This window comes from Lepidochelys kempii, chromosome 1 (assembly GCF_965140265.1).
Source record: "Lepidochelys kempii isolate rLepKem1 chromosome 1, rLepKem1.hap2, whole genome shotgun sequence".
NCBI classification, from domain to species: domain Eukaryota; kingdom Metazoa; phylum Chordata; order Testudines; family Cheloniidae; genus Lepidochelys; species Lepidochelys kempii.
The window spans coordinates 272316958-272461136 of NC_133256.1; the positions used below are offsets into that span (position 1 = coordinate 272316958).

The 144179-nt window shown below is 41.4% G+C and overlaps 1 protein-coding gene across 7 annotated transcripts; it reads left to right on the forward strand.

Annotated features, from left to right (window-relative positions):
• Positions 1-2370: 2370 nt before the first annotated feature.
• On the forward strand, positions 2371-90289 carry KITLG (KIT ligand). Of its 7 annotated transcripts, XM_073327583.1 has the most exons (10): positions 2371-2628; positions 31317-31430; positions 50797-50859; positions 60491-60661; positions 63477-63639; positions 65753-65836; positions 75431-75540; positions 81283-81359; positions 84486-84566; positions 85685-90289. In XM_073327583.1, the coding sequence occupies exons 1-9, from the start codon at positions 2614-2616 to the stop codon at positions 84523-84525; spliced, it is 837 nt and encodes a 278-aa protein (XP_073183684.1). In that variant the 5' UTR covers positions 2371-2613; the 3' UTR covers positions 84526-84566; positions 85685-90289. The 7 variants fall into 7 exon arrangements, with proteins under 7 accessions (XP_073183684.1, XP_073183685.1, XP_073183689.1 ...); XM_073327584.1 differs by lacking the exon at positions 84486-84566; XM_073327588.1 differs by lacking the exon at positions 60491-60661.
• The last annotated feature ends 53890 nt before the right edge of the window (positions 90290-144179 follow it).

Sequence of the window (144179 nt, forward strand, 5' to 3'; positions counted from 1 at the left end):
TGAAATGCAGTAATTTTCCTGCCTTCCACTCTTCCAACTTCCCGGCTTGCAACATGCAATTCTAGGTTGTTTGTTCCTCTCACCATGTCACTCTGGTCAATCTTAGCTCATTCACCTGTCTGCTGTGCATCTGGTACAATACTGTAGCTGAAGCTCACAAACTCGCCATTTCCAGAAGTGACAGCTAAGGATCTTATAGCCTTTGTTTCTCTCCTTCTCTGGCTTCCGGAACTCCACATACAAGAATTGTTTTTTCCTGTGTAGAAATACAGTAACACCACAATCCAAAAGTTTGTCCTTTCTAATTATTTTTTCTTTGCAGTTCTCTATAAGGTCTTAGTGCTAGATTTCTCTGTACCAAATCCCCAGGGTTTTTAATTCTTTTTTTAATTTTTTACAAGTGTGCAGTTCATGGGTTTTAAGGTTACATGTTATGCTATGACCTTAAGGAAGAAGCACTGGCAACTATTTCTCAAGATGCAGGTATATTATTTTCCCCTTCTTTTGCCTGACCCCTTGGCTGAAATGGAACTCTTCTTAGCACCACTGAGGCAAGGGAGGAAAGAGGGCAACTATGACTATAAGCGATCTTTGCACTCCCTCACTCTTCAGGGCTGCCTGGGGCTGCTTCAGCCGACAGCATGATTTAAAGGAGCCTTAGGGTTGCTCTAATTTATACTAACTTGTAACAGCTTCTCAGCACCAATAAGCCACATGGCGACTGCCAGAGTGTAGTAAAGACCCTGTTTATCGTTGCCCCCAAACCCTGTGTGCAAAAGTGGATGTAAAAGGCTCCCACTCTGATCTGTCAGCACCCTGCACTGACTGTCAGCACCCTGCACTGCACCAAGCACAGCACAACAGTACACACCCACTGCTGGAACATAGGGGCTGGAACAATTTGGATAGTGGGGGTGCTGAGAGCCACTGAACCAAACTATAAACCCTGAACAGGATGGAAAGCATGTTGGATCATATTAAAGAAGTTCTGTACTAAAATCACAAATAAGTTTGATTCCCCATAGTTTAAATTCCAGGGTATTACTATTTAAGAGGTCTCTTGGTTTTTGGTACTATTTCTCTCCCTCTCTGTGTGAAACTTGCAAGCTGCTAATTGTGTTAGTACATTCTAAGACAGAGTCTGCTCTCAGAGCAATTCTTTGTAACAACAACTACTCACACAGAGAGAGACTCAAAGCAGTACTCTGTAACAATAGAAACAGCACCCAGACACTCCCTGCCCTTTTGTTGTATTCATCTCGCTTTGTTAACAATTGTGATTAAAATAGAGATAGAAGATGTATGTGGATGGATGCTTGGTGTGGCTAACAACTGAATGATCAGGGAGGTGCCAGCCTAAGAATCCAGTGTCCATCGGCTGAAGAAGGTGTCAAGTGGAAATAACCAGAGGACCCCCGGAGGGCAGACTGGAATCCACCCAACAGCCTCAAGAATGGGAGAACCAAAGAACAAGATAACATCTGGCAGCACAGAGCCATCAGGAATGTGCCATCTGCTGATTGATTCAGCAACAGCATGGTGAAGCAATTCCCATAGACTGGCATAGGAAGAAATTCCTATAAAAATGGACTCTAGAAAGTGAGAACTTTGGGGTCTGATTCTGCAAACCAACTTCCAGGAGCATCAGATGAGCATCTGACAAGGCCCTGCTCCCTCCTCATATCCAGACCACCTGGCCAGTGGCTTGGCATGCGCAACTCTAAGGCTGTTAACTATGATAACAACCTTGCAGAACCTGTATGTGTTTATATGAATGAATCTGAGACTGAATGGAATGTTATAGCTATAACTAACTGCTTACTATGATTCTTTCTGTATTCGCAATAAATGTGGCATTTTGCCTTTTCCTCTTTAATAAGATCCTGCTGCTTTTTATTTTATTGGTATAACAAGCACATCAGGCCAGCACCTAGGTCTGGGAATTAAACCCAACCCCCACTCCCCTTGCCCCATATGCTTGAGTCTCTCTCTTACTTGGCCTGCGCCAGCACCCTGGGGGGGCTTCGGGCGGGCCACAGCTCAGGGGAGGGCAGGACGCAGCCGCAGCCCCCAGCTTTGCTTCCTGAGGTGCTGCTTCCAGAGGCTTGGCACACGCTCCCCAGGGGGCAGCCTGCGAGCCGGCCCAGCTCTCCCCAGGGCACGGACCTGCAGGGTCGGCTGCCCCCAAGGGGAGGTCGGATTTCCCGCCCGTGGTGGGAGCGGGCAAGCCCGGCTTGTTAAACTTCGCTCCCTGTTGGCGCTGCCTCTGCTCCCCGTTCCCGGAGGCTGTGGGAGGAGAGGGAGGGGAAAGGCGTGTCTCGCCCCGGCTCAGCGGCTGCCGCGGCTCTTACTGCGCCTGCTGCCGGAGACACGGCGGCGCTATAAAAGAGCTGGCCCCGCGCCGGCTCCGGCCTCAGTCAGCGGCTCGCCTCACGCCGTGGAGACAGCGAGCAGCGCGGCTTGCGAGCCAAGGGGACGGGGAGAGAGTGGGCGCTCGCTCTGGGCAACCCCAATGCGTGGACTATCCGCCGCTGCACTATGCTGGAGCCACAGTGCCGCTGAAGGGAGACTGCACGCGGCCGGCTGGGCTGGATTGCAGCGCTGTCTTTCCTTATGAAGAAGACACAAGTGAGTACATAGACCCCGCGCACGCCAGGAGGCAGGGAGCGTCCGAGGTGCTGGGGGGGGATGCCGAGCTGAAGGAGGCGCACCGCTCAGTGGGAACTTTTCTACAAATCATCATCATAATCATGTTGCATGCTGGGGACGAATCTGTTCACTGGCCAGATGCACGCAAAGAAAAGCGTTCAAGATGCAGGGGCTAGAGGTGGTTTGGGAGCCAGCTTGCCTTACCTGCCTGTGTAAATGGCTTTAGGTTAGACCAGCTGCTGTCCGGTAAGATCTGCTTCAGGCTCTGGAGTATTAAAGGACGTAGTTTATTAAAGTCTGGGTAATTGGAGAGACTCCTAGCTTCTGACACATGGATTTGGGTGGAACAGAAATGTAAACCCCTTTTCCACCACCTAAGCCTCAGCAGGTTGGCTGCTTCAGTTTCAGCTGTCAGTTTCAGCTAGCATGGGAGGCGGGAGGTTCTGGACGCCTTGCAAGGGCAGATCGGTTCCAACGATTAATAATAACATTGCTATTTTACTGGGGTCGGGGGTTTGAAGAATTCCTTCCTACTAGCATTGTCCCATATACCAAGCAATTTGCGGAAAAGTTCCAAGATAGGTCTGAAGTAAAGATCTAATCATAACAGTTCTCAGAAGTCAGCTGGGAAAATGACCTCAATAAAGAAGTTACATATGGTCACTAGCTTCATTCAAGTAGCTTGTACTATATAGCATGTCAGATACATTTTAGATGGCTATTTGGCATTCTTCCCCTTGCCCTTTCCCACCCCAGTAATAAAGAATTGCTCTGTACATTTGGTGGATTATGTGCCATTATTTCTCCAAATTCTATGTGAGATTACAATTACTGTACTGTTTACATTTTAAAAGGGGATGAGGGAAGGCACGGTTGGTCAGAAGGCAGCAGGAAAATAATCTGATTTAAAAATCACCAGAAACTGTTTGTTAAAGGCAAGAGTTTCGGGCCTGATCCTGCAAGGTGCTGAGTACCCTCAACTCCCACTGACATCAGAGAGAGCCAAGGGTACCTCAGAAGATCCTGCTGTTGGAGAGGGGGAAGGAATAGTGGAACTCATGCCCTACTCTCACTGCTCTCTTTGGGGAGCAGCTGCTACCCTTCTGGTGACTGCTGGTTCCCCCTTCTCCTTTTCTGGAGTCTCCCCACCCACTTTGCTACTCTCTTCTCTCTCGGTGACTGCTGTATACACGTGGTCCCTTTCCCTGATAGATCATTTAGAGTCTTGGTGTACATCTAGGACTAATGGGCTACAGTTAAAATAAAAATTAAAAAATTCTCGTTGAAAAAAATCAGGAAAAATTTCCTACCTGTGATCTACTAAGCGGCTAATAGTCTCCCAAGAGAAGTGGTGGAACAGGAAGCCCCCATCATTTGGAATGTTTAAAACTGGCCCGGAGATGGCTGTAGAAAATATATTGTGTAGGGAACTTCCCTGCAGTAGCTCTAGGTGTCAGCACTAATTAATCTTTTCCATCTTTAATTTCAGTGAAATCTAACCACATGTTTATACTAAAATGATCAACTTTGTAAATTGTCATGTCCAACATTCACTTGAGCTGAATGGTGGTGGCTGACACCTCCAAACTATTGTTTCAAAGCTTGTGAGCAAACAATGCAGCAGTGAACATATTATTCACTAGTGTTGCTTTGCTATAATCTTTGTTTATACTTTCGTTTAAAATGGGTTGGATGCCAGAAGAGAGCCAGCATGTTGTGCTAACCCATACCAGCTTACTTTTAAACTTGTTTATGCGGAAGAGAATGAAATTGTTCAGGAAGTAGTTAAGAATTATGCTAAAGTAACTTACAGTCCTAGTGAAAGGAAATGTTCAACTTTTTAAAATATCAAAACATTTTTCCAAATTCACAAATACAGAGCAAAGCAGGCATAATGGATCCCACCCATTCAGCTAGGAAAAGAAGGAAGGCATAGCATATGGCTTAGCTGCGGGGTTTTCAAATTGTGGTTTAATTTTGTGGAACTGCTTCTGTCACTGCTGTGCAGCAACTTGTCAGCCTTCAAGCAGTTGTGCTCCCCCTCCCCCTAACAAGCCACCAAACCACACAATAATTTGCATCCTGCAGAGCTTTTGTGTGTTCTTTTCTGAATTCAACCTGTTATCTAAGGTGATAGGTTAGCAAACAGACAGGACAAAAGCAAACCAATAATCATCCTGAAGAGATCAAAGCAGAGGGAACTGTAAGCTGAAAGATTTGTTCACTACAAATATCCATTTCTACATACAGAGAAAGAAAACTAATAACAGATACAAAAATGGGATGTTTAACCAAATAGTGGAATTGCATAGAAGTGAGTTAGTGTTGCCTTGTTACTCCTTTTTTACATAAACATCCCTTATGATTGCTGCAGAGAAAAGGAGGGGGATTGGAAGGCTGGGAAGGAAGTTGTTCGCTAGATCTGTGTTAAGAAAGGTCAAGCTGGGCAGGATCAAACTGCCTTGAAAAACTACTTTAATAGGAAAAAAAAAATCTCGGTTTCTTACGTTTAAGATAATGTTATACAAGATAAGGTGTTCAACCATTTCAGATAAGGGGCTAGTTGAGGGATACGACTACAAGTAAAGTGCTGATGGACAGTGGAAAAAAATGTGCTGTTAAAAACTAAACTTGGTACAATAGAACATGATCAAGTTTATCATTTTATTTGCAGCAGTCATATAGTCTGTGACCTGACAAAATTAGAGATATTGCAAAGAATTGGTTCATCAATAATTTAAATGCTGAAACTACTTCTTCAAAAACTCTGCATTTTGGTTAAAAAAAAAATCTTTTTTAAACGCACCAACAGCTCCTGGCTATATCAAAAAATGATGATAGTAATTCTCTTTTTAACATATGATTTAACATTTAGGGTCCAATCCTGCAAATTTTTACTATGTGAATAGTCCTATTGAAGTAATCTAATTGAAGGATTACTCTCATGAGAGGATTTGCAGGATTATGCCCTTAGTAATTAAACATTAATACTGGAAGTGAGTCTATATTCTATTGCATACTAATATTAAAACAAACAAAATATCACTTATAGCAAGACAACCTTTTAAATGTGAGGAAATATGGTGAGTAATGATGCTATAATACAGTTTACTAGAATATTTAGTAAATCTCTTGACTTTCTTATTCCTTGTTTAATTAAAGGATAATCTAAATTGGTTCAAATTCATTTAAGAAACAGTACAGAGAGGGATCATCACACAGAGCTAACTAGAAAAACTGGAGCTAGTGATAGTGGCACCATTATTGAAATGACTTAAATGTTTCAGAATTTTGACCTGCAGCATCAGGCTAGACACAACCTCTTGGAGACCTTAGTAGTGGAAAAGAGCTTAAGGCAAAATGAAGCTTTTCACCGTTGAATGGGTGCATTCATTGCCAGTGGTTACATGACCTTCTGGGCTCCGTTCAAGGGACAGTCCTAGCTTTACTACATTCTTTGCCCCTGGAGAGGAAGCCTGTGTATTAGTATGAAGTACAATCAAACTATATAAGAAGGAAGCTGGCAGAAAGCAGAGAAGCAAATTATATATTTCTATCTTGCATAATAGCATGCTAAAAAGCCAAAACAAAAAAAAAGGAAAATATGGATCCAGTGCAAAACAATGCATTGTGAGAGCATTCAGAGGCATTCCCAACAAACAAAGGCTGAACTTCTGCTAAGTCTCTCCTGCCCTGCACAGTTGTTCAAGAGGAGAAAGAGAGCTATACACTGCAGGCCATTTGAGGTCCACACAAGTAAAGTATGGATCTCCACAAGTTCTGCTTGGGAGACAGAACAAGAATGTCTAGGAGCTAGGAGGATGCCATACCATAACCAGTCCTCAAAGAACTGAGCTGCTAGACCAGATAGGGTTCCCTCCCCATCCAGTTTTGATTCTTTCTCTAGAAGACCAGTTTATTTAGTTTGTTGTGAACAATGCACTATGAACACTCTGAAGGAAGGCTGATGAAGAAACATCTGTGGGATGGTCTAAAAGACTGCTGTCTTTTTGGGTGTGCTTTTGGATATTAGTATGATGATTTGCTCTGCCTGCTTGCATTTCATGTCCATGGGTTTGTGTGCCTGTAATCTGTGATCCAGCATAGGGGGCAATTTCTTGTATAATATGAAATTCATGTTGTCCTCTTGTTCAACAAATTAAAATTTAGATGCTAGCTAAAGTTACCGCTGTCCTATCAGTTTGATGTTATGTGGCTTAATGGTACACTGGCTCATGTAATCACTGTATGGTGTGAAAGTTCAGTGTTGGCAAAATGTTCACTTTGGCTTAGAGAGGGCAATGCTAAGTATGTAGCATGTAAACATAGCACCCATTTATTTAAAGCAAAGCATGAAAAACATCCCTCTACGCAATTCCATTTGAGTGGTGTGGGAGCTGACAGATGAAAATGGAAGAGTTTATTCTATATTTGGTCTTTGGTATGCCAAACACCAGATTAGTTAACCTTCCAAATACACTGCAAACCGATCTGTTTTTCCTGGGATTTGGGATGAGGGAGATGGAAGAATATAACATGAATGGAGAGAGGAAGGTTCACTTTTTTGACTTTTATTTGCTGGTAATTATCTGAGCTGCGGCAGTGTATTTAATTGTATTCATGAATTTTTATTTTGTGAGTTTTTAATATATGAACACACATTTAATTAGTAAATAAATTCTTGTATACAGCATATATTGATTGTGGTGGGAGGTTTTAATTATTATTACCAGACATAAGTGTAAATATTATCAGATGTTTATCTGTTTAAGAATGCACATGGAAAACATAATACACTTAGGAGCTGCCAGGAAAAAATAAAATTCTGAGTCAAGTGTTTTAATCAAAAATATTTGACCCAGAATTTTATTCTTCCTGGCACCTCCTAAGTGTTTCCTCACAGTTTCTGGACATGCAAGAACTATAAGATTTGGCTCCTTCTCTCTGACCCCATCTACTTTTCAGAAACTACTTGAGTCTCCTGACATAATTAAAGCAAAGTTCATACTTGGAAATGCATACAGGGGGGAGAGAGGGAGGGATAGCTCAGTGGTTTGAGCATTGGCCTGTTAAACCCAGGGTTGTGAGTTCAATCCTTGAGGGGGCCATTTAGGGATCTGGGCCAAAAATTGGGGATTGGTCCTGCTTTGAGCAGGGGGTTGGACTAGATGACCTCCTGTGGTCCCTTTCAACTCTGATATTCTATGACGAAACTGTGTTGCCAGATCATTCTATCTGCTGAAGTCAAGACTCTGTAGCATAGATCAGGAACATGGTTTTTGTTCTATTGACAGTGCAAGACTGACCATATTTTAACCCTGTTAATGAGCAATCATCACTGTAGTATCTGAGCATTTTACAATCTTTTACTGTATGGATCCTCACAAGGTCCTGTGAGGGATGGAAATACTATTATTATATTACACATGGGAAACTGAGTCACAGAGAGACTAAGGCCCAGAATTGTAAAGGCATTGCAAGGCCTAAGTGACTTAGAGTGTAATCCCATTTTCAGTAGTGACTTAGGCACTTAGGCTCTTAAGTCTCATTGAAAGTCAATTACTTATCTCTAAAATGGGAGCCTAAGTGAATCACACAGGGTATGCAGTGGAGCAGGGAATTAAACCCTTATCTCCTGGATTACAGGCTAGCGCCCCAAACATTGAACCATCTTTCCCCACTATTGAGGAAACTCCTGTAGTTTCTTCAGTATGAAAAAGACCTCTTACTTATTAAGTTAATGTTGCATACACCAGAATAGTTAAAATGTTGTATTTTTTAACTTGATTCAAATTAAGGGCCTGATTTCGCCACCCTTATTCACATCTAGTAGTACTTCACTCCAAGAGTAGTCTCATTGATTTTTAGTAAGATATTGCACATCGTGAGTAAGGGTAGCAGAATCTGTCTCTAATAATTTAGATATGTTAGACCTATGACTTTTTTTTTTTTAATTTGAGAGTTTTCTGTTACAGTTTAATTGAACAGTAATTTAAATGTGTTGCCTAAAGAACATACTGTTTCTTCCAAATATAATTTTAATTGTTTTTAAATTATGTGACCTAACATAGTAACTACCCCAGATATATATTTAATTGAAATGTATATAACTGGTGTTAATGATGGATATCTCTAAAGGTTTGGAAACTTGTAATAGATGCTTATCTAATTATCTGATTAGTTTGTGAATTTTTCTAGCTCCCTTTATTTTACAATCTCACCTCTTGTCTCCAACATTCCTTACTTGTTATATTGCTCTCTTATTAGGAGAATGGACCCAGATCAATACCCAGTGTCCTCTCCAGAAATTATTCTTCCAATTGTGGGCTTATAGATCTCGCTGTTTGTGAAAGTTTGAAGGTCTCTACAACTTATATCCTTATAAAAATTAGGGCTGTCAAGTGATTAAAAAAATTAACTGTGATTAATTGCGCAATTTAAAAAATTAATCTCGAAATTAAAAAAATTAATCACGATTAATCACGCCATTAAACGCACTGTTAAACAATAATAGAATACCATTTATTTAAATATTTTTGAATGTTTTCTACATTTTCAATATATTGATTTCAGTTATAACACGGAATACAAAGTGTACAATGCTCACTTTATGTTTATTTTTTATTACAAATATTTGCACCGTAAAAAACAAAAGAAATAGTATTTTTCAATTCACCTAATACAAGTACTATAGTGCAATCACTTTATCACGAAAGTTGAACTTATAAATGTAGAATTAAGTACAAAAAAATAACGACATTCAAAAATAAAACAATATAAAACTTTAGACCAGTGGTGGGCAACCTGTGGCCCATGGGTCTCATGCGTTTCATCAGGGTAATCCACTGGCGGGCCACGGGACAGTTTCTTTACATTGACCGTCTGCAGTGACCGCGATTCACCATTCCCGGCCAATTGAAGCTGCGGGCGGCCATGTCTGCGGACAGTCAATGTAAACAAACTGCCTCGTGGCCCTCCAGGAGATTACCCTGACTGGCCGTGTGTGGCCAGTGGGCCGCAGATTGCCCACCACTGCTTTAGAGGCTACAAGTCTACTCAGTCCTATTTCTTATTCAGCCAGTTGCTCAGACAAACAAGTTTGTTTACATTTGCAGGAGATAATGCTGCCCACTTCTTGTTTACAATGTCACCTGAAAGTGAGAATGGGTGTTCACATGGCACGGTTGTAGCCGGCGTCGCAAGATATTTACGTGCAAGTTGCGCTAAAGATTCATATGTCCCTTCATGCTTCAACCACCATTCCAGAGGACATGCGTCCATGCCAATTACAGGTTCTGCTCAATAACGATCTAAAGCAGAGCGGACGAACGCATGTTCATTTTCATCATCTGAGTCAGATGCCACCAGCAGAAGGTTGATTTTCTTTTTTGGTGGTTCAGGTTCTGTAGTTTCCACATCAGAGTGTTGCTCTTTTAAGACTTCTGAAAGCATGCTCCAAACCTCATCCCTCTGATATTTTGGAAGGCACTTCAGATTCTTAAATCTTGGGTCGAGTGCTGTAGCTATCTTTAGAAAATCTCACATTGGTGCCTTCTTTGTGTTTTGTCAAATCTGCAGTGAAAGTGCTCTTAAAATGAACATATGCTGAGTCCTTATCTGAGACTACTATAACATGAAATATATGGCAGAATGCGGGTAAAATAGAGCCAGAGCCATACAATTCTCCCTCAAAGAGTTCAGTCACAAATTTAATTAACACTTTTTTTTTTTTTAACGAGCATCATCAGCATGGAAGCATGTCCTCTGGAATGGTGTCCGAAACATGAAGGGACATATGAATGTTGAGCATATCTGGCACATACATACCTTGCAATGCCAGTTACAAAAGTCCCATGCCTGTTCTCACTTTCTGGTGACATTGTAAATAAAAAGTGGGCAGCATTATCTCCCGTAAATGTAAACAAACTTGTTTGTCTTAGCGTTTGGCTGAACGAGAAGCAGGACTGAGTGGACTTGTGGACTCTAAAGTTTTGCATTGTTTTGTTTTTGAGTGCAGTTATGTAACAAAAAATCTACATTTGTAAGTTGCACTTTCAGGATAAAGAGATTGCACTACAGTACTTGTATGAGGTGAACTGAAAAGTACTGTTTCTCTTGTTTATCATTTTTACAGTGCAAATGTTTGTAATAAAAATAATATAAAGTGAGCACTGTACACTTTATATTCTGTGTTGTAATTGAAATCAATATATTTGAAAATGTAGAAAAACGTCTGAATATTTAATACATTTCAATTGGTATTCTGTTGTTTAACAGTGTGATTAAAACTGAAAATATTTTTTTTGAGTTAATCATATGAGTTAACTGTGATTAATTGACAGCCCTAATAAAAAATTCAAAGGGTGTTAGATCACTGCCTTCACGTGAACCATTTTTTGAGATATGAAGAAAGGATCTCCATACCCTTGAATTTTACAATCCTGTGGCTCAGTGAAGAGCCTTTTAAAGTATATGAGATAAGCCTGTCTGACAGAGATTTTCCTGCAATGGGTCATCCCTAAAGAGACTCTCACATGGAGAAACACAAGAAAGCAGGATGCTGGGCCATTATTTATTGCCTGCCTTTACATTACTGTTCAGTAGCAATATCTTTCACTTCTGAAGATGTCATTGTCAAAACTGATACCGATTTTATTTTTGGCATATATTTCAGGTAATCTTTCTTGCTTCTTCACTTACGATTTTTCCAACTATTCTGAATTAAGGAGTGTTTGCTGCATTGGAAAGAAGCGTCGCAACGCTTCTCAGCAGCATTTTGGCGGCGGGGTGTCCTGCGGGCGCACAAAAATGCTCCTGCAGGCACCATAGCACCCATGGGTACCGCATTTGGGACACCTGCATTACGAACTCTACACAAATTGTGTCAAAAACCACTTTGTGACAGTAGTTAAGTACAAATAGGAGGGAATTACACTCGTGTAAAACAGGAATAATGCACTGTTGCATCAGGCCCAGTGTTTCAAACTGTAGGTGCCATGAGTATGGAGATTTCCGTGTGTGTGTGTGTATGTTTGTGACTTGTGCAGAGCTCATTTTTATGTTTAAAATAGGACTAAGATGTCATGATAACTAACACTGACTTTTATGGCCTAACTTTAATGGACTGTGGTAACATTGATAGGTCAGGTTTGGTCTATTTAAATTAATAATGTGCTGCATATCTTCAAAGTAAGTCAACAGGTGAAGAGAGGTGCTTGGAAACTTACAGGAGCTAAAATTGAAACATGTGAATGGTTTATTTTTTCTATGCCTTAAATTCCATTCCCTAGTCACTAATTATAAATTAAAGGATGGTTTGTGTTATGCATTCAGTTATGCCATTATTTAATGCAAGTTTATTCACCAATCCTTTTTAAACAGTTACAGATCTGGATGTCCACTCCCATTTGAACTGAAGTGCAAGCGGACAGATTTTATTTTTTTTTTAAATTCAAGTTTGAGTCATGTGGGATTATAAACAATAGACAACCAATTTAATTTAGAAAACTTGTATAATGCTACTTGGCACTCTCCTCTGGGTAATATCTAAGCTTCCAATACATAATACTGGACAGAATTCCTAGGTTTGGACAATTTTAGAAAGACAAATAGTATCCCTAACCTTCAGAATTGCTACCTATTTCAAATGATTAAATTTGAGTCATATATAGCAGTCCTTTCTCCAGCACAAAAACTGCCAGCACAAATTAGACCCAAATCTAATTGAGTCATAAAAATAGTGTATTCTTGTACATGCATGCTTGGCTCTTTTATGGTCAAGGATATGTGGGCCAAAGCCTGTCTATGCTTTTAAACGGAGCATATTTATATTTGGTTTGGTCCTGTCCTAATCACAATAAAATAACATGCCCCAGGTTTGACTTCTAGCCATTAAAGCTCAGAGGTTTTCAACCTGGCTATACCATGATTAGTCCCAAACATTGTTGACTGGCTGTTTCCAAATTGATATAATGCTGGACACTGAAGCTCCAATCTTGATTCAATTAGCCCATGAAACTCTTGCAGTTGTCTTCAATGAGAGCAGGACTGGGCCCTTCAATCATAGTTAATCTTGTATTTAGCAACTGCTAGCAATTCTCTTCTTTTCCCAGCATATCTTGTCTATTACTAGCTCCTTTTGCTTTTTTCTTTTATAATATCACTAAAATTCCTTCATTCTCTATCCCCATGGTATAAGCCTTTGTCTCAGATTGATCATCTCTCATTCAATTGCTAGAACATTCTTCTTCCTGGCATCTCCCTATCCATTTATACAAAAAAGCCATTACAAAAATTATTTTCCTCTCTTGCTGTTCCTATACTATCACCCCCAGCTTTCTTGAATCCTTTCTCTGGCTTCTACCACATCCAGTACAACTTTCTCATCTTCACTTGCATCTCTGCACCTCTTCTGGCAAATACTCTTTATTATTCTCTTCATTCCTCTCACTTTTAGCTTTATGCCTTTATTTGTGCTGCCTACTATACTTACAGTAGTCTGCCAATGACTTTCTCTCCTTCAAATTCCTCCTTTCAATCCCAATTCCATGAATTGCTCCTATACTGATTTCTTTATCAATGAACTCTCAATATGTACATCAACAGAATTGTTGTCTTTCCTGTGTAAAATTAAGCTCTTCAGGGCAGGAATGACTCCTATGTTTTGTAGAACACTGCACATTACAGAACCATGTGCGTAATAAATAATGTATTATTTAGTGCACTTATATTGTGCTCATTACATAGTATCTGGATGCTATTTCAGTAGCTGACTTATTTCTTATCTTTATTTTTTACATAATACCGCATACTACATTCCAAAGAGTCAATCATTTGCTAATGAAACACAAAAGTCTTCTAAGAGTATTGTATCATCCTGCTGTATGTTATACAGTGAAGCTCAGAGATTCTACAAACGATGGATTCATTTTTTTTTCACACTATGGTTGAATCTACTAGAGTTAATTGCTTATTTTCCCAAGGCTAACTTTTCCTCACCATATTCTTTAAAATCTCTTCTCACAAACTAGCTCTAGTGATGTCTTGGAAACTTACCAGTAGTAATCAGACTGCAGCCTATACTTCTGAACATTTCTGACTATGCACAGGACACATAGGTGAGTAAAAGACAGACACTGGAATGGATTTTAAGTGACAGGCTGCAACTTTATTATCATTAGGTAGGAGCGATATACCCACCCCATCACACATATCAGGCATTTAACTGAGTCCAATTTGGGATTACAGGGCTCCGAATTTATAACTGATAACTCAGAGTAAAACCCTCAGCCTATCCCCAGGATTCAGCTCAATTCAAAGTCCTCTCCTCCTCTCTTCCCCCCCCCCCCCGCTTCAAAGTAGGTAGAGAGAACCAATGGGGGAGCTCAATCTGCAAAGACTTCAGGCCTTTCCTGTAGGCTCCCAGACCGTCAGCAAAAATCCTGCGTCTTATTTACCTCTGGGAGCTGGCCTTTTTAGCCTTTATCCACATTGGACACTGGCTGCAAGTAATGACAAACTATACATTCTTATGTTATCTCTTAATATCAGATTTCTAAATCATATCCTTCCTTACCCCAGCTGCACCTCCACAATGCAGTGAGAAAGGTGAAAACCCACCGGATCGCCAGTAACTTGGTCCAATGGGAAAAAATCCTCTCTGATCCCAAAAAACATGCTTGTCTATAGATCAGATCTGAAGCATCTTGGAAATGCAACTCTCTCCCTACACTACAGGAAGGGAAGGCAGGGCAGCTGAAGAGGCAAGAGGCTTAAGTGGCTTCCCCACCTCCACCACCAATTTAAACTAATCAGTTATCCCCTCTGGTTGGTCGGCCAGTCAGTTGCATAGAAGCTGAGGAGGGGGAGGGAGCATGGCCAGGCTCTGGCATGTGCTCTTCTCCCTTCCCTCTGGAAGCGACTTAACCCCTTTTTTGGTCCAACCAGCAACATGCCCCTGATCCAAAGAGGCTGGGAGGAGGCATTTTCTGGGCATGGGCTCTTCCCTCCACTTCCCTTCTGGAGACCGTGCTTTCTCCATGCAGTCCAAATAAATGTCCTCCCCACTAAAACAGGGTTGGGGGGCGGGATTTTTACAAATGGTCCTGACACGTATGTAAACTTAATCCAATTAATAGCTTACCGATTTATTTCTATTACTGCAGGGATCCAAACACTCCTAACTTGGTATGCCACCATCCAAGAACAATATCCCACCTAAAGCTGAATGCTCTATATGTTTAAAAAGAACAGGAGTACTTGTGGCACCTTAGAGACTAACATTTATTAGAGCATAAGCTTTCGTGGGCTACAGCTCACTTCATCGGATGCATAGAATAGAACATATAGTAAGAAGATAGATAAATATATACACACACACATACAGAGAAGGTGGAAGTTGCCATACAAACTGTAAGAGGCTAATTAATTAAGATGAGCTATTATCAGCAGGAGAAAAAAACTTTTGTAGTGATAATCAAGATGGCCCATGTAGACAGTTGACAAGAAGGTGTGAGGTTACTTAACATGGGGAAATAGATTCAATCCATTCTATGCATCTGATGAAGTGGGCTGTAGCCCACGAAAGCTTATGCTCTAATAAATTTGTTAGTCTCTAAGGTGCCACAAGTACTCCTGTTCTTTTTGTGGATACAGACTAACACGACTGCTACTCTGAAACCTGTCTATATACTTAAATTACTAAACTGTGCTAAGTAAATGTCACAGTGTGAAGCTTCACATCAGCACTGAACAGGTTGACTCACTGTAACCTCTTCTTAACACAAAGGTTTCCAATGCAGCAAGCACTTCTTAATTCAGAATAGTTGGAAAAACCATAAGTTTAGAACCAGGAAAATTATTTTTTCTTATGGCATTTACCATCTTGCAGTTGAGTAAATGCAACTAGAAATTATTTCCTAATGAAAATATCTTAGTAACAGCTTTTGAAATCTTACAGCATGTACATTGAAAAGTGCATTACATTCATATATTCAATGCATCTCAGTAGGTTTGCACCAGCCTTTTATACTACAGCATAGGCTCTCTCTAAGGCTATTCATGGGAGCCAAGGAAACTGCATGTTTTTGCAAGGCACTTGTTCTAAAAAGGCAATTATAGTTGAATTGTGGGAACCAGGGCTCAATAGTCCCATGGTAGGCCACCTTACAACATGGAAAGCTACTGTTAAAACAAGATTTCGAGCCTGGGTTTTACACCAGTGGGTCTGTAACAAGGGTAGGTCAGAGAACTGACTTCAGTACATCTGGTAGCTGTTCTTTCAAGGTGTGATATGAATACATCCGATTAGATGGAAACCTTATAAGAAGTTAGATCAGTATCTCTATTACCTTCTGTATATACAGAACAAGTAAAAAAATTGGTAAAATGTGTCCCTAATGTACTAGAATTATTTAAGTATATCAAGAAAATAGTTAATAAGGAGAAACTGCTGAAAACTAATTTGGATTTTTCAAAAGACTTTGGTAAAGTCCTTCAAAAGAATCTAGTAAGGTAACTAAGTAGTGAAATTATAGAATAGAAGTAGACAAAAGCAATACATTGAGTGTAAATTGGCCATTCTCTTTATACAAGAACAATCTCTTTTAATCCAATAACAAAAGGACATTCAAAGAAAGTGAAAGATAGCAAATTTAAAATAGTTAATACTTTTCTTATTGTTTTGTGGTTTCTGGATAAATGCACCACAAAACCAAAGATATACCTGAGATACATCAATGATATTTTCATCATCTGGACAGACAACATAAACTCCCTCATAGATTTCCATAATAACTTCAACAACCACCACCTATCCATTAAACTCTCTCTGGAACACACTCACACTCGCATGAACTTCCTGGACACCACAATCAGCTTCAGCAATGGAACTCTACAGCCAACTATATACAAGAAATCAATGGAGCACCACACCTATCTTTATAGATCCAGTAACTACCACAAACGCACCAAGAAATCTGTTATCTACAGCCAGGCACTCAGATACCCCAGAATATGCTCCGAAGAGAGAGTCTCAGATATACACCGTAACACTTAAAACCGCTTTCACCGAATAAGGACACTCCACAAGAGAAATAGATTGCATCGTGGAGTGGGACACTCAAATACCTTGAGACAATCTGATTCAATAAAACCCCTTCCAACCGCACACCCCTATGTGTTACCTACTAACCCACACTGAAACCCATAAGGGGTACCATTAAACAACTACAACCTATATTTGATGGGGACCCTATCCTGAAAGAAATCTTTCTTGAACCCCCTCTTCTGGCCTTCAAACAGTCCCACAACCTTTCCAAGCTCATCATCAGAAGCAAGCTCCCCACAGACCAGGACACACCAACTCAAAGAGCCATCAGACCCTGCCAGAACAACAGATGCAAAATCTAAAGACACATCTCCACTGCTGCAATGATTAACACACCCAACAACACATCTTTCGAGATCCGTGGGTCCAACACATGCCTACCACAACACTAAATGCTCCAATAACAACTTTGTGGGTGAAACCAGACAATCACTACATTCTTGAATGAACTCGCACAGGAAAATCAGTCAAAAACACTGTATCACTTGTGGGTGAATATTTTTCACAAAAGGTCAGAAATAGAGTGATCAATCTGTCCTCTTACTCAAAGGAAACCTGCACAACACTTTCAAAAGACAAGCCTGTATGCTCAAATTCATAACTTTGCTAGACACTAAGGCCTTATCTACAACTACACATTTTTTTTGTCTGCAAAAGGCAGCTTTTATGGATAAAACAGTGGAGGGGTACACACTCCAATGCTCCTGCTGCCAACAAAACTCTCCTGCTTTGCCAACAAAATAAAACCATCTTGACGAGGGGTAAAGCAAAGTTAGATCGACAAAGCATCAGTGTAGACACTGCGTTCATTACGTCGCTGTAACTGGGCTACAAGAGTTATCCCACAATTACCCCCCGTGACCACTCGCTCTGCTCACTGTTCTGAACTCCACTGGCCTGCATCCAGCTAGACAGCTACGCATGCACCCCTCCTCTTTCAAAGACCCAGGAACTTTTTGAAACTGCTAAGCTGAGGATGGCAAGTCCCGACAACAAATGCACTCCTGGCTGGACTACGGAAGGAGGAGGAGGTGATCTCCTTGGTCTGTGGGGAGGGGAAGCTGTGGGAGAACTCGGAGGGAATTGCAAAATCAAAACATTAACACGGAATCCTGCTCTCCCAGGCACTAGGAATACAGCAGCAGGCAGGGCAGGCTGCTGCTGGGTGGGTTGGGGTAGGGGAAAGAGACTGGTGCTGTACTGTGCTATGCGGAACCAGGGAGGGAGGTGGGAGCTGATGTCGGGCTGTCCCCCTCTCCCTGCTTGTGTACTGGTCAGCTTCTGCCTCAGGATTGGTTGCTTCCAGCTGCATGCAACAGAGATTTAATTATAGCAGTGGCTTTTTGTCAGAGTAACTTGCATTGACAAAACTCCGATTTGTAGGCCTTGTCTACACTACAGAGACTGAACAGACACTGGATTTACAGCTTATTACAACGAACTGATCTGTAACCCACTATTTCTCCTTTTTGTCCTATGACTACAGGGGTATTAATAAGCCGTTTCACCCGGAATGTTCCCTTAGAATATGTGCTAGCTACTTATGCTCAACTATCTGTTCATTTTTGTATTTAGCTGTGACACTCTTAGTACCTTTCCCAGACCTGAGGAAGAGCTCTGTGTAGCTCAGAAGCTTGTCTCTCTCACCAACAGAAGTTGGTCCAATAAAAGATATTGTGTCACCCACCTTGTCTCTCTAATATCCTGGGACTGACATGGCTATAATACTGCATAGTTCTCCTATGACATGCGGCTTAGAAGAATTCTAAAAATAATTGGATGTTTATTAGATAATGAAAATATCGATAGTTACGTTAGATATCTCTCTCTTTCTTTCTTTTTTTTTTTTAATAGAAGGAATTTAATCCTTCATTTTTCAGGACATAAGGTAACCTCTAATTCATGGAGTCAGGATCAAATTTTCCCCTATGGGCAGGTTAGTCTATAACTGTCAGTTACTGGGTTTCTTGCACCTTTCTCTGAAGCAAAGGATACCAACCAGGAGCAGACTGGTAATGGGTATAGCAATTCTTATGTTCCTGATCCTACTTGTCTTAATTGCATAAATGAGATTTGTCCTATAATTCTAAGATCAGTTTCATATACTACCCTCTTCAAAAATTACCATCAGTAGCAATTCAGTGTTTGGTGTGAGACAGGGAAAACCCTTAGAATAATATTTCAGTCTGATCTATTAAACTTTAAAATAAATCTGAGGTGTGACACTGAAAGTTCAATTTAAAGTGTGTGTAAAATAAATAAATAAAACCCCACGATATAGCTCCCACACTTCTAATGGGACACTGACAGCTTGTTTAGGGTCAACCATTTAAAGAAAAGGAAATACTTCATGGTACATCCCTGGGAAATGTTCACACATACAACTCTTTAAAATAACATTTGGGGGAAATACAATTTTAAAAAAAATCTTTTGAAAAAAGATATGTATTCTCCTTCTGGGATACTGAATGGGCAGTTGAGCTAAATGGGCTGCCCTCTATCTAATGAAATAAAACAGTAAGTGGCTTCTCATGTAACAGGGACTTTTTTTGATTTGTCCCATCCCCACCCATTTCCTATTGTCCTTTTTAAATTTACCATTCTGTGCCAATTTGCATAATGTTTTAAATTCCCCAAAGAGCTGTTCTACCAGTTTGCTTTCTTCAGGAGGAAAAGAATTGGTACTTCTTTGAAAAGTAATCTTTTCTATAAAGGTCTTAAACAGTTTAGTCCAGTCTGCTGAAATACAGAATGGTATGGTACAAATTAGTAAATTTCCCCTGAACAAAAGTGTTTATTTTTTTCTTTCTGTGGTGTGGTAGTATAAATAGTTGGCATGGCTGGGGAGTAGGTTTTGTTCTGAAAGAAAATATAATTTTTAGACAGGAAACTTTTTTAAAAATTGCAGTTGAGCCATTCTTCCTAACATACAAGCTAAACTGCGGTAAAACATGGCATAATTTATTGGCAGCTCCAGGCACTGAGATAAGGGGCTTACTGCCAGTCCAGCACTTGTATTCTTGCTAGTAAGATTTGACGATTAGCCTTACCTTCAAGTGCCAATTACCTGGATTTCTGTGCTTGTCTGCATGCTCCAGCTTTATGGCATCTGAGATTATTCTCATCTATCAGTGTATCACTTCAGCTAAATACTCTTTTCCCAGACTATTAAAGGCAAGCACATTATAATATCAATAAAAATGGAAAATCGTTTATACTTCTATCTTCATACTGTTACCCTAATAAACCATAAACAGACTAAATTGTCTCCTGTAGCTCTCCCTCTTCATAGGAACATTGACCTAAATTATACAACGCATAAAAGGCTATTTGAGAACTAAAGTTACGTACAGCAAGTACAACTATTGCCTAGTTTTCTTCTATCAAATATATAATATTGATAATTAATTCAAAATCTGAAATAATTAAAAGGATCTATTTGTTTAGCCAGAAAATTAAGTTACAAATCCTATTTTGCTTTCATTTGTTTCATTTGGAAGCAGCTGAGCTTAATTTTGCATGAAACACTATTACTTAGTGCACACCTAGCATGTAGTGTAAATGGTTGGATATTATGAAACGAAAAAAGGAAAGAATCAAAATACATTGAAGTCTTAAAGGTTAGTAGTCCATCTTCTCCATAGTGCGATGTAAAACTTGGCAGTATCACTTCTCAGAGGCTCATTCAAACATTTCCGTTGGTTTTGAAACATTGTGGGTTGGTATACTCCCAAGTCTTGGGTTTAAACAACCCTTAAAAAATCTGAGTAAAACTCTGTCAAACCTGCTGAGTTTCACTTGACTAGCTACAGTTCTATAAAAAGTTGCAGAGAATAACTGAGAACGTAAGTTTTGCATTATTTTGACTAAATTGCAAATCAGTTCAACTTGATTGAAATTTTCATGGTCTTTCCCACATCTTTTAACTATACAGTATCTCTGGCTTTCAAGTGAGTACCTAAACTCGAAGCCAGAAGAGTTCCATGTGGCTTTAGGTTTTTGTTGCAAACATCCATAACTTCAGTTATCCATAATGTGCTTGTTTTTTAAATTGGCTGGCTTCAGGGTACTTAGCCTCCTGTCCAACAGGTTTCACGAAGGGAATTGTGTAGCAAGTGGCTATAAATAATGACCTTGAATGGCTGAACACAAGGCATTCTACTTTGCAAGCTCAATGCTGTCTAATCAGGGTTCTTTTACAAAGCTTTTTTGCCATCTTAGATTGGCTATGGAAGACTAGAATCATTGTCCTGTAAAACTTTTCCTCTTCACATTCACAGCTGGCAAAGGGTGGGCATTTTTTTGCTTACTAAGATTTGAATGTTTGGGCTATTAGGTAAACAAAGGCTTAAGCAGGAATGCAATTCTAGTGACACAAGATGATACAAATGCTCTTGCACTAGCTGTGTCTTCACGAGCAAATTTCATCGCAGTAATTTATCACCAGTGCAGCTCCACTGGTGGCAATAATGGGAAACAGGAGGTGGGCATTTTTCATTTTCAGGAGAAACGGCGATGAAAGTCTGTAGAGATGACACACTACAACTTCTGTGATTCTATGAGGTGAATCATGGTTACAGAGTTTTTTAGCATAGGAAATGTTTTGGGCCACAGTGGTAAAAACATAGGCACCAAGGGAACTTTTGCTGCAAAAATTTAGGGGCAAAATGAGTTTAGGTGCCTACAGAGTGAGGCAGCAGCTGAGCGGGGGTTTTATGGATCGCAGTGGTGCCTAAAAATGGGACTTGGGTGCCTAAAACTGGAGGCTAGGTGCTTAGGTACCTTTGTGGATCCAAGCCTAGTGTTTACATCACTGGGTGATGCCTAGCATCTTATCCATTGCTTTTTGTAAAGTTACAACTACAGTTGATATAGCCAGAGGGCATCCATGTTCTATTATTACCTAACCAAAAAAGTCAGTGTGTTGTTAGATAATATAGTGCTTTGCAAATTAGGTACTGTAGTTGGCTCTAGTCAGTTGTCCGGATCCTTAGGGTCTCTATCTGGTACTGGTTCCAATGACCATAATAGTTTTGGTGCCAGATCAGAGGATTTGGCTACTGGAAGCTCAGTTGTCTTGGAACTGGAGCTTTGTGCCAAGGCCAGAGTTTTCATAACTGATACTTTCTTGACAGGTTTCAGAGTAGCAGCCGTGTTAGTCTGTATCCGCAAAAAGAAAAGGATGAAGTGAGCTGTAGCTCACGAAAGCTTATGCTCAAATAAATTGGTTAGTCTCTAAGGTGCCACAAGTGATACATTCTTAGATCCACAAGTGCCCGGAGCCAGTTCAGGTCTCCTATCCTTCCTTTTGCATCTATTAAAATTATTGCATCACAGAGACTTGACTGACGAGGCCTCTTGTAACAGAAGGGTCTGAAGTCTGTTCTGTGTCTCCTTCCGGGCTCGAGGAGTACACGTGCTGCAGATAGCACAACATGCCAGAGAATGAGTCTCATTTAGGCCTTTCAGGCAGTGAACATGCACCTCAGATGCTGGGAGCACACCTGGGCACAACATGCATCTCTTAAATCCATGCTGCTTTGTGCTAGAATGTACCATGTCGGTACCGGTCAGTATTCCTACTTAAAGCTAAAATGCTAATCTGAACTATCCTAAAAACGAACTATAAAACTTCCTAATGATAACTAGTCTAAAAGGTAAAATGGCACTCTAGCTATGGAGCTGGGAGATCCGGAGAGGTTCACATCCTTTCACTGCTGCATTTGGAAGGAACTGAGGGGACGACAGGCACAAGCCCCCTTCTAATGCCTTGCCCTCAGAATGTGATCGTATACTGGGCATAGGGATGGGAAGGATGTGTGAGCACTCTAACAGGCCCTGCTACCAGAAGATTCCACACTCATTGCTGCACTGGTTGGTGCATCCCAAGAGTAGGAATGTGCAGAGGAGACTCAAAGAACTCTTAGTTCCTAACAGAATCAGAATGCTATTTGATGGATTAAAATCAGTAAATATTTAAATGGATATAGTTAACATGACCTCAAGAGACCAGCATCCAGGCCGAAGTACCTGTTTCTTGGTAACTAAGTTTCCCAGTGTTTGAAAGCTAAGCTTACTGGCTGTCATCCAAAACACATTAAGGGACACAAGGAAACTGCCTGCCTCACAGATTGGCATGCAAGATTAAAGAGCGGACAGAGTGTTTTTGGCAACAGTGTTTTTGTAGAGGACAGTCTAATATTTTGTATTCGTATCCCTACAGAAAAATGACAAATTAAACTGAGCAAAAACATAGTATTGTAATAAATTTAATGAAAAATTACTAGACTATTGAAAATTCTCTCTATTTCAAGCTAAACTCAGTCTTGTGCATGATGTATTATAATAGTAAATCTTATATGCCACTAGAGACACATACACTGTACTGCAGTGCACAGGTACAATTCTGTATATTACTAAGTGCAGCAGTAACAGATTGGCTGGTGCTGCCCACTGCTGCTGCATCTGTCAAGGGGAGCAGAAAGTGTAGCATGCCGCAGCAGTTCTACTGAGGCAGCATGATGTGAACCTGGAAGTGCAGAAGAGCACAGTGATTATCCTGAGATCCTGAACTATGTGGAGAAGACGAAAGGTGCAGTACAGTGTTGTTCCACTGACAGAGCGATGTGTCGCTATGATGCCCATTATGGGGAAAGGTCAGAGTCGGAGGGGGGATGTCTCTATCTGTATAGATGTAGAGAAGCTAATTGGAGCAGTGAAGAGGGAAAGGTATTCCACAATGGAATATGTCATTTTCTATTTCCACTTAACTATTTTTAGACTATTGTAATGCATTGACTTGAAATTCGTTACTCCTGATTTACTACAAGTGTAATTGAGAGGAGACTAAGCCCCATAATCACCAAGTTCATTGGGGCAACAGTATTTTCCTCACTACGTTCAGCTAGTGGATTCTGGCAAGTTCCACTCCAACGTCACAGATCACTGAATTGCCAAACAGATAAACCATTCAAAATACACTGCTTTTGTCCTCTCCCATTAACCCTAAGCACCTCAGAAATCTTCCAAAGGAAAATGAGTGAGATTCGACAAGGATAGAGGGAACAGTTTATGTGGATGTGAAGTTCATGGGAAGTCCGAGGAAGAAAGCTACATAAGACTAAAACAACTAGTATAGGTGAAAGAGCCTTCTGAACTAAAATTAGATACAGATTAGTTGCACCCCTCCCACTCTTAAATTTGTAACATTAGTTGACTATTTCCCACCACCACCACACACAAACATTAAATATATTTGTGTGTTAACTATTTTAGATATCACCCAAAGATACTATGGATATAAAAGTAACTTGTGAAATATTTACGTGTGTTTGTTTACAGAATACATGTGAGTACCATAACAAGATGACACAGCTTAATGAATACTTCTGTAGTCCTGCTATTTGTCAGAGTTCTAAATAAATCTTATTATTTCATGATGAATTATTTAAATCTGTTTTGTTATCCTTATCTGCACTCCCCACCCACGTTAAAATATACCAAAATAAAAGCAGTATCAGTTGCTATGGAAGTGTGTATTTGCTTTTGAAATCAGCAATAACAGAGGATTTAAGGATACATGTGCTTACTGAATACAGTGGAATTAGGAAAGGGTTCTATCAAATAGGCATCTTCTTCTTCCTTTTTTTTTTTTTAAGTCTTCAAGGCTGATTATAATTTCCTTAGTTAAAGAAATTACTTCAGTATAAGTAATTCACATTTTCTGCAGTAAGCATGGTCTACAGAGGGATTTATCAGATGACTGGGGATGTCCTGGAAGTGGGTCACAAGGGGTATTTATTAGGTTGCATCCCTTTCTTGAGAAAATAAAAAACTTGTAAAATCCCACAGTTGTTAAGGCTCATCAGGAGCAGAGGCAAGAAGGAGCATGCTCCTTCCTGCTGATTCTGTAGCTGTCCTGCTCCTGCCTTGCCACCTCCCTACTCTTACCCAGACTTACTGCAGCTTCTGCCTCTTCTTTCCTACATCTCACTAGACAAAGACATGGTTCTGCTCTGGTGTAAGGAAGCGGTGCTTCAGGAGACCGTGGACGCTTGAAGTAGTCCTGTATTTGCTGGTGAATCTGGATGGGTGAGAAGATGGGAGAAGCCCCGATTAAGCACCTGGCACACACTCACTGTGCCAAACAACTTGCAACTTATTGCTATGATTCCAGTCTCTCAATCATTTGTGGCCTGTATTGACTCTGGAGAACTGTATGCTTTGCTGCAAGGAACTTTGATGGTTTTGGGATCATGGGAAGGAGAAATGGTGGAGGACCCCGCATCTACATAATATTGTCAATGCAGTTCAACCATTGGTGTGGAGCAGTGCTTGAAGGGCAGGAGTTAGGATATCAAATATGGCTCCTTCTCTACAGAATACACAGTCTCAGGAGCTTATTCTAAATTGGTTAAACCAGTGGTTCCCACTGCAGTGTTCCAAAGTCCCTCATTTTGTTTTTTGGACTGAGATTGGGTTTCTTACCCTTTTCTGCTTTGGGGTAAACAGATTACCTATCCACCACACTCATCCCATTTGGATGACTTAATAAAACCACCTCAACCAGCAGTGGTAGCTATGTTGGCAAGAGAAGCTGTTCACATGAACGCTAATGCCAAAGAAACTTATGTCGTTCAGGGGTGTGTGGCTTTTTTTGTCACACCCCTGAGTAATATAAGTTTTGCCAACATAAGTGCTAGTGTAGATGTGGCCTTTGTTTGAACACTATAAAATTTTGTAATGTAGAACAGCAGCTCTCTGTATTTTTATTTTGTTGCTATTTTTATCTGGCTTCTTTTGCCTTGCCAGGTGGTTGCTACCTCTTTTCTTTGTAAGTAATTTATTACTGAGCAGCAACAGCTTCTCCATAGTTACAGTTGGAACCACGCTATCACTACAAGCTAGACTTTTGGAAAATATCCAAGCTTTCTAGTGTGGTGTTGTTGTTTTTTTAAAACTTTGGTGTTCCCCTAATTTTTTTCCCCTTATGAAATTGCTACATATTAACCAGCATAACTAATATGTTACACTGTGAGACGGAAGTCTGCTGCATTTTAGACCTTTAGCCAAGTCTCTCAAATACTGTAGACTAGTTGAAAATGCAGATGCTTTATAGCCTGAGAGCAATCAAATTATCCATTTTTGAAATTTGCTCTGAACTAATCTCTCCTAGTCCAGTTTCAGCCTCTCCCCTTTTCCTGGCATTGTTTACATTTTCAAAATTCAGACGGCTTCAGAATAAGGGAATAGATGAGTACACCCCCTATTCATAAAATAAAAATAGGGCAAGGCTAGCTAACCATGTGCAAAAGAAAGCAAGGGAGGCAGCAATGTTGAAAGTGGTTTTCTTTGATGTATATGTTTGTCCTTTCAGAATATTTTTCTGGCAAAAAATTGTAGTTAAGAAAATATTTTTTCCAGACAGTTTGTGGTATTTATTCATGCTTCTCCTGACATACACACCTTTCATTTATTCCTGTGGCATTCTTTCCACTATGAAATTGTCAACAGGTGCCATGTAGCTTACTAAGCAGGCAAGTGGAGATTCTGCAAGTAGTGCAGGTGATTTGTCACACATCTTCAGTTACTTTTGACTTTAGTCGAATATGTGTGGCTAAATCCCATGCCCTGCTTTGAAAGTATCACCCTCAGACTGTGTGTGGAAATCTGTAAGCTTTTCCAGTATACATTAAAATGTACTGTACTAGTAACTTTCTTTATACCTGTTTAAATGTAAAGCTGGAAACACTTTTTATAAATTTATGAAGTTCACAATGGCTCATGTTACGCTATCCTTGATTGATGCTGGCAGGCCAGATGCCGCTCTTGTCAAGACTGCAAACGTTAGCGAAGAACTAACAAAATCATAGCTGGAGACCAGACCAGTTCACCTGTATGTTAATTTTGCTAACAATAGGTATTTCTCATATAAGAATGTATGTAGCGTTTAGACTCTATGAAATGCTTGTAAGTTTCTGCATGCATTAATCTCACTTGCAATGTCTGTATTCTGTGCTATAGGAAAATATGTAAATTTTGCTTTATAACTTCGAAAACCCAGGCATGGGAATCGTCCTTCCCCCACCCCCACCCATCCAGAAGCACTGTCAAAATCAGATGGGCCATCAACAAATATCTCAATATAAATGATGGGTTAATGGCCCTATCTCATCTTGGAAATTCTATGTGCAAGGAAGCTCGTCCTATGGATTTGGAAGCTGAGTGAAGGAAATAAAACAAGTCATAGGAAAAATTTCCATCTTTTTTGGCTGTTTGAACTCTGAAAGGGCCAGACACTCTGAGGCAGAGATCCCCAGGGGTTACCCCTAGGTCTGCCCTCAATGACATTTTGAATTGATAGATACAGCTCTGTCACTCTTAGGATTTAGATGATAACTCATTTGTGTGTGTATGTTTGCCTGCTTTAACCTGTAAATAATGCTTATTCCTTTTTTCCTGGTTAATAAACCTTTAGATAGTTTATTACAGGATTGGCTACAGAATTGTCTTTGGTGTAAGAGGTAGGGTACCAGTTGATCTAGGGGCAAGTGACTCGTCTCTTAGGACTGGGAGCAACGTGACCATTTATCACTAAATCCATTTTGTCTGCGTGGTAATTTAGACTGGAGAGTCAAGGGGACTGCCTGTGACTCTGTAGTAAGACTGTTACAGTGATCCAGGAGTTCACATTTCTTACTGGCTTGGTGAAATCTAATTATAGAACACATCACCAGTTTGGGGTGTCTGCCCTGTTTTCTGATGGTTTGCCCTGAGGTAGGCACTCACAGTTGTGAGGCACTCCAGACAGCGTGACAGTTCACAGTGGCTCATGTTATGCCATCCTCGATTTAACAAAACTCGTATTGATGAAACTAGAAAGATGGCTCCAGATGAAGAGCATATAACACAAATATCCTTTAGCTCTCTAGTCTATGCAGTTGTGTGTATGTGTGCATGCATGTGCACACGTGATATCAATATGTACATATAAATAATCAAAGTATTTTGATAACTTGTTCAGAGCAGCAATAATTTTGCAGCTTCTCAGCTGCTGTGGGATGGGATTAAGTTTAAATTTCCCAGATCACCTACAATAGGAAATAAATGGACAAGAAAACTTTCATTTGATACTTCAAAATCCACAAAGCATATGTATTTTATAAAAGTTATAAATGAACCACAACTTTCTATCTGATTACTTACATTAGATATATAATTGTATATTTTAACTGTTGCATATGAGTAAAGTTATTTTTGTTCTCAAAATTTATGTATGGCCTACACCTTTAAGGTATTACCATATGAGGTACAATAACTAACAAGAGGTCTCAAAGTCCAGTTTGTTGTCTAACATGTGGTACTACTTTTATTGGAGCTGCTAATTTGGTTCAGGTCTGCTTGGCACTTGGGATAGCAAAACACCCTTCTATATAAGGATTCAATTACTTCCCTGCTCATTAGACATGTGAGGTGAAATTCTTCCCTTAGTACACTGGTATGACTCATTGTTATATGTAAAGCAGAACAGAATTTGGTGCAGTGAGCAGGTGAGTAAATAAAACAGTACTTCAACAGTCTGCCTCTCCAAAGAACATGTTTGGAAACAGCCCTAAATCTTAGTTTGTCTACATAGAGATTGTTTCTTATTAGCTATTCTTTGTCTTAAGTGTATTCAGCTAATTTAGTTTACAGCACTCTTATTCCAGGATAGGGAGTATTCACGCATGGAGTTAATCAAGAATAATTAATTTTAAAGTCACACCCTACATTATTCAGGATTAGTTTTCATGTGTAAAGCTCTTGGTAACTGCAACGGGCATTGTACTAGTGTAACTTTGAGAGTAGAATTGGCCCTTTTACTTTGAGAGTAGAAGTGGTGCATTTTGAAGCCAAATGCCACCTATTGCCTGTTTGCAGTGTTATCATATTTACTGCATTTTTTAAATTACAATCTGGTGCCATATCCTGCTGTCCCATGGGAAAAATCCACAGGAACAGCCCTGTTGAGAGAGAATCAGAGGCTCTCCTCGGTTTCCTCCAAGTTCTTCAGTTTTGGGGGCAAGATAATTCTCACTCATAGGAAACATAATGCCTAGCCCTTATATAGTATTTTTCATCAGTAGATCTCAATGTGCTTTAGAAAGAGGATTAGTATCCTTATCCCCATATTACAGATGGGGAAACTGAAGTACAAAGAGGGAAAGGGCTACGTCCTCAAAGAGACTTAGGTGTGGCAACAATGAGTGTTGCAATACCCAACTTTTAAGCACACAGTAGACTCCTCAACCTGCCCAGGTTTGGTGATTAGGCTCCCTATACAATGGACAGGGAGAGAGAGGTGCCTAAAAAAGGGGTTCACAGAAGCTAGCAAGCAGAGCAGGGAGCAGCTTGAGCTAGCCAGTAGGAAATGTTGGAGAAGGGTGCGGCCAAGTCCAGCACTTCAGAGGTAGTTAGGCGCCTAATTTAACACGGAGGGAGGGAGCCTTCCCAAAGGGGGGGGTTCCCTCGCTGCCCATGAATGAATGGTCAGTTAATGTTCACTTGAAAGCTAGGATGATTGATTTTAACAGCTGTTTATAAAATAGTTGCCATTATGATCTGTTCTGTTTAGATTCTTATACTGCACGCATCTTCACCATGGTATCTGAGTGCCTTCCAATAATGAAGTAAATTGGTGCTTAATATCTCTCATGTATCACTCCTCCCTATTCAGCTCCCTAGAGAAAATTTTCATGTTCTGGATTTTTTTTAAGCTAATGTGCTCTATACTGTTTGAACAAAAGGCTGAAAGAAGAAATGAGCTTTTCATTTGGGCTAGAAAGTGGAAAGGTTTGAAGGAAATCTTAGTTCCTGGAGGAACAAGTTCCACAGTCCCAATGGAGGTTCAGTCTCCTGCACAAATAGATTTTGCCCTTACAAACAGTTTTTGCCCTTGCCTTTGTCTGTGACTAGATAGACAATTGTGCCAGGAGTGACGTTGTTAACAGCAAAGTCCCAGAGTTTGAGGCAGTCTTTTGAGTTCTGAGCTCAGATCATCTAGCACACTGAAAATAAAGATCTACAGCTTAAACTTGTCATGGTGTTCTACAGGAAGCCAGCACCATGAACAGAGTACTGGGATGATTTGCTTATCACAGGTGTTGCTGAAGATGCAATTTGCTGCATTCTGCACCAGTTGGGAGTTTCCTCAGGACTGAGTCTCTCAAACCTAGGTATATTGCATTGATGTATTACAGATGGGAGGGAACAAAGGCATGTACTACTGAAGCCAGGTCATCCTCTGCCTTGCTGTGACAGTCTTCTAGCCAGCTGGAGAGGATAAAGTATTGTATGGACACTGCCGCATGAGAGCTCAGCGTTGATGAAGGGTCCAGAAGTACTCCTAAGCTGCATGTTGATTTGATGTGGTATGATTGTGTTTCCAACTGGTGGAGTCTATACCATGGATGTAACCTTTTCAGAGTGTTTCCTTCTGCCAGTCTGTGTCATCTTTTGTCTTGCTAGGGTTTAACATCAATCTGCTCCTCCTCATCCATCTGCACATTGCAGACAGTTATCTGAATGGTACTGGCGTTATCAGTGTTATTTGAGTCCATGAAGTCCAACCATTCCTTCCAGCAAGTGCATTTAATGTTGAATAAGTTTGCATGGGGAATCAAGCTGTGCAAAAGAAAGATCTGATGGCTGAGAAACAATTTTCCCATTACTACTTTCTAAGCACATCCTTCCTGGAAAAAGTCTAATCATTTAAGTGTATTTCATATGACCCCTGCCATGTGGACGGTGAATAAAGTAAACTCTGGCTGACTCTATAGTAGGCTTAGTATCCAGGTTGTTTACTGGCCTGTTGAAGATGTTGCATCTAATCTTCACATATGAAAGCCACTATTGCCAAAACACTTGATTCTGTCACACAAGAATCTGTTCAAGATACTGTTGCACAAAAATCTGTTTGTCACTTAAAGCAATAATTTTTGTCTGTTTTTTCCATGCTAAATGCTAACTTCTCAGTTAACATGTTCATAGTTTTTTCCTTTTTGAAACTGGTCAGTATTACGCATATTTTCTGCACTTTAGATGAACCTATATGTAATTATTGAGTATATATGAAGGTGTATTATGTTTTGCTGCATTTTGACTTCCAGAGGAGTGTTTTCTAGAGATTTCAGTTCTAGTATGGCTAGTTACGACTGGAATTTATCTGCTGGAATGGAATATACTGTACATACATTTTAATGATCAGGGATGACATTTAATGAAAGATCTGACTAGTCAGCAATAACCTGATTATGCTGCTAATTTTGTTAAACTTTGACTATCACAATCAAAGTTTTTGTTCGTGTGTGTTCTTGAAGCACGAAAGCCACTGTACTACCATAAAGAGCTACTGTCATCCTTGTTTAAAAACAAAAGTTTAAACAATGAGGCCAGTAGTCTTTTCTTCCCATCTTTATAGCCAAGGCAATGTTTTGAAATCATCTTGGTTTTCACATGTTACTGTCTGTAATCAGTATGATTTTGAAGACGTTTATCAGATCAATATTCTCTTTTTATATAGACTTGGATTATCACTTGCTTTTATCTTCAACTGCTCCTACTTAATCCTCTTGTCAAAGCCCAAAGTCCCTGTGGGAATCCAGTGACAGATGATGTGAATGACATTACAAAACTGGTAAGTGACTTTTAAAAAAAATCCTCTTCTTAAAATATTAAACAATGGAAGGAAGTAAGGACACCTAAGTTTTAAGGAGAGATTAAAGTAAATATTCTGATACCTTTTGGATAACTCCATTCTGGAGACCAGAATGGTAAACCAGATTGGTGACCAAAAGTGTTTAGAACTGAAGGATATTTGGCCCACCTGAAATCAATTGTTGGTATTGGCCCAGTTTCTACAATATTCACATAATTAAAAAAACGCCTTTACATTAAATGCTTTTGTTAGCAGGCTTAGCAGATAGTTTCAATAAGGATTCCCTCTTTACCCTTAGATTTGATCCAGGTCACAACTGAAGCAGAATAGGGAAGAGTGATCATGTAGGATAACTTGTACTATCCTTTTATACCAGTTTGTGTTTAATAGGACTTCATTCTTCAGGGTTGTCAGACTGGCACCTGTTTATTAGAATTAAATTCAATTAAACATAAAAAAATATTCCTTAACTGTTAATCACATGAGTGCAATGTTCAGCTAAATATAGATATAAAGCCTTATCCTTGACTGGTTTAATCTGGTGCAGCTCTATTGGTGTAGTTCATTGACTGGAACTACGCTGATTTCGAGCAGCTGAGGATCTGGTCCATAGCTCTTAATTGTTCAGCAGTAAATATCCCCTAACAAGCCCTATCATCTAGAACTTCCCTTCAGCCCAAATTGTTGCTCTGATGTGGTGAAATGGTTGCTATTGTTAAGGTTGCATTAAAGACTTCAGTTTCTAGACTTCAGTGTTATGTTGCTTGCATTTAGTGCCAGCACATCTCAGATGTCCTTATCCTGTTTAATTTGGGCAGTTCTCATGTCCATCAGGCACACAGTGTATTCTCCTAATTCCTCAGTTTGTTTTCTGTGTTCTTTCTCAAACACTTAGTGCTTCACCGCAGTCCCCTTCAGCTTAATTCCAAATTATTTAAATGTTCATTCAGGATAATAGTTTCTGTTTGAAGAACATTCTGTTTTGTTTCCTCAAATGTTGTAAGAGTAACTTTAAATAACAGAACTGATTGTGAGGGTTAGCTAAATAAAGGACAAACTATTCTGAAAGAAGATCATCACCAATTTTTATGAATTGTCATATTTTCAGATGGAATAAATCTGTTAGCTCTTCCAATTTAACAATATATGGCTTAAAACTGAATAAGATGTAAACGTAGGGAGCAATACATTTGCATGCAATATGAGCATTCACACTGTTTTCCTGTGATAGCTCATCTTAATAGGATGATTAGCTTAAAAAACTTCACTCCTATATGAATTTTGTTACCTACATCCGTTACAAGAGCTAGCACCTAAGGGCTAGACCCTGCAGGTGGATCCATGTGGCAGATGACTGTGCCCGTGTGGTGAGTAGAATTTAGGCCTGGGAATAATACAGAGACTAGAAGGGAAATTTTTTCTATTTTTTCCAGTTCACTTACTTGTGTATTCTCTCTCCCCTGTATGGTCAGTTTATGTGAGTGTGTCACACACAAGTCATCACTATAAAACCACAAAAATTGGGAGCAGGACTTGGAGATAGGTGTCGTACCTTAAACTACTTTAACTCTTTTTAAAAATTAGACTATTACAAGTTGATGGTGCCCTTTTAAGTATACTGCACTATTGAGAGCTTGTCACTGGGAATGGCATAGGGAGGATATGTATTATGGGTCTTAAACTACAGTGGTTTTAGAGCCTAAAGTCTTGTCAACACTACCGGGGTAAGTTGACGTAAGTTACGCTATTCCAGCTATGTGAATAACATAACCGGAGTTGATGTAGCTTAAGTCAACTTACCGTGGTGTCTTTGCTGTGCTGTGTCTATGGGAGACTTACATTACTCTTCTCGGGAAGCTGGAGTATGGAGTCGACTGTAGAGCGCTCTGCCGTCGAGTTAGCGGATCTTCACTAGACCTGCTAAATTGACCCCTGATGCGTCAAACACACCTGTATGCAAGGGTGGAGAGTAATTCATATCGAGCACTGATTGTTCAGACTACAGCAATAGCAAAGTACAGTATTACACAGAATACTTCAAAACTGAATTGGTTCGGCAGGGTTTTCAGGTTTCTGTAACAATGGACTATGGATGAAATCATGGCTCCACTGAAGGCAATGAAAGTTGTGCTACTAATTTCAGGATGTCAGGATTAAATGCTCTTCATACATGCTATTCCCTTCCTCTCCAAAGAAACCTTTTAATACTTAAATTCAAAGGAGGTATTGCCTTTATTTTGGAAATGGCTGGGTAGTGAAATGATAGCAGTGTATTTGGAAACATGAGCTTTTATGTTGATTTGTTGCATTTCTTTTATATTCATCAACATTTTATGATCTAGAGATAGTGTATCATTAATGCATACAAATGTAGATACTCCAAAGAGGTAAGTTTCAGAGTAACAGCCGTGTTAGTCTGTATTCGCAAAAAGAAAAGGAGGACTTGTGGCACCTTAGAGACTAACCAATTTATTAGAGCATAAGCTTTCGTGAGCTACAGCTCACTTCCTCAGATGCATATCGTGGAAACTGCAGCAGGCTTTATATATACACAGAGAATATGAAACAATACCTATTCCCACCCCACAGTGGGATTGTTTCATATTCTCTGTGTATATATAAAGCCTGCTGCAGTTTCCACGATATGCATCTGAGGAAGTGAGCTGTAGCTCACGAAAGCTTATGCTCTAATAAATTGGTTAGTCTCTAAGGTGCCACAAGTCCTCCTTTTCTTTTTCCAAAGAGTTAAGTGATCAAACATTCAGTTTGGGCATCATTTAAAATATATAAATCTTTTAACTTTAAGCATTTTGGCAACATTTATGCACTTCAAAGCAAAATATCTGAATTGAAATGAAAAATGCCTCTGGTTATCACTGGTTGCAGGAGATTGAGTTACAAGGATCAATCATGCGTAAATGTGGAGCATAATAAAGTCTGTTGTTTATTATTTTTATTGCTGAAGCACCTAGAAGCCCCCAGATATGGAGCAGGGACTCATTGTGCTAGAAGTCTACATAGTGAGTTTCAGTTCTGGTGGTATAGATTTGCCTTATTTCTCCATTAACCCAAGGAACTTGTTTCAAAGTTCCACATTATATACCTTAACTGTTCCTTTCTCACTAAAACAGACTATAGTTCCAGGGATGCCACAGGAGCTAATGCTAAATGCACAATTATATCTGTTTTGCCTTGAGTTACTTTAATGTTTGTGTACAAGGGCCAAATTCTACCTTTAGTTACACTTACTGATAGTTAAATTTGTTAGTCTTGAAGGTGCCAGAAGTACTCCTTTTTCTTTTTGCAAATACAGACTAACACAGCTGCTACTCTGAAACCTTACATTTAATGTAACTCAGTTTGTCTTTATGCTGATAGCGCCTCCGTACAGAGGTTGATTTGTAAGTCATCTTACATCATCCAGTCTAGTATCTTGACCTGTCGTTCTCACCTCTCATCATGAATGTCCGGACATCAGATTAAACTCAATATGGCCACAACTGAGTTCTTGATTTCTCCCACCCGCCAAACTCTCTCCTCTCCCCTTTATTCTCACTCACTGTGGAGAACATTGCCTGGATGTCATCTTTGACTCTGTCCTCTCACTGAATCCTTATATTCAGGCCATAAATCTTGCCATTTTTTCCTAACATAGCACCTCTATAATCTGTATTTTTCCCCTCTCTGTTCACACAGCCCAAGCTCTCATCCAACCCCTCATGTCACACCTTGACTACTGCAACCTCTTCTTTCCTGGACTTAACTACTGCAATCTCTCTGCTCAAGTCTATTCAGAATTCTGCTGCTAAAATAATCTTGGCTTAGTGTCCTGACCACATCAGCTCCCTCCTGGAGTCTCTCACCTGACTCACCTTCATCTCCAAATCAAATATACACTTGTTGGCTTTGCCTAGAGCCCTTCATAACTTAACCCCACCCAGCCTATTTGTTCTAATAACCTATTGTGATGTCAACCCCTGCCTTTGCTCTGCCAGCATTCTCAGACTTTACCACCCACCAGTCAGTTTCTCCCATAATCATCTCCAGGGTTTCTTTCATGCTGCCCCTTATGCGTGGTAAAAATGCCCTGTTAAAATCTAAACAAGCTCTCTTCTCTTCCTTCTACTCTCGCCCTAAGACTTATCTCTGCTGTGATGACTACAAATGATCATCATGGCTAGGCAGTTGATGAACTATGACTATTCCTCTTCTCCTTTCTTTTTCCTACTCCCAACCTCTACCTCAATTAGATGGAATACAAATGTAACTAAGATGTGCCAGTTCTTCACCGGATTAATTTGCTTGTATGTTGCTTCCCCATCCTGTACTGTTCATAAACTTCTGTTAGATTCTAAACCCTTCTGGGCAGGGATTCAGTCTTTTCTGTGTTTGTAAAGAGACCAGCATAATGGGGACCCAGTCCCAAATGTGGTCTTTGGGCATTATCATTACATAAAGATTTAGTAGTAATAATCTGGAAGACAATGGAGTTGCTCAGGTGTAAAGGGAGTCAAAATGCATGTATAAAGTGCCTTGAGCTTAGCTGTTGTTCTATAAAACATTGTTCTAGTCTATTAAACCATATTTTATTCTATTAACATAAAAATATAGCATGCAGTTTGGAAATCAGCATTTTAGTATATATGCTATACGCCAGCACTCTACTATCAAAGTAAGGAATGAGGAACTTCCGGTAATCTCTGACTATGCGGAATGTTGGACCGTAATCAAGTTTATATTGAGTAATAGACTGAGGATCACATTTTGCTGTTATAAAGTGATGCAAGTATTGGTTTCAGTGGTGTTAGTCTGGATTTACACTAGCATATCAGAGCAGAATTAACCCCCCCCCCCTTTTTTTTTTTTTAGTCTATAAATATTTGCATGGGGAACATTTACCAAAATTTAGGATTTGAAAGAACTAGTTCCTGTAATATACTGAGGTCAGTGGGCATATATCACCATTGACTTCAGTAACAGCAGGCTCAAGTCAAAAGAGATTTAGAAAATATAAAGATTACAGAAATTATATATTTGTCTAAATAGATAGTGATTCTTCTGATTTATAATATTCTGAAGTCGCTATAATCTAGTATTGCAACATAAAGAAATACTCTATAAAATGCTCCTAAAAACACAGAATTTAAATGAGCAAAAGTGGTTTCTTTTTAGAGAAATCTTATCTACAGAACTTTTAATCTTTTTATTTAAATAAAGTTTTCTCTGAGATTTGAGTGACAATTTTAATGTAATATTCAAAATTTAATCCGTGGGAGGAGAAGTGGGTATTAGAACCGGTTCAGTCAGCCCTTTTTTAAGGGCATTTGGAAGCCATAATTTCATGGCTATAGAAGTAATTTTTTTTTAGAGCGCATTCTTCACCGCCAATCATCTGGGCTTTTTTTTTTTTTGTATTAAGGCATCTTAAGGGAAATGCACTCTGTTCGTGGAGCAAATATTCCATGTTACAAAACTAATTGCAGCACCTGTCAATAGTAGTTGTGTCACTGGTGCTATGGTAATTTTTTTTTTTTCAAAAGCAAGTAAACAGAGCTATCACACTGACCTTTTTAGAAAAAAGGTGCTAAATCTCCAGAATTGAGAACCTGCTGAGTGTACTTTCTATGATGGTCAAATGCCACCTCCAGGTCTCAATAAAATTTTCATCAAGGTCATTATACAGCACAAATAGAATAAAAAGCTCCTTCTGTTAGGAATATAAATCTTACATTTTCTTGTCTTATGTATTCTACCTATTTAAAAAGTTTTTCTTTAGACAGTTGGAGGCACAAGTAATATCTGGTATTTACAAGACTCCAACCATTTAAACAAGTGGCTTCAAACACCTCACCTATGGACTCTGTTTTTTCTGTTTGATATATTTATGAGCTCTGCATGGAGTTTGCAGACTCTGCAGCATCTGAGCTTTCATATTTAAAAAAATGTTTCTGAGGCCTGGTTGATGTAAGGCAGCTTACAGCGTTGGGTCAATGTAAGGCAGCTTACGTCAATCTAATTATGTCAGTGTACGCACTACAGCCTTGCTCCCACCAATGTAAGTGCCCTACTACACCATCATAACTCCACCTTCACAAGAGGTGTAGGGCTTACGTTGGTGTAGTTAGGGCAACGCAGTGTCCCTATAGACACTGGGTTACTTACATCTATTAACTGCCTTTCATCAATTTCAGGGCTCTGCCAGAGTTGTGAAATTGACAAGAAAGCTGGCTCCCCAGCTGGGCTGCTGCTCTTTCTCAGCTCCAAGCTGGGCTCCATCCAGGACCCCAGCTCAGGCTGCCACCTGGGCTCTCTGTGCCCAGGCTCCCGGCTCCCTGCCAGGAGCACAGCAGTTGACTAGACTCTGGTCACGGATCTCCCGCTGGGAGCTCAGCTGCCCCCCACTCCTCTTGGCTCCCCACTGGGAGCATGGCTGCACCCGGCAGGGAGCTCTGCACCCAGAGTCAAATGCAGCTGACCCATTCCTGGCAGGGAGCCAAGAAGCCCATTGCAGCTGCCCTGTTCTTGGTGGGGAGCCGAGAAGCCTGGTGCAGCTGCCCCATTTCCGGCGGAGAGCCAGGCTCCTGGCAGGGAGCTGCATTCAGAGCTGAGCCCTGGCTTTCTGCCCCTCAGACTGTCCCACTTAAGTCTGTGGAAGTGCTCCTGCTCAGGACACGAATCACCGACTGAAGGGCAGTGTGGATATGAATCAGTGCAGTAATTACTGCGATTACTGTAAGTCAACCTAAAATAGGCTGACTTAAGTTTATACTGTAGAGATGTCCTAAGTCCTCATAAGTGAGAATAGTATAACTAATCTAGTATTGTCTTCCTGAATCTTTAGACAGCCATAAACTCTGAAAAGTATAAACTTCCCAGCTAACATTAATTTAATTGGGATGTTATTTTAAGTCTAATGATGAGGTTTTAAAAATGTCCACATTAACTATTTCATTGCTGATCATTTTTGCAGCTAGAATGCAGAAGGTGGCAGGAATAAAGCCCCAGGGGGTGGAAAGTAAAAGCTGCTCTAGGGAAGGAAATGCAGAAGGAAGCAAGGAGCAGAGATCCAAAGGCAGGAAAGCAAGGAGGATGGGGTAGGAAATAGAAACAAAGGGCAGAAATGGTGTCCTAAAGGGGAGCATATTTTAAAAATTGAATGAGACAATAAGGTACTGATCAAATGATGACTAAGTTACTACTTCAATGACCTATTTTACCTTTTATCTTTCTGAAAACCTTGCTTTGATGTCTGTGGGTTGTTCTTCAGTGAATTCTGAATATTAAAATCCTAAACGTATACCTTACCCCGTGGACTGAAAAAAATGGAATTTGACAATCTGAGACAAATGAATTTGATACCCTGGACTTAAACCATTCTCATTCATTAAACTAATTTTGTTAGGACTGCCCTATTATAAATCCTTAGTGTGGTACAGTATGTTGTTCTGTGATTACAAGTTATATTAAGGTTACTGAAACTATTTCATTTTTGCCTTTTTGATTAACAGGGCTGCAGATGAAATCATTTATAATGCACCATGAGACTGTTCGCATATTATCTAAGGATTTCTCAAGGGTCAAGGAAATGTGTCTTGGAAATTCACAAAGAAACTAAAGTTCTTGGCTTTTTACAGAGATTAACATCTTATAGATAAGGCTGGTCACTTGTCACAGAATTTTGCCCCTCCAAAAATAGTCAGATGAGTCATAACAAACTTTAATAAAATCAAGGGGTTAAATCCTGGGCCCACTGAAGTCCATGGCAAAACTCTCATGGACTTCAATGGGACCAAAATTTCACCAAGGATTCTTGACTCCTCTATGATCTTTACAAAATTATATGTACTCCCACCCCGCATCCCCCTCACTGACTTGGGCTTCTGTGCCCCAGATAGTTAGCAAGAAGAGGCAGCTCTTGAGCTCTCTGCAGAGGGCTCAGGTAGCATTTCTGGTATTTGCAAGGGACCCAGACAGCAAGGCAGGGTGCTCTAAAAACGGGAAATTCTGGAACTGGTGACTTCACTGACCTCTGACAAACAATCACCCCAATTCTAGAGCTTGAGCTGAATTCTTTTTTGCATCATTCTTATTCCAAGATGTTTCCAACGTGTACAAACAGTGGGTGATCTATAAATGCCTTGTATTGCAAAAGATACTCCATGTGCATCAGGATTATCTATCAAAGGAGTTTCACCGTAAACCAGGGATCGGCAACCTTTGACACGCGGCCCATCAGGGAAATCCGCTGGCGGGCCGGGACGGTTTGTTTACCTGCAGTGTCCACGGGTTCGGCTGATCGCAGCTCCCACTGGCCGCGGTTTGCCGTTCCAGGCCAATGGGGACTGCGGAAAGCGGTGGCCAGCACATCCCTCAGCCCACGCCACTTCCCACAGCCCCCATTGGCCTTGAATAGCGAACCACAGCCAATGGAAGCTGCGATCAGCCGAACCTGCGGATGCTGCAGGTAAACAAACCGTACTGGCCCGCCAGTGGATTTCCCTGACGGGCGGCATGCCAAAGTTTGCTGATCCCTCCCCTAAACCCTGAATTTCCTGTGTTATATTATTAACATTATTTCAACAAAGTTACTGTGTTTCCTTTGAGTTTTTCACACAAAGAATCATGGAAATGTATGAGCTATACTTCCTAATTTTATGGGCCAGTCATTTGCAAACAAGTATTTTTTTTTTAAATTAAAGTAATTTTAAAACTGGAGCTAAGCAGCTAATACATGTTTCTCATTTAGAATTTGTTATAAAATCACTTTAGCCTTCTAATGAGTCCCAAGATGAAAAACTTCCAAGTTCTTTCCCAAAATGAACTTGAATCACAATGTTTATTATTCCATTTTCTTGCCTAAAGCAATACCACTGCAGAGCATAAATTCATTAGTCTGATAATTTAGTGACAGAGCTAGATCTCACTTTATTTTCCTGTAGATTTTGATAAATCTAATTACAGAAATAAATTAATATGAGAAGGTTGACCTTCTGGAAAGGAGGCTTCCAGCACAAGTGGACAGCATGGTTTCTGCCAACTTAAAGGGGTGGTACAGGAGTGTCTAAACTAGAGTAGGATTAAAAAGCAGAAAACAAAGCTCAGAATGCTTGCATATTGAACTTTAGCTGTTTACTTATCACAGCCATAACTTCTGTGGGGAAAAAATGATTTTTTTCAGGCCTTTGTAAGGAGTCATAGTTGTCAGTCCAGCCAACTTGCTGCTCAGCAGGACTACCATTAATATATACACATTTTGCTTTAAATCCAGTCCAAAATAGTGGATTGTGGGGGAGTGACAAGTTTTAAAATGGTTTTAATTATTTTTGGAATGGATAATATACTTTATCAAACAAGATACATTAGCTAGAGTTTTATTAAAATGTTCATGTTTATATTTGGTGATTTGTGATCTCTTTCTGCTTTTAAACTATGGCTAATGGCTATTTAATACTTTTCTAATATAAAATCAACTTAAACTGTGGTGTGTTTTGACTTCTGTTTTATTTAAAAAGGAAATGTCACATTTTTAATTTTTGCCATGAACAACAACCACCCTTACGTATGAGCAGTAAGACTGCTGCTCTTGATAATCTATGTGGCCACTAGAAAACAGCTGGGTTTTCAGGTATAATTGCAGTATGAGGTGATAAAAATTCTTGGAAGATGGTTCTGCAGTATCAGCACTGTCAGTTGAAATCACTGAGGAGGGGTGTAGATATGTCTAAACTATAGAAGTGTGAATTTACAGAGAAATGCAATAGGTACTATGTAATTATCAGATGTATAAAAAGTTGCCATTTAGTTCCGTTCACGGTTTTCTTTTTCTTTGACTTTCAAAATTCTCAAAATAGCTCATGATAAAAGGACTTTTCAAAACCAAAGCTCTAATATTGGATCATTTCATTGCAGAGATGCACATAACATTCCATCCTTCTTGTACAGTACTGTTTTTCTGCTCTGTGTGATAAGGGCAGGGTACTGGAATTTGTATCACTTGTGAAGCATTTCTATGGGGATTCATCCGTTTTTCCTATATTTTTTTTAAACTATATTTAAGTCAACTTTTTGCGTGTCATTCTTGACAGCATTCAACTGAATATTGAGACTCCCTATGTGACCTGATAGTGTCCATCACAACTGCCAACAGATGGTGTCTTTACTTGCTTCATTTTTATAAATAGGAAACTTGGGGCAGGTATTACAACCTGGTCCTGTATCCACTGTATGGCCACTAATCTATAGTGAGCTGACCCCCATTGCTGTGCTTAGAAGCCAACTGCGTTTGGCCTAGCTCTGGGTCCCTCTGTTACACTGTCACACTCAGACCTCTTGCCTACTGTCCTCCTTTCGGATGTGCAGTGCTGCTGCCCAGTCACCTTATATCCCAAAATCTGCCTGAGTCTCCTGCATCCTCCAATAGCTTTCACATGCACCCCTAGAGCTCCACCATTCTGGGCTTCTCGTTTAACTCCTTCAGGACAACATGGCAGGAAAGCAAGGAACACAAGCTTAGTAAAGGAGTTTCTTAACCAGTGAGTACTTTTTAAAAGCACTTGAGTGTTACACAACACAAATCTTGAAATGCACCCCCCACCCCTGGTCTGATCTCATCCCTTCTCTGAGTCTGAGGTTTGTCACCATTTCAAGATAGCCAAAGTCACTTCTGCAGGTCCTCCTTACATGTGATGATAGTTGCCTTCCCCCTACCACACACCTGCCAGAGCAACACCCTGCTCTTAATTAAGATCTATCTCAGGGTAGGTCTACACTACAAATTTACAGCAAGGTAGCTGCACCGATGCAGCTGCGTCACTGTAGCGCTTCTGGTGAAGATGCTGTAAGCCGACGGGAGAGGCAGTAGCTATGTGTACGCTGGTGCTTAGTTATACTGACCTGTGTTGGCCAGGGGTGTGGATTATTCACATCCCTGAAAGACATAGTTGTACCGAAGTAATTTTGTAGTGTAGACCAGGGCTCAGTTTCCTCGGGATGTGCTCCACTGGGATGCTCCAGCCCCTCCGCCAATCATGCTCACCCTGCCTTTGGATCCCTGTGTGTTTTTTAAAAAACGTCTCTTGGGAGTGGGTCAGCAGTTCAGAGGCAATCAAGTTGCTGGCTCCTCACTGACAGTCTTTCAGTGAGGTATCAAACACCTTTCCGAGACAGGGCAGCTGTCTGGAATGCAATTCCATAGGCTTGCCTTGGGCAAGTTTAGACAGATGTTCAATACATAATACAAAATGGAATTAATAATTTGATAGACATATCTTACTCTATTTTAGCAGGGAGCTCATCTTCCCATATATCTGTAAAGTACCATGCCAGCCTGGGCCAGAGCATAGCTCCATTGGCTTCAACTGTGCTATGCCATTTTAGACCTGTGAAAGATCTGGCCTAGGATGTTTAATAAATACATCTTAGTAAAAGCTCTTTCTGGTCAGAGTGAGAATGTATGCTCTGATTTGGCCATCCCCAAATTCCCCTTTTTTAGTTACAAATTCTACAATTGATCATAGAGAAAAATGTCTAATGATAATCTGGTATCTCTAGGGGGTGTTTTAAGGATGTTAATTCTCAGTAAATCTGTAATCTTGGCCTTTATTTTTTTTAACTGTGCATGAAAAGTGCTTGACAGGCTTTATGCCAGTAAAGTAGACCGTATACATAATGCATGCCCGTTCTTGTAGTGTTCATTGACGTGGAACAAATTTCATCTTGAACTGACCTTTCTTAAAATAATATACTATTGCTGACAGTGCTAAGTATCAAATCCCTGTAGATTATGTATGGGGAATTTTGCGCCAGCAGAAGTGTCTTCAGTGTCTTTGCTGTTTAAAATGCTGTATCCCTGAGCATAGCAAATAAACTGGAAAGACAACCAGAATATCTGTTAATGTGGCATGATGTGTGGGTGTCCTATTGGAAAGGAAAGCATAAGATTGCAACAAAAAAAAAAAAGAGTGGGAGAGGGTTCAGATTAAATAAACCAATTTAAAGAGGAAATAAAAGTACCAACATTTTCTTTAAAAATAAATCAAGGACAAATATACTGCAACAGTATTTTTCTAAAGTTCTACTTTCTACTGAGTCAGCACCTCAGAATCAAGAAGCAAAGGGCAATAGATATAGAAATACGCATGGTGAATTCAGTGACACCTTTTCAACCTCTACTTTTGGAAGGTGCATGTGCAAAAAAAGTAAAAATCAGTCAAACTATACAGATTATATAAGGGTCAAATTATATAAATATATAAGAGCATGAAGGTGACTATTCATGCACATATTCTTATATAATATGACCTTTTTAACTCCCTTTAGGAGAATGATGGAGGTCATCAAAGTGAGAGTCTCATGGTTCACCCCATGATATGAATGCAATAACATTTTGAACTTATTTAGGCATAAGTATTGCAGCTGACCAGAACTATGTGTATACAGTGACTGCTTTGAAATTTTGTATATAGTTAGAGCGGTTGCTAGTGCAAATGATTCAGTGAGTGAGAGTGTGGGAAATTAAATGGTATTGCTACAACAGCACGCAGAAAAGGAAACTTTTCTAAGTAAAAGTGCCCATAACAGAATGTCCCTTGTTCACAAGAACTGGGGTTGCTTTTCTGAACAAGGTTTAGGCCACAGTTAAAGCACTTGAGCAGGTGTTTCAAGCCATTAAGTCTCTTGGATGTAAACACATGCTCAAAAATAAACCTGCTTTGCTGAACTGGAGCATTAGTGAGCAGGATGCAGGCAATTGCTTGTTTCGGGTTTTTTTTAAACTGGTTCCCTGCCCCCCCGGAAAATTTCTCATCCAGGGTCTACCTGTTTGGGGCATTACAGGTTACTTAAAGAATGACTGTTTCATTTTCCACATATACATTTCAGATATTTCCAGAAGTTCAGTTAAAATATGGAAATGTAAACATGCTCCTCCATTAACTAATTACTCAGACTCTTCTGAAGGATAGTGCTGATACCAGTCAGGTGATACTGACAGTAGAATTCCTGTACCAAATCGGATGAGGAATGTGGGCAAAGACAAGTTAAGATGTTTGTACACCAATGCAAGGAGCCTGGGTAACAAAATGGAGGAACTAGAACTACTTCTGCAGGAAGTGAAACCACATATTCTAGGGATAACTGAAATATGGTGGAATATTAGTCATGACTGGAGTACAGGTATTGAAGGATATGTGTTGTTCAAGAAAGACAGATGGTGGAGTAGCAAAAGATGGTGGAGTAGCATTGTATATTGATGATGAGGTAGACAGCAAAGAAATTAGAAGTGATGGAATGGATTAGACAAAGTCTGTTTGGGCCAAAATCACTTAGGGGAAGAAAGCTATTAGAGGTTCCTCTGAGATAGTGCTTGGGGTGCATTATCGACTACCAACATCCAATTTGGATATGGATAGAGACCTCTTTTAATCAAATAAATACTACTTGGAATTGTGTGATTATGGGGCCTTCATTTCAAGAACATCATAAGAACGACCATACTGGATCAGACCAAAGGTCCATCTAGCCCAGTATCCTGTCTTCCAACAGTGACCAATGCCTCAAGTGCCCCAGAGGGAATGAACAGAACAGGTAATCAGCAAGTGATCCATTTTCTGTCACCCATTCCCAGCTTCTGGAAAACAGAGGCTAGGGCCACCATCCCTGCCCATCCCGGTTAATAGCCATTGATGGACCTATCCTCCATGAACTTACCTAGTTCTTTTTTTAACCCTGTTATAGGCTTGGCCTTCATAACATCCTCTGACAAAGAGTTCCACAGGCTGACTGTGCGTTGTGTGAAAAAATACTTCCTTTTATTTGTTTTAAACCTGCTGCCTGTTAATGTCATTTGGGGACCCCTAGTTCTTGTGTTATGAGAAGCAGTAAATAACACTTCCTTATTTACTTTCTCCATACCAGTCAAGATTTTGTAAACCTCTATCATATCTCCTCTTAGTAGTCTCTTTTCAAAGCTGAAAAGTCCCAGTCTTATTAATCTCTCCTCATACGGAAGCTGTTCCATACCCCTAATCATTTTTGTTGCCCTCTTCTGTACCTTTTCCAATTCCAATATAACTTTTTTGATGCACCATATCTGCATGCAGTATTCAAGATGTGGGCGTACCATGGATTTATGTAGAGGCAATTTGATATTTTCTGTCTTATTATCTCTTTCTTAATGATTCTCAACATTCTGTTCGCTTTTTTGACTGCCGCTGCACATTGAGTGGATGTTTTCAGAGAACTATCCACAATGACTCCAAGACCTCTTTATTAAGTGGTAACAGCTAATTTAGATTCCATCATTTTATATGTATAGTTGGGATTATGTTTTCCAATGTGCATTACTTTCCATTTATCAACATTGAATTTCATCTGCCATTTTGTTGCCCAGGCACCCAGTTTTGTGAGGTCCTTTTGTAGCTCTTCGCAGTCTGCCTAGAACTTAACTATCTTGAGTAGTTTGGTATCATCTGCAAATTTTGGCACCTCACTATTTACCCCTTTTTTTCAGATCATTTATGAATATGTTGAATAGGACTCATCCCAGTACAGACCCCTGGGGGACACCACTATTTCTCTCTCCATTCTGAGAACTGACCGTTTATTCCTACCCTTTGTTTCTTATCTTTTAATCAGTTACTGACCCATGAGATGACCTTCCTTGACATATCCCATGACAGCTTGCTTTGCTTAAGAGCCTTTGTTAGGGGAGCTTGTCAGTCTTTCTGAAAATTTAAGTACACTATATCCACTGGATTTCCCTTGTCCCCATGCTTGTTGACCCCCTTAGCAAATTCTAGTGAATTTGGAATGATTTCCCTTTACAAAACACATGTTGACTCTTCCCGAACACATTGTTAATTTATGTGTCTGACAGTTTTGTTCTTTACTATAGTTTCAACCAGTTTATCGATACTGAAGTCAGGCTTACTGGCCTGTAGTTGCTAGGATTGCCTTGGAGCCCTTTTTAAAAATTGGTGTCAAATTAGCTATCCTCCAGCCATTTGGTACAGAATCTGATTTAAATGATAGGTTACAAACTACTGTTATTAGTTGTGCAATTTCACATTTGAATTCCTTCAGAACTTTTGGGTGAATACCATCTGTTCCTTGTGATTTATTACGGTTTAGTTTATCAATTTGTTCCAAAACCTCCTCTAATGACACCTCAATCTGGGACAGTTCCTCAGATTTATCATTTAAAAAGAATGGCTCAGGTTTAGGAATCTCCCTCACATCCTCAGCCGTGAAGACCGATGCAAAGCATTCATTTAGTTTTTCCCCAATGGCCTTATGATGCTTGTGTGCTCCTTGACCAGATATAGATTGGAGGACAAGTGCTAATAATAGGAGGGCCAGATATTCCTGGATGTGATAGCTGACAGATTTCTTCAAGAAATAGTTGCTGAACGAACAAGAGGTGACACCATTTTGGATTTGGTATTGGTGAGTAATGAGGACCTCATAGAAGAACTGGTTCTAAAGTACAATCTTCGTTCGAGCGATCATGAGTGAATTCAATTTAAACTAAGTGGAAGGATAAACAAAAACAGATCTGCAACAAGGGTCCCTGTTTCAAAAGAGCTAACTTTAAAAAATGAAGGGAATTAGTTAAGGAAGTGGACTGGACCAAAGAACTCAAGGATATGAATGTGGAGGACGCTTGGAATTACTTTATGTGAAAGTTGCAGAAGCTATCTGAAACCTGCACCCCAAGCACGGGGAAAAAATTCATAGGCAAAGGTTGCACACCAAGCTGGATGAGCAAGCATCTCAAATAGGTGATTAAGAGAAAATACAAAGCCTACAAGGAATGGAAGATAGGAGGGATCAGCAAGGAAAGCTACCTCTTGGCAGTCAAAGTGTAGGTATAAAGAGAGAACTGCCAAAAGCCAAGCAGAGTTGAACCTTGCAAAGGGAATTAAGACCAATAGTAAAACATTCTATAGCCATATAAATAGAAAACAAGGAAAGAAGAAGTGGGACCCCTAAGCACTGAGGATAAAATGGAGATTAAAGATAATCTAAGCATGGCCCAACACCTAAACACATACTTTCCCTCAGTTTTTAATGAGGCTAATAAAGAGCTTAGGGGTAGTGGCAGGGTAACTAATGGCAACGAAGATATGGAGATATAAATTACCTCATCCAAGGTGGAAATCAAACTCAAACAGCTTAATGGGACTAAATTAGGGAGCCTGGATAATTTTCATCCAAGAATATTAAAGGAATTGGCACATGAAATTGCAAGCCCAATAGCAAGGATTTTTAATCAATCTGTAATCTTGAGGGTGGTACCCTATCACTGGAGAATTGCAAATATAGTACCTATATTTAGGAAAGGGAAAAAAGTAGTCCAGGAAACTACAGACCTGTTTGACCTCAATTGTATGCAAGGTCTTGGAACATATTTTGAAAGAGGAAGTAGTTAAGGACATAGATGTGGACAGTAAATGGGATAAAATGCAACATAGTCTTACAAAAGATATATTGTGCCATACCAACATGATCTTTTTCTTTGGGAGGATGACTGATTTTTTTTTTTTTTTTTATTAGAGAAAGGAAATGCAGCAGACCTAATCTTCTTGGATTTCAGTAAGGCCTTTGGAGACAGTTCCACATGGGAAATGATTAGTTAAACTAGAGAAAATGGGGATTGATATGAGAATTGACAGGTGGATACGGAATTGGTTAAAGGGATGACTACGACGGGTCATACTGAAAGGTGACCTGTCAGGCTAGAGGGAGGTTACTAGTGGAGTACCTCAGGGATCAGTCTTTGGACAAATCTTCTTTAACATTTTTATTAAATAACCTTGGCACAAAAAGTGAGAGAGGGTGCTAATAAAGTTTGCAGACGACAAAGTTGGGATGTATAGCCAATACAGAGGAGGGCCGGAATATCATACAAGAAGATCTGGATGACCTTGTAAACTGGAGTAATAGAAATGGGATAAAATTTAATAGTGCAAAGTGCATTCAGGGACTAACAAGAAGAATTTTTGCTATAAGATGGGGACTTATCAGTTGGCAGCAACAGAGGAAGAGAAAGACCTGCATATATTGGTTGATCACATAATGACAATGAGTTGCAAATGTGATGGGACCATGAAAAAAGCTAATGAAGTCCTAGGATGCATCAAGTGAGGTATTTCGAGTAGAGACAGGCAAGTGTTAGAACCATTATACAAGGCACTGGTGAAACCTTAGCGGGAATACTGTGTGCAATTCTGGTCTCCGATGTTTAAGAAGGATTAATTCAAACTGGAACAGGTGCAGAGAAGGGCTACCAGGATGATTCGAGGAATGGAAAACCTACTTTGAGAGGAGACTCAAAGAGCTTGGCTTGTTTAGCCTAACCAAAAGAAGGCTTAAGGGAGATATGATTGGTTTCTATAAATACATCAGAGGGATAAATACAAGAGAGGGAGAGGTGTTATTTAAGGTAACCACCAATGTGGACACAAGAACAAATGAATATAAACTGGCCATCAACAAGTTTAGGCTTGAAATTAGGCAAAGGTTTCTAACCATCGGAGAAATGAAGTTCTGCAACAGCCTTTCAAGGGGAGCAATGGTGGGGAAAAAACCTAACTGGCTTCAAGACTGAGGTTGATAAGTTTATGGAGGGGATGAAATGACGAGATTGCCTATAATGGCATGTGGCCCCTTGGAGACTGCCAGTAGCAAAAATCCCCAACTGCTGGAGACAGGACACCAGATGGGGAGGGCACTGAGTTACTACAGATAATTCTTTCCCAGTTATCTGCCTGGTGGATCTGGCCCACATGCTCAGGGTCTAACTGATCACCATATTTGGGGTCAGGAAAGAATTTTCCCTGGGTCAGATTGGCAGAGACCCTGTGGGGTTTTCACCTTGCCCTGCAGCATGGGGCACGGGTCACTTACCTGTTTAAACTAGTGTAAATGGTGACAGGTTTCAGAGTAGCAGTCATGTTAGTCTGTATCCATAAAAAGAAAAGGAGTGCTTTTGGCACCTTAGAGACTAACCAATTTATTTGAGCATAAGCTTTCGTGAGCTACAGCTGACTTCATCGGATGCATACCTTATCTAGTTTTTGTAAAGTCCAGCCACAAGGAAGCTTGTGTGGAAGGTTGTTTTTTAATCCAGTTTTGAGAGCTCATTCTTAATCTTTCCCTGTTTGCTGTAGACTATGTTGATCAAGTGGTTTCGCAGCTTCTTTGAGAGTGTGTGGCACAAGCTGTCAGCATAGTCTGTGTGGTATGTTGATTGTAATGGATTTTTTACCTTCAGTCCTTTTGGTATGATGTCCATTTGTTTGCATTTGGAAAGGAAGCTGATGTCTGTCTGTATCTGTACAAGTTTTTTCATGAAGTTGATAGATTTCCACTCCATATGGCTAAATTCAGTGCCTTGCATAATGACAGGTTTCAGAGTAGCAGCTGTGTTAGTCTGTGTCTGCAAAAAGAAAAGCAGTACTTGTGGCACCTTAGAGACTAACCAATTTATTTGAGCATAAGCTTTCATGAGCTACAGCTCACTTCTTCAGATGCATGGTGAAGTCTTTAAAACATGATTTGAGGACTTCAGAAACTCGGAGAGAGGTTGGGGTCTATTTCAGGAGTGAATGAGGTTCTGTGGCCTGCAATATGCAGGAAGTCAGACTAGATCATAATGGTCCATTCTCACCTTGAAGCCTGAGTCTTAAACTGTCTGCTCTTTGACAGTATTACCATCTTAGATTCTGCCTTGAGATGACCACTGAATAAGGTCAACATGGGTCTGTGAAGAGTAGGGAGATAATGGAAAAGCAAACCAGGGGTCACCAAATGAAATTAACAGGCAGCAGGTTTAAAACAAACAAAAGGAAGTATTTTTTTTTTTACCTAATGCACAGTCAACCTGTGGAACTCTTTTCCAGAGGATTTTCTGAAAGCCAAGACACTAACAGGGTTCAAAAAAGAACTAGATAAATTCAAAAAGGATAGCTCCATCAATGGTTATTAACCGAGATGGGTAGAGATGGTGTCCCTAACCTCTGTTTTCCAGAAGCTGGGAATGGGCGACAGGAAACGGATCATTTGAAGATTACCTCTTCTGTTGATTCCCTCTGAAGCACCTGGCATTGGCCACTGTCAGAAGACAGGATACTGGGCTAGATGGATCTTTGGTCTGACACAGTATAGCCACTCTTATGTACACAATCCCTAAACACGGACTTAAGTTATTTGCAACTGATCAGTAATTTCTAGAAATTGTGTTAATTACTTTATAAAATGTATATTAACTACAGTGACTAAAATAAAGCCTTCATTTTCTTACCAAACACTAATATATTCTTTATTACCTGTTTGTTTGTTCTAGGTTGGAAATCTTCCAAATGATTATAGGATAGCCCTTAGGTATGTTCAGAAGATGGATACTCTGGTATGTACAATTACTTGAAATCAATCCCAATAAAATAGCCAGGCAATGATGGCTGCAGCTCTATGTGTCTTGGACCTCAGTGCTTCAGTCACATAAAATCTTGCTAATTACAGAAATCTTGCAAAAACTTTCAATTTTTTTAGACCTTTTCTTTGGGAAATAGTTTTCAATCATTATCCACTTTATTGAGTGGGAATGGGGAACATACTGTTTATTTGGATAAATAACTTGTTTTTATCTATGTTGGAGAAGACACTGTACAATGTTTTGTGGCAAGCGCATGTCCACAATATGTACGTAGGAGGCTGCTAAAAAAATAGAAAATACAGAGACTGATAGTTACTGAAACTATTTCCTTAATGAAGCTTCTGAGGGATTAGGACAATATTGTATTTCACTCACGTAATGATTTGCATCACTCTTTTTCCTGCATAATACTGTAGTTTATAACCACTCTTAAAATATGCTTTTTAAAAACATTACAAATCATGTGATGATCTAAAGAATACACTCTTGCAAATATTGTCTTTGGGTGATCTGATATTAGTTCTGGTTTTAAAGTTTCCCTCAAATTCATTTTATGAAGGATTACATTTGAAAGATTGCTACACTGACATAAGTTCAAAATTTTAAAAAGATTAATATGATGATTTGGGAAAGCCCTGGTGTAGACCTCTTTAGAGTGGAAGAAGTGCCAAAAGTGTAAGTTACTTTGAGCAATATACCAAACTAATGCCTGGCTAATGATAGCCCAATGACCATATGATCTAAGCCATTACTTGCATTAAAAGAAGATCTAGCAATGCAGAAAGGAACAAGAGAGTATAGGAGAATGAACAACAAGAGGAATGATAGCATAAGTACCACTGACAGTCACGGCAGTCACGTAGGCAATACTGGCAGTAAAATGATTGTACCTAATTAGGCAAGAGATCTGGATGAAGCCAAGCAGAAACAACTAAGATGTCTGTGCACCAATGCAAGGAGCCTGGGTAACAAAAGAGGAAATAGAACTACTGTTGCAGGAAGTGAAACTGAATATTAGAGGGATAACAGAAATATGTATGGTGGAATAATAGTCATGACTGGAATACAGAAATTGAAGGGTATGTGCTGTCCAGGAAAGACAGAAATAAAGGTACAGGGGGAGGAGTACATAGTATATTATGACAAGGTAGATTATTAAGAAATTAGAAGTGATGTATAAAACAGAATCTGTTGGACAAAATCACTTTGGGGAACAAAGGTAACTGAGGCTCCAATAGAATAGTGCTTGGGGTCTGCTACAGACCCCCGGGATCTGATCTGGATATGGATAGAGACCTCTTTAATGTTTTTAATGAGATAAATACTACTGGGAACTGTATGATTATGAGGCTTTTATTTCCCAGCTATATATCAGAGAACAAGGACTACTCACAAAAGGTAGGGTCAGATATTCCTGGATCTGATAGCTGACAGATTTCTTCACCAAATAGTCACTGAACCAACAAGAGGTGATGCCATTTTAAATTTAGTATTGGTAAGAAGCAAAGACCTCGTAGAAGAACTGGTTGTAAAGAACAACTTTGATTTGAGTGATGAGTTAATTCATTTTAAACTAAATGAAAAAATAAACAAATACCTCTGCAACTAGGATCCTTGATTTCAAAAGGGCAAACTTAAAAAAAAAATTACAGATTTAGGGAAGTGGACTGGACTGAAGAACTCCAGGATCTGAATGTGGAGAAGGCTTGGAATTACTTTAAGTGAAAGTTACAGAAGCTATTTGAAGCTTGAATCTCAAGCAAGGTGAAAAAAATGTAGGTAATGGTTGCAAACCAAACTGGATGAACAAGCATTGCAGATTGCTTATTAAGAGAAAGCAGAAAACCTGCAAGGAGTGGAAGAAGAGAGAGATCAGCATGGAAAGCCACCTGTTGGAGATCAGAAAGCATCAAGAAAAAGTGAGAGCTACCAAGAGACCTGCAGAGCTGGACCTTGCAAAGGAAATTAAACCAAAATTGAAAGGTTCTTTAGCCATATAAATAAAAAGAAACCAAGGAAAGAAGGACCACTAAGCACTGATGATGGGGCTGAAATTAAAGATAATTTAGGTATGGACCAACACCTAAATGAGTATTTTGCCTCAGTTTTTAGTAAGGGTAATGAGGAGCTTGGGTTCCATGACAGGGTGACTAATGGGAACAAGGATATGGAAGTAGAAATTACCACATCCGAGGTAGAAGTCAAACTCAAACAGAGTAATTGAACCCAATTGCTGGGCCTGGATAATCTCCATCCAAGAATATTAAAGGAACACACAAATGAATTTAAGCCCAATAGCAAGGATTTTTAATCATCTGTAAACTCGGGGGTCATATTCTGACTGGAGAATTGCAAATACAGTACCTCTATTTAGGAAAGGGAACAAAGGTGATCCAGGAAACTATAGACCTGTTAGTTTGACCTGAATTGTATGCAAGGTCTTAGAACAAATTGTGAAAGAGAGAGTAGTTAGTGATATAGAAGTAAATGGTAATTGGGGGAGAATACAACATATTTTTACAAAAGGTAGATTGTCAGCCCAATCTGATCTCTTCCTTTGAGAAGATAATCAATTTTCTACCCAAAGAAAAATGCAGTAGGTCTAAACTTCTTGGATTTCAGTAAAGTATTTGATAGAGTTCCTTGTGGGAAATTATTAAATTGGAGAAGAGGGGGATTAATATGAGAATCAAAAGGAGGGTAAGGAACTGATTAAAGGGGAGGCTATAACGGGTCATGCTGAAAGGAGAACTGTCACGCTGGAGGGAGGTTACTACTGGAATTCCTCAAGGATCAGTCTTGGGTCAAATCTTATTCAATGTTTTTGTTAATGACATTGGCATGAGAAGTGGGAGCGTGCTAATAAAATTTGTGGATGACAGAACGTTGGAAAGTATTGACAATATGGAGCAGGACTGGAATATCATACAAGACTATTTGGATTACCTTGAAGACCAGAGTAATAGAAATAGAAATGTAACAGTGCAAAGTGCAAGGTTTTTTGTTATAAACTGGGGATGTATCAGTTGGAAGTGACCAAGGAGTCGTTCTGTGATCGACCAATACACCCAAATCTATGAGCCATCAAATTGATATGAGTGTGTAGAAGACTAATGCAATCCTTGGATGCACCCGGTGAGGTATTTCAGTAGAGACAGGGAAGTGTTAGAACCATTATACAAGGCACTGGTGAGATTCATCTGAAGTACTGTGTGCAATTAAGAAAGATGAATTCAAACTTGAACAAGTGGAGAGAAGGGCTAGTAGGATGATCTGAGGATTGGAGAACCTGCTTTATAGGAGTCTTAATGTAATCAGCTTGTTTAGACTAACAAAATGAAGGCTGAGGGAAGATATAATTGTCTATAAATACATCAGAGATAAATAATTCCTCTTCCTCCCTGGTATTTAAGTTAAGGAACAAGTTGACACAAGAACAAATGTCTATAATCTGGCCATCAGTAAGTTTAGGCTTGAAATTGATTAAAGATTTCTAATAATCAGAGGAGTGAAGTTCTGGGGAGAAAAAAACTTAACTGTCTTCAAGATTGCGCTTGTTAAATTTGTAGAGGGTATGATATGAAACTGTTTACAATGTAACCGATCTGTGACTGCTAGTAGCAGATATTCCCCAGCAGCCAGTGATGGGACAGAAGGGGAAGGGCTCTGCGTTACTATAGAGAATTCTTTACCAAGTGTCTGGCTGATGGGTTTTGCCCACATGCCCAGTGTCTAACTGGTCCCCATATTTGGGGTCAGGAGAGAATTTCTGCCCAGGTCAGATTGGAAGAGACCCTGAGGAGGAGGGGATTTGCCCTCCTCTGCAGTGTGGGGCATGAGTCAGTTGCTAGTTTGAATGAGAGTAAATGGTGGATTTTCTGTAATTAGAATTCTTTAAATCAAGGTTTGAGGACTTCAGTAACTCAGCCAGAGGTTAGGGGTCTATTACAGGAGTGGGTTTGTGAGATTCTGTGGCCTGCAATGTGCACAAGGTCAGAGTAGATGATCATGATGGTCCCTTCTGGCCTTAAAGTCTCAAGTCTCTAAATAACTGTGCACATTATATAATATATAAATAGAACATAAGAACGGCCATACTGGGTCAGATCAAAGGTCCATCTAGCCCAGTAGCCTCTCCTCTGATAGTGGCCGATGCCAGGTGCCCCAGAGGGAATGAACAGAACAGGCAATCATCAACTGATCCATCCCCTGTCGCTCATTCCCAGCCTCTGGCAAACAGAGGCTATGGACAGCGTCCCCGCCCATCCTGGCTAATAGCCATTGATGAACCTATCTTTCTTGAACTTATCTAGCTCTTTTTTGAACCCTGCTATAGTCCTGTATTAGCTGTGTATTATTCAACAGATGTAAAAAGTAACGTTGTTGGCTATCATACTTGTAACTAGAGCTGTGTGAAATTTTCATTATGAAAACCAAAATCATGCACAGTGGACATAGTTCAGTAAATTCTCATTATTGCCAATCTCAAGAGATCAAAAAAATCACGTGACTTGCTCAACAATCCATGAGGGCTTGGGGGCTTTTGTTTTTTGGTTCTTTTGTTTGTTTGGGGGGGGGTTTATACCCCAAAAATACAATAGTCTGTCTTATTTTTGAACGCCCGTGCCCATCCTTAATGTGTGTGGCATCAGTGTTGCACTGGGGCAGAATAGATGGTTATGAGTTCTATTGAAGCTTGGAGGTTTGCACGAACCAAAAATCCCAAGTTAACCTCAAGGAGTGCAAATTATACCTGATATCTTAGGCTAATTAAACTCAGCTGAACAAAATATTTTCTTTGCATCATTTGTTATTGTGAGTCCTTTATGAATCCAATATGGTCTAATATATATTATAGATTACAATTTTTGATGAGTCCCAAACAGCAGTCATCCAAAAACAAGGAAATAGTAACAGGCTGCTGTAGCTGCACATAACATGCTTTCAAATCACAGATATTTGATATCTATCTTCCATGTCTCAAAGATTTACATCGGGGTGGTCTTTAAAAGTGCAAAAGTTAGACTCAACTCTAGCCTCTTATCCTTCCAGATCAGTGAACTAAACTGACAGAACTATGTGGGAAGTAAACATTATCACTATTTGCACTGTTTTCTCTATTAGTTTCCAGTTCATCCCATCTGGTACCTCTCATGAAATATGTATTTTAAAAAAAAATCAATACTCTAAGGTTTTTTAAACATTCAATTTAAGATCTTATTACTTTGTCTGTAACTGAAGAGTTTTAAGATTAATTCAGACCAGAAAGTTTTCTTTAATGCCCTGCAGGATGGATTGATTTATATGAAAGTGATTTAAATCACTGATTTTAATCATGTTTTACATTTGTACTTTTCAGTAACTTTGCTAAAGAGAGGATAAGATATTAATTAGTAACTATTTAAAACTTGTTCATTTACCCTAAATTAGGTGCCTTTTTTTTGCTAACTAGGAGTATATCCTATATCTATATCTATTTATTTAACAATTATACAGCTTAATTTACATTTATTCAGATAGTTAATTTTTACAATTTTTATTTGTTACAAAATAGTGAACAATGCATTTATTATTTACTAGGATTTCTTTGTTTACTTGTGATTTGTGTCAAGCTCTATTTGGAAATTCAAATTCCATTAAAATGCACAAAATAGCATTTAAAAAAAAATTAACAAAAACTACCTTAAAGGTGCTGGATGCATTAAAAAAAATCAAACACATTATCAAAACATGTTTGTCATTTAAAACTGATTTATTAAATGAAGTAAAAAGTAGAGTTCATGAATTGAACTCATTGTTTCTGGTCACTGGTTCCTTCATGATTTTAGAGCTAGTAGATCTCATCCTCTCATACCCAGTTTTATTCATAGATTGGAAGAAGAAAACAAGGTTTCCTGCTTTTTCAATCCCATTGGTTTTTACTTTTAATGAACTGAATTGAAGAAAATATTCTCTCTGCACCTGCAGAAGAGGCTACTGCTGTAGCACTTCAGCAAACTCTAGTTTCAAGTTCTTAACCAATGGCTTCCACAAATTTAGTGCTCTGAGTTTCTCTAAAACTTTGCAGAAAACATGTACTGCTTAATATTATTTTTCATTTAATGCAAAGTTTTAATTATTTAAGACCTAAATTTAATTTGTAAATTTCACATTTAATTTTAAATAGGTTTATTTAAAAGAACTGTGTATTTAATTTTTTTATCTGATTTTTTTAATTGAAAAAATATTGGTTTTTATCCATCCTGATTCCCTGATTTATAAAGTGAACAAGAATGTGACTTTTGTAATCACCAAAACATCATATAATACTATGACCCCCTATAATAGGTAGTAATCTGATTGTTAGTCCAGTTTGCATCCTACATTGATTAAATATAGTTTAGATGTAATGGTGTTTTGTTTTGGCCCAACAAGTTTCCTTTCAGCAGTATTGCCTTTAAGAATTGGTGGCTATAAAACATGCAAACTTTGGCTGTACAATGTATTTCATTAAGTACAGTGTTTTCATGGCCATGGCATCTGGCTGCATCACATCTAAAAACTAACATCCATATGTATTCACAATGAGCAGCAATACTAACTCACCAAGACACAAATAGGAAGAGACAATGCCTCAGTTTAGAGACTTTTGGCAAAGGGTTGGCTGAATAAATGCCCTTTGATTTGGGTTCTGACAGATTCCTGCAAGCAAAGAAACCCATAGCTGGAGCCTCTCCGGCAAATGTTCTGCCTTCAGTCCTGAAAAGTGCACATCTAGGGACTGAGGAAAGTGCCTTACTTTATCAGACACTTCGTATGGTGCATGAAGTGGGAAATGGTATCTATTGTAGCCGCTCCAAAGCTTTATAGATTAAAAGTAGAAAGGTAAATTGCATAGAAAGCAGATGGGAAACCAGCGCAGTGCATGTAATGTGTTCAAACTGACCAACTCCATTAAGCAGAAGGGTTCTTGCATTATGCACTAGCTGAGTAGCTCTCAGAGTAGATCCAAATAGAGTGCATTGCAGAAGTCTAACCTGGAGGTAAAAGGCAAGGTCTGAATGAAAAGAAACTGCAATCTCTTCGCTAAATGCAGAAAGATAAAAGCTTCTACTGCTACTTCCTGGGAGCATAAGAGCAGTCAGGTAAAAAGTACCCAGAGATGTAAATCTCTTTGTCGGGGGCAGAAATAACTAGTACAGATGGAGCAGTGGTAAATTTCTCAGTTCCATTAACTATTTCTCTCTGTCAACTATTATCACATCTGTGCTTTTGAACACACTTCAGCCAGCTTATTCTCATCCCTATCTTTGATCTTTCCCTACTGAGAAAGCAAGGAAAGTGCACAGCTTGTCTCTGATGAGAAGGAAATTTAGAGCTGAATATCATCAGTCTGCTGACAGCATTAGAAGTCAAAGCCCTTCATGACTCTCCTAGAGATCTCACTTATTGAGCAAAAAGGGCAACAAATTAGAATCATGCTGGAAACACAGAATTTTTGTATTCTACATTACAAGATATTGTTTGTAGTGCTGCTCTAGTGGTAGCAGAGTCAGTGCAGGTGATGAGCTGTCTGGACCATTAGGGGTGTGTGGAAGGGCACAGTATCAGACCTGTCCCTACTACAGAATAAAGGTCAACAAGGCTTCTACTCTTTGCTCTTTCTAATGCCCTCCTGTTCGTGCTCCTATACAAATGGAGCAGAGAGGCAAGGCCAGGCATTGTCAATTGCACAATGCCCAAAATGTCACTGTTCGTTACACATTTCCCATTCCCAGACCTGAAGGAAGAGCTCTGTGTAAGCTCAAAACTTCTCTCACTAACAGAAGCTGGTCCAATAAAAGATATTTCCTCACCCACCTTGTCTAATACCCTGGGGCCAACACAACAATAACATTACATACTGCTTGTTACATCATTGCATGGGGACTCATACCAGGAGGTATACTGCTTTATGGTTTCTTTTACACAAAAATGACAAAGTTAGTGAAGACTGTAAGGTAAAGCTAAACTGTAAATGTGAACCTGTTCACTAAACATAAAGATTGCTCAATAGTTTATTTAGTCTTAGAAGGTATGCATGTCTCTCCCCCATAAAAATGCAGAAAGGTGAACTTTGTCCATAAATGGTAATGAATAGGAGGTAAACTAGACTAGAAAAGCATTCAGCCCCAAGTGATGCTGATTGAACACAACATATAAGGAATACCAAATTTAACACTTAGTATTGTGATCAATCTCACAAGGTGAAGAAAACCCAGGCATGTCAGTATTTGGATGGAAGAACTCCACATATCATGTAAGGTACTGCAAGAAGTGTTAGAGACAGGCACTGTGCTACTGAAGGCATATCTTCCATATGAAATGCAAAACAAAAACTTGACCACTTGTCACTAAAGATGCCATGGCAACTTTCTCAAGAGCTGGGATAATAGCTTAGTGTACTAGACAAATTCCAGTGTTTTACTTACGGTACTGATATCTACATTATTCTTCACTTTTTAAAAATCTTTCCTACAATGTGTAATAGAGCATTGTGTGGTGAAGGCACAGCTTGTTGTGAAGAGATTTCTATATATAAAGTTGTCAGTATATAAACCTGGCCCCTTCTTGTTGAACAGATCTACTGCCTGTGTGTATTTAGGCATAATGACTTAGGTTCTCTCCTTTTTTTACTCATGTTAGTCCTGCTGAGCCAACATAGCTAAGTAAAAGTGTGCTGTATTTTATTACTTCCTGTACATCAACAGAATGATTTACTAGGTTCCAATTACAGAAGCAATCAGCTAAATCTGTGCAAATCCACTGACTTGTGGTTGCACAGGTATCACTTGGGGCATGATTTGAAGACCATGTCACTGCACAGGTGTAATTGAGGTCATAACTTGGCCTCTTGATTCTTTTTATTAGTAAGGGTACATGAGAAGGAAAAACCTCAGGTTGACTTTCATACCCAGGGTGAATTTGTAGGGCTGGCATTTAGTAAAAAAAGACTGGAGGGGGAAGCAGTTTCTTGTAAACTATGCAGAGTTGCTCAGAAATTAAGAAAACAATCATGGAATCCCATAATGCCAAGTTTAGAAACTTATTTTTCAGAACAGAATCTTAACTCAAAGATCCTCCTGGATTTAAGGTGCTATAAAAGTGTAGGGTAGCAACAGTAGTGAAATGAAGATGGGGAGTATTTTGAAGATTGTCTGGAAAACAATTGTCCAAGAAATAGTCTTTAAAAAAAAAACAAAAGTAGGTATGATATGGAAGAGTCGGAATAAATGGCCAGTTTCGGCATGGAAAGAGGTAATACTGGAATAGCCCACAGATCAGATGCTCAAACTGAAGTTTGACATTTATTCCCAAACTGGAAGAAGGGGTAACATTATGCCGACAACTTTGCAGAGAACATAATTAAGTCAGCCAAGATCAAGGAGGATTGTAAGATGCACCAAAAGGACTCAAGAGAACAGCAGGCAACATAATGTTAGTTGAATTTCAATTTAGAAAAGTGCAAGATGATGCAAATTGGAAGGAACAATTTAATCTACTTTTACACTCTGTGTTACTTATGCAAAAATTGGTTAAGTGTGGTGTTTAATCTGCCTCTCTTCTTTTTTATCTTCCCTGACAGCCTAATCACTGTTGGTTACATTTGATGGTGCCTGAGTTTTCAAAGAGTCTGCATAATCTTCTGCAAAAATTTTCAGATATGTCTGATGTTTTAAGCAACTATTCAATCATCAATAATCTCACGAGGATAATCAATGATATTATGTCATGTCTAGATTCTGAGAAAAATAAGGTAATCTTCTCAAAGAGCATTTTCCCCTTTATACTGCACAATTATATCTGAATTTTTGTAGCAGAGTACATGACATGTACAAAAAAAAACCCTACAACCAAGGCTACTTCAGGTTCTATATTCGTTGTTTCAATTCCTGTTCAATGCAACTACTACTTCCCCTTTAAAGATGTACTGAGTACAATGGAGAGATGTTAGCTATTGGCTACATCAAGTGAGAGAAAAGGTATAAGATAAGGCTAGGATTTTGTCACGGAGATCACAAAGTCATGGAATCTGTGACTTCCAGAGACCTCTGTGACATCAGCCCTGGGGCAGCAGAGCTGGAGCTGTCAGCCAGGACCTGCCGCTCCCAGCTGCCAGCGCAGTGGGATGCTCCGAGAGGAGTTCCAGGCCTCTGCGGGTCATGGGGTCCCCTCCAGGCTCCAAGCTGAGGCCCCTGCAGCTGCTCCGCCGCCGCTGCCATGGGCGGCGTGGGGACCTTAGAGCCCCAGCAGCGTTGTGTGTTGGATCCTACCCTATCCTTCTCCCTACCCATTTTGTTATGGATATTTTTAGTAAAATCACGTACAGATCACAGGCTTCTGTGAATTTTTGTTTCTTGTCCATGACTTGTCTGTCCCTTTTTTGCTAAAAATATCCCTGACAAAATCTTAGCTTTAGGTATAATCACTTAAAAAGCCTCAGAGGGATTACAACGTATAGGATGACCAAATAAACAGATATATTCAATATGTTGTCAGTGCATAGTCCAAACATTTAACTCTCATTCTCAAGGTAAATCAAACAAGCATGAATCATTTTGCATCTAACTTACACTGGAATCCTGAGCATAATTACTAATTTCAATCTAAAAATATCTGAAAAAGACTGCGATAAACTAGTAAGATTATGACAGGTTTCAGAGTAACAGCCGTGTTAGTCTGTATTCACAAAAAGAAAAGGAGTACTTGTGGCACCTTAGAGACTAACCAATTTATTAGAGCATAAGCTTTCGTGAGCTACAGCTCACTTCATCAGATGCATATCGTGGAAACTGCAAAGTCTGCTGCAGTTTCCACGATATGCATCTGATGAAGTGAGCTGTAGCTCACGAAAGCTTATGCTCTAATAAATTGGTTAGTCTCTAAGGTGCCACAAGTACTCCTTTTCTTTTTTAGTAAGATTATATTAATCAGTCAATTTCAGAAACCTTCATATTGAATTAATGGACCTTTAACCAAGGACAATTATACATGATAGTGGACCTCCCTAATTCCAGTAGTTGCTGGAAGTGCTCCAGGAATCTCACTCCAGGAGTCTGATTCTAGCCTTATTAGGAATGAGAGTAATAAAAGACTTATTTTTGTTAATAAGTTTTATGTGTAAGCCCTGATATATCTAATTGTATTCTGAGTAACATTGCCCAGCTTTGAGTACTCTGTGTATGAGTAAATGGTTTTGTTAATAATTACTTAATTAAAAGTACTAAGTGTGAGATCCAGGCCCTGTTGAAGTCAAGGATTTCACCCTATAGTTACCTTCCATCAGTAGATCTTAAACCACTTACAAAGGTGGGCAAGTGCAATTATTTCCATTTTACAGAGAGAAACAGATGCACAGAGAGGTGAAATGACTTGCCCAGTATCATACAGCAAGTCTATGGCAAACCTCAGAGTAGAACCTGATCTCCTGACCTGCAGTCAGGTGCATTATTTAGTTGCTGTGATGATGATTGCATGTTAGGGTTTTAGTTACCTTTCCATTACAATCCTAATTTTGTCCTTTAGCACACACCCAAATGTATCTATCTCAGCAAATTCAATCTATGAATTTGCCATGGTCTGCTGGTACAAGATACTTTTTTTTTAAATTAAATGTGATTTTACTTAAATTTTTTGTCTTAAAAGAAAGGCTTTTAGATAAATGGAAATGAGGATAGTAATCTCTGTAATTTGAAGGAACTACTTCAATAGGTAATTTTGTTTCCTGGAAGAAGAATGAACCTAGATCTATCCTTGTAACAAGAAAAAGAAAACAAACTGAAGAACTACCCACTAGGAAGTTTTCTTGGTGCATGATTTAAAGATGCTCTTGTCCCTGCCACACTTATTAGGACCAAAAACTAGCCCCTGGCCAAACTTGAATTGCTGGGATAAGTAACAGCTGCCATTAAAGATAAGGGTAGGTTTAAAAAAATATCATTAACAGGGATCTCAGAGTCTTCAGTTAGTTTGGCACAACATATTATCCATCAGGCTTCACAATTATGGAGTCCCTCTCTTATTTTTAGATGCACTCCAGAGAGGCAGGCTGACACCAATAGTGGAACTTGGACCACAGTTACTTGTTTCAATATCCAAAACACTTATGCTGGTAACGCTGAATGTATTGTGTTCCTGTTTCACATTATAATGGTCAAGCAAAGCCTTATAAAATTCCACACACCCAGGAACAAACAACTCTTTTTAAAATTAAGAATTAAAATCTCATGGGTGGTTGTTTTTTTCCCCCATCATTAGGGTAAGATGGGTGAGGAGATTTCAAGCCTAGGCTGTACATTTTTGTGACAATTTTTCAAGAGTGGATTAACAGTGCTAACTTTGCAAAGTGAAATAAATTAATTCAAAATCCTGGGATCAGAGCTTTTGGTATTTTTAAGGTTGAGATCTCCTGAAGTAAAGCAGAACTCTGCATCTTAAATGTTAACTTAATTTCTGTGTCACCTGTTGGTATTCCTTGGTAAAGTACCCATTGTCTATCTCTTAGGCCAGATTTACCAAAATGAGTATTTGTCTGGACTTTTAAAAAATAGAATTCTGTATTTTTTCCCTAGAATTTTAGAAAAGAAAATCTTCATCTTTATGAAGAAGGCAGGTTCATTCCTGAAGAATTCTTTAGGTACTTTAACAGCACCATTGAAGTCTACAAGGATTTTGCAGAAACATCAGATCATAGTGACTGTGTTCTGCCGTCAACAACAGAAACACCAGAGAACAGTAAGATCATAAAATTGTTCCTATTTTTGTTGAGCCAGATCCTCAACTGGTGTAAATTTGATGTAACTCCTTTGAAGTCAATAAAGTTAAGTCAGTTCAGAGCGTCTGAGGATCTGATCAATTAGCTTCATGTTTTTTACTATCTGTGACAGCGACTAATAATGTCAAGGCTGAAGTCCCACTGCTAGTACTATAGAACTAAGCCTGATAGCAAAACTGACATCATTACATACCATCGTTTATTAACACAGCCTACAGTTATTTCAGTGTATGTGCTCAGATTGTTTTCACATCAACAAAAATATCCTGGGTTGTTCTTTTACAATGTTCTTAGTGCTGCATTTTATCTTGCACTTGACTTTTTCTTAACTGTGACAGTTTGATCTTTTTGAAAATGTCTTTGTGGATACTGGGCCAATTCAGAGGCGATATGTAAGGTGGTATAGGTTAAGCATTGGTAAGCAGGTCTAAAGGAATTTAAGGTGGCATAGTTTATAGGCTGAGTGTCTGGAACGAAGTGTAAATAGCACCAGTTGAAAATCATCTCTGAATTTGGCCCATTCCCACTAAAGAGTATCATGGATTTATGATAGTCTTAACAAGCTCAGGTTAGATTCCTGTGGTTTCATATACTTGTTCCCATTGCAGTCCTTAATGAATGGATGTTTTGAATTTCTTAAATTTTGTTGCCACCGTGATGATTCTTAATTAATTGTTTTAATTAGGGCAACATATCCAGTTGCACAGTTACACCAATAAGAACTGGAAGTACTTTAGGCCTGGATACACACAGAGGCTGAAGTGTTGCAACACCTAACATTTTTAGACACCTAGAAAATCACAGGAACAACAATGCAATCTACAAAGCCCGAGTTTGCTACTAGGCTCCCTATACAATGAATGGGGAGAGACAGACACCTAAGAATAGGACCCTCAAAAGTCAGTAGGAAGGAGCTGCATACACTAACCAATGGGAGATGCTGACAAGCAGGGTGTGTCCTAAACCCTGCCCCTTTCATGGACTTAGGCACATCTCTGCTAGTGATCCATAACTGGGAACCCCTCACCTGGAGTAGGTGGTTTTGGCGCCTCGGTTGTTTCTTGTGAGAATGAATTAGGCACCTGCCTCACTCCATGCAAAGTAGCCGAGGTGTTGGTGCCCACACTGTAACTTTTAGTCATTAGAGTATTCATCTGGGATGTGAGACACATGCAGGTTCAATTCCACCCTCAGGTAGAGGGGGAGAAAGGATTTGAAGAGGGCTCTTCCATGATTCTCAGTGATTACAGCACTTTCCTGAGAGGTGGAAGATATGGAAGTGGGTAGGGTTCCCATTGCCCCTGACCCCTGTTGCCTCCCCCAGCCCACTACCCAGCCCCTCACTGCACCCTTGACCCACTGCCTTGCCCCTTCCCCCCATTGCCTCAAGCTCTCTTCCACAGCCTTGCACCCCAGGGCTTCCCCACTCCTTGCCTCTTGACCACAATGCTCTGGGCAGTCTTCCTCCATAAAGCCAGCCTTGGATAGGACATTGCTGTTCAAAACCTCTCTCTCCCCCTGTATGTGAGGAGGTGAAATGGAACCTCGGTTTCCCACATCCCAAGTGAGTGTTCTAACCACTGGACTAAATATTATAAGGTGACTACCGCCACCTCCTCGTCCAGACAGATTTTGAATGGGACCCAATCCAGTAGTTGGCCTCTGAGCACACCTACTAGATCAGGCTCCTCAGGGGAGATAGGTTCACTCTGAGCATCAGGCAGGAGATAGCCATCTAGGTGCTTAATCAAGGCAGCAGTGTGCAAGCCCAGAAGCAGAAACTTAGTTACCTAGGGAACTCTTACTTCAAAAACTTAGGTGCCAAGTGTGTTTAGGTGCTACAGGGTAAGGCAGCAGCCAGGCAAGGGTTTAGTCAATCACAGTGACATCTAAAATGGGATTTAAGCACCTAAATCTGGTGTTTAGGTGCCTTAATACCTTTGTGGATCCAGCCCCTATAGCCATAATCTAATATCATATGTTAACTGATCAGAGTAGCCCTCTTGCCAAGTGCCTTACGTAAGGGGAACTGTATTTTAAGTTGCATAATACTGACACTCATTTTCTATTTAGATCCAAGAGTCAGTGTAACAAAACCATTTTTGTTACCTCCTGTTGCTGCCAGCTCCCTTAGGAATGATAGCAGTGACAATAACAGTAAGTACAAATTATATAATGGACTGATGATATAGGTATATGAACTGATATATGTATATTTCCATTTAACACTTTTTTTTATGAGCACTTAGAGGAAAGTAGCCTTAACCATGCAAAGCAATTGGATCATTATAATGTCTGATGGTACATCGTATTATCTGTAATTACACCAAAATGAAATGACCTGATTCAGTCAGACTCCAGGGATGCCATACAATTACAACTATGTGGTGACTTTCAAAAATGACAGAATGCAAATCTCTGCACTCTGATTTTTTAGTGCCTTTAAGACTCAAACCATGTGACCTCAACCAACATGCCTTCCCCAACATTTAATTTTAATGGACAGAAAATGAAACCGTTCCAAACTACTACTGAAATTTTCTTAAATTGGCATCATGACACTAATACTGTTGCTTTACTATGTCAATTTTGATAATACTGAACTAGTGATTTGGATACAGCATATTCTAATAGGCCACGTTCAGATGGACTCATTTTCCCGTCTTCCCAATCTTTGTACAACTCCCAGTTTAATGGGTGTATTTTTAAGGGGTGAAGTTACACCCCGTTACCTAGGGAGGTGGTAGAATCTCCTTCCTTAGAGGTTTTTAAGGTCAGGCTTGACAAAGCCCTGGCTGGGATGATTTAACTGGGAATTGGTCCTGCTTCGAGCAGGGGGTTGGACTAGATGACCTTCTGGGGTCCCTTCCAACCCTGATATTCTATGATTCTACACATATTTAAATATAGATGTTCTGTAGTTTAACTTAGTTAAAATTACTGCAGACTTAGAGGGTGTTTTTTAGTCTTTACAGCAACTTAAACAAAATAAATTTTAGATCTAGTAAATCCTGAGCTGAGGGGATTAACACAAAACCAACAAACTCTTAGTATGTTATTTAAATCAAGCATTTGATTTCTTACCTCCGGAGAGTGAGGGGTCTGTCAGAGCCTGATGGAGACTGAGGTGTTGCTCTAATATTTGTTGCAGAAGTTAGAGCAGTACCTGGGTGGACATCCAGAGCCCTGATTTCAGTGTCCTGCCTGTAGGAGAGAAAGAGGTTTCCCATCTTCTGCCCTAATAAATTATCTGTGGAAGGCATTGGGAACATCACTGAATCTGCCGACTGCTGCATTGGAATGAAAAGAAAAGTCATCAGGTATTTGCAGGAACTGCAGTGAGACTGGAAATGGGAAGGAGAGTTTACACTGGGGAACAAAAGTAACTCTCCATTAGTAACTTCTGGCTTGATACCAGGAACTACTACTTTCTTGCCAGCATCCCAGGTTGTAACAGTATTATTTCCCTAGCTCTTTTTCTGCACCAACAGCTGTGACATGCTGTAAGTCTCTTTCCAGCTCTTTCCATATACTTCCCATGTAACTGGGGTGACTAAATATGTGGTATGGTGGGATGAATGGTGCTGCTCCTGCTGAGGAACGCACAGGGAGAGAGAAGCCTGTGGCAGCCTGCCTTGCTGATGAGCAAGAAAGCAACTCCTGGCCACGAGACAGGAGAAGTTACTAAGAGAAAGGCACTTCCCCCCCCACTCCCTAGGGGCCCTTACACAAACTGACTCTTGGCTGCCTACATTTCTGCTCCCTGCTTGGCTTGTGGCTCTGCACACCAGCCCCTAGTTTCCAGAAAGAAAAGGAGTACTTGTGGCACCTTAGAGACTAAAATTTGAGCATAAGCTTTCGTGAGCTACAGCTCACTTCATTGGATTCAACCGATGAAGTGAGCTGTAGCTCACGAAAGCTTATGCTCAAATAAATTTGTTAGTCTCTAAGGTGCCACAAGTACTCCTTTTCTTTTTGCGAATACAGATGAACATGGCTGCTACTCTGAAACCTAGTTTCCAGAAGATTCTCACCCTCACCCACCATTGCCACTTTCAGATATTAGGCTCTCCCTGCCCTGTTGCTGTCTCTTTAGGAGGTGTGTTTAGGGGAGATTTAGGGTAGGTCTGCACTTCAAGTGTAATTCCCAGCTTGAGGAGACATGTCTGCACTAGTTCTCATTGAGCTAACTGACTAAAAATAGAAGTGTAGCTGCCGTAGCACAAGTGATGGAAGGAACTCCCTGCCCTGAGTACAGTTCCATCCCAGACACCAGACACACAATCAGATGGCTAGCTCCTCCTGCCACTCATGTCTATGCTCTATTTTTAGCTGCTAGCGCATTCTGTGATAGCGTAGAATCATAGAATATCAGGGTTGGAAGGGACCTCAGGAGGTCATCTAGTCCAACCCCCTGCTCAAAGCAGGGCCAATCCCCATTTTTTTCCCCAGATCCCTAAATGGCCCCCCTTAAGGATTGAACTCACAACCCTGGATTTAGCATGCAAATGCTCAAACCACTGAGCTATTCCTCCCCCAGGTATGCATGTCTCCTCAGCCTGGGAATCAAAACCCTAGCTCCAACTGTAGATAAACCCATTGTGTAGAGCCTTCATTCCCTAGATCTGCAGTTAAGTAGGATTGGGACAAAATCCTACCCCTGACTTCCAGTAGCCAGACCACCTCTCTTTGGAAGAGAGGAATGTCACTCCAGGACAGGAGCTGAGCTCTGCCCAAGTGGGGACACGAGGTTAGCCCAAAGCCAATCAGCTGGGACGGGTAGGGCTAGAGAGAGCACACACATAGTTGGGGCCTGAACAGGTTCAGTTTTTTGCTGTGGCTGCTGGGGGGAGTAGGCCCAAATGCATCCTGTGCCCAGGGCTATGGGATCAGCCCAGAAGCAGGCCAGGGCACAGCTGGAGGAGCACCCTACACCCAAAACAGGAGCCTGGACCAGCACAGTGACCATGGGATTGATGCCAGGCAATGCAGCCAAGATCAGGACTCCTCACACCATAGCTAAGTACCAGTGACTACCGCAAGGGGCAGAAAATACACTGTTTGTGACTGAGACTCTGGAGCTGCAGGTAGTTTAGACTCAGATTAAATCTATGTGTTTTAGTACTGTTTTCAAACCAGCACCTTCAAACCCAAGTTTCAAACAGGAAGTGAAGATCAAGGGTAGAAAGAAATGTAAAATAGGCATTTAGCTATCAATCTGACATACCATTCATTGCTCACAAGTTAAAATTGAGAATCATTTTGTGGGCATAATCAGGTATTTAGATTCATGAATGATATTACTTAAGCCTTTCGATATTTGGGCCCAGAAAACTGGACCCATAATTAATTTCCCCCACAAAACTCAATATGAGAGGCATCTCTGAAAATGAATTTAGCACCCCATTTGGGGAGGTTACTAAAACTCAAGTTTTACACCTTTTAAAGTACTGTGATCAAAATACTCACACCCACAACTTAATCTAAAGGTTCATTGTATTCAAACTTTGTACAGTGAAACACCCATAAAGGAGAGGTTGTCAAAAAACTGCAAACCGTTTCCATTAAAATTATTTAGTTGGGGAAAAAAAATGGCCAAAATTTTGATCATCTCCATCTGTGGTAATTTTTTAAATTAAATATTGAAAGTAATTATTTTTGGATTCATGTTTATAGAACCTCTGTTTACAATTATATCCTCCCAGATGAATGTCTGACAAATTATGAATACTGCATTGTTAATGAATCTGTTCACAAGAAAAGATGACTTTGTAACTGCTTTGAATTCCAAAGAGCATATAGTGAAAATCTGAAATGTATTATAAAAGCTCTGTTGAAAAAGGATGATTGTAATATAGAATTCTGCATATATTATAAGGAAATGATATTAAACTTTTTACAGTTTGAATGGATGTTTATTTCAACAGTCATGCCTGAGGATCTCTGGACATTTTAATAAAATGAAATAAAATTGCAAAAATAGAGCAGCATGTCCTGAGTAGTTCCCATAACAAGAAAACAGGGAAAAACAGCTTGTCAGTCTGTTTAATCTCACCTCCTTTCCCCTTTCTGACAAAATCCTACCCAAACCAACTGAATAGTAAACTGGAAGCCACTGGAAGGACTGATTCCATTCTCATTTTGCCTTGATGGCAGTAGTGCAGTACCAATCATATGATATTGAATACGGAACTGTCACATGTTCCAAACCAATTTTTTCCCCTCACTAACATGATTTCTCTACTGAAAACAACTGACAGCTTCTTCTGTCTGGTGCTTCACCTTTCCATTTTTATACAGTAACTCCTCACTTAACGTTGTAGTTATGTTCCTGAAAAATGCAACTTTAAGTGAAACGATGTTAAACAAATCCAATTTTCCCATAAGATTTAATGGGAATGCGGGGAATTAGGTTCCAAGGAACTTTTGCGGGGGGCAGACAAAAGGCATTATGTACTGTACTGTGGTTGGGAAGTGCCTATGGCTTACCCCACACAGGCTCAGCCAGCTGCAGGCAAGAATGCTAGGAAGCACCTTCGCAGGAGCAGTGGCAGCTTACCCGGAGAAGAACAGATGCCAACTTTGCCAGGGGATGGTCCAGGCCCGCCTCTTCCTGTACCCACTCCACTCCAGGCCCACCTCTTCCCACTCCACCTCCTCTCCGGAGCACACCGCATCCATGCTCCTTCCCCCTCCGCCCCCAGAAAGTCCTAAGCGCCGCCAAACAAACAAACTAACTGTTTGGCGGTGCTTAGGACTTTCTGGGAGGGAGGGGGAGGAGCAGAGATGCGGTACTTCCCTGCTCTTCCCCCTCCCTCACAGCGCTTCCATGCCACCAAACAGCTGTTTGGCAGCGCTTAGGATTTTCTGGGAGGGTGGGGGAGAAGTGGAGATGCAGTGCTTTCTCGCTCCTCCCCCTCCCTCCCAGAAAGTCCTAAGCACTACTGAACAGCTGTTTGGTGGGGGGGAAGCAGTGGGAGGGAGGGGGAGGAGGCGGAGATGAGGAACTTGTGCAAAGCTCCCTTGTAAAGTCTTGCCTGCTCTTCCACAAAATCTGATATGCAGTGGACAGAGCAGGCAGCCAAACGATGTTATAAGGGAGCATTACACAACTTTAAATGAGCATGTTCACTAATTGAGCAGTGATGTAACTTTGAAACAACGTTAAGCAGGAGGATGTTAAGTGAGGAGTTACTGTACCCTATCCTATTTTTAAATTCTAAGTAATGATTTTGGTCACATTCTTGCGGTTTGTTCTGCATAGGTGGACTGCTGTGCTATGCAGAGTCCCAGTGAAGTCCAATAAGGGTCTTCAACACAGAAAAAGTTGCAGGGTTGGTGCCTTGAGTCCTAATGATGCCTGTTCTTTCAACAGATTAAACCAAGATGAATAGTCAAAGTTAGTCTTGTTATCCAGGTTGGGTAGCCTCCTGTTCCCCTGTTTAAAATTCAAAAAGTCTGACTTTTACTTATTTTTCACTTCTAGCTCAGTAGTGCTGTTTGTACTTTCATGGAAAGTTCAGTGCTGCATTCTGCCATTTTGCCTGCTGTTTCTTTGCAAGAGTTTGACTCATTTCTTCAGTACTGTGCAGCTCAAAGAATATCCAGGCATGCCTTGTGTGTATCCATAACAATCCCTAAGTTTTTCCAGGTAGAATTTGGATCTTTTTAATTAAGAAAATATTATTTAACAAATATCTTCAAAAGGCATTAATCTGCTTTGTTTCCAGTTCATGAAATTCATATTGCATTCCATTTCTTTGACCCCTTCTTTTTAATTACAAAAGATTTACCAAACAGGTGGGAAATACTGATTTTGAAGTGATAAAATAGTGTGATAATTACTTTGGAGATGAGTAGATATCTAGGGCAAATCCCTTTGAGACAGATATGGCAACAAAACGTAATGTCTGGCCTGAATTGTAATTTCTTGCTGAACCTACATACATGGTGTAAGATGTATTTACCAGTTCAGATAGCTTTGTCAACAGAGATTGTAAGCTACCAGAGGCCAATAACTACAGTGCCTGGATCTTGTGTGATCAGTGATGCATCTGACTTTTTTTTTTTTTTTTTTTTTTTAAGTTCAGTGGAACAAACAGCTTATTTCATGGAAATTAGCCAAGTATTTTGAAAAACCAATTATTGTTCATGATGCTACAGAGGCCCCCTGCAGAGGTTGCAAGCTGTCAGGTTCCAGAAATAGCTTGTAACTCTTCCTGAGTGTCCACGAAATTTACAACATATACTATTTTCAGTTTGCTGACCATTGCACTCTGCCATACAGCAGCTCCCAGATGTACTCACTAATAAAAGGTAAACCTGGCTCCTCAGAGGAGGAGCCTGCTCCCAGATTCTCTTTAATGAGTGAGGGAAAGCTCCCTTCCTCTCCGGCTTGGCGAGAATGATCAGCTGACTGCCCCTAGAAACACTAAAAACAGGGAGAAAGGCAGATCATTAGACATTTCCACACCACAAAATATCAGTAGACTGTGGGAGTCTGAGCCTGTTAGGAATTTTTAAATGGAGGGTGGGTGTTGCCCAAAACCTGCTGAAACTCAAGTGTTGTTTGGGTGACTCTTACCCTATTTGGGTTTGAAATTTCTATTGTAAGGAAGTAAAAAGAGGCAGAACATTTTTTCAAAGTGAAGTTGGACAAGATTTACTATGATGTCAATTCCCCTCTCTCATTCTGTGGTGCCCTCTTCTCCCACGGTGAGCTTTGTCAGCTTCCCACACAAATGCTTCTGCTTTCCTCCATAGCATCCCCTATCAACTGAACACTCTTCCTGAGTACATCTGTAAGGCCACTAACTTCTTTGGCCTAGATTCCCTCTTAAAAACCCTATCTGTGCTGTGATTCCAACAGAAAACAAACCAACTGAGAAGCTTGAGGAGCCCTATGAGAACAGTGTAAATATAATCTATTTTGAATATAAACATCTGAACCTAATTGCATATATTGTACCAATTCCCCATATCTTCTCTCCAGGAGGGGCAGGGATCATGTGGTAGGGTTTTACTTTTTTTTTTTTTTGGAAGTACCTACCCCTCTGCAGACATTACCAGAAATAAAGCTACCACCTTCTATAAACTCAAAAGGATCTTAAACAAATTTACAAAAGAGTTAAAATTTTTCATGACCTGACATGTATTTAGAAGACAGTGTCCCATATGCCCTGCCTCCCCAGGTACAAACCTAATTGAGTATTCCTTTCAAGTTTGTGTCAATGCTAAATGAAGGCAAAACTGAATGTTGAGGCCTTCTTATCAGAAATGAGACTTTCCAATCAGTAGTGTCTAATTTTAAGTCAAGCTAGTTTATGGTCCAAAGACTTGTTGAAATATGTACATTAACAAATGTGAAAATGTAGCAATTAACTAGATATCTGTGTATCTAGCTGAATACTTTGAATAACTTTTGTTAAAAGTGTTTTATGTAAAAGTCTACACACTTGCCCTTGCGTGCTGAGACTGGCATTGTAGAGTAGGTGGAGAATTTGTGGTAGGTTATATATGGTAACTAAGGTAACACGTTATCAAATAACTTCTCTGCTCTCTGAGATCTGCAACAACATACATACCTTCCTTTGAAGATTATTCATTTTTCCTGGAGTATACAGAGTGTGACAGACCCAGACCAGTGAGTTACAGGAGTTTGGTCTAAGGCATATATACTGGCCACTGGCTGAATAGTGTTCTGTTCCCTGAGTGACCAGAGCAGGGGCTGCACTAGAGCAATCAAGAACCTGCTAGAACCAATTAAGACAGGCAAGCAAATTAAGACACCTGGAGCCAATTAAGAACATACTAGAATCAATTATGGCAGGCAGACTAATCAGGACACCTGGTTAAAAAGGATCTCCCATCAGTTAGGGGAGGAGGTGCAAGGAGTGAGAAGGCATGCTGCTGAGGGATTGAGGAGTACAAGCATGATCAGGCTTCAGGAGGAAGATCCTGCAGTGAGGATAAAGAAGGTGTTGGGAGGAGGCTATGGGGAAGTAGCCAAGGGAGTTGAGCTGTCATGTAGCTGTTACAAGAGACACTGTAGACAGTTGCAATCCACAGGGCCCTGGGCTGGAACCTGGAGTAGAGGGCAGGCCTGGGTTCCCCCATCCCCCCTCAACTCCATATTTGAGATGAGGAGGTGACCTGAACTGTGGGTCCCACCAAAGGGGAAGGTCCCTGGCCTATCCCCTGACCCACTAGGTGGGTCAGCAGAGACCGTGGGGATTGTTCTCCTCCCTTTCCCCATGCTGGCCAGTGATGAGGTTAGCTGAGTGAATGGCAGGTTTGGCCACTAGCAAAAGTGACCAAACTGAGGGCTGCTGTGAATCTCTGAGGGAAGCAAATCTGCCAATAATCGCAGGACCCACCAAGGCAGTGGAGGAACTTTGTCAAAAGAGTAAGGTGTTTACAAATGGGAATGCCCATAGCTTTGGGTAGTTATATACTCTAGTTGTATAACTGTAAAGTGTCCAAGAAGGAAATATGGCTAATGAACAAAATATGGATTTCTTTCCCTGGGCAGAAGCAAGTCTGCATTCTTCCTGAGTAAACCACAAGAACCATGTTGGAATTACTTCTAAAAATAAGATCTGTGTGTAATCAGCGATATGAATTATTTTCATGTGTATTCAAGAGGTCTAGTTCTAGTTCCAAACCGCCTCAGGTCTAGTACTAGATATGGGGTTAAGTTATTAGTTGAGTCATGGCCCTAAATCTCTGAAATGCACATCAGCAAACCCATCCCAAATCCAGATTCTTACATAAACTCTGTGAATTGTGGGAGGGCTTGATAAAAGATGTGCACAGGGAGTAGAGACTTACTGGAAGACTAAGCTAGCAGAAACTGCAAATTCTTTGGAGGGAAAACCGCCACAGACCTCAGATTAACCAGTTTGTTCTGTGTTCAGTGTTCCCACTCTGTTCCACATAACTGTGTCTGCTGCATCTACCTGTCTTCCTTTCTCCAGAGAATCTCTACTCTTTCAGTAATGTAATAATTGAGTATCTGTTCTGCTTGATTAAAATTTCCCTTTAGTATTTACACACCTGCAGGGTTCTAGTAGAGTTCAGTCTTGATCAGAATCATGATTAAACACAGGACTTATATTTTATAAACTGCATATTATTGTTATCTAACCACAGCATTTCTTTTCCAATACTCAGTCTAAGGTTTTCAATGTATCCTGATAATGCACCATTTGAGCTGCAGTTCCTGATACTAAGTAAAGCTAGGTTAAAGCTGTTTAAATCAAGTGTCCTGTAGCTCAATTTGCAGTTTAGAAGGTGGAATCCTAGGCTACCCCCACAGGATTTTTCATATCCTGCCTTAACTAACTAACCAAGGGTCCAAATTCTGGCCTCAGCCTACACATAACTCCTGCTGAGATCAGTGGAAATTGCTTGTGTGCATGAAGGATAGGACTTGTGCAGTAGCAACAAAAAATTTCCTCAAAAAGAAAAGGAGTACTTGTAGCACCTTAGAGACTAACAAATTTATTTGAGCATAAGCTTTCGTGACTACAGCTCACTTCAAATTTTCTGTAAGTTTTTGGCATGAATATCACCGCCAATAAAAAAACCAACCAACCAAAAAAAAACTTTGAAGGAAGTATTTATCTCAGTTACCTGGAATGCTGAGAGTTGTCATTTTATGTACATAAATTAGCTATTGTTAACAATGCTGCTCTGAAGAGAAATTTTTTCCATAAAATCTGTCTTCACTTACCCTGCTTTTAATTACAGAAGAGGCACTCGACTTCATTAGCAGCCCCAGCCTGAAAGGGATAAGCATAGCATTGCCGTCATTGTTTTCTCTTCTTATCGGCTTTACTTTGGGAGCCGTCTGCTGGAAGGTGAGAAATTTTCAAACTTACCTGGGTAGGCAGAGACCGGTTACATTTTATCCCTAAGCAAACAAGTATCCTGATTTTAAAAACTAGGGGCATATCATTTGAACTTCACTGAATTATGTAACTCTCAAACATATATAATCAGTGAATCTCTGTTTTTAATTCCTAACTCACTCCTGCCCTTCCTTCCAAATAATAATAATAATTAATAATACTAATAAAAAATGCCTGTTGGTGTGCTAACACAATAACTCTAGGCCTGAAATTTAGGAACTAGAATTCCCACAACTTTCCAGTTGTCCCAATTTATGTCTTGATGTGGTAGTGCTTTTCCATTTATTGAGGTCTTGTCTGCACTAGAAAGGGTTTACTCTTCTTCAACACTTAGCTGAATAGTCCGCAGTAGCAATTGTTAGCCCTTTTTTGGTCTGTTCCTGTGTGGCCACAAGGGCTTGATGGCCCAAGAGTCCAACATCAGAACAGACTTGATGAACCCATGTAATAAGGGGGCTGCCTCTGGGCTGTCTCCACCCCTCATTGGTGGAATTTTATCCCAGATATTACAAGCCACGCTGAGAACTTCATTTGTTGTAACATCTTATGGCATTCTTGTGATATGTTTGAAAAGCATAAGACACTGTCTGTGGACAATGGTTCCAGTAGACAAATGAAGTCATTCCACTTTATTCCCAATATACGACATTGGCATTTTTTTTTATGGAAAGCCTCCAGCTTTGCCCAGTCTGAGTAGCATACTGTCCATGTTTCACAGCCGTACAACAGTACGGAGAGGATACAGCTCTAATAGATCCTGAATTTTGTGGTCATCCTGAGATGATCTTGATTCCATATTTGTAGTAAACGACACATGGCAAGTGCTGCAATACCAATCCAATGGAGAACCTCTGTGTGAGAGTTGGAGGAACTGGTGAGTATAGAACCCAAATAGCAAAAGCTGGAGACAGCTTTGACAGTTTCATTGTTCAAAGAGATTGGTGGACTTGGTCCTAGATTTTGCAGCTTTGTCTTTGACCATGAAACATGGAAGCCAACCCTAGCGAACTCTTTTCCATTTTCTGGAGTGCCTCGTAAAACCTGTTGGGGCTCTGTTCTAGAAGAACAACATCATCAGCATAGTCAAAGTCTGAGAGCAAGAGATCACCAAGCTTATTGCCTGTTGACCTGATGGAATGTTGCATTATGAAATCCATTTCCTGACAAAAGAGTGCAGGGGTTAAGACGCAGCCCTGCCTGACACCAGATACTGATTTAAAAGATGCCAACATCCAATTCCCCAGAGGTACATTGGCAGTGGTTCCATTATGCAGTTCTCTGATCAAGTCCAGCAGAGTGGTAGGAACACGTACACCTTTTAAGGCCTTCCATAGTGTGACTTGGTCAGCTGATTCAAATGCAGCCTTAAGATCAATACGCGTGATGTGCGTGGGCTTCTTGAAGTCGTGGTGTAGCTCCGACAACAAGCAGAGGGCCAAAATGATGTCTATTGTGGACCTGTTCCTCGTAAAGCCTGACTGTTGGGGGCAATGCTTCTGATGTAGCAGGGGCTCCAAATGCACCAGCAGAACATACACACATTCCCTGGCATGGACAACAAGATGATCAGCCTGTGGCTCTTACATTCACTGCGCGGTCCCTTGCCCTTACAAAAGTGAGATCACAATACTGTCCTTCCAGGTAGCTGGCAAGGTTCCATATCTCCACACCAGAGAAAAGATGGCCAGAAGTGATTCTGCTACAGGGTCAATAGCACAATTTAGCATCTCTGGGGGGGATGCCATCAGCGCTGGCTGCGTGTCCGTTTTTCAGTTTACAGATGGCATTCTTCACTTCATCCAACATTGGTGCAAGTGTCTCAGTCCCAAATCACAGTGGTTGCCAGATTTCCTAGCTCTAAACAAGCAGCAGCTGGAGGGTGGTTCAGGGTGCTGTGAAAATGTTCCACGCAGCGTGAGAGGATGTCATCATCCGATTTACATGGGTGGCTTTGGCTGTCCCTCAGGATGCCGTTTGTAGCGATTACCTCTTGACCACTGAGGTTGCAGATTGCACAGAATGCCAGCTTTAAGTTGAATTGGGCTTAGCCAGGGGAGACATCATCCGCCACTTGGTTATAATATGCCTCATGATTGCAGTGTGACAGGGTGTTAAACTTTCGCTTCAGCTGAATACAAGTGTGCTTATTGCTATGCTGGCAGACTGTGGCCTTCAATTTGATTGTCTGGAAGGCCTGCTCTGATAGCCAGAGTCAGCGTGCTGAGTGCCTATAGCTAGACGTCCCACTTTTAAAGGGACAGTCCCGTTTTTAAGCCCTCCTACAGGTGTCCTGACTTTTTTTAGAAAACAGGCAAATTGTCCCATATTTTCTGTCCCCCACCCATCAGTACTGGTGGGTTCTGCTGCTGGCTGGTTCATGCTCGCTAGCTGCTCGCCCACCAGCGGTGAGTGGAGGGGTCCACTGGCCGACATTGGGGGGGTGAGTGTGCAAGGCTGGGAACGGGGCAAAGCCGCAATGTGCGGGGCTGCAATGTGCGGGCTCCCCCTGCTGGTCCGTCAGCACAGCCCCCAGGACACTACCCCACATACTGTTTCCGGCCAGTACTGGCTCTGTGCTGTAAACTGTGGTGGCTGGTGAGTGTGAGCAGGTGCCAGGCAGGGGCTGGTTACATGTCGTCTCTGCTGCCCACTATTGACTCTTTACGTGCTTCCCCTCTTGCTGTCCTCTCACTGCTTTGCCCCTTCAACCACCAGCTCTGCTGCTGCTCCATATCCCTCCCCCCTTCCCCCCAGGCAGGGTGTGTCTCTCTCCCAGCACTGTGCAGAGAACCAGCCCCTGGTTGGAGCACTCAGCTCACCAACAGCCCGGCTGGCAGGCTCCTTCCTTCCCCCACTGCCTCTGGTTGGGCAGGCACTCTGAGAAAGCCCAAGACCCTTCAGCCTGGGGCGCTGACCAGGAGGACCAAAGCCCTGCATGTGCCAAAGCCCCACACAGCACTGGTATGGGGAAGCCTCTCCACCTCTCAGCTAAGCTCTGGAGGGGCAGGGGGAAGCAATTTCCAGACTGTTCGTGCCCCAAATCTGCAGGCTCCACAGCAGCCCCCGAGGCAGGATTTTAGCACCCTCTTCACCCCCCCCCCAGCCTAGGTCTTACCCCCAGGAAGCATGGGGCTGCTCTGTCCCCTAGGCACCCTCCCCTGATGAGCCACCTCTCTGGCCATATTCGCTGAAGCCCCTGCAGTCAGGTTCCCTGGGCACTGGAGCACTGTGCATCCTTGGGGCTTAACCTTTTCCTGCCTGCACTGTAGCCCGTGGGACAGGAGGCAGCTGGGTTATGTCAGTGGCCAGCAGCAGCCTGGTGATGTTAGCTGCCTTTCGACATTCTGTGGGCAGAAAGAGACAAGCTGCTTCCAGCCACATGGGAGAGGGAGGAGAGGAGGAAAGAAGAGATGAGCTCTGCAAAGACACGGACCAGGTCATCCCTCCCCCAGCACAGTGCTGAAAGGCTGCTGTTGGCCACATTCTGGTGTGAACCCAGGCAGAAATCTGGGGCGGGGGAGCATGTGACCCTGTGTGCCCCCCACCCCATGCCGCCTCAGGAAGATGCGGCTACAGGTACCGGGAGAGGCTGGTCCATTCCAGGGGGCCCAGCCAGGCATGGAGGGTGGGGAACACCAGGAAGGGAGGCTCAGGTCAGTCAATCCCCCTGTGTGTGAAAGAGAGATGTATGGGGGGGGGGGTGTCACCTCTTCCTGTGTGAACCCTAAAGCCTTAGAGATAAGAACGTAAATTAAAAGAATCCAGCTACGCAGCATTTCTTTTTAATGGGCACAAGCAACTTGATGTTAATGTGAACGTTTGTACTGCATAGTTCTGATTGATTGCCGTTGAACTCGGTGGGCGAGTAATTTTACGAGGTATCCCATATTCAGCATAGGGAAATACGGTCATCCTACCTATAGCTAATCGTCGGCTTAGCAGATTGGTGGAGGATGGAGGTGAGCAGAGACCAGGCAACCTTGATATTGTCTGGCAGGTCAGCTAAAGAAGAGAATCTATTGCTGACGTCGCTGCAAAACCTGTTGGCTAAACCGGCACATGGAGAAGTGCATCAATGTCAAATTTCTTCATCATCGCAGAGGGCTTACCTGCTTGTCGGAGAGTCAGTGCCATGCGGGCAACCACTGGGTGGTGGTCTGTGTTCATAGCATATTATGCACCACCAAATACTCTACAGGAGGTGAAGAGACACCTATCACACGTGGGATGATGTCATCCAACTACTTCTGAGAGATGCCATAGTGAGAGATCCATGACATCTGGTATATGCATCACCACTTGAACCATGACCCAAGAATGGAAAGGTTCTGAGAGGCGCAGAATGTGAGCAAGCGGCAAGAGTTATCACTGGGTGTACGTGAACCGTAAAGACCAATAACCCATTCAAGCCCAATTCGCAGGGAGCCAATAACTGCATTTAGGTTTCCCAGGATCATGAGATTATTATGTGGAGGGACGGTGTGTACTAGAGATTCCAACTGATTGTAGAAATGACCTTTGACTAAATCAACAGATTCCTCTGTCGGTGCACAGACGACTATGACAGCGAGGTGACCATGCCGATGTTTAAGACGTGCAATAAGTAATCGAGATGACACAGGCATCCAGGTTATCAAGGAGGACATGGTCTCGCCTCGCAGTAGTAGTGCTACCCCATGTAAGTGGTTGGGGCTGCCGGAATACAGAAATAAAGAATCTTCCACCTCATGGCTTCCATGATCTATCAGCCTTGCTTCCATTAGGCCTGTGATTGATATGCCAAGATGATTGATTTCACCTGAGACAGTGACCTGATGACCACACCTGTAAAGAGTTGCAACATTCCAGATTGCAATTTTGATGAATTACTGCAGATCCCCGCTACAATTGAATACACTGTCACGGTATATTGCAGATATGCCTGCCGACATCGGAGGATGCATGCCCACTAGGGGGCTTTGGCACAAGCCCGTCATATTTGCACCAAAAGAGGATGGCACCGGCAAGGCCATCTACAGCTGGGAGTAGAGCAGGGGCTGTAACTGGTGCTGAGTGCCAGGTTATTCAAGTTGGTCAAAAAGTTATACCAGCAAACCCACCTAGCAGATGCACAAAATTATTTTACTGGTATAGATTATAACAGTTCCCAAATTATGTAAACTATACTGGCAAAAAAACATTTTTGCCAGCATCACTGTGTCTTACTGGGGATTTTGCCAGCATAGCCCCATCAGTTAGGGGTATGATTTTTATCACACTCCTAATGACATAGCTGTCCCAGCAAAACATTTAACAGTAGATCAGATTTAAGTTTCTATAGGTTCCAATCCTGCACAGCTTTAGAGGAGTAATCTTGCTCACACAAGGAGTTCCAGTTGATTTTGTAGGACTGGTTCTCACACTCTAACAATTAGGAGCTATTAACCTGGTATTGTACTTGGTTAAAAACATAACACTTCATTGAATATAAAATACATATAAATTCTGCTATCACACTTGCATGCATAACTCTGCTTGACTTCAGTGGGATGCATGTGAGCATCTGAAAGCGAGATTTGATTTATCTGGTACAAGAACATATTGATACTGAAAATAGAAAGGGAGACTTAAATGAATAATTATCATTTGTTTTGGTTATTTTTTTTAAAGTGTCACTATACAGTAATTATATCTGATGCACTTCCCTCGTAGAAAACACATCGCACACCCAGACCAGAAAGTGATGAAACAGCACAGTGTAATAACTGTCAAGAGGATAATGAGATAAGGTATTTTGCTTCACTGAAGTCTTTACATACTTGATTTTTCAAAGATGAGATGTATCATTTTTCTGTTTCTTAATGGTTTCTCTTGTTGTCTGAAAGGTGCACTTGGAAACAAAAAAAAAAAGTGCATATTACCAAGATTCTTGTCATAAAAATGTATTGGATAGAATTTGTGCCCAGAGTATGTCCCTTAAAGTGTGCTGCTACTCTAAATGTACGTATGTTTTTTCTGGATACAAAAAAACTCCATTAGGAGAACATTATTGTTGAAAGGTTAATCACTCAGAAGCCAGGGAGAAGTTCCATACTTGTAATGTCAAGGGAGGGAGTTCAGCTACTGAATTCTCAGCAAATGGCAAAATCTGCTTCCTGTGGTAGCAACTTCCCTTCAAAGGGGATCTTTTGCGGAATAAGATGGATTTAATATTCCTTCTGTAGCAGATTAAAAATGAAAGACTTGTAGGCCCAAGGGAGACCACCTGGGATCACATCCCTTCATCATATATGATTATCCTTCATCTTCACCTCTAGTTGTCAGTACTGAGACAGAAAAGGCTCATCTCTTCAGACTAACTTCCCCTTCTTCTATCAATAATTTTCCCTCTATGTAGTAGAAGACGGTGGAGAAAAGATACTGTCTGCATGTCAGCTTTCCCCTGGGGGAGGAGAGATGCCCCTCTCCTTTCTGAGTAGCAGCCGTGTTAGTCTGTATCCGCAAACAGAAAAGGAGTACTTGTGGCATCTAAGAGACTATCAAATGTATTTGAGCATAAGCTTTCATGAGCTACAGCTCACTTCATCGGATGCATGCAGTGGAAAATACAGTGGGGAGATTTTATATACACAGAGAACATGAAACCATGGGTGTTACCATACACACTGTAATGAGTGATCAGGTAAGGTGAGCTATTACCAGCAGGAGAGGGAAAAAAAACCTTCTGTAGTGATAATCAAGGTGGGCCATTTCCAGCAGTTGACAAGAACGTGTGAGGAACAGTAGGGGGGAAAAATAAACACGGGGAAATAGTTTCTCCTACTGGTTTTTGAATGTTATAATTCCTGACATCTAATTTGTGTCCATTTATTCTTTTACGCGGAGACTGTCTGGTTTGGCCAATGTACATAGCAGAGGGGCATTGCTGGCACATGATGCAATATATCACATTGGTAGATGTGCAGGTGAATGAGCCTCTGATAGTGTGGCTGATGTGATTAGGCCCTATGATGGTGTCCCGTGAATAGATATGTGGACACAGTTGGCAACGGGCTTTGTCCTCACCTATAACCCAGTTGGAGAACACTTCAATCTCTCTGGTCACTCAATTACAGACCTAAAAGTTGCAATTCTTCAACAAAAAAAAACTGCAAAAACAGACTTCAATGAGAGCCTTCTGAATTGGAATTAATTCGCAAACTCTGGACACCATTACATTAGCCTTGAATAAAGACTGGGAGTGCATGTGTCGTTACACAATGGAAATGGCCCACCTTGATTATCACTACAAAAAATATTTTTTTTTCTCTCCTGCTGGTAATAGCTCACCTTAGCTGATCACTCTCATTACAGTGTGTATGGTAACACCCATTGTTTCATGTTCTCTGTGTATATAAAATCTCCCCACTGTATTTTCCACTGCATGCATCCCATGAAGTGAGCTGTAGCTCACGAAAGCTTATGCTCAAATAAATTTGTTAGTCTCTAAGGTGCCACAAGTACTCCTATCCTTTCTGTTACAGACGGAGACCATGGTGCACTCCTCACAACTTCCTGCCCTCCTGCTGCTTGAATGAAGGACCCAGATGTTCCAGTGTTTCTTAGTATGGGGAAAGGGAAGGCAGGTCATGATGGCCTCTCTTCCCCTGGGGGGTTTTGGTAGCAGCAACAGCTGTAAGGGGAGGTTGGTAGATAGCAGCAGATGACTTTATTTCTTCCTTCTGTGCTTACTCCACAAGGGAGGTAGAATTTGCTAATGAAGGGGGAAATGATCAGTCCTATGAGATAAAACAGTGCTGAAAGACTGCCATACAGGAAGGGGAGCAGCTGGGTGGTATCTAGCCAATCCCAAAATATGATTGGATTTATGTAGAGACCAGCAATTGGAAATCGATTTTGCCATTCACTGTGCTATGAAGCACGGATTAATATTGTGAAAATTCACATGAGCCAACTTCAAATTTAACATTCATGTGAATATTCAGGTAGGTGTGTTCATCTTGAAATCTTTACCCTCTTCCTTAACTATTTTTTTTTTTATTCAATCAGTGAGAAGAAACAATTCCACAGACTTAGATGACCAATCATACTTTATGAACCCAAAGACTGAAATTTTCGGAGTGTTCAAACAATTTAGAATGGCTAACAAATTCATAAACATCAGCCTATGCATGGAGGATTAGTTAACATATTAAGGCTTACATTAATATAGATATCATTCGCAACAAAAAACTCATCCCACTTTAGTACAGTGACTAATAAAGCTGAACATCTTCCCCTTGACACCACAGGTAGAATGAAAAAAATTGAGACACAGTTCAATGCAAGAGACTACCTCTCCAAAAAATTCAAATTGGCTGTTTTCCCCATCAAGTCTTTTTAAACATATACAATATTTTCTCCTAAAAAGAAAAGGAGTACTTGTAGCACTTTAGAGACTAACCAATTTATTTGAGCATAAGCTTTCGTGAGCTACAGCTCACTTCATCGGAAGCATACTGTGGAAATTGCAGAAGACATTATATACACAGAGACCATGAAACAATACCTCCTCCCACCCCACTCTCCTGCTGGTAATAGCTTATCTAAAGTGAGCTGTAGCTCACGAAAGCTTATGCTCAAATAAATTGGTTAGTCTCTAAGGTGCCACAAGTACTCCTTTTCTTTTTGCGAATACAGACTAACACGGCTGTTACTCTGAAACCTGTCAATATTTTCTCCTACCATCCCATCACAAAGTTTTGATCTTCTACTGTAATTAAGTAGCACTTATTAGTGCTCAAACACTATTTGACCGCAAACACTGTGGTGATGCTTGTTAATGTATTTATTTTAACTAGCAGATGCAGCCATTAATTGCCACCATTCCCTGAAATTTTAGCACAATGGAAATAAATTTATTTTATGTCTTCCAGTATGTTGCAGCAAAGAGAAAAAGAGCTCTTACAAGTGTAACTGTTGCTTTTTTCCAACACTGTTACTGTTTTCATGTACTGGTAAGTCCTTAAACATGACAGTATGACAGATTCCTACCACAAACTTCATAAATTTTGTCAGCTGAAATTTACGGTGTCTATTCTGTGAAGCCACATCTAAAGCTAACTTTGTATTAGTCAGCTTAGCCTACTTGTAAGACAGTCTTATTGCACATATAATTATCCTGTGTTCTGAATTTAGTTATTTAACTTGCAGCCAGCCCTCTCAATATCACAGTGGGAGACAAAGATCCCAAAATGAGGGACAGCTCTCACTTCCTCCTTTGGTGTGACAGCCAATTGAAGTCATAGGCCCTTCATTGAAAATTTCCAACCCTCACTCCCCAAGTCCCTCTTCAGCTGCAGTGCTATATCATGAAGAGACAGGCTGTCTCAGAATAGTTTATAATATAAATATATTATCCTGAATGCAATAGATGAGTGGGGGAAATAACAGAAAGTAGGGAAAACGTTCCACAGGGGAAGAATATTTACAGAATATACTGATGTGATTCCAGATATGAAATACTATACTGCTAAGCTATTGGACTGTTCTGCATCATTGTCAAACTCTATATTTATCCAGGACCTTCATTCATGAAGCATTAGTATCATATTGGTATTAACTTGGCCACCTAGTTGTGTGGGAGAAAAAAGCACATGGATTTTATTTTCAAACAATACTGTAAAAGAAAATGCCAAAATATTTTGCTTTGACTACATGATTTCCATAACCAATTAATTTACTCTAGAAGACCAGCTTGCCTTTCATTTTAACTTTTTTTAAAAGCTCTATTGTTAAGGCTTCCCTGTACTGCAACTGTACAACAATCCTGCAAATACACATATGAGCAGTCCCTTTAAATTCAACAGGACTACTCGTGTGTGTATGCAGGAACAGGGTCTAAATGCATTCTGTGCCCAGGATTGGGAAGCTAGAGGAATTGTACATTAACTCTAATTGGGGCCCCTTTAAAAATGTTTGGCAATGTGCTTTGGGATGAAAGAATGTACATACAAGTTATTTCATTATTTATTTCTATAAAGAAAGTATTATATTTCTCTGCTAGGCTTCTACTACTTATTAATGAGTATGAGAAACCAGCAAAAATACAATTTTCTTTCCCCCCCACCCCCAGGCAGCCAACAGTTCCATGTTTGCTTCATAAATGAAGCAACTTTAAGCATATTCATATTCCTTCTGGAGTGACAGACTGAGTCTGCATTGGTTGCTGCCTAGGATCCATATCGATTCAAAGAGATGAGGGCGAAGTGTGTGTGTGTGTGTTACTGTGAAACCAACACTGAATTGAATAGCATCAAGAAGAGTATGCTGTGAGCAGGACTGTATGTTATTCAAATACCTACCTTGTGTGGAATTGTAACTGTATAGTCCTTACAGCTGATTCTGGCAAAGGAAGTACATGGCCTGAACAAAAGACATCTTTCTTTCAAATGCCGCCAGATACATGTAATCTTTGAAAGTCATAAGGAAGATTGTATTCTTAATTTACATCCTGTGTCCTCTTGCTTACCCTGATGCCTACAAATGGAGTACTCTGAATTGAAAAAGAAAATGCAGAAATGGATACAAAAACATACTCTGCAGTACTGTTGTAAAAAACTTGCCAGTCAGGTGGTGCAATGGACCAGTGTGCTACCCTTTCACTTCTAAGAAACTGGTTTAATATCTAGCAAAGGTCATATGTAAAATGAGAGGTGGTCTCTGTCTTGTGCCAGGTGGATGTATGTCCATCTCAAAAATCCTCCACAGAACTTGTTTGGGCTGGTGGTCTCCATTTAGGAGAAGCAAAGAATGGATCAAAAAGAAGTAAAGCGGAAGTGACGGTAGCAGGATGGAGCTTTGACAGCATTAGAAGAAACTGTTGGATGTGTGAAGACTCCAGTTAACATTCCAGCCATAGAATGGGGAGGGGAAACAAAGAATTTGAATTGCATTCAACATCTGAAATAACACTAAACGCAAGAAACCTTTTCTAAATATTGATGATGCATGCCACTGATTCCTTGGCTTGTATAAGATGTAGGAAATGTGGAAGATACTGAGAATGAATTTATTAATTACTGCTGACATACAGTAAAAGCTATTTGTATTGTGTTTTAAATTACTAATAATGTTTTATTTTTTAATCTGGCATTCTCCTTTTCTTTTTTTTTCTTTTTTTTTTTTTAAGATGAAATCTAGTCAAGGTATGAAAGCTTTATTTCTGGTTGTCCTCAGTGTCTACTGCTATTATTAAATACATGGACTACAGAAACAAAACTGATAAAAAATTAAGTCTTTTTCAGGCATGCATTTTTAAGGAGGCACTAAAAATACTATACTGAAACTTGCAATATGCGTTTTATGCATCCCATTTGTACAGGCTCTTTCCAGATAAACTACTTATCTATTTTAAAGTTGTCTGCTGCAGAAAGTAGGAATGTCTCACCCCAAATGACAAACTGCCTAACAGCTGACTATTAACCCAATAACAGTTTTAATTCAAATATGTCTAAAATATTTTGTTTTAATGTCTTCATAAAGCTCACTATATCTTAGATGTACTTTTATTTAAACTTTTAAAAGAACTCATGGATGCTTTAGTTATTTCCTTAATCTGCTATGAACTATATGTCAAAGGAATTTGCTATATATAGGGTCAAGTAATTATTAAGACATTTGAGTGCCACAATGTACAAAAAGTATTATGGTCAGTGATGGAGATTACAGACATGTAGAGACACTTTGGGTGGAAACTTGGCAAGTCAGTGGCAAACTCCTATTGATTTCAGTGGGGTCAAAATTTGCCCGTTAGGTCTAGTTTTCATTTACACTAAGTCCAGTTTTCAGTGTTTTAGCAGTGATCCTCAGCCGGTGTAAACTGTCATAGCTCTATTAAAGTCAATGGAGCTATGATAATTTACAACAGCTGAGGATCTGTCCTTACAGCAGGTCAAAGAGGCTTTTGTGTAAGTCAGAATTGGGCCCTAATATCCTGACTTTCATTAGGTGCTGGAGCATCTACCATTTCAATTGAAATAAATGGGAGAAGTTCAGCACCTCTAAAAATCAAACCCTTGGCAACTTTTAGCACTACGGAAAACCAAGCAGTAGAATTCTCCATCTGTAGCAGCTTAGTGTGACACAATAATGTATGTGCCTGTATTTACTGGTCCCTTAGACTAGTATTTGATGCCTACTTTAAAAGTTCCACTTTTTGAATCTTAGCATGACCGAATGTTTGTTTGGGAACTTGCACCTAGAGCCCCGCAGCGGGACTAGGATCCTGCAGAACCCGCTGCCATAATAGCAGGAGTGGGTAAAATGTCCTTTGTTGCTGGAAGGATTGGGTGGGCCAAAAAAAAAAAAGACTGTCATAATTTGTGGGAAAACACTAAATATCTCGTCAGTTTGGAATAAATAGAATTTCAGCAATGTAAAGCAAGTTTCTTTTTATTTTAAATAAAGGTTTTAATGCTTAAATTTAAGCAAGGGATAGAAAGATTTGATGTCTATTATAACAGGAGTTAAATGTATTTTCACATGGTTTAAGCAAGCTTTGTTTTATTCTTTTAGTGGTTAAAAATTGTCTGAATTTTGTGTGTGTGTGTTAACCCACTGTTGTTTGTTTTAATAGCTTGGAGGGAATCTCTCTCACACAAGATTTGCAGAATCTAAGGTTTTTGAGGGTGGGAGTGGAATAAAAAATGCAAGAAACAATGCGGGAGCAGGTGAGAGTGGGTCCTGCAGAAGCAGGATTAAAAAAATAACCGCATTCAGGGCTCTGCTTGCCCCTTACTGGTTGTGTTGAGATAGAGGAAATGTGCCCATAATAAATGGCAACAAATATCACTGAACACTTGACAAAAATGTTAGACAATAAACATTTCCCAGTTGCTGCAATCTACAGTATTTTCTCAAGAAAACTGAATGCATTTGGAATCTTGTAGCGGTTTTCTTAGCTTCTGTAATGGAACAAAACCCAATGTTATTCAACTACCTTAATTGTTCATAAAGATGCTATTTTTCCAAACTGAATATTTGAGGAAAATTAACAGTAATAAAACATGAAGCATTTGGAGTAATACATCTTGATGTGTCTCAAATTAGGCTTTGAAGTTCAAATTACAGTTTTTTGTTGAGTTCATTTTACCCTTGATAACAATGAATAGTGCATTTATAAATTGATATAAAATTTGCCTCCAAATGCAATGCTACTAAACAGTAACAGTCTTAAAGCTTAGTTATAAGACGGGGTTTATAACAATGCCACACACATTCATCTTTGCCACAGAACAAGGTAAATTTGAGGCTGAATGACATTCATGTATCCCTGAAACAGCACCCATGTACAATCCTTCTGACAACACAAAGTTTACACAATCATAATTGTTCTCATTTGGAATGGAAACATCCATTAGCACAAAGTGCAATAGCATCACGTGAAGCATTTGAGCTGGATAATCAATTTGACAGCTCATGGCTTTTCCTTCATTTTTATCCGACTTACCAGGTGTTTGGGCCTTCTGAGAGGAGTATCACAAACCTGAATAAATTTAAATATTTCTAAATAGGGTAGATTGTTTGGCATTTGGAAATCTAATAAGATATATATGTAAATTGTTATAAAGGGCCTGATTCTGCTACCTGTTGTGTAGAATTTACTCCATGCATGGTGTCAGTCATCTGCCAATTTACAAAAAGCAGTTGATATCACTGGGACCACTGCTGGAGTAAGTTGCTACTCAGTGGGAGTAATGGTGGCAGAAGGAGGCCCTTAATTACTTTTGCCTATCTTGTAAGTAGTTGTGCAATTCCTGAGTACAAATAAATGTTAAAATCCTTCATTTTTAGGAAGGGTCAGACCTTGTCTTGTTGTGATTAGAAAATGAGTGTCCATTTATTAAAATGGAGTGCTTTGTTGTATTAAAGTCAACCTAAATTATTCTCAGATCTCAGTGGATTTTGTAAGGAAGAAACATTTGGAAGTTTCCTTGGGAGAAGCTGAACTTTGCATGCTATTAATAGCAGCTTTGTGAGAATAAAAAGCAGCTAATGGTATACTGCAAAATTCAATGTGCTCTTTTAGAAGTGTGTTTACTTGAATAAATTAATGGTACTTATTTAGTCATGAAGTCATTTTATAAGAGCTTTTAAAAACTAATGTGCTCTTCCATGGGACATGTATAAAAACATCTTAAACTTGCACATTTTCTAGACTCTGATCTTCACCACCTGTGTATTTTCTGTTGCTATCCATTTGTAATAGTGAAACTGCTCAGCACACACAACACAACTGTTAATTTGAAAAGTTAACAGTGTACTACTCTAGCTATTTTCAATGAGATTTGCATTTAAGAATTATCCAGAAATTTTCTCCAGATCGAAGTTGATTCAACTATGTATTTAAAATAGATGTACAGTAATACTGGCATGTTGCTATTATATTAGCAAATAGTTGGGATGTGGAGATTTCAGACTCTTTAGAGACAGAGGCACAGACATTGGTGGTTGCGTCATGTGAGAGAGTTTGTATATTTTGGTGTAAATAACAACACAATCTTGCATAGTTACATTCTGACTGAAAGGTTAAGCAACAAGGTTTATAAAATGTGATATGTGTGTGTATATATATGTCCTCTTAAAAATAGATGTATACCCTGATCCTTTTTTATACTGGTTTGAAAATGGAATTACATTATATACATATACTTTATTGTTCTAAATAAAGATTTTATGCACTGCCATGATATGAGTACATTGTCTTCACTCAGTCATATTCATGATCTCTCATAAATCCTGGCATATTCTTAAATGGATTTAATGGTATTCTAGACCCCTTTGCATGGAGACTCTATTAAGTAATGTGCAGATATTTCAGAAATAAAATTCTATGAAGTCTTAAGACGCGTTATACCCATTATCAAGCTTCTAGTGCCAACACACATTTTTATTTGTGATTCAGGACACTACACGCAGACCTCAGATTAAAAATTATTGTAGCTCCTTAAGGGTATGTCTACATAGCAATTAAAAACCTGCAGCTGGCCTGGGTCAGTTGGCTCAGACTCATGGCTTTTGGCTGTGGTAAATTGTGTAAAATTGTGGTGTAAACATTCAGGCTTAGGCTGGAGCCTGGACTCTGGGGTCCTCCCCTCTCACTGGGTCCCAGAGCTTGGGCTCCATCTTCAGCCTGAACGTCTACACCACAATTTTACAGCCACACAGCCCAAGCCGTGTGAACCTTAGTCAGCTGACCCAGGCCAGCTGTGGGTGTTCAATTGCTGTGTAGACATACCCAGAAGAGGACAAATACAAATCTCAGCCACTTAGGGTAACTTTCCAAGTCGCATATAGATATTCATCATTTGGGTCAAATGCTGGTACTTTGGTTTCAATTGCCATGGAAAAAAAATTGTGAACGCAAGGTGTTTTACAATGTCTATTTTTGGAAAGAGGTAATTTATAGTCTAAAACCTGAAATGTTCTATAGAGTTGAGAGAATCCCTTATTTGCTGTATTTTGTACTTTATTTTACATAATTGTGGGTCTCCAAGAAGATGTAAGTCATATTATATTCAAAGATGAATAAGAAATAAATTGTTTGTTCCTTTCCCTCAGAGGAAGGATTTCTCCCCAGAATCAAAGGCCACTTAATGTAGTGTCCCCAGCTTATAGCTAGCAGAAAAGTAACACTTAGCATTATAACAATATGAATTGCATTACAGCAATGTAGTTTAACAGTTTAGTGCCAAATGGAGCTACACTGATTTACACCAGCTGAGATTGTGACCCACTGGCTCCAAGATCATTTTAGTGTATGTTAGCATAGAATTGTTTTCTGCAGGAACTACTTAATTTATATTTTTGCAGAAAGTTCCTGAATGATAACAATTGACAATTTTTATTTTTAATGAAGATGGGTTGGTTCAGGATTTCACATTTTACTGCAGCTTATAAAGTTCCAGCTTCTTACCCCTTTCATGTAACTATTGGTGGTAGAAATTCTTCCAAAGTTCAAAACTATTCTAAAAGAGCTGAAGTTTCCCCACAGCTGCACTGGCCATGTGCTAACACAATCAAAATTTTAGATTGTAAAATGCATAAAAGAAATTCACATGCGCTGCTGAATCCCAGAGGTATGAAGAGTAAGGGCCTCCACCATACTCCCAAAAAGATTATTTCAACACAATACAGGAGCATTTACCATAAGCAATTACTGCTCTCCTGATTTGTGGCCTTTTCTGCACAATCCCATGACAAGAAAACAGGAATTAAAAATGCAGACATGATTTTCTCCGGGCTTGGGCTTCCAGCCAAATTCAGGGCAATTATCTTTCTTTTTTTGTCACAATGTGACATATTTCTTGAGCTCATGGAATAATATTCCATTGAGATCACAGAAGCTTCTTTGTTTATTTGTTGTGTATTGTGCTTTTCAGAATAGTAAAATATGCCAAATTGAAGTTAAGCTGGAAGGCAACCTGTAGCTTTTATCAGTTTAACTATTACAAGTATCAAAATGTCATGTTACAAATTTCTCCTTATCATCACTTATATTGTGACTGATCATTACTAGGACTCATTGGCTATTTAATCTGTCATGTCCCTGAAGTTAAATATTTAGACTACCCTTCTATGAGACAATGCTGTCAGCATGAACAAGACAGGAAACAACCTTCACCTTTGTAGACAACAAAGCCAATTAACAGCATCAACTAAGGCAGAGAGGAAGTGTCTAAATTCTTGAATGACTCCCTGAGAACAATACTGCAAACTTTCTTGGGCAGTTGCCCCTTTGCCAAAGCTTGGGTGAAAAGCATCCCAGTGAAGTAGTTAAATCGCTCTGTAGCTCGTGGACATAGATTACTACTTGTTTTGTACCGTTCCACAATTTTCTGGCACTGTAAAACTTGCAAATGTTTTCTAGACTTATTTATAATGCTGTACCATAAGTATCAGACAGGTGATTGATCAACTTCACTCCAGTACAGCCGGTGGCTATTTAATTCTATAAGTAGCTGATGGGGGGGAAATATTTAATAACACACTCTTCAATCTAGCAGAGAAAGGTTTAACACAATCCAATGGCTGGAAGTTGAAGCTAGACATATTCAGAGTGAAAATAAGGTGTAATTTTTTAACAGTGAGAGTAATTAATCATCAGAACAATTCACCAAGGATCATGTCAATATTTAAATGGAGATTGCATGTTTTTCTAACAGAGAAGCTCTAGGGATTATTTGGGGGAAATTCTATAGCCTGTGTTATACAGGAGGTCAGACTACATGATCAGAATGGTCACTACTGGCCTTGGAATCCATGAAACCTATGAGAAAAGGTATTAAAAAACCAGGGCATGTTAAGAAAAGAAGACTGAGGGGACACCAGATGACAGTCTTAAAATATGTTAAGGGGTGTTATAAAGAGGACGGTGATCAATTGTTTTCCATGTCCACGAGAAGTAATGGGCTAAATCTGCAGCAAGAGCAATTCAGGTTATATATTAGGATAAACTTTCGAACTATAGGAATAGTTAAATAGTGGAATAGGCTTCCAAAAGAGGTTGTGGAATCCCCATCAATGGAGATTTTTTAAGAACAAGGTTAGGCAAATGCAAATGGGATGGTTTAGGTTAACTTGGTCCTGCCTCAGCACAGGGGTCTGGACTTGACTTCTTGAGGTCCCTTCCAGCCCTATATTTCAATGATTCTACAACTTATTAAGCTTTCAGATAAAATCACTGATACCCACAAAAACATAAAACCAAGAAATATGGATACAGGAAGGTGTGCTTTGGTTTAGCCAGGTTAAAAGAAAACTACCTTTGATTTTGAATGCATGGCCCAGAGAAAAGTGAAAAAAATCACCAAACCTCTTTAGGCAAGTACTAAACTACGGGTTCATAAACTTCTATTACATGGACAACATCTTAATAGCAAGATTGTTCTGTCAACTGACTTTCCATTAACCATTGCTAAGGCTCCGTGTTGGTCACAGATTCTGAGACTTCCCCTGACTTCTGCAGCAGCCGGTGTGCCTGAGCAGCTCGGGCAGCCCCTGGGCCAGGCACACCGGCCACTGCTGGGGCAGTCTCGGGCCCCCTGCACCCCAACAGCAGGAGTTTGGGTGTGTGGGGGCTCAGGGCTGGTGGTTGGGGTGTGGGGTGGTGCTTACCTGTGGGGAGACTCCGGGGCAGGGAGACAGCAATGCCCCCCACTCCGTTCCTAGTTCCATGTGCTGCCTCTGCCTGCAGGCACTGCCCCTGGAGCTCCCATTGGCCGCAGTTCCCAGCCAATGGGAACTGCAGAACCAGGGCTTGGGGTGGAGTGGAGGCAGCACAGTGGAGAATCTGCACTATGTGGCCAACCACTTCTCTGCAAGCTGCCAGCAGTGCTTTCAGACCACAATTTTATAACATAATCAGTGCTCTGAAGAGGGTGTTGAACTTAGAGGAAGCAAAATATGTAGGAATGTATTTAAATAAAGAATACTAAAGGACTGCACACTTTGTTGATTATGTAAGCTGAACTGTACACCGAGCTAGAACCCACAACCCCAGTATAAACTGGGGGAGGTTGAAAACCGGACCCCTGGCAATCCTACCCCCTGCCCCTGCTGCTCACACCTCTTTGCCTCCTCCGCCAAGCTGACAAGATCCCCAGTGGGTGAAGGTGCTGGCCAGAGTGGGAGGGGTGAGAAGTTTCCAACAGCCTCATTTCCACACAAAAAAAACAGGCCGACAGAATGCCCATTGGGTGCTCCAGGCAGAGGAGGTTCTCTGACCCCCCTAAGCCTCACTCCTCTCTTCAGAATGACTCTGCTCCCAGGCTTCCACGGGCCTCTGTGAGGTCACTGCCTCACTCTTGTATCCAGAGCCTGGATAATCCTAACACCATGGGCGACGCGTGACTCCTCCGTTTGAGGAGGCTGGGCGTGCCTGGACTGTGGCCCTGTCCCGAGGCCCATCCATGCTCAGCTCCCTCCCCCGAGCCCCCCTACCCGCTTCTCGTGCCTCTTCCCCCAAGACCCCCAAGGGTTGCCAACTTTCTAATTGCTGAAAACCAAAGGCCCTTTCCCCGTCCCCTGCCCAGACTCTTCCCCCAAAGCCCTGCCCCCGCTCACTCTCTCCCCCATCTCCATCACTCATGCCCCCCTCCATCTCTGCCAGCCCCACCTCCTCTGCCAGCCTCCCCCCTCGCCCCACTGCCCCTCCAACCCCTCTCCCCAGCCCCGGCCCCTCGGGGCACCTGGGGCATGGTGGGGCAGAAGGGGGATGGATGGGATCTCCCCCCAGCAGTGGCAGCACCTACCTCTTGGAGCCTGGTCCAGAAGCCAGCCACTGGCATCAGCAGCTGAGCAGAGAGCAGCTCCTCCATGTGGCTTCAGCCTCAGCTGCTGCTCTTTCCGCCCCCAGGGACAGAGGCCAATTACTGAAGCTAACTGGACTTTTAGCATCAGGTCAGCTGTGCTGATTGGATACTGCCAGGTTCCCTTTTTGACCACATGTTCTGGTTGAAAACCAGACCCCTGGCAATCCTACCCCCTGCTACTGCTGCTCACGCCTCCTTGCCCCCTCCACCAAGGCCTTCCTCCCTGCCCCGCCCCCACCTGCCCCTTCCCCCAAGGCCTTCCGTCCACTGCTCACGCTTCTTCTCCTCCTCCCCCAAGACACCCACCCGCCCACTGCTTCCTCCTCTTCGCCCCCCGCCCCCAAGACCCTCATACGAGCGGAGCAGGGACGGGAAGATGCAGAGCAAGGGTGGGGACTTTGGGGGAAGATGACGAGTGGGGCCTCGGGATGAACCGTGGGCAGGGCCATGGTCAGGGCCCCTTTCGGCAGCAGTGTGTTCCAAATGTGGTGGGCCAGTTGTTTGGGCAGATTTAGCCTCCCCAGGCCTTTTATCCCCACCTCCATGCATAACACTCAGATTAGTGGAAATCAAAAACAGTGGGAAAATGATAGGATTCTGCCCATTGAACATTCCCCCAAAATTGTGTAATTGGTCAGATGTGGTTTTCAAAAGTTATTGCATTATTGACAGAAAAATGCCATTGAGTTGAGTGTTAGGCCTCATAATCCGAAGTGTGACTGAACTGCAGGGAGTGTGAAGACTGAGAAGAAAAGAACACCGTAAAGGTTAGCTATATAGAACTAAGGGATCAGAAGGAGGAAAAGTAAAGCACTGACAAACAGGCCCAGCAGCAGTGTTTACTGAAGTGACAATGGGCTAGATCCACAAAGGGATTTAGCCATTACAATGCTCAATGTAGCAATGCCTAACTTATAGGTACCTTACCACACACTGGAATCCACAGACCCAAGATGAGTGCCTAGGTTCCTACACAAAGCCTGGGGAGAGAGAGATGTCTAAGAATAGAATCCACAAAAGCCAGTAGGCTGAGCAGTGAGTCATCTAAGATAGTCAATAGGAAAGAGACGGGCTCCACCTAACGAAGAGAGGGAAGACCATCTTCGCGAGCAGGCTGGCTAACCTACTGAGGAGGGCTTTAAACTAGGTTCACCGGGGGAAGGAGATCAAAGCTCTGAGGTAGGTGGGGAAGCGGGATACCGGGAGGAAGCACGAGCAGGAGCATGTGAGAGGGGAGGGTTCCTGCCTCATACTGAGAATGAGGGGCGATCAGCGGGTTATCTCAAGTGCCTATATACAAATGCACAAAGCCTAGGAAACAAGCAGGGAGAACTGGAGGTCCTGGCAAAGTCAGGGAATTATGATGTGATTGGAATAACAGAGACTTGGTGGGATAACTCGCATGACTGGAGTACTGTCATGGATGGGTATAAACACTTCAGGAACGACAGGGAGGCCAGAAAAGGTGGGGGAGTTGCACTGTATGTAAGGAAGCAGTATGACTGCTCAGAGCTCAAGTATGAAACTGCAGAAAAACCTGAGAGTCTCCCTACCTACATGCCTCCAGCTTTCACCCTGACCACACCACACGATCCATTGTCCACAGCCAAGCTCTGCGATACAACCGCATTTGCTCCAACCCCTCAGACGGAGACAAACACCTACAAGATCTCTATCAAGCATTCTTACAACTACAGTACCCACCTGCAGAAGTGAAGAAACAGATTGATAGAGCCAGAAGAGTTCCCAGAAGTCACCTAGTACAGGACAGGCCTAACAAAGAAAATAACAGAACGCCACTAGCCGTCACCTTCAGCCCCCAACTAAAACCCCTCCAACGCATTATCAAGGATCTACAACCTATCCTGAAGGATGACCCAACACTCTCACAAATCTTGGGAGATAGGCCAGTCCTTGCCTATAGACAGCCCCCCAACCTGAAGCAAATACTCACTAGCAACCACATACCACACAACAGAACCACTAACCCAGGAACCTATCCTTGCAACAAAGCCTGTTGCCAACTGTGCCCACATATCTATTCAGGGAACACCATCACAGGGCCTAATAACATCAGCCACACTATCAGAGGCTCGTTCCCCTGCACATCTACCAATGTGATATATGCCATCATGTGCCAGCAATGCCCCTCTGCCATGTACATTGGTCAAACTGGACAGTCTCTACGTAAAAGAATAAATGGACACAAATCAGACCTCAAGAATTATAACATTCATAAACCAGTCGGAGAACACTTCAATCTCTCTGGTCACGCGATTACAGACATGAAAGTTGCGATATTACGACAGAAAAACTTCAAATCCAGACTCCAGTGAGAGACTGCTGAATTGGAATTCATTTGCAAATTGGATACAATTAACTTAGGCTTGAATAGAGACTGGGAGTGGTTAAGTTATTATGCAAGGTAACCTATTTCCCCTAGTTTTTTCCTACCCCCCCCCCCCCGCCTCCTCAGACGTTCTTGTTAAACCCTGGATTTGTGCTGGAAATGGCCCACCTTGATTATCATACACATTGTAAGGAGAGTCATCATTTTAGATAAGCTATTACCAACAGGAGAGTGGGTTTGTGTGTGTGTTGCGGGGGGGGGGGGAGAAAACCTGGATTTGTGCTGGAAATGGCCACCTTGATTATCATACGCATTGTAAGGAGAGTGATCCCTTTAGATAATCTATTACCAATAGGAGAGTGTTTTTTGGGGGCGGTGTTGGGGGGGGGAGAAAACCTGGATTTGTGCTGGAAATGGCCCACCTTGATTATCATACACATTGTAAGGAGAGTGATCACTTTAGATAAGCTATTATCAGCAGGAGAGTGGGGTGGGGGGAGAGAAAACCTTTTGTAGTGATAATCACCCATTTTTTCATGGTTTGTGTGTATAAAAACGTCTTCTGTACTTTCCACAGTATGCATCCGATGAAGTTAGCTGTAGCTCACGAAAGCTTATGCTCAAATAAATTGGTTAGTCTCTAAGGTGCCACAAGTACTCCTTTTCTTTTTGGATTAAGTTTAGAAGCATGAGCAACAAGGGTGATGTCATGGTGGGAGTCTGCTATAGACCACCGGACCAGAGGGATGAGGTGGACGAGGCTTTCTTCCGCCAACTCACAGAAGCTACTAGATCGCATGCCCTGGTTCTCATGGGCGACTTCAATCATCCTGGTATCTGCTGGGAGAGCAATACAACGGTTCACAGACAATCCAGGAAGTTTTTGGAAACTGTAGGGGACAATTTCCTGGTGCAAGTGCTGGAGGAACCAACAAGGGGTGGAGCTCTTCTTGACCTGCTGCTCACAAACCGGGAAGAATTAGTAGACGAAGCAAAAGTGGATGGGAACCTGGGAGGCAGTGACCATGAGATGGTCGAGTTCAGGATCCTGACACAAGGAAGAAAGGAAAGCAGCAGAATACGGACCCTGGACTTCAGAAAAGCAGACGTTGACTCCCTCAGGGAACTGATGGGCAGGATCCCCTGGGAGAATAACATGAGGGGGAAAGGAGTCCAGGAGAGCTGGCTGTATTTTAAAGAATCCTTATTGTGGTTACAGGGAGAAACCATCCCGACGTGTAGAAAGAATAGTAAATATGGCAGGCGACCAGCTTGGCTTAACAGTGAAATCCTTGCTGATCTTAAACACAAAAAAGAAGCTTACAAGAAGTAGAAGATTGGACAAATGACCAGGGATGAGTATAAGAATATTGCTCGGGCATGTAGGAGTGAAATCAGGAAGGCCAAATCACACCTGGAGTTGCAGCTAGCAAGAGATGTTAAGAGTAACAAGAAGGTATGTTTCTTCAGATATGTTGGCAACAAGAAGAAAGCCATGGAAAGTGTGGGCCCCTTACTGAATGAGGGAGGCAACCTAGTGACAGAGGATGTGGAAAAAGCTAATGTACTCAATGCTTTTTTTGCCTCTGTCTTCACGAACAAGGGCAGCTCCCAGACTACTGCACCTGGCAGCACAGCATGGGGAGAAGGTGGCCAGCCCTCTGTGAAGAAAGAAGTGGTTCGGGACTATTTAGAAAAGCTGGACGTGCACAAGTCCATGGGGCCAGATGCGTTGCATGCGAGAGTGCTAAAGGAATTGGCGGATGTGATTGCAGAGCCATTGGCCATTATCTTTGAAAACTCATGGCGATCAGGGGAAGTCACGGAAGACTGGAAAAAGGCTAATATAGTGCCAATCTTTAAAAAAGTGAAGAAGGAGGATCCTGGGAACGACAGGCCAGTCAGCTTCACCTCAGTCCCTGGAAAAATCATGGAGCATGTCCTCAAGGAATCAATTCTGAAGCACTTAGAGGAGAGGAAAGTGATCAGGAACAGTCAGCATGGATTCACCAAGGGAAAGTCATGCCTGACTAATCTAACTGCCTTTTATGATGAGATAACTGGTTCTGTGGATGAAGGGAAAACAGTGGACGTGTTATTCCTTGACTTTAGCAAAGCTTTTGACATGGTCTCCCACAGTATTCTTGTCAGCAAGTTAAAGAAGTATGGGCTGGATGGATGCACTACAAGGTGGACAGAAAGTTGGCTAGATTGTCGGGCTCAACGGGTAGTGATCAATAGCTCCATGTCTAGTTGGCAGCCGGTATCTAGCAGAGTGCCCCAAGGGTCGGTCCTGAGGCCGGTTTTGTTCAATATCTTCATTAATGATCTGGAGGATGGTGTGGATTGCACCCTCAGCAAGTTTGCAGATGACACTAAACTGGGAAGAGTGGTAGATACGCTGGAGGGTAGGGATAGGATACAGAGGGACCTAGACAAATTGGAGGATTGGGCCAAAAGAAATCTGATGAGGTTCAACAAGGACAAGTGCAGAGTCCTGCACTTAGGATGGAAGCATCCAATGCACCGCTACAAACTAGGGACCAAATGGCTAGGCAGCAGTTCTGCAGAGAAGGACCTAGGGGTGACAGTGGACGAGAAGCTGGATATGGGTCAAAAGTGTGCCCTTATTGCCAAGAAGGCCAATGGCATTTTGGGGTGTATAAGTAGGGGCATTGCCAGCAGATCGAGAGATGTGATCGTTCCCCTCTATTCAACATTGGTGAGGCCTCATCTGGAGTACTGTGTCCAGTTTTGGGCCCCACACTACAAGAAGGATGTGGAAAAATTGGAGAGAGTCCAGCGAAGGGCAACAAAAATGATCAGGGGTCTGGAACACATGACTTATGAGGAGAGGCTGAGGGAATTAGGATTGTTTAGTCTATGGAAGAGAAGAATGAGGGGGGATTTGATAGCTGCTTTTAGCTACCTGAAAGGTGGATCCAAAAAGGATGGATCTAGACTATTCTCAGTGATAGCAGATGACAGGACAAGGAGTAATGGTCTCAAGTTGCAGTGGAGGAGATTTAGGTTGGATATTAGGAAAAACTTTTTCACTAAGAGGGTGGTGAAATACTGAATATATTACCTAGGAAGGTGGTGGAATCCCTTTCCTTAGAAGTTTTTAATGTCAGGCTTGACAAAGCCCTGGCTGGAATGATTTAATTGGGGATTGGTCCTGCTCTGGGCAGGGGGTTGGACTAGATGACCTCCAGAGGTCCCTTCCAACTCTGATATTCTATGACTCTATGAAATGATGAGGAGATGGATGGGTCCTAAATCCTGCCACTCAAAGGGACTTGGGTGCCTAAATCCAGACCAGAGGCTGGTACCTGTCTCTGCCTAGGATTCATAGCCATGAACCCTGTCTTTGAGTTAGGCCTAAACTGGGTTTTTTGTTTTGTTGTCTCTGGGTTGTTGTTTTTGTTGTTGGGTTGGCTGGGTTTTTGTTTTTTTTTTGCAAGAAATGCAAGAAGAGTAGAAGTAGGCAGAGACCACTGGACTGTAAGATATTCTCATGTGGATCTCTTTCAGTCTCTCCTGAAGCTGTTCCACTGGGCAAAAAATACTTAAATATGTATTGGGCCAAATAGAACATAAGAATGATCCTATAGCCAAGTAATTAAGGCCCCCACCTAAGCAGTGGGAGATCCAATTTCAAATCCCTTCTTCATTTCATGCATAAAAGGGACTTGAACTGCTGTCTTCTATAGCTTGAGTGAGTAACCTGACTACTGGGCTAAAAGTTATAAGATAGTCTTCTTCTCCTCACCTCCCTCTCTGCTTTGAGTGAATTTAGGCATGAGCCACCACCTTTCTTGGAAGAAACACCTTAGGCACCTAACTCCAGGGGAGGGACAAGGCTTAGGCCGCATCTAGCCCATCACTTAAGGTTGAACTCAGTATATCTTGTTAACACTTTTTAAATATCCAAGCCTGATTTTTTTAAAATGTGTTCGAGAATTTGCCATGTAATGTGGAAATCTTTTCCAGTGGTTTATTAGCCTCACTATTAAAAATTTGCATTTCATTTCCCACTTTGAACATTCTGCCTTCAACTTCCAGCTGCTGATAAATGATCTGGATGTGAAAAAAGTGGTCAAATAAGGGAAGAGTTCAACAGTAGAGCAAACAGAGGCAGCCACCTTGACAAGTCGCTAAAATATTTGAGCTAACACGGTACTCTGCTACTTGGTGTCATTTTTACTCATGCCAAGAAACAGAGGACTCTGCTTGAGGAAGGAGTAATAAAATAAAAACACAGATTTCCCTCAGGAGAGTACATGATAATAGCTTTTTCTTTGTTCAACTGCCAGCATTTCTCTGACTACAAATAAGATTCCTTCAATAACAGCAATATTTTTTCATTATGGAACAACTTGCTTTCAAAACCACCATAATATGTTGCTAAACTGAGCTGTGTACTTGATTGATTCTCCCTGCGCTATTTCCCATAGTACACGTAACATTCCCAGTTACTTAAGACGTGTTTTGGAATTGTGGATGTTCAGCACCTCTGAAAATCAGGGCCCTTGATACCATAGGTTACCATGAACAAGGAGTATAAAATGAAGACAGACCAAGCAAACAGGCCAGCATGTATAGCTGGGATACTTACCTCCCATCTACACAACATGTATGTGTCTCCAGTACTCCAGAACAAAAATGACGCTTGGTAGGCTATACCATGGCATCTCCAGGACACTCGGGAGGTATAAGCAGTAGTTCAGAGGCTGCTGACTGAAAACCAGATTTACCACAATAAACAACAGTTCCCCCAAGTCTTCTCTTCCTGCTTACATCCCATCACTTCAGGAGCAAATTTGATTCTTCAGTCACTCCAGGTAGCATTTTACAATGGTATTATAATTGGGAAACATTTTTCTAAGTAGTTACTTCTGTCGACTGAGCCAGTTATCATGGTTGGTTTGGTGCAAACACTGATTCCCTGAATTCTCCTCTAATCCCTTTCTTTCATCCTTGAGGATATTGAATCAATTCTCCAACTTTGAAAAGTCACACCAGTTGCACGTCATCCTGCAATGCAAGCATTTGCTCACACATGTGCCACGGTGATCAGTCTCTGTGAGAATTCTTCTGTAAGAGCACTGCCAAAGACAGAGTCAGCTTGGCCTGCTCTTGGGAGGGCTGTGCTTTCCTTATTTCTTAGGAATTTTGAAGTCTCTCAAATGTTTTCACTAGCTGTTAGACATCTGCTTACCTACCTCAGAGCTCGAGCTTTCGTTGGAACCTTTCTTCATGGCTGTGTGTGCTGATGAATATGGCAATTTGAAACACTTCACCTTCTCCACACAATTTCAAAAATGTTTTACAAAGATGTTCACCATTTTGGGCCAGCTCTAGTAATAACCCTTACCTGATTGTAAGGCAGGTTTAAGCTGGTATAAAACCAATCCTGCTAAAACAATTATACTATAGATCTACTATACTGAGGATCAGGCAAACGCCTACCCCTAATTATTACAAAAGGGAGATTCCAGCATCCTGAACTTTCAGCCTGTGTGGGATTATTTATTTGTTCTTCTCCACTTTCAGCCAGCTGGAAGCTCTCTTCTTCTACTTGACCTCTAGAAGTACACCCAAAGTGTTTTATCAGAAGCCCATCCTGGGCTGCAGGCCTTTGAAACTTCTGGTAAAGAAAGGACAATCTATGAGTTAGCAGTTCTTTCTTGAACCTGTTGGTGTTTGCAATAGGATTAAAGGGTCTCTATACTTAACACTAGATCAATAGGTTTTCAAAGACATAAAATAAATAAAGTTACTTGTTTCAACATCTCAAACATTTCACTTGTCCTCTGATACAATATGGTTAAGTTGACATTGCTTTTGTGATTTCTGTGTCAAGGGTTCTTTCTTTGAACCATATCACCTTTTAAAAATGTATAGCAATATTAAATCCTGTTTACCTGTACTATTCAATGGTTTGAAGCTTTTATGCTTACAAGTAGCTGACAGCCCAGCACAAAACAATCCAGGCCTTTAACAGAAGCTGATGGGAACAGAAGAGGTGTTGAGAAATGATAGCCTTTGGGGAGAGGCAAAGCCAGGGAAAAGCTATGGTGAAGGAGGATTGAGTGGGGACAACAGGTGCTTGAGGAAGTGGGTGACAGTAAGAGTTTTAGTGGGGCAGGGAGATACAAAAATTGGCTTTTTGAGATGGATTGAAATTTGGTCATTCCCAAACTCAAAGTTACATAAAAATGAACAAAATCCTCAGCCCTCACTTGGAAAGTGATAGAACTCCTATCGCGTTGTGGAAAGCTGGAAGCATGAAGTGACCCACAAAGAAGGGAGCAGTCTGCATCCAGTTAGAAAAGATCCACACAATAAAGAGCCCATAGAAAAAGAAAGTGTACTTTGTATTCATTCTCTTTAATCACTGCAAATCTATGAGGTAGGAGCATTTTACTATTTTAAAATATTCTCTCTTCTTTAAAGGTAGGAAATAATAAGGTAGGAGACAATTTGATTTATTTTAGTCTGAAGAGGGGAGAGAAGCAGCAGGGAGAAGACATGGATTTTTGATAAATCCTCTGTGTATCTGCACATGTGCAGAGGGCAGTACAGGGAACTTTTTAGGCTAACTCCACAAAGAGACTTAGGCACTGCAATGCTGAGCATTGCAGTGCTGAGCTTTTTAATGCCTACCCACCTCACGGAATCCATGGCCCTGAATTAGGCATATAGGCTCCATATACAATGCATGGGGAGAAATAGGCACCTACAAGTGGGATCCACAAAAATCTGCAGGTTTAAGCCTGACTTCAGTACCAGGCAAACTGGTTGAAACTATACTAAAGAACAAAACTGTCAGACACATAGACAAACATAATGTGTTGGGGAAGAGTCAACATGTTTTTTGTAAAGGGAAATCATGCCTCACAATGTACTAGAATTCTTTGAGGGGGTCAACAAGCATGTGGACAAGGGGGATCCAGTGGATATATTGTACTTAGATTTCCAGAAAGCCTTTGACAAGGTCCCTCACCAAAGGCTCTTAAGCAAAGTAAGCTGTCATGGGATAAGAGGGAAGGTCCTCTCATGGATTCGTAACTGGTTAAAAGGTAGGGAATAAAGGGTAGGAATAAATGGTCAGTGTTCAGAATGGAGAGAGGTAAATAGTGGTGTCCCCTGGGACCAGTACTGTTCAACATATTCATAAATGATCTGGAAAAAGGGGTAAACAGTGAGGTGGCAAAATTTGCAGATGATACAAAACTACTCAAGATAGCTAAGTCCCAGGCAGACTGCAAAGATCTACAAAAGGATCTAACAAAACTGAGTGACTGGCAACAGAATGGCAGATGAAATTCAGTGTTGCTAAATGCAAAGTAATGCACATTGGAAAACATAATCCCAACTATACATATAAAATGATGGGGTCTAAATTAACTGTTACCACTCATGAAAGAGATCATGGAGTCATTGTGGATAGCTCTCTAAAAACATCCACTCAATGTGCAGCGGCAGTCAAAAAAGCGAACAGAATGTTGAGAATCATTAAGAAAGGGATAGATAATAAGACAGAAGATATCATATTGCGACTATATAAATCCATGGTACTCCCACATCTTGAATACTGTGTACAGATAGGGTTGCCCCATCTCAATAAAGATATATTTGAATTGGAAAAGGTTCAGAAATGGGCAACAAAAATTATTAGAATTATGGAACAGCTTCTGTATGAGGAGAGATTAATAAGACTGGGACTTTTCAGCTTGGAAAAGAAACAACTAAGGGGGGATTTGATTGAGGTCTATAAAATCATGACTGGTGTAGAGAAAGTAAATAAGGAAGTGCTATTTACTCCTTCTCATAACACAAGAACTAGGGGTCACCAAATGAAATTAATAGGCAGCAGGTTTAAAACAAACGAAAGGAAGTATTTCTTCACACAATGCAGAGTCAACCTGTAGAACCCTTCACCAAAGGATGTTGTGAAGGCCAAGACTATAACAGGGTTCAAAAAAGAACTAGATAAATTCATGGAGGATAGGTCCATCAATGGCTATTAGCCAGGATGAGCAGGGATGGTGTCGCTAGCCTCTGTTTGCCAGAAGCTGGGAATGAGTGTCAGGGAATGGATCACTTGATGATTACCTGTTCTGTTCATTCCCTCTGGGGCATGTGGCAATTGGCCACTGTTGGAAGACAGGATACTGGCTAGATGGACCTTTGGTCTGACCCAGTATGGCCGTTCTTATGTTCTAAACTAGTTGACAGCAGAAGCTATGGAGAGGGTTGTGGCCTAAGCCCTATCCTTCTCCTGGAGTTAGGCCCCTAAACCATTTCTTCCTAGAAAGACCCACACAAAACAGCCAAGAAAAAGGTGAACTCCCTTATATTATTTATTCCACTCATTAGGATACTTGTTCATGTCAATTCATCACCACTCCCAGTGTGGAGATGGGATTTTAATTTGGATCTCCCACCTCTCAGGTGAATGCCTTAACCACTAGACTACAGAATTATTTTTCACTCCTTATCTGGCCCAATGGATATTTAATTATTTATACACAGTGGAACAGCTTCAACAGGAGAGACTGAAAAAGATCCACAACAGAATATCCTGCACGGCAGTGGTTGGAGCCAGTCCTGTGGGCTCAGCGGCTGAACAATGCAAGCCTAGGGTTTGTTTGCTGGGGGGCGTTGTGTCTCAAAGCCTGTGCCACTTTGTATCTAGACTACAGACTCTCTGGATGCTGAGGATGTGTGCAACTATTGATGCTAAGACTGGAACTGCTGCTGTCCAAGGGGATTTCTGGACTGCTTCTGCTGAGGAGTTTGAAAGAGAAATGTGGGACTGTCATTTCCCTCTGCTCTGATGATACACATGCACAGGCTGGGGGCTTGGCTACACTTGCGAGTTACAGCGCAAGAAAGGAGCCCTGGGCGCCCTAGCTCACTCCCTGTCCACACTGATAAGGCATGTAGGGCACTCTGTCTCCACGGCTACAACGCTGCTGGTACTCCACCTCGGCAAGTGGAATAAGGTTTGCTGCCCCCCGCTGGAGCGCCATGGCACCAGTGTGGACACCCTGGTCTGTTATTGCACTGTGATTGGCCTCCAGAAGTGTCCCACAATGCCTGTTCTAGCCACTCTGGTCATCACTTTGAACTCTACTCCCCTGCCCTCAGGTGACCAACCATCAGACCTGCCCTTTAAATTCTCTGGGAATTTTGAAAATCCCCTTCCTGTTTGCTCAGCCAGGCATGGAGTGCTCTCAGCACATCTTTCCAGGTGACCATGCCTCCATGCACCAGGAGATCCCCAGTATGGAACTGTGGCGAGGTACTGGACCTCATCAGTGTTTGCGGGGAGGAAGCTGTCCAGTCCCAGTTGTGCTCCAGCCACAGTAATTTCAATATCTTCGGGCAGATATCAAGAGCCATGCTGGAAAGGGGCCATGACTGAGACGCACTGCAGTGCAAGGTTAAAGTGAAGGAGCTGTGGAATGCCTACATTCTCACAAATTCCGTGAGGCAAACAGCCGCTCCGGTGCTGCCCCCTCAACCTGCCATTTCTACAAAGAGCTGGACGCGATACTTGGGGGCGACCCCACTTCCATGCCGAGTACCACCATGGACACCTCAGAGCCCAGTTCAACAAGGCTGGAGGAGGAGGAGGAGCAAAGCGGGAGTGAGGGTGCTGAGGAAGACACCCTGGAATCCCTAGATTCACGCAGCCAGGAGCTATTCTCAAGCCAGGAGGAAGATAGCCAGTCGCGGCGGCCGGTGCTTGGGGAAGGACAAAAACCAGAAGAGGTTCCCAGTAAGCGGCTTTTATTTTGGGAAGGAAGTTATTTGGTGCAGGCTCTTGGGGCAAGGAGGGTTAGGGCTGCATGCATGCCTAGATGCGGAATAGGGCATTGATGTGCTCTCTCACATCGTGGTAATCGGCCTCAGTGATCTCTTCAAAGGTCTCATCCAGAACTTGGGCAATGCGCTTGCGCAGGTTTTTCAGGAGAGCCACTGTTGTCCTTACCCCAATCAGGCTAACTTGTTCATGCCACTGTGCCGTGAGGGGCAGGGGGACCATTGCTGCACACAGGCAAGCTGCATAGGGGCCAGGGCAGAAGCCACATTGCAGTAGAAGACACTCCCTTGCTTCCCTGGTCACCCTGAGCAGCAAGATATCTTTCAGGATGAACTCCTGTGGAAAATGTGGGGACAGTGTTCAGTATAGGGGCCCCCTGCCGCTGTTGGCTCTCCCCAAGGCACAGAAACTCAGAGGACATTACAGCTGTGAAACAGTCACGCTTGACCCTGTGCTTACTCACCATTTTGGGGCTCCCATGGGTTATGTGCGCTCGCTTTGGGATGGGCAAATTATGCTACTGTGTAGACTGTGCTTGTCCTGGAGTATGGGGGAATCATTGCTCTGTCTGGGGTGAACAATGCTGCCTCTGTTACGTGTTGCATTTTGCCTTTACAGATACAACCTTGAGGTCTCAGCCGTCCGTGTTATCAATGGCCAAGAGGCTGCAAAGGATCAGGAAGAGACCACGTAGAAGCAAAGAAGTCATGCAGCATTCAACTCATGAAAATAAAAAAGTGCAGGAGTGGTGGGAGAGTGAAAGGAGGGTCCGCCAGCAGAATGCGGCTCGCTGGCACCAAAGCACAGAGCAGCTGATAAGCATCATGGAGCGCCAAGCGGACTCGATCCAGGTGCTCGTAGCCATGCAGGTGGAGCACTACTGCGCCCACCCCCACCCTGCAGCCCTCGTCCCAAAACTGCTTCCCTTGTGCCACCATGTCACCTCCAAACCACTTTCCCCAACATCTGGGTTCTTACTGCCACCCGCTGCCTCCAACACCTGTAGGTTCACCACCCAGCCCTGAAAACTACAACCCTTGCCCACTGCAGGGTAGGGCTTGGGGGGATATTTTGCGGGGAAGACGTCTCCAAGTGGGCTCTTTCCCTGTTCTTTGTTTAACACGCTTGGTGGTGGCAGCACAGGGTTCAAGGACAAGGCAAAGTTTGTACCTTGAGGAAGTTTTTAACCTAAGCTGTAAGAATCAGCTTAGGGGGTCTTTCATACAGGTCCCCACATCTGTACCCTAGAGTTCAGAGTGGGGAAGGAACCTTGACAGGGAGTTTATTAATTATACATATAACTTAGCCCCACAACCCATTACAACATTCCTGTTTTCCTTTCCTCAGTCAATGTTCAAACAATTAAACAGAAGAACCCAGCAATTTCCATCAAGTAGTAATTGCGGTATTAAGATGTTCTCTTCTTATAGTACAATATAAAGAAACTAAATATAGCTATTTAGGATTCTTCACAGCCATAAAATCATTGCAGGCCTCATCAGTCACATGGCTGACCTTGTATTTGACTTCTATCATAAACAGTCTTCAGATAGGACAGCATTTCCCTAATACAAGGGGACAAGGGCTGTGCCTCTGAAGGCAGCTAAGTAACCATCACACCAGGTAGCTGTACATTTCTACTGAAAGCATCATGCCATACTGAATAGTCAGAGAACTAGATCAGTATGTAAAATTTCTACCTTGAGGAAACAAATATATAAAGGATGACTCAGCCTCTGCTACTTGCAGAGACTATCTTTACACCGGTTTCAGAGTAGCAGCCGTGTTAGTCTGTATTCGCAAAAAGAAAAGGAGTACTTGTGGCACCTTAGAGACTAACCAATTTATTTGAGCATGAGCTTTCGTGAGCTATAGCTCACTTCATCGGATTAACCATTATCCTAAGCTTGGATCCCTAGTATTCTCCATGAAACAGTGTAATACAGTCTCCCATATTGCCACAGTGCTCTCTTGCTGGGCCAGCTGCAAGAGTTAAATAGTTTGTTCTTTAAAGGACAGAGGAATGTGTGAAATGTAATTAAGCTTCAGGGTGAGGGTTTTTAATAAAATAGAATATTCCTGTTTAAATGTTACATTTCTAGTGCAAGAGTAAATTCTAGTAATGCCCAAATAACGGGGAAAATGGATTATGTTATACAAACTTTGTGAAGCTGACATAACAAGTTATTTGATAAATATATTTGCAATTTATTTACCCATCACTGCAAAGTGGTTGTATAATGAAAAGGCTATAAAAAAAAATCCTGTCCCAAATTATTCAGTGGATATTATTCCATCATCTTCAGTAAATTCACATATAGATTTTATTTTACATTTTTCAGTTTTATGAATAAGTGTCTTTAAATAAAACTGAACATTAATATTTGAGTTCTAGACTCTAAAATGATGTTAAGCCATCTGGCTTTAGATTTGAGAACAAAGCTCTATGAATCATCCCTGAATGTGTTGAATAAGTACTGGGAGTAGAACAGCTGAGATCTGGGGAGGGACCTGAATTTTTTAAGGCTCATCTTCAAACTCTTTATAACTGAGTTTTCCTCATGCTTAAGCCCAGTTTAAATTTAACTGTGACAAGATCAGGTTCTAACATAGCTTGGATGAGCAACTTAGAATGGTCAAATTATGTTAGAACTATATTTAGAAATCATGTTCTACCCTTCTGATGGATTTACAATCTACTTAGGATGGGACCTGCTTTTTTAATACATTTCTAACCACTTCCATACTGGCCAGTCAAACCATCTTAGAATCTGCTTTTGACCACAACAGAATTTAAGCCAGGCCTAGATATGGTTGTATATCTGAAAAATCTGCCATTTCATAGGACAAGATGCAAATGAAACAGGTTTAAGAAGGAGGGGATTTTTCACACTTACTTACCCATCTCTTTCTAAACTATATTGTATTTATTTGTTCATCCTCTGCCAGCCACCTACCATGGACCCCAGACAGATATAGGAGTAACTTGAAGGCAGGCAGCCAAGTGGAGGAAGCGTTCAACAGCTATGAGTACTTCTCAGCTCAGGAGGTCTTGAACAAAGGCCAATCACAGGCCCCATTAAAGCCAATCACTTCTCAGCTGCTGGCCACCTGGAAAGTGTAACGAGTGTGGCCAAACCTAGGCACTGGGAGAGTTCACACCTCCCTCCCTCCTATCCCACTTGTCACCTCTAGTCTGGGATGATCTGTTTCCCATAGGCCCTGTTCTTGTATGGGAAGGCTGTCAGATAAGAGAAAGGGACCGATTAAGAGAGAGAAAGATTAAATGGAGCAAGCAATGGAGCTATAGAAGTAGACAATGGAAGATTTGGGAATAAGGATGGAAGGAGTTAAGACTGGGGGAGAAACAGAGGGACAATGAAGAGATAATATCTACATTTTGTTACTCCTTTTGGAATCCATGTCCCCCTTTGTCCACATTTTGTGGGCCTACGTCCCTCACTGCAGTGTTGGGATATTGAAATAACCTCAGTAATTGATTTCAGTTTTCAGGCCTGTTTAAATGGTGCTTTACATAAAAACTCTGCATTGGATAACTACCACTGCTCCACCATCTGGTGGAAGGGCAAGAAAGCTTAGCTCAGGTGCATCATTTAGTCTTTATGGTTCTTTCTTTCTTTCTTTTTAAACCAGGATTTCCATCTTGACTGACTGAGTCACTAGAAGGTACTTGTTATGATCCCACTCTCAGATTGAGCAATTTAAGAGTGCTAAATCCTTTCAAAAGCTAATTGATTTGGCCATGGGTGGCAGGTCAACCGCCCATTCGGGGAGGCTAGGTCCCGCCCCACCCTGCCTTCATGTCGCCCGCCAGAGCCAGAGTATCTCTGAAACCCCCGCTGTGCCCCCTGCCAGGCCATCCCTGGCCACCGACCGACCTGAGCCAAGCCCCTGCTGACTTTGGGAGAGAGGCGGAGTGAGGGCACGGCCTCTGGGTGGAGTGTGGACAGGACCACTGCCTGGGTTTGAGGAGGCTTAACTCCCGTGGCCTATTATACCTGCCTCCCCATTATACCTGCCCCCACATAGTACAAAGTGTTCTGCTATCTGTGACCAATATGTGACAGACTGTGAATCAGAAGCTGAAATAGGAGAGACTAGCATTTTTCCAGGTGTCATATTTCCTTCTGGTACACTGCAGTATAGAAAGCATGAACAACGCTCAACCCTTCATTCTTCAAATAGGGAATGGGTGAATTTGTTTCATCTAATTCTGAATCTACTCAGATATTGTGGATTCAATCTCTTGAGTCAAATTTGGATAGTTTTGAGTTTCCATTCCACAACTGAATAAAGTGCATGCAGACTGTAAAACAAATAGAAAGACTGAAAAAGGAGAGGGGAGAGAGAAAAAAAGGAGTCACAATGTACAGAAATCTACTGGCTTCCAAGAAGCAAGAAGGGTTGAACTTCTTGAGCTGGCTAATTCCTTGTTGGAAGGAAAATGAGAGAATTTAAGGCTTGTCTAAATGAGGAATTTGATCAGAATAATTTTTGAGGAATAAACTATTTCACAATAAGTATTCTGGAATAGCTCCCTGTGTGGACACTTTATTCTGGAATAAGTCTCTTTATTTCAGAACAACTAGGAAGATCACAAAGCACACTAATTATTCCATAATAAAGTGACTTTTATTCTGGAATAGAATGTCCACACAGGAAGCTATTCTTGAATAGCTATACTGGTCAGTTTCCCTGTGTAGACAATCCCTGATACACAGTGGCAGATTAATGCATGGGCCCATGGGATCTATGTAGAAATGGAGGGGCCACCCGCGCTGGAACTTTGGCCCTGCCCCCTGCTCCTCCTCTTCCTCTGTGGCCCCACCTCCGATCCTCCTCTTCCCCCAGACCAGAAGCTGGAGTCGGGTTATAGTAAGAGCTGCCCTTGGAGCTTGGGCCGCTGTGGAAAGATGTGGGGCAGGGACACAGACTGGGGGATGCTTTTGGAAACCCTGTCACTCTGTACAGGGCAAGTGGAAGGTCTGGGACTCCCCACAGTGGCCTGGGCTCTCTGATAGGTTCTTACCATGGTCTGGCTTCAGCTTCCAGCCTGACCAGGGGGTGGGGCCTCTTGGAGGAAGAGGAGGAGCAGGGGGTGGGTCCCTGTGGTAAGGGGAGGAGGGAGACAGGATTCGCAGGGTGCAAGCTGGGACTGTGGGACTGCTATGCCCCCTTTATTCACTCTTCTGGATCGTCTCTCACAATGCCTTACTGGTGGAAAGCAGCAAACTCCTCCAGGTGTGTTCCACTCAGTACAACCGCATGTGGAGCCCCACACCCACCTAGATTGAATGAATGCTCCCAGAGCCATTCATGAATCACACGGAGAAAGGCACCAGCCAAATCCCACCAGCTTCCAGCCTTGTACCTTAGGAATATATTGTCTTGCACTGCTCAAGACCCTTTTTTGAGCAATGCAAGTCTATTAATTGGTTCATCACTTCATCAGTGGAAAGTGGACATGCACCAGCCTTTGTGAGCTGAGTAGATTTACTGAACCTTTAGGCAAACTCGCTGGTAAAGGTAAACAGTAAAACAAGTGTATTGATGACAAAAGATAGATTTTAAGTGATTATAAGTGATTGGTAACTATCTCTAACTTTTTCCCTAAGAAAACAAAATAAGCACACAATCTAAATCCTAAACCTGCAAAACACTAGGCAGTATTTAGATCAAGCAGTTTTCTCACCCCACTAGATGTTACAGTTCATAATACACAGGTTTCACCCTTGAAACCTGGGCCAGTCTCTTTTGCTGGAGTCTTCAGTCTTCTGAGCCTCCTTGTTTCTTGAAGCATAAGTGGGGAGAAGAGAAAAGGCAAAGCATGGGACCACTGTGTTGTGTTTTATACCCTTAGTCCATGTCCTTGGAGAACACAAGTCCAGGCATGTCTGGTGGGCATTTCTGATTGCCCAGACAATGTTAAGCAATTCTCCTAGTGTCACTTTATGCAAGTGAGTCATTGCATTGTCGTTCCCTTGCTGGACAATGGTTGGTGATGTTTGTTTGGCACCCACCTGGCCGTTGGTTATCCTTCTTAGCAGTATAAGGGGCCTACCATCAATCAAACTTAGGCCCCTCCCTGACTCATCAGGCCCCGCCTACCTGTCACCCTAAGACCCACCCCCTGGGTATTGAATCACATGGAGGTGATTCAAAGGGGGTATTACTTCCGGGTCAAGATGGACACATACTGGAAGCCAAGGGTGTCATGTGACCCCTCTAAGAACTCCTCCCGCCACCCTCTACCAAACAGGATGGGTCTCACCCCCCCACCCCATAGGACTGCCCCGAGAGGAGATTTGACCAATGGGGAGAGTTCTGGGGAGGGGGTGACCAGGCCAGAAAAGGGTCGTGTGACCCCCCTAAGAACTCCTCCCACTGCCCTCTACCAATTAGGATGGGTTTCAGACATAGAGGACCTCATAAGTGATATCCTACCAGATCAACACCTCACCAAGTTTATGTCAGCTGGCCCAAAAACATATGGGTATAAGCTGTCAGGAGGAAAGGCCTATATGAAAGTCAAAGGGATTACCCTGAATGTAGCAAACTGTGAAAAGATCACCTTTGACAGTTTGAAAGATCTAGTCCTGGACTATAGTGCGGCCCTGGGAGAGAACACCCCAAAAAAGATAGAGGTGCAGCAGCCCTCTATCATAAGGAACAAAAATCAGGGGCAAATAGAGACAAAGGCCCTTAAAAATGCAAAAAAAAAATGCAACAAGAGGGTCCTTGGAGAACAGTTTAAAACCCTGTCATATGGCTTTTGAAAATGGATACAAGGTGGAGACAGCCCTTTTGTGTAATTCTTGCAGGGCCTAGAAACTGTGGGAAAAGTTATTTTATTAAAAACATGTTGGATAATGCCAACCAAATGTTGTCTGTTATGCCTGAGAACATTGTTTGGTGTAACAGTTGCTGGCAACCTCTGTATAAAGAATTGCTCAGTAAATATCTCTTTATCAATTTTGTGGAGGGGCTGCCCGATGCTTTTGACACTGACCGTTTGTTTCCTATTAATAAAGTAAATATGATTATCGTAGACGATCTCATAAACTCTTCTTGTGAAAGCATGAAATCAAGAAAGCCTTTACCAAGTACGTGCATCACAGGAACTTGAGCCTTATGTAATAGTTCAGAACATATTTTGTCAGGGAAAAAAGAGTCGCACAGTTAATCTAAACACAAAGTACATGGTTTTGTTCAAAACCCGCAGGGATAAATTACAAATTGCTCAGCAAATGTACCCTGGCAAAGCACAATTCTTTCTAGAAGTTTTTGAGGATGCTCCCAAAAGAACGTATGCTACCTGGTGATGGATTTAAATGCTTCCACACCAGAAGCTTATAGACTAAGAACTGGTCTTTTCCCTCCAGACTGGCTGGCAGTTTATACTTTGAAAAGAACAACAGCCGGGTATAAAAAGAGATGAATTATCGGCAGACCCTTTTTAACTGCCAGGGTTGCTGACCGAAAACATGTCTAGCTGCGTGAAGAGAAATCCCCACAGCAAAGGAGGGCTATACTGTGTTCGGCCTCTGATGGTTTAGTAGCAGCCATCTCAGAAATAGCGCTCAATACCTTAAAAGGAAACCTACTTTTGGCATGAATCAAGTGCACATGCTGAAAAAGAGATGCACACTTATAAAAACTTTGTGTAATAAAAGGGTTTCACTTAAAAGAAAGAAGCATCTGGTAAAGCAGTCTGGGGGGTTTGTCGGACCTCTGTTAAGTTTTGCTACCCCTCTGATAACGGGGCTTTTGACTAATCGATAATGGAGTATGCCAAAAAAATGCACCTGGTGCCCAGCCACCAGCTGGAGCAATTAAGGGCTCCCCCTCCAGCAGAGGAAAATATCAGAATGACCACAACTCGCTTATGGGATGCTGAAATGAAGTCTGTTCTTCAAAGGACTGACTTAGCCGAATTTATGAAAAGGCTAAACTTTACAGCTCTGTGCTTCAAAGGTACCTAACGTACATGAAGCAGAGTGATGCGGATAAAGGGTCTTTCTACCGGAACTGGAACAGAGTGTGACTGCCAAACTCCCAGAAACACCAAAGACCTCAGACTCTGTTGCTCAGGAGGTGCTGGATAACGTGAATAAGCGTTATAAGAAAAATGCATTAGTATTGCTAAATAAGCAGGGCCAGGATAAAAATATCTCTTCATGGAACAATAAAGGGGCTTTTGTGTACAAAGGCTCTGTGTTTAACGGTTCTAACATGCTCGACTTAGTCAGGGCCATCATCCAGACTCGCTCTGTTCCTAGCAGACACGTACCTAATGGGTGGGATGTGTTTATGAATGCCATGGTGGAACTGAACGTACCATCTTCCGTCATGGGCAACTCGGCCAACAGAGATCTTCTGGAATGCCTGAAGGACTCAACCGCTGATACCGGGGCTGATTGAGAAACACTGACCCGATTTTTGCCGTCTAAATAACGAAAATTGGCTAAAAGACCAGTATGTAATTTTTTCATGTTCTAAAAAGAAAATTAAAACTGGTAATGTTTTGCTTTAAATAAAACATTTTTATACTTCTCAAAAAATATTAATATCTACGTGTTCTTTTTCTGAATTGGTTATTGGGTTGGTTTTTTTTAAAAGAACAAAAACCCACCAAACATCAATTGTCTTTAAACCCCTCACCTGGGGTGCTTTATTGGGTAACATGGCTATGAAAATCTTGTAAGATACTCACATCTGGGTTTGTTGAACCATGTTTTGAGTGAGGCTAGATATGCCCGAGTATCTACATTTTATATTTTTTACAAAATTCATCACCATTTGGTAATTTTGCACTAAGTCGTTAGAATTCAATTTTAAAATCTGGTCAAAAGATAAACCCTTGCTATGATGATGTAAGAAAAACATGCACTGATAGCTGCAAGTGGTGGAGTGGGGGTCTTGTAATCATGTAGTGTGAAACATGATGTCAGTGGCATTTTTGTTTAAAAATTTCATAATGCTTCTAGGAAACAACACTGTTCTGGGGATGCCCATATGAGTCAAAAAACTCTCCACGGTTACACTCTGCCAGATACAAGGCGAGCCAGTGTTCACACAGTTGTTTGTGCGGATGCGTGTTGACCACAAAACCTAGGGGTCTCTGAGACAGCTTGCTGCCAGGGAGCCAATCGCAAGGGAACACATCTAAGAAATTCTTTTTTGTGTAAGGGTTGGCTGATAAGAAACGTGAGAGCTGCACGGTGTCCATATTCACATGTAGTCAAACGAACGTTTCTCCTCCGATTTATTTCTATGACGTTGTCAAAAACCCCATACACAATAATCAAAGCCTTCCCAAAATGTATTTCTGCTCTCAGGTTCCCAGTTTTAATCAGGGAATAGTGATTGGTGCATTCCTGGTCAAGAGACAGGTCAAGGGCAAACAAGGTGTAACCCTGTGCAAACTGCTCATGGTTGATTAACAGAGAACGATCTTTCATGTGTTTACCAGCCGTCTGTACCAGATTCATGTATTCTCTCACACAGCGTCCAGCCTCGAAGTCTGGTTGCAGAGGCTTAGTTGGTATGTCTTCACCATTCACATACTAGACCACAAAATTAATATTGCAATGTTTAAAATGAAAGGGGTTTTTACCGTAACTTCCATTAAAGGCATCATTATTCACAAACCCTAGGACAAGCATTTTGGGTAACTGTCCCAAGAACAGGTTCTCCTGGTTACTGGCCCTGCTGCCCATGGGGACGCTAAACACTTTCATTCCCACATGGCCCACGGGGTATTTAGCATTAGTGGTAAGCAGGGCCTCTGCATGCCCCATATGGACATTCAGGGCCACCCATACTTTCTTCACAAAAAGGGATGCTGATACAATGTGCAGTTTAAAGCCTTTGGCTGCACTGCCCATTAAACAGAAGGTGTCTTTACTGTGCATCAGTGTAATTTTCACATCCACTCTGTTCAACAAAAGTTTTTCTAGAAAAAACAGGTTGCTGTGTAGATGACCCAACAGCTCTATGGTCCTGCTCAGGGCCATCAGCTTTGCCCGCCTCACAAACCCTAGATTTCCACCATCCAGTTCTATTTCTTTGTGTTGTCCGGGAGTGTTTTTGTAAAACAGGCCAGCAGAAAATTGCATGGCGAGGGTGTCATCACTGTAATTGAGCACCAATTCTATAAAGGCCCTGTAAGAGTAATGGTTGTTGCTTTGGCTTATGAGGCAATCTCCCTGAGAGACATCCAACTGACTGAAAATAGAGGCAATTCACCAGGCCCACTTCGGCGTCCCTGGTGAGTTCAGTTCTGTCTCTTTTTACAGTCTTGCCACATAGGTACAAGAGCGTGTTGTTCAAATCCATATAATCCATGCCATTCCCTGCTATAAAAAAGTTGATGGGGGCAGCCTCTGTAACGGCCAATAGAGGCAGTACCTCAGTGTAGATGCTTTTCTTAGTGCTGGTCTGCATAAGGGCTATTTGGAACAAGCCTAGTTCAGACTTGGTGCACTCTTCAGAACTGCTGTGAACAAAAGCCATGTTGATTAAAATATATCTCTTTTACCAGATAGAGAGTGTCTCCTCTTTCACCCAGGCTTCCTCTTGGACTTTTGCTTATGGCCGGCACTGAGCATCAAAGCCCTTCTTTTAAAGGGTTTTGGGGGACCCATTTCTCTTCCTCCTTTTAATGTACATCAGTCCCAATCCCTCCTGTGCAGCTGGATTCCCCACCTTCTCCAGAACAGCATGGGAGATGTGGTAGCTATGTTTTGAGTGGCGGTTTTTACGGGGGGTTTAATCATCTCTAGCCCCCTCCTCAAAAGCGGTATGGCTTTTAGAAAGAGGCTATGGAATATTCCGCCCATGTCAGCCCTGGACATCATGGCGGCTCCATGATATCCAGGAAGGGGTATCCAGCCTGGGCTTTGTAATAGTTCCTGTAGACGGTGGGGTTGCCGTAATTTTTTAGGGTCACCATACCGCTTTGCTTTTTAGAAACCTCACTGTCTTCGCGGACGCAAATGCAGCTTGATGATCACCTTGCTGAAACAAAGTGAGCCGTGTCTGTTCAGTGATGATAGTGTCAATGTGGTGTTTACTGACAGGGACGTAATGAGGTTTATCGTAGGTGATGGTGACAAACTCATTGTTACTTCCTTGGATGGGAATGCAGCGTAACAGGGGAATGAAAAGTCCCCCACAAACTGGTGTTTTATGATATCCATGTATAGATACAAAGAGTTGAAACCTTCTGTGATGTCTGCTGAGAAGGGGATGTTTTGGATGCTGCACTTGGGGCCCAAACCCAGATTGTTAGCTAGCTCCCCGCTGGTAGAAAACATACAAGTAAAATAGGTGGATTTAAGTCTAACTTTTCTACCCACAGGGTCATAGTTCATGAGCACCTCAGGCAGTCCGGGATGACGAGCCATGGTACTGTTCATATGATCCAGTAATTCAGGTATGGACGAGTAATAACCTCATCGTAGGTCAAAACTCCACTCCATAGCTCCAAAGGTGATTTTGAAACGGGTGTCTTTGTTTATAGTGTTCCAGCTGTGTGGGTATTGTATTTCCATTAATCACACCTCCCAGACAGCCAGGACATCCAAGGGCTTAATTTGACATATTGTAAAGTTCGAGATGGTGTTTTGGGGAAAAACACGGGGCAAAGTAATGTAAAACCCACCGTCGCTCATTTCTCTCTCTCTCTCTCTTCGCAGGAGGAATTGTTTTTGTTTGTGTCTAAATGTCACATAGTTGAGAAGCTGTTAAACTTATCTGGCCACCCCAACCATTTCACCAGTAGCTGCTTTTTTCTCCCTTTTCCTTTCTCCGCTAGAACTTTTTCAATCCTGTAAATCCTGTCTCGTTTGGGGTTTACTTTTTGTAATTCTTAAGAATAAAAAGATCGAGTAACTATCTCACCCTTGTAATCTTTTAATTGGTATACAGGTTTCTGACCCCTGGTTAAGGCTTCATCCACTGTGAATATCTCATTGGTAAACATTTGTTCATAACCTTTTTCAAAAGCTCCTTTGGTTTTAGATAGTTTCATGTGGTCGCCTTTTCTAAAAGGGGTAACAACCGGTTTTATTTTAAAACTGTCTCCATAAACTGGTTTCCATACCTTCAGAGAATTTGAAGGGTTAACATCAGCGGGTCTGGTAGGTATAGTTCTGTGAAAGCTCCAGTTGTCACTCTTTATAAAGTCAGTAACACCTTGATGTAGCGAAAGGTGTTATGGGCTCTAAAATATCTCCACATCCTAGTTTTTAAAGTTCTGTTAAATTGCTCCATAACCCCTGCTTTGACTTCATCATTAGTAACAAAATGGTGAATGCTATGCTGCTTTAACACTCTGCTTAAAGGTTTGTTTAAAAATTCTTTCCCCCTATTGGTTTGTAATTTTTGAGGCACGTGACCTTCACTGAAAATAGCTTTAAAGGCTTTGGACACCTCACCACTCATCTTAACTTTTAGGCCTAAGGCCCAGGCATATTTGGATATGGTGTCTATCACTGGTAAGATGTACTTAAAACTGCTATTGTGTTTGGAGAACCAATGCATATCCACCAAATCTGCCTGCCATTGCGTATGTGCATCTGAAACAATGGTCTTGTTTTTTTTAAAATGTATTCAAACTGGTTTGTGTAAAGCGTAAGTGTACTGGTCTGAAAGGTAAGCTGTTACCTGTCTTCTATTTAAAGATTTGCTATGCTTTTTGGCCACTTGAAAAAGAGGGTTCACCCCATCGAAGCTCCCAACTTCCCTGGAGGTGTAATATATTTAACAGAGCCATCTGCATAGACATGACTGTTACCTGTACCGTCTTTTACTAACATGAGTATGGAGGGGACACGTTCTTATTGACAAATTTAAGCAAGTTTTATTAATCACCTGGTTTAACATGAACTTTTACAGCTGCCTGTGAAAATGGGTGCCATGACCCCACCATGAGCTGGTTCATTCTTCCATTTTGTCCTTTGTGGGTGGTCGAAGGTCACCCCACCCCAGAACACCCCAATTGGTCAAATCTCCTCTCAGGGCGGTCCTATGGGGATGAAACCCATCCTGACTGGTAGAGGGCAGTGGGAGGAGTTATTAGAGGGGTCACATGACACCCTTTGCTTCTGGTCATGTGTCATTCATGACTCTGGAAGTAATACCCCCAGGGGGCGGGTCTTAAGGATACAGATGGGCGTGGCCTGATGGATACGGGGCAAAGCCTACGTTTGATTGATGATAGGCCCCTTATACTACTGTAGTCTCTTCAAATGCAAGTCAGATGATTAATTCTTCCTGTCTATTCAGTGTTGAAAATGTGCACCCCAGCACAATAACCTGTCCTTATTATTTTTAGAGCTGGTTGAAACTTTTAAATGTTCACAATTCTGACTAAATTTGTAATAAAAATGTCAACATTTTTGATCACCTCTAGCTCTTTATAATTTTTTAGATCTCCATTAATAACAATGTATTTATAAACTCATAAAATAGCCCTATAGAGAACAGAAGGGAAAGTATATAAATATCCAACATGTCATCCAAACTGTCCTCTAAACTACTAAGGAATTATTAAGAAGATAGCCAAAGAAAACAGAGTACCTCTATACAATATATATCTTGTATTCTGGAATGTGGGTTTCAGTTGACCAAAAAATACCCAAGAAACCTCTGCCACTGCCCCAAATAAATATGTTCTTACTGAAGACATATTTATACAGCTACCATATCTTCTTCTGACTCATTCAAGTTTTCAAAAACTTGATCTTCTTGTTCACAAACTGGATCATTCAATTATAATCAGAAAGGATACAGAGGTTGTACTGGAGTTACTAAATTGCACAAGCTTTTGTCTGACATTATAAAAATTCCTTAGCATCATCATAATCAAAGATGTTTCTTATCAGTCCTAATTAAATGAAACTTGGCATGGAAACGCCCTGAAGCAACATATTCCAAAAATTCACTTAGCATATAAAATTAACAATCTGTCCTAACTTGTCTAGTTCGAGATATGAAAGGAAAAAATGTATACCCTGTTATAAAGGTCATATCTACTTTAGAAAGTTTTACCAGTAACATTTTTGCCAGAATACAGCTACCAACATTGTAATATCTCTAGTGCATGTGCACACTTGTCTGCCTTTGCTGGTGCTGCGCATCTTCAACACAAGAGATTTTATTGGAAAAATATGTGCTGTACTGTTGGTAGGCATCCCAGTGTCCACTAGACTCAGTATGCTGCCTTGTAGGACATTTTTGCAGTGCATTGTGGGATATGAACACTCCTTTTGGGGAAGTATGGGAGCTTGGAGTCAAGTTCCCACAATTGCCTTTGCTCCATCCCATAACTGGCACCAGCTCGTCAAGTAAAGAATTGGGATGGCAGTATCAGCCAGTCTGGAAGAACAGTTGTGTTGATGAGAAGATCATTTCAAGATGCTTCTCTTATCCCTATTTAAAACGCCCAGAGAAATAAATAGTGATGAAACCAATAGAGTTCTACAAAGATTACACTAAAAAATTGAAAAAATCATAAAAAGAAAAGGAGTACTTGTGGCACCTTAGAGACTAATGAATTTATCTGAGCATAAGCTTTCGTGAGCTACAGCTCACTTCATCGGATGCATACTGTGGAAAGTGTAGAAGATCTTTTTCCACAGTATGCATTCGATGAAGTGAGCTGTAGCTCACGAAAGCTTATGCTCAAATAAATTGGTTAGTCTCTAAGGTGCCACAACTACTCCTTTTCTTTTTGCGAATACAGACTAACACAGCTGTTACTCTGAAACCTGAAAAAATCATGTCTCTAGAATAAGGAAATATATCCCTTTTAGAGAATTTTATTTACAAACGATTTAAAATTCTATCGAAAGAGTCTAATAATCTGTTATATTTTATTCTGCAGTAACTCATCTCTTAACATTGTAGTTATGTTCCTGAAAAATGTGACTTTAACCAAAACAATGTTAAGCAAATGCAATTTCCCCATAAGAATTAATGTAAATGGGGGAGGGGGGGTTAGGTTCTAGACAAGAACAAAGACAAAAACTATATTACATATATACACATACACAGTATAAGATTTAAACAAACAATTTAATACTGTACACCAATGGTTCTCAAAGCCGGTCCACCACTTGTTCAGGGAAAACCCCTGGTGGGCCGGACCGGTTTGTTTACCTGCTGCATCCACAGGTTCAGCCAATTGCGGCTCCCAGTGGCTGTGGTTTGCCAATGGGGGCTGCAGCACGGTACAAGGGACATGCTGGCCGCCCTTCCCGCAGCCCGCATTGGCCTGAAGCAGTGAACCGCGGCCAGTGGGAGCCGCGATTGGCCGAACTTGCGGATGCGGCTGGTAAACAAACCGATCTGGCCCACCAAGGGCTTTCCCCAAACAAGCGGCGGGCCGGCTTTGAGAACCACTGATGTACACAGTAATGATGATTGTGAAGCTTAGTTGAGGTGGTGAAATTAGAGAGTGGAAGAGGGTGGGATATTTCCCAGGGAATGCCTTACTGCTAAATGATGAACTAGCACTCGGCTGAGCATTGTTGTTAATGTAGCCGCACACTCTACCAGGCAGCATGAATGGAGGGAGGGAGACAGCATGGCAGAAAGAGAAAGAGACACACATCCCATGTGAGAGAGAGAAATGCACATTGACCCTTTAACTATGCTGACACCACTCTAAGTACACTTCCTTTTTAAGTAGATCAGGAAGTTGAGACAGCAGCTGTGGCCTGCAAGCTCCCTCCGTCCTGAGACCTGTTGTGTCCCCACCCTGTTCTATATGGAGAAGGGGTAAGCGGGAGGCAGGAGCAGAGGGGACGGGGCACCCTGACATTAGCACCTCTTTCCTCCCCCCGCACAGCAAGCAGGAGGCTCCTGGGAGCAGCTCCAAGGCAGAGGGCAGGAGCAGCACATGGCAGTGGGGGGAGGGACAGCTGAACTGCCGGCAATTGATAGCCTGCTGGGCGGCTGTCGCACAGGGAACTTAGGGGAACAGGGAGCTGATGGGGGGCTGCGGGTCCACCCTGGTTCCAAGCCCCCACCAGCTAGCTGCAAAGGGCTGCTCTTCCTGCAAGCAGTGGACAAAGCAGGCGGCTGCCAAATGACATTATGCGGGAGCACTGCACAACTTTAAACGAGCATGTTCTCTAATAGATCAGCAGCATAACAACAAAACAAGGTTAACAGGGAGGACTTTAAGTGCGGAGTTACTGTATAAGGTAGCTCTTTTCCAAGGCAACTAGCTGTTGGGGATTGTCTAAACATAATTCAAACTGAAGAAAAGCTCTGTATCGCTCAAAAGCTTGTACCTTCCACCAGCTGAAGTTGGTCCAATAAAAGATATTACCTCACTCACCTTGTCTCTCTGCTAGAAAATCTAATTGTCAGTTGCCAAGCTGCAACAGAGCCAGTCTCCTGGCAACCAAAGGAGTGCAGCTGGCCCTAACAGAAGCCATCTGATTGACTGAGACACCAGGAGTCAGCAGGCTTATACTTAAGCTCAATAGCAGTGTTGTATTGACTGCTCTTTGTCTGTGGTTGTGCTTGTCCCAGCCCTGCCTTCTGACTGTGATTTTGGCTTTTGACTCTGACATGTAGCCTTGTTGTAGGACCTGGCCCTGGCTGGATTCAGTTCTAACTGATAGGCTGGACTACTGCTCCATGCTCTAAGCAAGACTCCCCTTGACTTGGTTCCTGATTGTAACTTTTAATTGAATCACCATTGTGGGAAAAAGATTTAAATTACAAAACCAAGACTGGCTTTCTAATCTCAGAGTATAGTTTGCTTGTGGAGGCTTGCCAGAATCTGACAGTGAAAAGCAGCCAATGGGGGCAAGAGGATGGGAAAAAGATGTGGAGTGCACCAAACCCACACTGGACTCAGTCAGTTCTGCCTTGCTTCACTGGTGAGAACTAGGTCAGTTGAGGAGAGCAGATTTCTCACGCTAGCTCCCTGAAGAAGGATCTGAGTGGGGTCAGAACCTACTGACAGATGCCAGAGCTTCCCTGAGGGAAGGTAGGCCTGGAGCAGGACTACTGTGTTTACTTTATTACCTCAGACTATTGTGGTTGCTTTTCAGGCTAGGTTATTGTGCTTACTGTTACTACCCAGGACCTTCTTTGGTCTGAATGGGACTACTGAAGTTGACATGCCCCACCACCATCCTCAAAGCATATGACTGTCTGCAGTAAGCCTCTTCTGGTTTGCCCCCCGATGGAGTCCATTCAGTGGACAAACTTGCTTGTGGCTGGACATTACAAAAACTAGACAAGCCATTTACAACACACACTTTGCTTCTCTAAGGAGGAAAAAGGACACTAAACTATCTAAACTCCTACATACCACAAGGGAGCCACAACAGTGGTACCCTTAACTCACCCAACAATATTGTTAATCTATCCAGCTATACCCTTAACCCTGCAGAAGAGTCTGTCCTATCTCGGGCCTCTCCTTCTGCCCCACCACCCCCACAAACATGATATAGTTCTGTGGTAACCTGGAATCCTACTTTCACCATCTCCAACTCAAGGAATATTTCCACCACACCACTGAACAGCACACTAACCCACAGCAACCTTCCTACCAACTCTACAAGAAGGATTCTGCATGGAATCCTCTTGACAGTCGAAACAACAGACTACATAGAGTGTTTCCACCGACGTGCATGGGCTGAAATTGTGAAAAAGCAGCATCACTTGCCCCTTAACCTCAGATGTGTGGAACACAATGCCATCCACACCCTCAGAAACAACTCTGACATTATAATCAAAAAGGCTGACAAAGGAGGTGCTGTAGTCATCATGAATAGGTTAGAGTATGAACGAGAGGCTGCTAGGCAACTCTCTGACTCCACATTCTATAGGCCATTACCCTCTGATCCCACTGAGGGGTACCAAAAGAAACTACACCATCTGCTCAAGAAACTCCCTGAAGAAGCACAGGAACAAATCTACACAGACACACCCCTAGAGCACCGACCAGGGGTATTCTATCTGCTACCCAAGATCCATAAACCTGGGAATCCTGGGATTGGCATCCTGACAGCAGGATTGTCTGGCTATGTGGACTCTCTCCTCAGGTGCTATGCTACCAGCATTCCCAGCTATCTTTGAATCACCACTGACTTCCTGAGGAAACTATAGTCCATTGGTGATCTTCAGCAACAATATTATAAACAACTGTCAGTTTTACAAAAATAAAGGAAAGCCCTGTTTGTTTGCTTTTTATGCTCTGCTATATAGTACAATGGTAGGAACCCATTTATTACAATTTTTCCCACACATCTTCCCTAGGAAATAACACTATGAAATCCTGTACTTGTGGCTCTACAGAAATAGAATCTAGTGCCTTATTTTAATTTAAAAATTTAGACCAACGCATTTATTGTAAAATAAATAAAACTGTCATGTAGCATAACAGTAGTTCCAGTTATATCAGTCCATAATAGAAGATTTGGGGAAAGTTACCCACCCCAAAACATAAATCCCCATTATTCACACAGAGAATAATGAGATAAATCATTCTCTTCACTGATGTTCTTTAAAAGTCACTAGATGGGGTGAACAGTTAAAAAACAATGTATTTGATGTGGGCTCACTGATAAGGACTTTCACAAAGCACTGCTGTTCAGACACAGAAAGATCATTCTCCACCTGTAATGTTTAACATAATGCGCAAAAAGTAAGAAAATATTTATAGAGCTTCACAAAAGATCCATCAACATACTGGCACTAAGTGTATACAATCCACAGAGCAGATTGCAAAGAACACAAGGCCTAGCCAAATCCTGGAGGCACTAATGTAGATTCCTTAGGATTCTGTAGATTGTCTCCTGAAACTACAGAAGTGCTAGCTGCGGTTGCTTTTGGATGACATAAGCAGTTTTTCAGATTTTGTTAGATAACGTATTCACTGTGATTTATCACTGTAAGGTTTCTATAGCCTCCTAAGACATTCAGAGTAATCCCCACAAATCCCAGCTTTTCTAATCATTTAACTAAGAAAGATAACCAAATTGTACCCCTCTGGCTAAAATGACACTATATTTGCATGAAAACAAGGCGGGGTTTTGTTGGGTTTTTACCCATGGTTTTTACCCATGAAAGCTTATGCCCAAATAAATCTGTTAGTCTTTAAGGTGCCACCAGATTCCTCGTTGTTTTTGTAGATACAGACTAAAATGGCTACCCCTCTGATACTTTGTATATATGCATGAACTCATTTGCAAATTGCTTCCTCCTTAAGAGAGACAAGGTATGTTAGGCAACATCTTTCATTGGAGCAACTTCTGTTGGTGAGAGAGACAAGGTTTTGAGCTACACAGAGCCTTCCTCAGGTCTTTATCAGCATAAATAGTTAGCACATATTGTAAAGGACCATTCAAGATGAAGTGGCCCATTAACCCCCCTGCAGTCATAGGACAAAAACGGGGGTTAGTGGGTTACAGATTGTTGTAACATGCCATAAAACCTGTGTGTGAACACTTTTCACAAAGCCATCACTCTATAGCTGACCTATCTGTCCTCATCCTCAAACGAAACCTGCACAATGCTTTCAAAAGACAAGCCTGGGAGCTTAAATTCATAACTTTGCTAAACACTAAAAATCATGGTTTCAATAAAGACACTGGATTTATGGCTTGTTACAACAATCTGTAACCCACTAGCCCCTGCCCCCTTTTTGTCCTGTGACTGCAGGGGTGTTAACAGGCCACTTCATCTTGAATGGTCCCTTAAAGTCTGTTAGTCTATAAGGTGCCACAGGACTCTTTGCCACTTATGCTAAACTATCTGTTTGATCTTGTATTTATCTGTGACACTCTAAGGCCTGGTTTACGCTACAGAGTTCGACCTAACTCTGTAAGCATCTACACGACAGTGATGCTCCCACTGATTATTTGCCCACTACACTGTCATAATAACTCCACCTCCACGAGAGGTGTAGCACTTGGCTTGATGTAGTTAGGTCAACGCACAGACACTGCGTTGCTTACATCGACTGTAGCTGCCTTTTACAGCTCTGGCAGTCAGCCTGGGGTGGCACAGCTCCAGGAGTCAGCCCAGGACAGCAGGGCTCCAGCGGTCAGCCCCAGGGTGGTGGGGCTCCAGTGGTCAACCCTGTGCAGAGCTGACACCTCTGGCTGTCAGCCCAGGTCAGCAGAGGTCTAGCAGTCAGCATGGGGTAGCAGGGCTCCAGTGGTCAGTCCCACGCATGCTGTCAGCCTCTCTCCATGTTCCACTTAAGTCGGTGCAAGTGCTCCCGGGGAGGATGTGCACCACCGGCAGAAGGAGGGTAGTGTGGACATGAACAGCCGATTTAATTACTGCAGTGGCTGTAGGTCAACCTAACTTAAGTCGACTTAATTTTGTAGTGTAGACAAGCCTTACGTAACTTTTCCAGACCTGAGGAAGAGATTGGTGTGTGTAGTTCAAAAGCTTGTTTCTCTCACCAACAGAACTTTGTCCAGTGAAAGATATTACCTCACCCACCTTGTCTCTTTAATAGCCTGGGATTGACACGGCTATAACAACACTTCTTCTTTAAGGTCTCTTAGGACCTAATGACCTTGATAAAAGAAGTTGGAAGGAACAAAACTACAGGTGTAATTTTTAGAGAGGAAGTTACTCCTTCCCTGCTCTCCACAGCACAGTTTATAAGTCTTTGCATATGGCACACGGGCCCAGTGATGCTCTCAAATACACAGGTGCAATCCTTAGCGGTGTAGAGATGGTGTATTTGTATAGCCAGAAGCAGACTGTAAAAAATGGAATCTGAAAATTTTCAGTTCAGTGTTGCTTCTGATGTTTTGGCATCATTGAGTTACTGCCAGACCCTGCCTGCCACACCACCACGCTCATTCCATACGCAGAGGGACAGCTGCTCAGCTGCTCTAAACTCCTGTCCTGACAGTTCCACTGCAAGAAGGCCCTTCGTTTGTGTAGGAATATGTAGGATATGGCCATGTCTCCACTATGGGTTGTATAGTGGCACAGCTACAGTGCTGCACCCATGCTGCTGAAGCACTGTAGTGTAGATGCTTCCTACAGCAGAAGAAGGGGTTCTTCTGTTGATGTAGATAATGCATCTCCTCAAGCAGGTGTAGCATGTCTACAAACTGGATTAGGTCGCCTCCGAGTGATGTGACTTTTTCACAGTTCTGTGCAACCTAGCTATGTCAATCTAACTATTGAGTGTAGACCAGGCCTAAGACCCTATACGTGCCATTTCAATACAACTGGGATTGCACTTTAGGCATAATAATGCATTGAACCTATGCAAGGAGTTAATTTAGCTTATTAAAACCAAGTGGATTGACTTTACATACAAAGTGACTTTGACATATTATTATTTTAAACTTCAAAGTAAAATGTGGCACAGTCCTCATATTTTATGGAGTATATTGATTTCAACAGGACTAGACGTAAAGTATTTGACTGACAGTATGTATCGCACAGATCCTGTATGATGGTGTTAATATCATAATGAGAATTGTGTTAAGCCCATAACCTCAGCCATGCGGAACACAATGCCATCCACAGCCTCAGAAACAACTCTCAGGTTTCAGAGTAACAGCCGTGTTAGTCTGTATTCGCAAAAAGAAAAGGAGTACTTGTGGCACCTTAGAGACTAACCAATTTATTTGAGCATGAGCTTTCGTGAGCTACAGCTCACTTCATCGGATGCATACTGTGGAAACTGCAGCAGACTTTATATACACACAGAGAATATGAAACAATACCTCCTCCCACCCCACTGTCCTGCTGGTAAACAACTCTGACATCATAATCAAAAAGGCTGACAAAGGAGGTGCTGTTGTCATCATGAATAGGTCGGAATATGAACAAGAGGCTGCTCGGCAGCTCTCCAACACCACTTTCTACAAGCCATTAACCTCTGATCCCACTGAGAGTTACCAAAAGCAACTACAGCATTTGCTCAAGAAACTCCCTGAAAAAGCACAAGATCAAATCCGCACAGACACAGCCCTGGAACCCTGACCTGGGATATTCTATCTACTACCCAAGATCCATAAGCCTGGAAATCCTGGGCGCCCCATCATCTCAGACATTGGCACCCTGACAGCGGGATTGTCTGGCTATGTAGACTCCCTCCTCAGGCCCTACGCTACCAGCACTCCCAGCTACCATGTTGGGCTCAGGATATTGGAGAGACAAGGTGAACAAGATAATGTCTTTTATTGGACTAATTTCTCTTGGTGAGGGAGATAAGCTTTTGAGCTTACATAGAGCTCTTCTTCAGGTCCTAAGGACATGACCTTAGCATGAATATAAAAACTGGTTTAGTGCATTTTTGGAAGTGTTCTAATTATTTTTATTTACATTTTTGTCTCCCAGTGAGTTACCCATAGTTGGGGTCTGGTTTTAAATTCTCTACAACATTTGTTAGGTAGTTTTTCTGTAACAAGCTTTAAAATGCAAGAATCATTGTTGATGCATGTTTTGCTCTATTATTTGATTATATGGCAAACAAAATTAAATTGTATGATACTTTGATTGCAATCAAACTGCATTTCCATTTATAGCCAAAATATTTTCCATGAGTTAATGTTTGAATTTGAAATGTATACAAGATTTCTTCAGATTGGGAGAGTGAGGGAATGAAGAGCTGGTCTGAAATTTTTCAATTTTTTTTTTTTGGTCAGAAAATGCTAATTCGTTGAAACCAAAATTGTTCGTGGGGATATATGTTTCTATGAAACTTTTATGGGGAAGTAATTTCTGGTCAAAACCAGAGAGAGAATCCTATCCAAAAATATTCAATACCCTTGTGGTTAGAGTACTCACAAGGCTCAAGCCCCTTCATCTCCCGTGTCCTACTGAAATGCCCTAATCAGCAGGCTATATAATTAATCATTCGTATACTCTATCCCATGAATATTGAATTATATATACAAAGTGAAGCAGCTCCAACAGAAGAGATTGAGGGAGCCCCATTCTTGAATAGCAATAGCCTGCTGGTTAGGGCATTGTTAGGACTTGCAGGGGTGTAATCAGGAAGGCCAAAACGCAAGAGTTGCAGCTGGCAAGGGATGTGAAGGGTAACAAGAAGAGTTTCTACAGGGATGTTAGCAACAAGAAGAAGGTCAGGGAAAGCGTGGGACCCTTACTGAATGGGGGAGGCAATCTAGTGACAGATGATGTGAAAAAAGCTGAAGTACTCAATGCTTTTTTTGCCTCGGTCTTCACAGACAAGGTCAGCTCCCAGACTACTGTCCTGGGCAACACAGTATGGGGAGGAGGTGAGCAGCCCTCAGTGGTGAAAGAACAGGTTAAGGGCTATTTAGAAAAGCTGGACATGCAAAAGTCCATGGGGCCAGATCTAATGCATCTGAGGGTGCTGAGGGAATTGGCTGATGCGATTGCAGAGCCATTGGCCATTATCTTTGAAAACTCAGGGGGATCGGGCGAAGTCCCAGACAACTGGAAAAACGCAAATATAGTGCCCATCTTTAAAAAGGGGAAGAAGGAAAACCTGGGGAACTACAGGCCAGTCAGCCTGGAAAAATCATGGAGCAGGTCCTCAAGGAAACCATTTTGAAGCACTTGGAGGAGAGGAAGGTGATCAGGAAGAGTCAGCATGGATTCACCAAGGTCAAGTCATGCCTGACCAACCTGATTGCCTTCTATGATGGGATAACTGGCTCTGTGGATATGGGGAAAGCAGTGGACATGATATATCTTAACTTTAGCAAAGCTTTTGCTACCATCTCCCACAGTATTCTTGCCAGCAAGTTTAAAAAGTATGGATTGGATGAACAGACTATAAGGGGGATAGAAAGCTGGCCAGATTGTTGGGCTCAAAGGGTAGTGATCAACGGCTTGATGTGTAGTTGCAGCCGGTATCAAGCAGAGTGCCCCAGGGGTCGGTCCTGGGGACAGTTTTGTTCAACATCTTTATTAATGATCTGAATGATGGAAGGATTGAACCCTCAGAAAGTTCGCAGATGACACTAAGATGGGGGGAGAGGTAGATAAGCTGGAGGGTAGGGATAGGGTCCAGAGTGACCTAGACAAATTGGAGGATTGAGCCAAAAGAAATCTGATGAGGTTCAACAAGGAAAAGTGCAAAGTCCTGCACTTAGGAAGGAAGAATCCCATGCATAGCTACAGACTGGGGACCAACTGGGTAAGCATCAGTTCTGCAGAAAAGGACCTGAGGATTACAGTGGATGAGAACCTGGATATGAGTCAACAGTGTGCCCTTGTAGCCAAGAAGGTTAACGGCATATTGGGCTGTATTAGTAGGAGCATTGCCAGCAGATTGAGGGAAGTGATTATTCCCCTCTATTTGGCACTGGTGAAGCCACATCTGGAGTATTGTGTCCAGTTTTGGGCCCCCCATTACTGAAAGGATGTGTACAAATTGGAGAGAGTCCAGCTGAAGGCAATGAAAACAATTAGGGGGCTGGGGCACATGACTTATGAGGAGAGGCTGAGGGAACTGGGCTTGTTTAGTCTGCAGAAGAGAAGAGTGAGGGGAGATTTGATAGCAGCCTTCTACCTGAAGGGGGGTTCCAAAGAGGATGGAGCTAGGGTGTTCTCAGTGGTGGCAGATGACAGAACAAGGAGTAATGATCTCAAGTTGCAGTGAGGGAGGTCTAGGTTGGATATTAGGAAACACTATTTCACTAGGAGGGTGGTGAAGCTCTGGAATGGGTTACCTAGGGAGGTGATGGAATCTCCATCCTTAGAGGTTTTTAAGGCCCAGCTTGACAAAGCCCTGGCTGGGATGATTCAGTTAGTGTTGGTCCTGCTTTGAGCAGGGGGTTGGACTAGATGACCTCCTGAGGTCTCTTCCAACCCTAATCTTCTATGATTCTATAATTGTTACACTCTGGCTGGCCCTTTCAGGCAAGCTGGGCTCAGCCTTGCCCATGACTTGGCTGTGGTGGTGAAGCAGGACATGTACTTCTTAAACAGAGCTTGGAACTCAGTAGAGGGAGGAACAATGGGAGTTCTTCTAGGGGAAGAGCCACGGGATGTGGGGTAGATTCCTGTTAGGGCAGGAAGCCCTCAGTTAGGACCTGCAACAGGAGAAAGAGACTCTCAGGGAGTAAAGTAGGTTGCTTTGGTGGAGGCCTGACATAGGGCTTACAAGGAACAGGGAGATTCTTAGAGGCAAGCTGCTGACATCCCTGGTGAAGAGAAGCAGTGGGAGAATCCTGCTGAGGAAGAAGCAGTTCAAGGGAATCTCTGCAGAGGCAAGGAAGCAGAAGATTTCAGTTGAGACTGAGAGAGGCAGAAAAAGTATAAGTATAGACACTGTGAACTTTAAGATGGGCCTTTATTAACCCTGAAGGAGAATTGACTGTTATGTGACTTGGCCAGAGAGCTGAGCCACAGAAGACCCAGAGAAGGAGTTGGGAGAAGATGCTAACTGGAACTGGCCATTGTGAGGCTGAGGAAGTGGCCACCAAAAGGGGCGTAAGAGATTAAATAATCTACAGTGCCATGTCTGGGCTTGAGGCTGTGCCCTAGAGGTGAGAAACCACACTTACAGGCTCTCATGACAGCTGTGAGAGATGCAGGTTCAAACCCCTATTTTGCTTGAGTCTGAAGTGAGTGCCCTGACCACCAAACTATAGAGTCAGTCTCTCTAGCCCAGTTTCTGAAATCTTGAAAATTTGCAAATGACAGGAAAACTGTTTCCAGCCCAACTCTTGAGGTAATTTATATGCTCATTTCCACTCTATTCCAAGGACACAAGCCAATCATTGTTTTTTCTTCTGCTGTGGCTGTAACTAACAAATAAATTAAAGCAAAACTGATCCAGATGGGGGTCTTATGTATCTCATCTTTATAGTGTGTTAAACACCTTTTTTATATTAAATTGCTTTCCTCTAGGTAATAAAGAAAATTATTTTCATTGTCGAGGAGGAATGCTAAACAGCACCCACTCCTCAAAGGCCAATATCTGTGAACGGGAGCTCCACAATGGTTTTGCATTAGAGGATGTTCATAGTTAGCAGCTTTCCTCCTGTACCATAAAATGTAATTGGCTATATCATCTTTATAACATTCTGTGGAATGAAAAACCTGTAGGTTATGCCTGAAGCTGTGGCCAGTAATGCTATTCTGCCTTTTCCAAGCCATATGTCATGGAAATGAAGTGTGAAATATAGTTCATCTTTTTATATTCTGCTTCTGGTAATAACACACTATAAAAAGGGATCAAGCCATACTGTGCTTAGTCAGAATTCCCACTGGGGAACATGGGAATGTTGACTGAATGAGGATTGTAGCATTAGGCCCAAGAAATTATCATGTACTTCACTGTCAGTCTGAAGTTCAAATTGAGGATGAGATGATCTACTGTAATTTCCAAGCAGAACTAGGAGATAATATAAAGTATTAGTTTTCAGAGATTCATGGGAATATTTTCTTCAGTTTTGACCCTATGTAGTGCCCACCATCCCCTTTGTGTTTGAATGAATTCAAAGTATCAGCCTGAAACTCAGTTGAAAGCACTAAAGTTTACCAGGCTTTGGCAGAACCACACAAAGTACAGAAGTGATCGGATTTCAGTGCATACATTTGTGAATTTTAGCAAAACTTTAAATGGCCCAAGTTTGAATTTGTAGTGAAATTAGAGGAGTTTCCTGCAGCTTTGAGCTCTGTTGTCACACAACTCAGCTGCTAAAGTAAGTACTAATTTTAACACTAAGTACATGGTAGCGCCCAGCTGCAAGAGGTATCTCCAATATGGATTTGCACAAACTTATAGAGATAACACATGTATAATTGTAGTCATATGATTTCATTTGATGGGAGTCAAGTCAGATCAGGAAATCCATTTTCCCCTATCGTATTTACCAATATAGACAACCCACGTTGGAAAGATGCATAGATATATAGAATAGGTTTCTACTGAGTCGAACCCTGTGCTCAGCTGTATGCTGTGCCAAGATATTTAGCTCCTACAGCTTACTCAGGATTTTTCAAGTTTACTGCCTATGGACCAAGTATCCACTGATTCTATGTAACGTTCCTGATATACTACTTGTGCTGTACTTTGCAAAGAAGCAGAAATAAAAGATGCAGAATATTTGGATGCAGCAGGACCTTTACTAGCACAAAAATGATGGAACTGTTACCAGAGAGACAGCAGCCAAGGTTTAAGAGATTGATTTAGTGCTAAACTAATCTCCAAACTAATCTGACTGATCTTGCAAAATGCCAATTCAAGTGTGTTCCTTTCCAAATTGTATTAGCAACAGAGCTGTTTTTTCCTCCAGATAGAGAGAGGTAGAAAATTAAAAATGTCACATCATTTTACTTACTATCCATTGACTAGTTACACAAATAATCTTAATCATAATTGCTGGCTCACACAGTTTGAGTCAGGTAACTCATTTTCAAAGTATCACAAAGCTGTAGCATTGTCCTGGTTGAAAGAGACTGTTCAGAGTAGAAAGTAGAAATATTGTGTTGCTAATATTTAGCAAGAGGCTTACAAAAAACACTCATGGTCTATAATCTAAGCTTATTTCATCTTTGTTTTTCCAGTAATATGTTTATTTGATTTAGAAGGGATCCTGATTCAATTATGTTTACATCAAAGTCATCTACACAGCTTCACCTACAGACTTCTTACCAAAAAGCTGATAATGATACTTACAAACTAGAGAGGATGAGTTTGCAAATCCCCCTTAGTTACACTGGCAAAGATTCTGCATTTTGGCTCAAAAAGGTCAGGGATCCAATCACATGGTCATTTCTTAGGCTTTGTCTACACTAGCACTTTTGTTGGCAAAACTTTTGTCGGTCAGGAACGTGAAAAACACACCCCTGGCCGACATAAGCTTCCCCGACAAAAGCATCAGTACAGACAGCGCTATGTTGGCAGAAGATGCTCTCCCACCAACATAGCAACTTCCCCTCATTGGGGTGGTTTAATTATGCTGATGGATGAGCTCTCTCTTGCCAGCATAGAGCATCTGCACAGGAGACCTTACAGGGGTGCAGCTGCAGCGGTACAGCTGTGTTGCTGTAAGGTCCATAGTATAGACATAGCGTTAGGTAGAACTCCCATTAACTTCAATGAGATTACATGGGATAGAAGTGAGGGCAACTTAGTGTTTCAGACTAGTAGGGGATAGTACAGTAATTGAAGGTAATGCTATTAATTATTCATTTTGATTAATAGACTTCTTACAGCAAAGGGGATAACTGCAGGTTCCTTAATCTGATTAGAATAAGTATTTTGTCTGGTCATCGAGTAGTTAGATAGAAATGAAAGCATTATACCTTTGTCTAGAAGTGTTCATGAAGTTATCTCTTGTACTACATATAACCCATCTGAATAAAGAGTCACTTCAGAAATAGTCATCAGAATTCTCCATCAGATGGTTGTTTTTCTAAAGTACAGATGCGTGGCTTGCAATATTTTACATAGTCCTGAGATGTTAAAGCAACATGTCAGGTCATCCTAAAATGTAATAGTAAAATTACATATTTTACAGCATGGGGAATCAACTTAAGTGAGACAGGGTTGACTGTCTCCTCCACTTGAAAAGAAACAGGAGGCAAAAAATGTCAGTAGCTGTGAGAGAAAAGCCAAACACTACCTTTATGTTTGGGGATTCCTTTGGCACATTTCTTTGACTGGGCTGTGGATCAGATTAATACCAGACATGTTATGTTGTTACACTTCTGTCGGATCAGCTGGAGAATTCTCAGAATCTCGAGGTGCCTTGTTGTTAACAAATGAGTTTTGTAAATATATGTATGAAATGAAGAGCCAGATCCTCAGCTGGTGTAAAATGGTGTAGCTCCATTGAAGGCAAAAGAGCTTTGCTGACTCACATCAGCTGAGGATCAGGATCAACGTGTGCAAAAGTTATAAGCACAGGACTCTCTGAAGAAACACAGGCTTGAGGCCACCATCAGGAAAGCCTTTATCCTTGTTATTTGTTTGACATTCCAGAACACAAGCCCTCCATAATATTTTGAAAGACTTCAGAACGTCTCTGTAGCCCCAATGCTATTTTGCGGGGTTGACATATACAGCTCATAAAGACAGAGAGCAGTGCAGAGGCTGCAGAAACTGGAACTGCCTGTGTTTTGGACCCCAACCAGTGCTGGGGGCTGAGACAGAGGAAAGAAGGATGAGTAACTGGGCCAGAGGTCTAACAGGCATGCTAGAACAACCAACTGTGGCCCTCAACTGCCTGCACATATCTGAGGCTGCCCAGAAACATGCACTGCACTTGGACATGTACAGTGTTTGGGGGAAAGGGAGTCAGCCATGGGGCATCAGCTTAGAGCAACAGAATGAGACACAGTTCCTGAGTAGTTCTCTGCCAAATATGGGAGACAACCCCATTTTCCTGAGCCCAGCCAACTGGAACTACGCAGTAAAAGAACTGTCTCTGAAACAGCTTGCCTGTTGAAAGCATTGGGCAGGGAGAGAAGCCAGTCCTTCTACTCATATGGTCACAGGCCAGACCCGGAGGGAGAGAAGGAGCCCTCAAACTCCATTTTCAGAGGGAAAGAATCAGCTGCCAGCCTCACTTGTTAGGTCTCTGATTTCTCTTCAGCCATCCCTGTAGTGCTCCAACATAAGAACAGTGTTTGCACCTACTACCTGGGACCCTATGAGCAGACTCTGGGGTGGCAGAAATTTGATTTAGTAGTCTGCGTGGGATTTTGACTATATTTAATTATTAGAAGGATGGTCCCTCTAATATTGTTGCGGAATTTAACATGTTTGTTCCTCTTGGTTCCTCTTTTCCCTCTCTCAAATACCTATCCTTACCTGCTTTTGACTAAACTCTGTCCTTTCCCATAATGAAGTGTTTGTTCCTGTTAAATTTGTTTGGTCCTCTATTGCTTTTGATTTGTAATGTCCTAGAGGTCATAGGGACTGCCTATTAATTTATTCACCTGACCACTACGTGAAGGCACCACACATTGAGAATCCAGGTTAGCTCCAGCAAGCTGAGTACTGACAGCTGCCATCAGCCTAAGAAGCACAGAAAACCTAGGGCCCACTGGCCTTAAGATGGGACACAGAACCATTTAGGAAGGAGGAACAAGTGGGTTCTACCACAACTGGGGTGCAGGGGTATCCCAGGATGTGGCTGCGTCTCAGATACAGAACCTTTGTTTTAGGTTCTGTTTAAGCCTACTAAAAAACAAATTTTCAATTTAATTATCTTTGATAAAGCAGGACATGCAGACACAATGCAATTTTCCCCACACTGCTCCATAAATGTGAGCTAACCCTATTACAAAGGAACATCTCTCGGGCTATTAACTTTTCCTACCCATTTTCTCCTTGGTCTCTCTTCTGAGACTACCAGGACACAAAGTGTAGTGGTGGTATTTTGTTTTGTATGTGGGGTTTTTGTTTGTTTATGATTTGGGCTCTTGATGCCAAGTTCTGCCCTGACTTCCATACACATACTTCAGCTCAACACCACATAGGTAAGTAAGGGCTGCATTTGCTTCCTATCCAGTAAAAATTGGATCAAATCCACCAAATTATTTCATAGTCCACCAAACAACTATCACATATTAACAACTTTTAGTCACTCATAACCTGGACTGATTTTTTTATTAAGCAGCTTAGAAGGCTATGTATTCCACAGCTACCAATCCCCTGAACTATCCAGACTACTATGCCTTAATCAAAAAATTAGTAGAGACACTTTCTTTAAAGTGTTGACAGACATAAACTTCTATCAGATCTAAACACACATTTTCACAGCTGTACTGTAATATGTACTGTAATATGAGCTTTAAGTGATACTGCCTCACCTTTCCACGAGGTTGCTGCAGGAAAAATGCTGATATGGAATAACATGCCTTGGTATTTTTCCTATATTTCAAAAGCAATATATCAAAATGAACACAAGTCTCTGGGCACGTAGATGAGAATTACCTGATGGGGTTCTCTTTATATTTAACTAAGAATACCTTTAGAAAGACAGCACTCTACCATCTCTGCTGCCTATTCTACTGCATAAATACAAGATACTCAGAGGTTTGCCTTTTAGTGCCTTTTACCAAATAATTGGCTCTTCAGCAAACGTGGTTTTGGTTTGCTTTTCAAAGAAAGTTTCAGCGATTGGCAAGACCTGCCGAGGCTTTGGTTTGACAAAACCCATGTCATCTTTTGTTTAATACAAAGCCAGAACCAGTAATGCCCAAGCTCTGGGCCCCTCCCACCTTGCAGGGTCCTAAAGCCTGACTTCCAGCCCAAGCCCGAAAGTCTACACTGCAGCTAAACAGCCTCTTATCCCGAGCCTGCGTGAGCTGGCATGGGCCAGCCATGGGCTTTTAGTTGCAGTGTAGACATACTCTTAGTCCAGCAGCGTTTTTTAAAATGGCTGTTTGCTAGAATAGTAGTACAAGCAACAACTTGTGCATTGCCAAACCTTAAGTAAAATGTTATTTATGATTGCTAATGACACTCAGTATTTCCTTACATATTAAATTCTATATCTGTTTGAAGACTATAAATCTCACTTAACTGTGTGAAAGTAAACTGACTGAGTTACTTTATTTTATTGTTAATGTTGTCAGTTACATATTTGAAAGACTTAAAAGTTTCTTCCCTATATTAAAGCAAGCTTCAACAACACTAATTATATATCATGTAGGACAATTTTCCTGTTTTCATTTTTGTATTTTAGCCTTGTAAATAGTTGAAATGTCATTTATCTGTAATCCTCCTGACTGCAATGTTTCAAGGGAGTTCACCGTTGGCACATATCTTGAAGGTACATTGCCAATGCATATCTATTATAGACAGATCTGCTAGTTCTCATTAGCTGGTGACAAACAAAGAGCTTGTTAAAACTCAAGCGTCAGCACCTAACTGTTCCTTTTGTTTTAAGGAGGGAATTTGCACTGTTATGTTGTAATAATGCGTGATCATTCAGAAAACCGACTGTATCAGAACACAATGAACTGACATGGAGTGAAATTCTGGCCTTGTTTAAATCAATGGCAAAATTTCCATTGTTTCACTATGGCCAGGATCTCAATTGTGGAGCTCAGACATCTGTGAGAGGAATCTGTGAAAAATATGTTATTTTGCACTTTTTAAAATTTTATAAACTTTTTACAAACTAGCAATTTTGAGTGCCTCCGTTTTTTGTTTGCTCGGCTTGTTTAGACATCTTTAAAAAACTGAGCATGTGTCTCTGAAAATCAAGCCCTTAAAGGTGATTCAGTAGGGCAACCAAAAGTGGAGGCACTCAAAGTCACCAGCTACTTTTGAAAATTTAGGCCTAAGGATACTTGTGTTAAGTATACTGTTAGTTGCAACAGTTCAATGGAAATAGAAAACAGCTGGTCAAATTAAGCAGGTATTGTTAATGCCATTTCATTAATATTTTACTACTGATTGCAATGTCAAAAATTGTATTGGCCATTAGAATCCTACTGTGTGTGCTTTGCATAAACACTGTTTGCAAAAATTGTGTCTGCTTCTCTAGTGTTGTTGTTCTGACTTATCCCTGGAGGAGCATGTGGGGGCGGTGGGGGGAAGGGAATAAAGAATCGCATCATGAGAGTGGGAACATTTTGCTGCATCCTGTAAGAACAGCTGAATCACACAGCGATGAAGACAGACTCCCCAGACAATACTTATTAAAGTTCAAATCAAAGTGGTTTTGCTTAAATTCAACTTGTTGCTCCAATAGAAAACACAACCATGAAGGGGTAGAAAGTAACTATTGCCAAAGCAGCAATAATGTTAAGTTTTGCTGAAAGCTAAAATGTTCAAAAATTATATCAGATATGGGAATATAACTAAGACAGGACTAGGAGTCATCTCCATTAAGATTTGTTTTCTTTTTGATGGAAACGTAAAGGTAATTGTCTCTACTGGGACTGCAATATGGTGAAACTAGGGACCGAATGGCTAGGCAGCAGTTCTGCGGAAAAGGACCTAGGGGTGACAGTGGACGAGAAGCTGGATATGAGTCAGCAGTGTGCCCTTGTTGCCAAGAAGGCCAATCGCATTTTGGGATGTATAAGTAGGGGCATAGCGAGCAGATCGAGGGAAATGATCGTCCCCCTCTATTCGACATTGGTGAGGCCTCATCTGGAGTACTGTATCCAGTTTTGGGCCCCACCCTACAAGAAGGATGTGGATAAATTGGAGAGAGTCCAGCGAAGGGCAACAAAAATGATTAGGGGTCTGGAACATATGACTTATGAGGAGAGGCTGAGGGAACTGGGATTGTTTAGTCTGCAGAAGAGAAGAATGAGGGGGGATTTGATAGCTGCTTTCAACTACCTGAGAGGTGGTTCCAGAGAGGATGGTTCTAGACTATTCTCAGTGGTAGAAGAGGACAGGACAAGGAGTAATGGTCTCAAGTTGCAGTGGGGGAGGTTTAGGTTGGATATTAGGAAAAACTTTTTCACTAGGAGGGTGGTGAAACACTGGAATGCGTTACCTAGGGAGGTGGTAGAATCTCCTTCCTTAGAAGTTTTTAAGGTCAGGCTTGACAAAGCCCTGGCTAGGATGATTTAATTGGGGATTGGTCCTGCTTTGAGCAGGGGGTTGGACTAGATGACCTCCTGAGGTCCCTTCCAACCCTGATATTCTATGATTCTATGATTCTATGAAATTCTAATACTATGCAGCTACTTAACAGCCCCAAGGAGTGTTACTAAATAGTTGGATAGTACCTGCTCTTTGCTGCATAAGCCATGTTGTTTTATTGCCTCCTAGATGTTGCAAGAAGTTGGACTATAACATTTGTTAAAAATTATTTGTTAGTTCTCATTACAAACTGGGAATGCTCTAACTTAATCATTAAAAAGAAAAGGAGTACTTGTGGCACCTTAGAGACTAACCAATTTATTTGAGCATAAGCTTTCGTGAGCTACAGCTCACTTCATCGGATGCATACTGTGGAAAGTGTAGAAGATCTTTTTATACACACAAAGCATGAAAAAATACCTCCCCCCACCCCACTCTCCTGCTGGTAATAGCTTATCTAAAGTGACCACTCTCCTTACAATGTGTATGATAATCAAGGTGGGCCATTTCCAGCACAAATCCAGGGTTTAACAAGAAAGTCTGGGGGGGGGAGGGGTAGAAAAAAACAAGGGGAAATAGGTTACCTTGCATAATGACTTAGCCACTCCCAGTCTCTATTCAAGCCTAAGTTAATTGTATCCAATTTGCAAATGAATTCCAATTCAGCAGTCTCTTGCTGGAGTCAGGATTTGAAGTTTTTCTGTTGTAATATCGCAACTTTCGTGTCTGTAATCGCGTGACCAGAGAGATTGAAGTGTTTTCCGACTGGTTTATGAATGTTATAATTCTTGACATCTGATTTGTGTCCATTTATTCTTTTACGTAGAGACTGTCCAGTTTGACCAATGTACATGGCAGAGGGGCATTGCTAGCACATGATGGCATATATCACATTGGTGGATGTGCAGGTGAACGAGCCTCTGATAGTGTGGCTGATGTGATTAGGCCCTGTGATGGTGTTCCCTGAATAGATATGTGGGCACAGTTGGCAATGGGCTTTGTTGCGAGGATAGGTTCCTGGGTTAGTGGTTCTGTTGTGTGGTATGTGGTTGCTGGTGTGTATTTGCTTCAGGTTGGGGGGCTGTCTGTAGGCAAGGACTGGTCTGTCTCCCAAGATGTGTGAGAGTGTTGGGTCATCCTTCAGGATAGGTTGTAGATCCTTAATAATGCGTTGGAGGGGTTTTAGTTGGGGGCTGAAGGTGACGGCTAGTGGCGTTCTGTTATTTTCTTTGTTAGGCCTGTCCTGTAGTAGGTGACTTCTGGAAACTCCTCTGGCTCTATCAATCTGTTTCTTCACTTCCGCAGGTGGGTATTGTAGTTGTAAGAATGCTTGATAGAAATCTTGTAGGTGTTTGTCTCTGTTTGAGGGGTTGGAGCAAATGTGGTTGTATCGCAGAGGTTGGCTGTAGGCGATGGATCGTGTGGTGTGGTCAGCGTGAAAGCTGGAGGCATGTAGGTAGGAATAGCGGTCAGTAGGTTTCCGGTATAGGGTGGTGTTTATGTGACCATCGTTTATTAGCACTGTAGTGTCCAGGAAGTGGATCTCTTGTGTGGACTGGACCAGGCTGAGGTTGATGGTGGGATGCAAATTGTTGAAATCATGGTGGAATTCCTCAAGGGCTTCTTTTCCATGGGTCCAGATGATGAACATGTCATCAGTATAGCGCAAGTAGAGTAGGGGCGTTAGGGGACGAGAGCTGAGGAAGCGTTGTTCTAAGTCAGCCATAAAAATGTTGGCATACTGTGGGGCCATGCGGGTACCCATAGCAGTGCAGCTGATTTGAAGGTATACATTGTCCCCAAATGTAAAATAGTTATGGGTAAGGACAAAGTCACGAAGTTCAGCCACCAGATTAGCCGTGACATTATCGGGGATAGTGTTCTTGATGGCTGGTAGACCATCTTTGTGTGGAATGTTGGTGTAGAGGGCTTCTACATCCATAGTGGTCAGGATGTTGTTATCAGGAAGATCACCGACGGATTGTAGTTTCCTCAGGAAGTCGGTGGTGTCTCAAAGGTAGCTGGGAGTGCTGGTAGTGTAAGCCTGAGGAGGGAGTCTACATAGCCAGACAATCCTGCTGTCAGGGTGCCAATGCCTGAGATTGTAAGGAGAGTGATCAGTTTAGATAAGCTATTACCAGCAGGAGAGTGGGGTCGGGGGAGGTATTTTTCCATGCTTTGTGTGTATAAAAAGATCTTCTAAACTTTCCACAGTATGCATCCGATGAAGTGAGCTGTAGCTCACGAAAGCTTATGCTCAAATAAATTGGTTAGTCTCTAAGGTGCCACAAGTACTCCTTTTCTTTTTGCGAATACAGACTAACACGGCTGTTACTCTGTAACTTAATCATTAACTCGCAAGGGAATCTGAAGATTGAAACTGCATTATTATATTTGGGAAAAGATTATTTGAAGACATATTAGGCTGAGTTGGGATATAATTAGCCACAAAATAATTAGGCCCTATGGAATTTTGGATTCATTAATTTTGGTCCATAAAACAAGTAAAATAAGTATTTCACAACAAACTAATGAGCTGTGAAGGGCTTAGTGCACAAGTATCAAGAAGGAAAGCTGGTAGCTGGAAGTTCAAGTCCCTGTTCCACATCAGGTAGAGGGGAGAATTGAATATGGGTCTCCCATATCTTAGCTGAGTGCCATACATTTTATCTCAGGGGTTATAAGTGAAATAGTTCCACCACCACCTGTGTGAATCCTTTGTTTACTTTTGTCAAAATGTCGGACAGTAAATGAAATATTTTGAGTTGAAGCAAAACAGTTCATTTTGACACTGTCAAAATGTGTTGATTTTTTTAGTTGAGACAAACTATTCAGCAAACTTGACAAATTTGCAAACTGTTTTGGTTGACCTCAAATTGCATTTTTTGGCAAATAAACTATTATCCAAATTTTTTTGTCCAGCTCTAGTTCCCTATACTTGCTGTAGGAAACACCTTGAATACTGCAAATATTCAGGTTATCTAACTTAAATATATTTATTTAGTAATCAAAGGGATTGGGTAAGCTTTTAAGAGCTAATACTTGCTTAACCACTAAAACATAACTATGTTAGTCAATATGAAATAATAAGACAGCCTAAAAACAAATTAATCAAGAACAATCAAATATGCAAACTGCATTTAATTTTAAAAAGTATGTAGTATTCTCTCAGCCATAAAATCCCAATGGCTGGTTTGTCACCGGTCATAATGATGTCTGGTGTACAAAATGTCCAGTACTGAGATATTATATTTAAACATTGTGCTACCATTCAAGCATGTGAAATCTAACAAAATTTCATAAAATATGAGGCAATGAGAGAAGACACAGATTTCTGCCTGAGACAGAAATCCTTGGCTTTATTTGCAGTATGAAATTTAGAATTGAAACATGCTTAATATACAGTTCAGATGCAATTATCTTGTATAATAACTTGCACCACTAACAATTCTTGAACAGTGTAAAATTAGTTATGACTTTTGATTTAGTAAAATCAAAACAAAAATTATGCTTGATGAATATTCATCTCAA

What these genes read in the sequence shown, in the direction of transcription:
- KITLG (XM_073327582.1), top strand. An exon ending in TGAATGACATTACAAAACTG is followed by an intron (nt 31,431 to 50,796) that starts GTAAGTGACTTT and finishes TGTTTGTTCTAG; the next exon opens with GTTGGAAATCTTCCAAATGA. An exon ending in TTCAGAAGATGGATACTCTG is followed by an intron (nt 50,860 to 60,490) that starts GTATGTACAATT and finishes CTTCCCTGACAG; the next exon opens with CCTAATCACTGTTGGTTACA.